This window comes from Gastrolobium bilobum, unplaced genomic scaffold (assembly GCF_033153095.1).
Source record: "Gastrolobium bilobum isolate Gb01-03AN ecotype WA unplaced genomic scaffold, APGP_CSIRO_Gbil_v1 utg14995, whole genome shotgun sequence".
Classification (NCBI taxonomy): Eukaryota; Viridiplantae; Streptophyta; class Magnoliopsida; order Fabales; family Fabaceae; genus Gastrolobium; species Gastrolobium bilobum.
In genome coordinates this window covers 18,648-162,826 of record NW_026897755.1, presented here as the reverse complement: position 1 = coordinate 162,826, position 144,179 = coordinate 18,648, and the positions used below count along the sequence as shown (strand labels likewise).

The window sequence follows — 144,179 nt, the reverse complement described above, 5'->3', positions numbered from 1 at the left end:
TGTTTAGACCACACCATATAAGATATGGAACGGTAAGAGACCCAACCTGAGTTACCTCAGGGTATGGGAATTGCTGGCTTATGTCAGAGCGTTGGCATCAAACAAGCTTAGTGCTGAGAGTACTAAATGTCTATTTGTGGGGTATCCCACGGTTCTAAGGGATACTTCTTTTACTCCAAGAATGAACACAAGGTGTTTGTGTCCAGGAATGCTGAGTTCCTTGAGAAGGATTTGATCTCTCAAGGAGCCAGTGGGAGTAAGATTGATCTTGAAGAAGTACAAGAACCACAAGAACAGATTGAGGATCCCGAGTTTGCTCCGCATGTGACGTTCTCCAATGGAGAAGTAAACACACAACTCCGTAGATGTACGAGGGTCATCCATCCACCTGAGAGGTATGGGTTTGTGATTGAGAATCAGCAAACCATCGAGGATGATGAACCAAGTAACTACGAAGAGGCAGTCAATGATGTTGACTTTTCTAGATGGCTCGAAGCCATGGAATCTGAAATGGATTCGATGTATCAAAACAACGTATGGACCATCATGTATTTGAATTTTGAATTTTGAATTTAGAGTTAAAATTTAGATTTTGAATTTTGAATTTAAATGTTTGAACGTTTGAATTTAAATAATTAAATTCGAATTTAAATTGGCTATGAAAAATTGTTTCATAACAAAAGGTAAGATAAGATCTTGATTGGAACAAATCCTTAGTATGAAGAGGAGATATTCGATCTCATTCAAGGATGATTTGGGCGCTCATTATGGGTTGTGATGAGTGTCATCTTGTCAACCAGATAAGCTCAAATCTGATTTGATTTGATGAGAGAATAATTGAGTGAGTTGATTCAAATATGAATACAACTACTCAACGTATCTGGACAGTTTCTTGGGCTGAATGGGGCGCATATGGCTGGCCATATGATGGCCATTAAGTCAAAATATTTGATTATGTTAAGACATAATCTCATGAGGATGAAAAAGGAAGGTTGTTTAGAATTTTGAATTAAAACAACTCCACCTTTTTCTTCCTTGATTGTGCGCCACTTTAAGGAAGATTTTTTGAGAAAAATCTGAATTTATAAAAGCTCTTTCTCTCATCCTCTTGAGTGCTAACTTTGGTGGAGTTCTTCCTTAGGTTTTTTCAGAAAATACCTAGCCAATTCTACTATATTCCATGCGCCACTTTTGTGATATTTTACGCTAAAAATATCACTCTTCTAAACACATTCACCTAGCCTCCTTCTTCACCTATTGAGCGCATAGCAAGCCTCTTCGTGGTGGTCAATTGGTGGCTTTCAAGAAAGTGTTCTTGCATCTTGACGTGGGTGGTGTGCATCAACGTTAGAGGGTTTGAACCCTTCAAACCTGACACTGACCTCCTTGGTGGTTTAGAATCTCAAACAAAGGTAACATCATGCTGTCTTAAAGTAAGAGCCTTTATTGCATGTGTGTTTCCGCAAGAAATTTTTTTGTTTTTCCTTCTCACATGCTTCGGCCTTCAAGGCCAGTTACTTTCAAAAACATGTTGGTATGCTGATTAAATGACTAAACAAATTTGGGAGATCATTGGAGGTCGATTATGCCTTAAAAACTCAGTTTTCTACATTTTGTCGAAGAAGTATTCGAATACTTTTCGAGTAGTATTCAAATACTTTCTGAAAAAATGCAGTAATTGATTACTCCTTCAGATAGTAGTGACCTAATTTAGTAAAATCGCGATATCTCAAGCTACAAAGCTCAAAATTAAGTGAAGTTTGGACCTATGTGAAGATAACACACAGGGATATAACCCTGTAAAAGTTTGTATCCAATGGATAAGTTGATTAATCACAATTTAAGTCTGAAGTTTCGACTTGGTTGCTGAAAATTTAGTTTGCAGCAGTCACTTTGTGAAAGACATAACCAGAGTTTATATAACTCCAATAGAGATATCTAATATGTTGTTAGAAAGCTTGAGATGTCTAGTTTAACATAGTAAAATCTTAGAATTTTTGGTAAAGAGATGAAACACCAATTTTAAAAAGATAAAGAGGGGTTAGTGCTAAATCTGACAATAGAGTCCATTTCGTTGAATAGTTCTCCAATGGAAGGACTCATGAACCCTTGTTAATGATTTAGGACCCTAAGGAGATCAGTTTGGACCTTTGTAAAATATGTTTAAGTTATAACTTAAGTAACCAATACTTATGGCTTTGGAAAAATCCTTATTAGTAATGAAAGAGAGATAATGTCTCATTATATGTGATAAACTAGAAAATGTTTAATAATTGTTTTCATACCCTGAAATATGTTATGATTTTGTGAGGGCCTATGATTATGGTCCTTTGGATGATGAGAGTTCATTGGAGTATGTTGCAGATAAAGGTAACCTTTCGGTTCTCAGGGTTAATCCATGTTTGTTCCACCAAACTCCATGGGATGTTGGTTTATGTGCATGGTATGTTTTGAAAAATATTTTATGCACTGATGTATATATCTGTTGTTTTGGGAATTTAGTCGAGATATTGTTCAATGTCATCATATGTATGTGTGCGGGGTAGTGTGCTAAACACCTGTGTGGGGTTCCTGAGCATGGTGGACTCCATGCAAGGGGTAAAACTCCAGCAGTGTGGGTATAAGGTGGATTCCTTATACTTTGATATGTAGCAGGACAATGTGTAAATCATATATTGTTCTCTGGCTAATAGGATTGTTATAGCACTCCTGCATGATATACGAATGTTGATGCATTATGTTGTTTTATATTGTTCATACTTATATTATACATGTAAGTGAGCTTAGGGCGAAGTGTTCCTTTGAGAATCCCAGTATACTGCGATTTGTCAAAATCTCACCCGTTTGGGGAATATTTTTCAGGTACTGAGATTGTTGTTGTTGATGCATCTAGTGGCAAGGAATTGGCATTGAGATTGTAGCATGACATGAGACTTGCATTGTTATCATTTGAGATATATATATATATATATATATATATATATATATATATATATATATATCTGTGTGTGTGTGGGGGGGGGGATATGACTGCCGTTTGGATATACTATGTGATGTTTATATTTGACATGGGCATAGAGTTTGTTTATGCCACTATATACCTATTGAGTTTGTTTACTCTTGTTGGAAGATATGTATATGTTTATGTCTTGGGAATAATTGTATTACTTTAGCCATTTATGTTGTGCGGTATGAACTATGTTTTATGGAATTAATACTTAAAGTCTTGAAATGGTTTAGGTTATGTATGATGTATAAATGAAGGTCCATTAAGATTACATGGAATCTATGTAGAATATGGATATGTATAGATAGGTTATTTAGTAAGAACATTAAAATTTATAAGGAGTTAACCATGAAAAGAATTGGTACAAATGTATGAAATTGAAGGACTTAGTTAAAGAATTTTTAAGTATTACAAGCTAAGTTAAGTATGAACGTAACTTTGGTAATTGGAAATCAAGAAAAATATAGACTAAGATGTGACGCCTAGAATCATACTAGGTGGACGACTTAAAATGATTAGTGGTTAAATGACATGTCACTGAATGATTATTATATTTAATTATATAAATGACAATGTATAAGTAAAAGAAAAAAGTTTATTCATCTTTTCGTGATATTAACTAAATTAATATGATTAGGTTTATTTGACTAATTAGCTGCGCTTAATACCATTCTGATGTCAACAAATCGGATGCATACGAGGTGTTACAAATCCACTATTAACTTTTCATTGGTATAGTTCAAAATTTTCAACAGTAAATAAATCCAAGAAAGGGAAACAATAATAAAAATTGGATATAAAAAGTAAATAAAGGAGCAAGTGAAAAGAAATTTCCATGAAAAGATTTGCAACTCTACACACAATGGAAATCTGACTGCTACTATATTTGGCGATGCTCCTCATTCCCATCTTAAAAATTTTGTTGTCCTCAGTAATCGCAACACACCAGAAACAAGGAGCACGTAATAACAATAATACTAGGTAGCATCAGAAAAATATCAGATACATCACCATGAAGATATGAAATTAAAACTAAAATAAAACAAAAGGAACGAAAACAAAAACTAGCAGCAAAACAAAATAAAAGCATAAATTTGTTGGGTTGCCTTCCAACAAGCGCTTGTTTAACGTCATTAGCTTGACATTGCAGCTCCATTAATCATGGTGACTTGTAGTTGGAGCTCAGTGATGACAACATCCCTTTGCTTAGGAATTTTTCCTTACCATAGTAATTCTCTCGTGCATATGGGGGAGAAGGAATAGCCTCAAGAACTCCGAATTTAGTTTTTACATGCTTCCCTTTGCTCCTGGGTTCTTCCATCTTCACTTTTGGCTTGCAGTTTTCAACTGGTTCATGATCTTTCTTCTTGTCATTTCCCTTAGCCTTCTTCTCATCAATAAAGAAATTTTTTTCTAGCTTAGCTGCAGGTGGTGGAGTTTCTTTTTCAAATACTTTCAAAACAACCATATCTCCTTCCACCTTTAGGATTAATTTGCCGTTAGGCACATCAATTATCGCTCTGGAAGTTGCTAAGAAGGGTCTCCCATAAATCATGGGGACAATATCGTCCTCCTCTATGTTTAAGATAACAAAGTCCATTGAAATAATGAACTTATCCACCTTAACTAGTATGTCCTCTATGACTCCATAAGCTTGCTTGGTGGAGCGGTCAGCTAGTTACAGGATCATCCTGATCGGCTTCACATTTGTGATTCCCAACTTTTTCATTAAGATAATGGCATGACATTGATGTTGGCGCTGAGATCACATAAGACCCTCTCTATTGTCATCGAGCCAATCGAGCAAGGATACTGAAACTCCCCAGATCTTTTAATTTTGGAGGTAAATTTTACTACATGATTGCACTACACTCCTCTGTCAAGATAATGGATCCTTTTGTTGTAAGCTTCCTCTTTTTGTTTAGATCTCCTTCAGAAACTTAGCATAGATCGGCATATTTTCTAAAGTCTCAACAAATGGGATGTTTATCTGCAGCTTCTTAAACATTTCTAATAATTTAGAATATTGCTGCTTTTGCGACGACTACTTTAACCTCTGAGGATAAGGAGCTTTAACATAAGGATTGTCCCCAAGCAATTTCATCCTTTTGTTTAAAGAAGGTTTCTTCATTCTCTTTCGTTAGTTTTCAACTTTCTCATTAAGTTCTCCACCAATAATGATGACATCCTCATCAACAAGATCTTCTTCTTTTTCTTCAACAGACTTCTCCTCGGCTTTATTGTTATTACTTCATGCAACTACATGCTTTTCTATAGGCTGGATTAATATCCCACTTCTTGTAGTGGTGGCGTTGTAATGCTCTCTAGGATTAATAACTGTATCACTGGGAAAGGTACCTGGAGGCCTCTCAGCCATCTGTCTGGCAAGCTGACCAATTTTACTTTCCAATTTCTTTATTGAAGCCTTTTGATTCTTGAGAGATGCTCTAGTCACGTCCATGAAACTTGCTTGAGATTGAGTCATCTTTTCAAATGCAACTTCCCAAGCTGCTAGCTGATTGGGCTGCGCTTGTTGAATTCCCAGATTTTTCTAGTTGTGCCCGTTGCTTGTATGAAAAGCTAAGGTGATCCTTCCAACCAGGATTGTAAGTGTGACCATAGGGATTATTCTCCCTTCTATGGTTGTTCCAAATTCCATTGACTTGGGCAGGATCCACTGTAGTCGTAGTGTAACACCCAGTATATATCCGGTAATGTTATCATAATATCGTATTAAGCTGCGCTTAATTAAAAATTGCGGAATATCTTTTTCTTTTCAATTATGATGACATTATTCATTACCAGCTTGATTACTTAACCATTTTCAAAATATCGCCTCTATGTAATTGCAATAAAACAACTAATTGAAATACCTCATAACATAGATAATAAAAGTGTGGCTCTAGTCACGGAACTACAACAACGTAGACCGGACCATCTAACAGTTTATACAACTCCAATATAAAGTACTAACATAAAGTGTCATGGACAATCCCCATGCTCACTCAAATAAGGCAACACGCCCAACATCAGTCTCAACAACAGCATAATCATAAATAGCGAAAAACATAAACAACATCCAAATCCAGTCATGGCAGCAATACAACATAATATCATCAACTAAGCTCTGGCCTCCTGCCGCCAGAGGCATCAATCACCAAACTATCGGAACCTGAAATAAGCATTCCCCAAACGTTGGGTGAGATCTCTAAACAAGAAATCTCAGTAAGGCAAGGGGTCCTCAAGGATCTTCCACCCCAAGCTCACTTACATGTGCAATATAAGTTTAAAAGCAGTTCATCAATATCATTTCTAAAACAGTGCAATGCAGCAGATAATCATGTCATGTGTTTCAATACTATTCTACTGGCCAGAGAAATGCAGGATTTACATACGCCAAATTCCCACACTAGTGCAAGGCGCTACTTGCATCCACCCCGGATCACCGTCTTGTATGACGCTACATACTCAGGCTTACCGTCAAGATGAAACAACACATGCATATTAAAAGCCATTACACATAAAGCTCAACAACATTTCAAATATCCAAAGCATGTAACACAACATGCATATAACCATACCCCCATGGGACATGGTGGAACCACAACATGGCTAAACCGAGGACACGAAAGCTTACCTTGCAAGCTAACACCCAAAGCCAAGAGTCCACAGCTCAAAGTCCAAACACAGCAGATTCACAATCTGTTATGGAGCAATACTATATCAATAATAATGCACCACAAGCATATAACTTAAAGACAACGCCTTTCCTTTACGTTTTACGTCTTAAGGCTCCATACCAAGCCATAAGCCTTTAATCACATGATTCTGACTTAGTTCATTAGTTACAGAAGTTCAACTTCATCAATCTAGGGTCCACAAACCCCCAATAGCCTACTGTACACTCAGCACAGCTACTGTTCTACGAAATCCCAGAATATCTTGATATTCCTCGAGACCATATCCGCATATGATATATCCGGATATTTCACTGTACATATCCGGATATACAATATCCGGATATCCCGATTCCCATATCCGGATATCCAATATCCGGATGTCCAAATCCCATATCCAAATATTTCTCGGGCAGATATCCGGATATTTCACGACAGAATGCAGAAACTGCATTTCGTGAAGATATCCTTCCAAGGTTGGGTTTTTATCGATTTTAAACACCTAAACATGCATTTCTAGGTGTGTTTGACCAACCCCAACATTAAGTTATCATCTTTTAACCTTTACATGCATCAAGGTTCCATTTTTAAGCTCAAAGACTCATGAACAAAGGTGATGAACATACCACAAGCCAAAACAGAGGATGGAGATGCTCTATGGAGTTCACACAACAACTCCCAAGTCTGCCTCAACACTGTGCACGAAAATGCACACCAAGAAGGGTCATTTCTTCACAAAGGTTGATACTTTGGAGCCCCAAAATGGTAGAACAAAGCTCCTACCACTCAACTCTCAAAGGTCAGCTCCCCCACACCAACACACAGAGGCTGGACACACAGAAAAGACACCCCTTTGCCTCTCACAATGATGATCACAAGTGTTTACAAGGAAGAGGAAGGAGGAACCAAGCAAAAGATGAAAACTTGGCTCACTAGAGATGGAGGAAGACAATGGAACAGTAGCAACTGACCAGCCACTCCAACCATTCACGTAGCAACAGAAAATACCTAGGGTTTTGGGCCAACAAGCCTATTTATAGTGGTTTAACATTAAACACACAGTATTAACTTTAATTTCTATGCTTAAAATTTTAGTCCCAAACTTTGGAATCTGAAATTACATATTTTTCCAAGAATTATCATATTTTTCTTATAATTTTCTGATCACCTTTTCGGTACGCGCTTTTCAAAGCCAGTACCGGTTTCTAGCACCAGTTCTCATTATTTGGACTTGAAACTCGTTTTACTAGTCCTAGATATTATTCTAGTAATTACCATGCACTTATTATAATTTTCTGGGATACTTTTTCGGTACGCATTTATACTGACTAACAGAACCGGTATCTGCACTTTTCTCCGAAAAGTGACTTTCAGCATTCTTACTCACTTACTATAATTATTAAAGCCTCATAATAATTATTAGGGTCAATTATGGAATCATTTCCTATTTTCTCATAATTTATTAATTAAATTCCTTAATTAACGGTGCGGGTTCTTACATTCACCCTACCTTTTTAGGATTTTGACCTCAAAATCAGAAACATACCTGGTCGAAACTCGGGGTACTGCCGGAGAAGCTCGTCCTCACGCTCCCAAGTACACTCCTCAGGAGTTCTTCCGGTCCACTGCACTTTGACCATCAGAATGATCTTGCTCCTCAGCTGCTTCTCACCATGATCGAGAATCTTTAGTGGTCCGACGGGAGTCTTTAGGTTCTCCCGAACCTCCACATCATCCGGTAGCACTACGTGCGACGGATCTGCTATGTACCTCCGAAGCTGAGACACGTGAAATACGTCGTGGATGTTAGCCAGGTTCGGAGGCAAGGCAAGCCGGTAGGCAACAGGTCCTACTCTACCATGAATCTGGTATGGCCCAATAAATCGCGGGCTCAGCTTCCTCACTCCGAGTGCCCGTCCAACACCGGTGACAGGTGAAAGTCTCACAAACACGTGCTCACCCTCACTGAACTCCAGTGGACGATGCTTGACATCGTAGTAGCTCTTCTGACGATTCTGCGCCTGCTTCAGCTTTTCCCTGATCATCTGGATCTGCAGGGTGGTATCTTGGACAAAGTCCAAACCAAACAACTCACGATCCCCAACCTCAGACTAGCAGGTAGGTGTACGACACCTCCTACCGTAGAGCGCCTCGTAGGGTGCCATGCCCAGGCTAGCATGAAAGCTGTTGTTATACGAAAACTCCACCAATGGAAGGTACCTATCCCATGCCGAGCCCTGCTCCAACGTGCAAGCCCGCAACATGTCCTCCAAGGTCTGGATAGTCCGCTCAGTCTGTCCATCAGTCTGAGGGTGATAGGCTGTACTCAGTCTCAACTGCGTACCAAAAGCTCCCTGCAGCGCCTCCCAGAACCGAGATGTGAACTTCGGGTCCCTATCACTAATGATACTCTGGGGCACCCCGTGAAGCCTCACGATCTCGCGAACATAAAGCTTGGCCAACTGCTCTGTAGTGAAGCTCACCTTCACTGGAAGAAAATGGGCAGACTTTGTCAATCTGTCCACAATGACCCTTATCGAGTCACAGCCAACCTGAGTCTTCGGTAAACCCACAACGAAGTCCATGGAAATGCTCTCCCATTTCCACTCTGGAATCTCAAGAGGTTGAAGTTTTCCAGACGGCTTCTGGTGTTCAATCTTCACCTTCTGGCAGATCAAACACTTGGACACATACACAGCTATGTCTTTCTTCATTCCTTGCCACCAGAAATTTCTCTTCAGGTCTTGATACATCTTCGTAGCACCAGGATGAACAGTAAACTGCCCCTTATGGGCCTCCGCCATAACCTCTTCGGTCAAGGGACCTCGAAGAATCACAATATGCTTCTGAAACAACAGAAGTCCATCCTTATTCCAAGACACACCATCTTGGTTCTTCACGTAGTCGAGACACTCTCTCTGCACTTGCGCCTCTTGGATCTTCTCCATAAGCTCATTCTTGACTCTCACAGTCTCCATCTCAAGAAGTGAACCCCCAAACATGGTGGTCACCTTCAGATCTCGAAACTTCTCTATGAGGTCGAAGTCACCCATCGTCAAACTGGATAGACTCACGGATTTCCGACTCAAAGCATCAGCTACCACATTGGCCTTGCAAGGATGGTACTTCAACTCAAAGTCGTAGTCCTTCAGAAACTCCATCCATCTTCTCTGCCTCATGTTCAGCTCTTTCTGATCAAACAGATACTTCAAGCTCTTGTGATCACTGAACACCGCAAACTGCATGCCAAACAGGTAATGCTTCCAAATCTTGAAAGCAAACACAATCGCAGCCAAATTCAAATCATGAGTCGGGTAGTTCTCCTCATGAGGCTTCAACTGCCTCGAAGCAAAAGCAACAACTCTACCAGACTGCATCAACACATAGCCCAGCCCCTTTCCAGAAGCATCACAGTAAAGCTCAAATTGCTCCTCAGGATCAGGAAGGATCAACACAGGTTAAGAAGTCAATCTCTCCTTCAACTCCTGAAAGCACGCCTCACACTCGTGAGTCCATACAAATGGAGTCTCCTTTCGGGTAAGGTGAGTCAAAAGGAGAACCATCGTGGAGAAACCCTTGATGAACCTCCGATAGTAACCTGCCAAACCTAAGAAGCTCCTCACCTCCGTAACTGTCTTGGGCCTCTCCCAATTCAGTACGACCTCAATCTTGTTGGGATCCACTGCAACTCCATCTGCTGAAATCACATGCCCCAGAAACTTGACTGATTTGAGCCGAAACTCACACTTTGAAGGCTTAACATAAAGCTTTTTCTCCTTCAGCACTTGCAGAACAATCCTCAGATGCTCCGCATGCTCCTCCTCAGTCTTGGAGTAAATCAGAATGTCATCAATGAAGACGATTACAAACTGATCCAGATACGGCTGGAAAATCCTGTTCATGTAATCCATGAACACTGCCGGCGCATTGGTGAGTCCGAACGGGATCACCAAATACTCAAAGTGACCGTATCTCGAACGAAACGCGATCTTAGGGACATCCTCCGGCTTCACCCGAATCTGATGGTATCCGGACCGGAGATCAATCTTGGAATACACACAAGCATCCCTGAGCTGATCCAACAGATCATCAATCCGAGGAAGGGGATACTTGTTCTTGATTATCACCTTGTTCAACTTCCTGTAGTCGGTGCACAATCGCATTGTCCCGTCCTTCTTCTTCACAAAGATGACCGGTGCTCCCCAAGGAGACACACTTGGTCAGATGAAATCTTTCGCTGAAAGATCCTCAATATGCTTCTTAAGCTCGGCCAACTCTGGTGGCGACATCCGATATGGAGCTAAAGAAATCGGCCCCACACCAGGCAACAAGTCAATGGAGAACTCTATCTCCCGCTGTGGCAGAAACTCAGGAATCTCCTCAGGAAACACCTGGAGGAACTCCCCCACCACAGGAATGCCAGTGATATCCTCCTGTGTCCCACTCACCAAACCTCCCAACATGACATAACCAAATGCCCCTGCTCTCAAGGCCTTCCTAGCCTGCAGCAATGAAATATATGGCAAGGAACTAGCTGTGGAATCACACGGAGACATCACCACGCGCTTTGCACAGCAATCAATCAGTGCACAGTTTCTAGACAACCAATCCATACCCAGAATAATCTCAAGGTTGGCCATCAGCAATCCTATCAGATCTACCAAGAACTCACGGCCATCCCATTGAAACGCTACATCGCGATGAACAGTGGTAGAAACACATATATCTCCGGTGGCGGTAGTCACCCGCAACGGTGGAGAAAGCACAGACATGGGCAACCCAAGCCCCAAAGCAATTGGGGTAGCAACAAACGAATGCGTAGCCCCGGAGTCAAACAATGCATCAACAGCAATACCACCAATAGACACAGTACCTCTAACAAGGTTCGAACGCGGTCCGACTGCTGCCTATCCAAGGTGTACACACGCCCAACTGAAGGTGGCACTGCAGGTGCCGAATTAGAAGCCATCGGAACCATCTGCAAAGGAACTGCCTGAACAACTGCAGCTCTCGCCGTCGACGACGGATAATCTCTAGAGAAGTGGCCTGTAAGAACCCGCACCGTTAATTAAGGTATTTAATTAATTAATTATGTAAAATTAGGAAATGATTCCATAATTGACCCAAATAATTAATAAGAGGCTTTAATAATTATGGTAAGTGATTAAGAATGCTGAAAGTTGCTTTTCGGAAGAAAAGTGCAGATACCGGTTCTGCTAGTCTGTATAAACGCGCACCGAAAAAGTATCCCGAAAAATTAAAGTAAGTGCATGATAATTACTAGAATAATATGTAGGACTTGTAAAACGAGTTTCAAGTCCAAATAATGAGAACTGGTGCTAGAAACCGGTACTGGCTTTGAAAAGCGCGTACCGGAAAGGTGCTCAGAAAAATATAATAAAAATATGTTAATTCTTGGAAAATTATGTAGTTTCATAATCCAAAGTTTGGGATTAAAATGCTAAGCGTAGCAATTAAAGTTAATACTGTGTGTTTATGTGTTAAATCACTATAAATAGGCACACTTGGCCCTAAACCCTAGGCACTCAAATTTGTCTACGTGACTTGGTGGCGGACTTGCACCTTATACACTGTTCCATTGCTTTCCCTTCCATTTCTTGAGCAAGTATTCACCTTTGATGCTTGTTCTTCCATTTAAACACTTGGTGAGGCTGAGGGTTGGCCTTGGGACTGCATTGTGGTGTTGTTTCTGAGTTAGAGAACCTGTGTGAGGGAGTTTGAAGGGATGTGTTTGCTGTTCTTGAGGGGTGTGACCTTTTGTTGGCATTTTGATGCTCCAAGATGCCTTCTTGTTGAGTGAAAGACCTACCTTCTTGTTCATTTTCGTGCATCTTCCTTGAGTCAGACTTGAGGGGCTGTGTTGAGCTCCAAGAGCATCTTCATCCTCTGTTTTTGAGCTGTGGTATGATCACCAACCTTTAACTTGAGTCTTAAGGCTTAAAAATGGAAGCTTGATGCATGTTAAGGTTAAAAGATGATAACTTGTTGTTGGGTAAGGCTTAACACACCTAGAAATGCATGATTAGGTGTTTAAAATCGGTAAAAAGGGAACCTTTAAGGGATATCGTCACGAAAATGCAGAAACTGCATTCTGTCGTGAAATATCCGGATATCTGCCCGTGGAATATCCGGATATTGGATATCCGGATATCATATCCGGATATGTGATATCCGGATATGGAGTTTTGGGATATCTAGATATTGGATATCCGGATATGTGAATCTGTATATCAGGATATTGCATATCCGGATATGGACAGTGAGATATCCGGATATTGCATATCCGGATATGGTCCCGAGGAATATCCGGATATTCTGGGATTTCGCAGAACAGTAGCTGTGCTGTGCGTACAGTAGGCTATTCGGGGTTTGTAGACCCTAGATTGATGAAGTTGAACTTCTGTATTTAATAGACTAAGCCAGAATCATGGGATTAAGGGCTTGTGGCTTTGTTAGAAGCTTTAAGACATAAAACGTAATGAAAAAACGTTGTCTTTAATTTGTATGCATGTGGTACATGTTTATTGATTTATATTTGGTCCATATCAAATTGTGATCTGTTGTGATTGGACTTTGAGCTTGTGGCATTGGATAGCTAGCTTAGAGGTAAGCTTTCGTGTCCTCGGTTTAGCCATGTTGTGGTTCCACCATGTCCCATGGGGGTATGGTTATATGCATGCTGTGTTACATGCTTTTGATGTTTTGGAAATGCTGTTGAGCTATTGTATGTTAGTGCCTTGTTGATATGCATGGAGGTGTTCCACCTATACGGTAAGCCTGAGTATGTAGAACATACAAGAGGGTGAGGTTGTGGGTGAGGTGCAAGCGGTGTTCCTTGTACTACATGTAGGGAATAGACGTATTCCTACATTTCTCTGGCCAGTAGATAGTGATTACACACATGCCATAGATATCTGTTGCACTACATAATTTTGGAACTGATAATGATATAAATGCTTTTTGAACTTATATTGCACATGTAAGTGAGCTTGGGGTGGAAGATCCTTGAGGACCCCTTGTCTTACTGAGATTTCTTGTTTAGAGATCTCACCCCATGTTTGGGGAATGCTTATTTCAGGGTCAGGTAATGTTGAGACCTCAGGCGGCAGGAGACCGGAGTTGAGTTAGATTGCTGTTATATTATGCTGCCATGATTGGATGCTGGATTTGCTTGCTGTTTATATGCTTATAGCTTCAGTTATGTTTATGGAGTTTTATGTTGAGACTGGTTGTTTACTATGTTTATTTGGTGAGCATGGGGATTGTCCATGACACTAGTGTTGTTATGTCTCGTTTATGTCTTGAGTCTTTTGGAGTTGTAATAATGTATCAGGACATTGTCCGGATTACGAGATGTAATGCCGTGATTTAGATACACACTTTATTTATATATTGAGGTATTTCAGTAGATGTATTATTGCAATTTACATACAGGCGATATTTTATGAAATTGATTAAGTAATCAAGTTGGTAATTGATAATGACGTCATAATTGAAAAGAAAAAGAATATTCCGCATTTTTAATTAAGCACCGCTTAATACGATGTAATGTTAATATTCCGGGTATACACGGGGTGTTACATGGCCCTCCTTGCCACACTGGAAACAAACCAACTGCCCCGAAGCACAACGTCCCACATGCTCCTTTCCGCACCCCGCACATCTCGGAGTGGAAGGAGGCCTAGCAAAACTCCCCTGCTGTGAAGCAGACCTCTTGAACTGACCAGGTGCCTGCCTAGTCGCCAACTGTTTACCCTTTCCCTTCCCAGCAAACCTCTTGTCCTTCCAGGACGTAGAAACAGTAGTGGAACCAACAGTCCCCTTGGTCTCTTCGACCTTGGCCCTCTTGGTGGCCTTACTCGCTATGCAGACATCCTCAATGTCCTTACACTGCTGAACCAGTGTACCAAAGTCTCTCGAAGCAGCTCCAGCAATATGCTCAGCAATCACCTCACTAAGTCCTCTACGGAACTTAGCAGCCAAAAACATCGGAGTAGGAGGAACCATCCTGAAGTGTGCAAACTTCACTAGCTCATTAAACTTGGCCAAGTACTCGTCAACAGACATCGAGCCCTGAACCAATCTATCAAACTCCCACTGTTTCCTCTCCTGCGCATCATAGGGAAAGTATCTGCCCAAGAAACACTCCTAGAAGAATGGCCATGTCAAAACACGACCCTGCATCTCATAAGCACGAGAGGTGTTCGTCCACCACTCATGGGCATCGCCCTCCAGCATGTAAGTCGAGAACATCAGCTTCTGTGGATCTGTACACTGCATGACCTGAAATATCTTGTCTAGCGACTCCAGCCATCTAGCAGCAGCAATAGGATCCAAAGACCCCTCAAACACAGGTGGCTTATGCTTCCTGAAAGCATTCAGCCGGCGGTCTATCACATCACGATCCTCAGCAGGCTCTACAAGAGTCTCCCTCGTCTCAGCGACATGAGTAGCACTGCCAATGTGACTCAGGCTCTCATCCTGAACACTAGGTGGAGGCGGCGGCGGTGGCGGTGGTGCATGGCCTACAGCAGGGCCAGCCCTCATCTCCTCCAACATGACTCTCATCATCGTCATGTTCGCCATCCTGTTCGCCTCGAGGACATCCTCAGTAGTCCTCCGATTCGCTTCACGAACCTCTTGTGCGGCTATCCGATTCGCCTCGCGAACAGCATCCATCATTGCCGCGTTGGCCAATCTAGTGGCCTCCTGATCGGCTAACCTAGCCGCCTGCATCTCAGCCAATGCAGTCAGGATAGGATCGGTTTGATCCTCAGAAGTCTCTTGTGTTCTCCCGGACCTTACCATGACTCTGCACAAGTTACACAAATTATCAGTTGATCAGGCCCACGCAGTGTGATTATATATGCATTATCATAATAAAATTCGACGGAGTAAACACACAAGACAGACACAACCAAACATCCTAGCTATTGCAATACATACAAGCTTTTCCCTCGAACCATTGCTCTGATACCATAAATGTAACACCCCGTATATATCCGGTAATGTTATCATAATATCGTATTAAGCTGCGCTTAATTAAAAATTGCGAAATATCTTTTTCTTTTCAATTATGATGACATTATTCATTACCAACTTGATTACTTAACCATTTTCAAAATATCGCCTGTATGTAATTGCAATAAAACAGCTAACTGAAATACCTCATAACATAGATAATAAAAGTGTGGCTCTAGTCACGGAACTACAACAACGTAGACCGGACCATCTAACAGTTTATACAACTCTAATCTAAAGTACTAACATAAAGTGTCATGGACAATCCCCATGCTCACTCAAATAAGGAAACACGCCCAACATCAGTCTCAACAACAACATAATCATAAATAGCGGAAAACATAAACAGCATCCAAATCCAGTCATGGCAGCAATACAACATAATATCATCAACTAAGCTCTGGCCTCCTGCCGCCAGAGGCATCAGTCACCAAACTACCTGAACCTGAAATAAGTCTTCCCCAAACGTGGGGTGAGATCTCTAAACAAGAAATCTCAGTAAGGCAAGGGGTCCTCAAGGATCTTCCACCCCAAGCTCACTTACATGTGCAATATAAGTTTAAAAGCAGTTCATCAATATCATTTCTAAAACAGTGCAATGCAGCAGATAATCATGTCATGTGTGTTAATACTATTCTACTGGCCAGAGAAATGCAGGATTTACATACGCCAAATACCCACACTAGTGCAAGGCTCTACTTGCATCCACCCCGGATCATCGTCTTGTATGACGCTACATACTCAGGCTTACCTTCAAGATAAAACAACACATGCAAATTAATAGCCATTACACATAAAGCTCAACAGCATTTCAAATATCCAAAGCATGTAACACAACATGCATATAACCATACCCCCATGAGACATGGTGGAACCACAACATGGCTAAACCGAGGACATGAAAGCTTACCTTGCAAGCTAACACCCAAAGCCAAGAGTCCACAGCTCAAAGTTCAAACACAGCAGATTCACAATCTGTTATGGACCAATACTATATCAATAATAATGCACCACAAGCATATAACTTAAAGACAACGCCTTTCCTTTACGTTTTACGTCTTAATGCTCCATACCAAGCCATAAGCCCTTAATCACTCGATTCTGACTTAGTTCATTAGTTACAGAAGTTCAACTTCATCAATCTAGGGTCCACAAACCCCCAATAGCCTACTGTACACTCAACACAACTACTGTTCTACGAAATCCCAGAATATTTGGATATTCCTCGGGACCATATCCGGATATGATATATCCGGATATTTCACTATACATATCCGGATATACAATATCCGGATATCCAGATTCCCATATCCGGATATCCAATATCCGGATGTCCAAATCCCATATCCGGATATTTCTCGGGCAGATATCCGGATATTTCACGACAGAATGTAGAAACTGCATTTCGTGAAGATATCCTTCAAAGGTTGGGTTTTTACCGATTTTAAACACCTAAACATGCATTTCTAGGTGTGTTTGACCAACCCCAACATTAAGTTATCATCTTTTAACCTTTACATGCATCAAGGTTCTATTTTTAAGCTCAAAGACTCATGATCAAAGGTGATGAACATACCACAAGCCAAAACAGAGGATGAAGATGCTCTATGGAGTTCACACAACTCCCAAGTCTGCCTCAACACTGTGCACGAAAATGCACACCAAGAAGGGTCATTTCTTCACAAAGGTTGACACTTTGGAGCCCAAAATGTTAGAACAAAGCTCCTACCACTGAACTCTCAAAGGTCAGCTCCCCCACACCAACACACAGAGGCTGGACACACAGAAAAGACACCATTTTCCCTCTCACAATGATGATCACAAGTGTTTACAGGAAGAGGAAGGAGGTTCCAAGCAAAAGATGAAAACTTGGCTCACTAGAGATGGAGGAAGACAATGGAACAGTAGCAACTGACCAGCCACTCCAACCATTCACGTAGCATTAGAAAATACCTAGGGTTTTGGGCCAACAAGCCTATTTATAGCGGTTTAACATTAAACACACACTATTAACTTTAATTGCTATGCTTAGCATTTTAATCCCAAACTTTGGAATCTGAAACTACACATTTTTCCAAGAATTATCATATTTTTCTTATAATTTTCTGAGCACCTTTCCGGTACGCGCTTTTCAAAGCCACTACCGATTTCTAGCACCAGTTCTCATTATTTGGACTTGAAACTCGTTTTACTAGTCCTACATATTATTCTAGTAATTATCATGCACTTATTATAATTTTCCGGGATACTTTTTCGGTACGCATTTATACCGACTAGCAGAACCGGTATCTGCACTTTTCTTCCGAAAAACGACTTTCAGCATTCTTACTCACTTACTATAATTATTAAAGCCTCATAATAATTATTAGGGTCAATTATGGAATCATTTCCTATTTTCTCATAATTTATTAATTAAATTCCTTAATTAACGGTGCAGGTTCTTACACGTAGCATCACAATCATCAGCACTATGTGGTTCACCACAAGTGTCACAAACTACAGGGAACTGGGTATTAACAGCAGAAATCTGAGTATGAGTAAAGAGCTTCACAAGCGACTCTAGCCTTTGAGGCACCTTGTCTTTATTGGCTAACATGGCGTCATATCCTTCCAACTGCACGATTCTTCTATTAGGTTGTGCTGATATGACTTCAGTGTCCTCAGCTGCCATCTTCTCAATTAATTCCAAAGCTCTGGTGGTTGTGATTTCTGACAGACTTCCTCTAACTGCATCACTTAGTAATATCCTATAGTTCGCTGAAATTCCTTTGTAAAAAATGGGAACTTTTTCACCGTTTGAAAGCACTTACTGTGGGCATCTCCTCATGAGCTCCTTGAGTATTCCCCAAGCAATGCTCAAAGATTATCCTTCGAGCTGTTTGAAGTTGTCAATCGGTTCTTTAAGCTCGGAGAATCTAGATAGTGGGAAGAATTTCTTCTGAAATTTGACTACAAAGTCTTCCTAAGTAGCGATACTGTCTGGAGGTTGCAGCTCTAACCAGCTTTTGCTCATCCTTTCAGAGAAAAAGGAGATAATGTCAGGCGAATTGCCTTTGGAGGTACTCCATTTTCCTTTATCAAATTACACATCTGCAAGAATAAGTGATGTGCTGATTTGGATCTTCAGTTGAGCTTCCTTCAAATTGGTTATGCTGGATCAAGTTCAAGAAAGAAACATTGATTTCAAAATTGTTGGCCTGAACCTGTAAGTTCACAATACGCGCAACAGGATGCGAGAAATTGAGATTCAAGTATTGCCCCATCAGCTCATCCGGAGGATTTGGTTGATTAACATTATTCTCGGCCATGACTGGCTTTCCAGCAGGATTAGAACTCAATGCGTCTTGTACCTTCTTTGCGGAAGTATGCTTCCTATTAGTCCTTTCTAGTTTTCCTAACTCCGATTCGTACTATATATCACTGGGGTCAACAGTACCTCGCAGATGCATAAACCAGAGAAGCTAAGGTTAAGTGAGTCCAACTACTGAAACCACTAAACTAACATAAAATAATAATAAAATTAAAAATAAAATAAACAAGAAAAATTAAAACAAGAGAAATAAAACATAAGTGAAAATAAACACAAAAACAAACAAAAATAAAATAAAATAAAAAGATACTAAACTAATAAAAATAAAAACAAAAACAAAAACAAAACAAGACAAAACAAAATAAACAATTTAATAAATAAAAATGATCCAATCTATGATTTAATAAATATGGTTAATGTTGCTAAAAATTAATCTCCTGTAATGGTGCCAAAAACTTGTTGCGACTTCAGCAAGTGCACCGGTCGTACAAGTAATATAATAAAAAGAGTGGGGTTGTCATTCCCACAAAGATTGATTTATCAAGCAATAACTTATTTATATAACCAAAGTTGGACCGATCTTGGAAGATTTTGAGAATATGATGTTGGTTAAATAAAAACAGAAATTTAAAAACAATATTTTTGATTTTCAAGAATGCAAGAACACAAAAACGCAACACAACCAGTTTAAATTCAATATGCAAAAGCGTAGCTAGGGATTCAATTTACCCAATATTTTCTTAACAAGTTTAGCCTTTCATGCAATCAATATTCAAGATTGGATTATCAATGATTCTTTTTGTAATGATTAAATCCCCCAATCCCTTGGTGATTTAATCCTTTATTTTATCCAAAATCCTAATCCCTTAGCGCCTTTTTCTGGAGCCAGCGTTAAGATCAAGAATATCTCACGCTGTAGAATTTATAAGTCTATGTATAGATCATACAAATCCTAACAATTAATCAATCAGAATCAAGACACCAATTTTCCTATTGACATACAAGACTCTAGTGTTTATCTATGAGTGCACAAGTCATAAACAAAACTAATTATTAGTGAATAGATTAATTTCATAACTTAAAGGGAAAAATGTGTATAATTTTGAAGGATGTAAAGTTGTGTCATTTTAAGAGAGAGAAAGAGATAGATAAAGGAGGAGAGAGAGTTGACAAAAAAAATAAAGTTGTGGGTCCCACCTCTTTGTGAGAGTGAAAGGATGTAAGTTGTGTAATTTAAAAGTATAGACACTTTTCCCTAACTTAAATCATAAATATCAATTATAAGAAAGCATAAACAATGTTCAAGAACCCATTGATTCCATCTCACCCTAACAACATAAGAGAAATTAGCCTAGCATATTCATGGAAACAAAAATAATATATGAAAGACAAGAAGAGTTCATGATAAAACTTGGTAAATATTGATCAATGTGAAGCCTTGATGTTTTCCTTATTCTTCTTCTCCAGAACAATGCTCTCTTATCTCTCCCAGATGTCTCTGCCGCATGAAGAATGATTGGAAAATCCCTAGGTCATCCTTTTTTAATGAAAATATCAATGGGCCTCAATTTACGAAGCTGCTTGCTTATTTTGCTCGCTCATTTTTCTTGCTTATTTACGATGAAAATGGCGAAGTAAATTGACTATCTCGCTCATTTTCTCGCTCGTTCAAGAAAACTGGTGTAAGAACCAGCACCGTTAATTAAAGAATTTAATTAATAAATTATGAGAAAATAGGAAATGATTCCATAATTGACCCTAATAATTATTATGAGGCTTTAATAATTATAGTAAGTGAATAAGAATGCTGAAAGTCGCTTTTCGGAAGAAAAGTGCATATACCGGTTCTGCTAGTCGGTATAAATGTGTACCAAAAAAGTATCCCAGAAAATTATAATAAATTCCTGATAATTACTAGAATAATATGTAGGACTTGTAAAACGAGTTTCAAGTCCAAATAATGAGAACTGGTACTAGAAACCGGTACTGGCTTTGAAAAGCGTGTACCGGAAAGGTGCTCGGAAAAATATAAGAAAAATATGTTAATTCTTGTAAAATTGAGTAGGTTAAGAATCCTGAGTTTGGGATTAAGATGATAAGCGTAGCTATTTCTTCTTATACTGTGTGTTAAGTGGGTATGTGGCTATATATACCCTTATTATTTTGTGCTCCATTTGGTGAACTTTGAAGCTTCCTCTTCCATTCCTCTTCTTCCAAACACTTGGGTGTGTGTGAGAGTCACCTTTGGGGTTGAGTGAGGGGCTATTGTTCTGAGTTTGGCCACTGTTTTGGCTGTGTTGAGGGCTGTTTTCTGAGTTTGAGGGGTTAGTCACTTGGTAGTGGCATTCTTGTGCTCCAAGTTGTATGCTTTGTGGAGAAAGACACTAGCTTGAGGTGTCAATTCATATACCTTTGTGTGCAGTGTTGTGGGGCTGTGTTGGGAACTCCAAGGAGGAGTCTTTTCTGAGTTTATACTTCTTGGAGGTATTCATGATCATCCTTTGTTCTTTTTGAGGGTTTAAGCTTGTTTAATCAATTAAAAAGGGAAACTTTAACCATTTGAATAATGGAAGGTATTTTTGGGTTCATAACATGTTGTGTTATATCTGTTTAGGGAGTCATTGGACTCCCAATCACGTTTGGACCCTTCAATTTGGGATTATGCAGAAGTTGGCTCGAATTTCTGCATTCTGTTGAAGAAGTATTCAAATACTTTTCGTGTAGTATTCGAATACTTGTTCATCAGGTAGTCGAATACTCTTGCTGGAGTATTGGAATACTTTTCTGGGAAGAAAAGTATTCGGTTACCTTTGAAGAAGTATTTGAATACTAGAAAGTATTCGAATACAATAAAGTTTAGTATTCGGATACTGAGGTATTCGGATACTGGGGGCTTAAGTATTCAGATACTGTCGAGTATTCGAATACTTAAGTGAAAGTAATCGAATACTTTCTGGAGAGCTGGAGTATTCGAATACTACTCGTGGAGTATTCGAATACTTCCTGCAGAAACAACATGTAATGAGTTAAAATGAGTAAGAAAGACTTAATCACTTAATGTAATATGAGCTATGATTATTGATGAGTAATTATGGTATTGGCAGATTGTGATTGTGCTGTTTGTGGGCCTTGAGCTGTGTGGACTCTTGGTTTGGATAGTAGCTTACAAGGTAAGCTTTCGTGTCATCGGTTTAGCCATGTTGTGGTTCCACCATGTCCCATGGGGGGTATGGTTATATGCATGCTATGTTACATGCTTTGGATATTTGAAATGCTGATGAGCTTTGTGTGTTATGGCTTTTAATATGCATGCGTTATTCCATCTTGACGGTAAGCCTGAGTATGTAGCGTCATACAAGACGGTGATCCAGGGTGGATGCAAGTAGCGTCTTGCACTATTTGTGGGTATTAGACGTATATAAATCCTGCATTTCTCTGGCCAGTAGAATAGAATTGACACACATGGCATGATTATCTGATGTATTGCACTGTATTAGAAATGATATTGATGAACATCTTTTAAACTTATATTGCACATGTAAGTGAGCTTGGGGTGGAAGATCCTTGAGGACCCCTTGTCTTACTGAGATTTCTTATTTAGAGATCTCACCGCACATTTGGGGAATGCTTATTTCAGGTTCCGGTAGTTTGGTGACTGATGCCTCTAGCGGCAGGAGGCCAGAGCTTAGTTGATGATATTATGCTGTATTGCTGCCATGACTGGATATGGATGCTGTTTATGTTTTCCGCTATTTATGATTATGTGGTGGTTGAGACTGATGTTAGGCATGTTGCCTTATTTGAGTGAGCATTGGGATTGTCCATGACACTTTATGTTAGTACTTTTAGATTGGAGTTGTATAAACTGTTAGATGGTCTGGTCTACGTTGTTGTAGTTCCGTGACTAGAGCCACACTTATATTATCTATGTTATGAGGTATTTTCAGTTAGCTATTTTATTGCAATTGCATACAGACGATGTTTTATTAATTGATTAATAAGCAAGTTGGTAATGATAATGACATCATAATTGAAAAGAAAAAGATATTCCGCATTTTTAATTAAGCGCTGCTTAATACGATAGTATGATAACATTCCCGGATATATACGGGGTGTTACATTTACGGTATCAGAGCAATGGTTCGAGGGAAAAGCCTGTATGTATTGCAATAGTTAGGATGTTTGGTTATGTCTGTCTTGTGTGTTTACTCCGTCGAATTTTATTATGATAATGCATATGTAATCACACTGCGTGGGCCTGATGAACTCATAATTTGTGTAACTTGTGCAGAGTCATGGCAAGGTCTGGGAGAACACGAGAGACTTCTGAGGATCAACCCGATCCTATCCTGACTGCATTGGCTGAGATGCAGGCGGCTAGGTTAGCCGATCAAGAGGCCACTAGATTGGCCAACGCGGCAATGATGGATGCTGTTTGCGAGGCGAACCGGATAGCCGCACAAGAGGTTCGTGAAGCGAACCGGAGGACCACTGAGGATGTCCTCGAGGCGAACAGGATGGCGAACATGACGATGATGAGAGTCATGTTGGAGGAGATGAGGGCTGGTCCTGCTGTAGGCCAGGCACCACCGCCACTACCGCCACCACCGCCTCCACCTAGTGTTCAGGATGAGAGCCTGAGTCACATTGTCAGTGCTACTCATGTCGTTGAGACGAGGGAGACTCTTGTAGAGCCTGCTGAGGATGGTGATGTGATAGACCGCCGGCTGAATGCTTTCAGGAAGCATAAGCCACCTGTGTTTGAGGGGTTTTTGGATCCTATTGCTGCTGCTAGATGGCTGGAGTCGCTGGACAAGATATTTCGGGTCATGCAGTGTACAGATCCGCAGAAGCTGATGTTCTCGACTTACACGCTGGAGGGCGATGCCCATGAGTGGTGGACGAACACCTCTCGTGCTTATGAGATGCAGGGTCGTGTTTTGACATGGCCATTCTTCGAGGAGTGTTTCTTGGGCAGATACTTTCCCTATGATGCGCAGGAGAGGAAGCAGAGGGAGTTTGATAGATTGGTTCAGGGCTCGATGACTGTTGACGAGTACCTGGCCAAGTGTAATGAGCTGGTGAAGTTTGCACACTTCAGGATGGTTCCTCCTACTCCGATGTTTCTGGTTGCTAAGTTCCGTAGAGGACTTAGTGAGGTGATTGCTGAGCATATTGCTGGAGCTGCTTCGAGGGATTTTGGTACACTGGTTCAGCAGTGTAAGGACATTGAGGATGTCTGCATATCGGGTAAGGCCAAGAGGGCCAAGGTCGACGAGACCAAGGGAACTGTTGGTTCCACTCCTGTTTCTACGTCCTGGAAGGACAAGAGTTTTGATGGGAAGGGCAAGGGTAAACAGTTGGCGACTAGGCAGGCGCCTGGTCAGTTCAAGAGGACTGCTTCACAGCAGGGGAGTTTTGCTAGGCCTCCGTCCACTCCGAGATTTGCGGGGTGCGGGAAGGAGCATGTGGGACGTTGTGCTTCGGGGTAGTTGGTTTGTTTCCTGTGTGGCAAGGAGGGCCACTTCTCTAGAGACAGTCCGTCATCGACGGCGAGAGTTGCAGCTGTTCAGGCAGTTCCTTTGCAGATGGTTCCGATGGCTTCTACTTCGGCATCTGCAGTGCCACCTTCTGTTGGGCGTGTGTACACCTTGGATAGACAGCAGTCGGACCGCGCTCCGAACCTTGTTAGAGGTACTGTGTCTATTGGTGGTTTTGCTGTTAATACATTGTTTGACTCCGGGGCTACGCATTCGTTTGTTGCTACCCCGATTGCTTTGGGGCTTGAGTTGCCCATGTCTGTGCTTTCTCCACCGTTGCGGGTGACTACCGCCACCAGAGAAGTTTGTGATTCTACCACTGTTCATCGCGATGTAGCGTTTCAGTGGGATGGCCGTGAGTTCTCGGTAGATCTGATAGGATTGCCGATGGCCAACTTGGAGATTATTCTGGGCATGGATTGGTTGTCTAGAAACTGTGCACTGATTGATTGCTGTGCAAAGCGCGTGGTGATGTCTCCGTGTGATTCCACCGCTAGTTCCTCGCCATTTATTTCATTGCTGCAGGCTAAGAAGGCCTTGAGAGCAGGGGCATTTGGTTATGTCTTGTTGGGAGGTTTGGTGAGTGGGACACAGGAGGATATCACTAGCATTCCTGTGGTGGGGGAGTTCCTGGAGGTGTTTCCTGAGGAGATTCCTGAGTTTTCGCCACAGCGAGAGATAGAGTTCTCCATTGACTTGTTGCATGGTGTGGGGCCGATTTCTTTAGCTCCATATCTGATGTCGCCACCGGAGTTGGCTGAGTTTAAGAAACATATTAAGGATCTTTCGGTGAAAGATTTCATCCGGCTGAGTGTGTCTCCTTGGGGAGCACCGGTCATCTTTGTGAAGAAGAAGTATGGGACAATGCGATTGTGCACCGACTATAGGCAGTTGAACAAGGTGACAATCAAGAACAAGTATCCCCTTCCTCGAATTGATGATCTGTTGGATCAGCTCAGGGGTACTTGTGTGTATTCCAAGATTGATCTCCGGTCCGGATACCATCAGATTCGGGTGAAGCCGGAGGATGTCCCTAAGACCGCGTTTCGTTCGAGATACGGTCACTTTGAGTATTTGGTGATCCCGTTCGGACTCACCAATGCGCCGGCAGTGTTCATGGATTACATGAACAGGATTTTCCAGCCGTATCTGGATAAGTTTGTGATTGTCTTCATTGATGATATTCTGATTTACTCCAAGACTGAGGAGGAGCATGCGGAGCATCTGAGGATAGTTCTGCAACTGCTGAAGGAGAAAAAGCTTTATGCTAAGCCTTCTAAGCGTGAGTTTTGGCTCAAATCAGTCAAGTTTCTGGGGCATGTGATTTCAGCAGATGGAGTTGCAGTGGATCCCAACAAGATTGAGGCCGTACTGGATTGGGAGAGGCCCAAGACAGTTACAGAGGTGAGGAGCTTCTCAGGTTTGGCAGGTTACTATCGGAGGTTTATCAAGGGTTTCTCCATGATGGTTCTCCCTTTGACTCGCCTTACCCGAAAGGAGACTCCATTTGTGTGGACTCACGAGTGTGAGGCGTTCTTTCAGGAGTTGAAGGAGAGATTGACTTCTTTACCTGTGTTGATCCTTCCTGATCCTGAGGAGTAGTTTGAGCTTTATTGTGACGCTTCTGGAAAAGGGGCTGGGCTGTGTGTTGATGCAGTCTTGTAGAGCTGTTGCTTTTGCTTCGAGGCAGTTGAAGCCTCATGAGGAGAACTACCCGACTTATGATTTGGAGTTGGCCGCGATTGTGTTTGCTTTCAAGATTTGGAGGCACTACCTGTTTGGCATGCAGTTTGCAGTGTTCAGTGATCACAAGAGCTTGAAGTATCTGTTTGATCAGAAAGAGCTGAACATGAGGCAGAGGAGATGGATGGAGTTTCTGAAGGACTACGACTTTGATTTGAAGTACCATCCTGGCAAGGCCGATGTGGTAGCTAATGCTTTGAGTCGGAAATCCGTGAGTCTATCCAGTTTGACGATGGGTGACTTCGATCGCATAGAGAAGTTTCGAGATCTGAAGGTGACAACCTTGTTTGGGGGTGCACTTCTCGAGATGGAGACTGTGAGAGTCAGGAATGAGCTTATGGAGAAGATCCAAGAGGCGCAAGTGCAGAGAGAGTGTCTCGACTACGTGAAGAACCAAGACGGTGTGTCTTGGAATGAGGATGGACTTCTGTTGTTTCAGAAGCGTATTGTGATTCCTCGAGGTCCCTTGACCGAAGAGGTTATGGCGGAGGCCCATAAGGGGCAGTTTACTGTTCATCCTGGTGCTATGAAGATGTACCAAGACCTGAAGAGAAATTTCTGGTGGCCAGGAATGAAGAAGGACATAGCTGTGTATGTGTCCAAGTGTTTGATCTGCCAGAAGGTGAAGATTGAACACCAGAAGCCGTCTGGAAAACTTCAACCTCTTGAGATTCCAGAGTGGAAATGGGAGAGCATTTCCATGGACTTCGTTGTGGGTTTACCGAAGACTCAGGTTGGCTGTGACTCGATATGGGTCATTGTGGACAGATTGACGAAGTCTGCCCATTTTCTTCCAGTGAAGGTGAGCTTCACTACATAGCAGTTGGCCAAGCTTTATGTTCGCGAGATCGTGAGGCTTCACGGGGTGCCCGAGAGTATCATTAGTGATAGGGACGCGAAGTTCACATCTCGGTTTTGGGAGGCACTGCAGGGAGCTTTTGGTATGCAGTTGAGACTGAGTACAACCTATCACCCTCAGACTGATGGACAGACTGAGCGGACTATCCAGACCTTGGAGGACATGTTGTGGGCTTGCACGTTGGAGCAGGGCTCGACATGGGATAGGTACCTTCCATTGGTGGAGTTTTCGTATAACAACAGTTTTCATGCTAGCCTAGGCATGGCACCCTACGAGGCGCTCTACGGTAGGAGGTGTCATACACCTACCTGCTGGTCTGAGGTTGGGGATCGTGAGTTGTTTGACTTGGACTTTGTCCAAGATACCACCCTGCAGATCCAGATGATCAGGGAAAAGCTGAAGCAGGCGCAGAATCGTCAGAAGAGCTACTACGATGTCAAGCATCGTCCACTGGAGTTCAATGAGGGTGAGCATGTGTTTGTGAGACTTTCACCTGTCACCGGTGTTGGACGGGCACTCGGAGTGAGGAAGCTGAGCCTGCGATTTATTGGGCCATACCAGATTCTTGGTAGAGTAGGACCTGTTGCCTACCGGCTTGCCTTGCCTCCGAACCTGGCTAACATCCACGACGTGTTTCACGTGTCTCAACTTCGGAAGTACATAGCAGATCCGTCGCACGTGGTGCAACCGGATGATGTGGAGGTTCGGGAGAACCTAAAGACTCCCGTCGGACCACTAAAGATTCTCGATCGTGGCGAAAAGCAGCTGAGGAGCAAAATCATTCCGATGGTCAAAGTGCAGTGGACCGGAAGAACTCCTGAGGAGTGTACTTGGGAGTGTGAGGACGAGCTTCTCCGGCAGTACCCCGAGTTTCGACCAGGTATGTTTATGATTTTGAGGTCAAAATCCTAAAAAGGTGGGGTGAATGTAAGAACCCACACTGTTAATTAAGGAATTTAATTAATAAATTATGAGAAAATAGAAAATGATTCCCTAATTGACCCTAATAATTATTATGAGGCTTTAATAATTATAGTAAGTGATTAAAAATGCTGAAAATCGCTTTTCGGAAGAAAAGTGCAGATACCGGTTCTGCTAGTCGGTATAAATGTGTACCGAAAAAGTATCACGGAAAATTATCATAAGTTCCTGATAATTACTAGAATAATATGTAGGACTTGTAAAACGAGTTTCAAGTCCAAATAATGAGAACTGGTGCTAGAAACCGGTACTGGCTTTGAAAAGCGCGTACCTGAAAAGTGCTCGGAAAAATATAAGAAAAATATGTTAATTCTTGTAAAATCGAGTAGGTTAAGAATCCTGAGTTTGGGATTAAAATGATAAGCGTAGCTATTTCTGCTTAAACTGTGTGTTAAGTGGGTATGTGGGTATATATACCCTTATTATTGGGCACAAAGCCCTAGACCCTTATTTTCCTACGTGACTTAGGCGGATGGTGAGTCCCTTGCTACTGTTCCATTGCCTTGTCCTCCATTTGGTGAACTTTGAAGCTTCCTTTTCCATTTCTCTTCTTCCAAACACTTGGGTGTGTGTGAGAGTCACCTTTGGGGTTGAGTGGGGGCTATTGTTCTGAGTTTGGCCACTGTTTTGGCTGTGTTGAGGGATGTTTTCTGAGTTTGAGGGGTTAGTCACTTGGTAGTGGCATTCTTGTGCTCCAAGTTGTATGCTTTGTGGAGAAAGACACTAGCTTGAGGTGTCAATTCGTGTACCCTTGTGTGCAGTGCTGTGGGGTTGTGTTGGGAACTCCAAGGAGGAGTCTTTTCTGAGTTTAAACCTCTTGGAGGTATTCATGATCATCCTTTGTTCTTTTTTAGGGTTTAAGCTTGTTTAATCAATTTAAAAGGGAAATTTTAACCATTTGAATAAAGGAAGGTGTTTCTGGGTTCATAATATATTGGGTTATATCTGTTTAGGGAGTCATTGGACTCCCAATCGCGTTTGGACCCTTAAATTTGGGATTATGCAGAAGTTGGCTCGAATTTCTGCATTCTGTTGAAGAAGTATTCGAATACCTTTCGTGTAGTATTCAAATACTTGTTCATCAGGTAGTCGAATACTCTTGCTGGAGTATTGGGATACTTTTCTGGGAAGAAAAGTATTCGGTTACCTTTGAAGAAGTATTCGAATACTGGAAAGTATTCGAATACAGTAAAGTTTAGTATTCGGATACTGAGGTATTCGGATACTGGGGGGTTAAGTATTCGGATACTGGTGAGTATTCGAATACTTAAGTGAAAGTAATCGAATACTTTCTGGAGAGCTGGAGTATTCGAATACTACTCGTGGAGTATTCGAATACTTCCTGCAGAAACATCATGTAATGAGTTAAAATGAGTAAGAAAGACTTAATCACTTAATGTAATCTGAGCTATTATTATTGATGAGTAATTATGGTATAGGAAGATTGTGATTGTGCTGTTTGTGGGCCTTGAGCTGTGTGGACTCTTGGTTTGGATAGTAGCTTACAAGGTAAGCTTTCGTGTTCTCGGTTTAGCCATGTTGTGGTTCCACCATGTCCCATGGGGGTATGGTTATATACATGCTGTGTTACATGCTTTGGATATTTGTAATGCTGTTGAGCTTTATGTGTAATGGTTTTAATATGCATGTGTTGTTCCATCTTGACAGTAAGCCTGAGTATGTAGAGTCATACAAGACGGTGATCCGGAGTGGATGCAAGTAGCGTCTTGCACTATTTGTGGGTATTAGACGTATATAAATCCTGCATTTCCCTGACCAGTAGAATAGAATTGACACACATGGCATGATTATCTGCTGCATTGCACTGTTTTAGAAATGATATTGATGAACTGCTTTTAAACTTATATTGCACATGTAAGTGAGCTTGGGGTGGAAGATCCTTGAGGACCCCTTGTCTTACTGAGATTTCTTGTTTAGAGATCTCACCCCACGTTTGGGGAATGCTTATTTAAGGTTCCGGTAGTTTGGTGACTGATGCCTCTGGCGGCAAGAGGCCAGAGCTTAGTTGATGATATTATGCTGTATTGCTGCCATGACTGGATATGGATGTTGTTTATGTTTTCCGCTATTTATGATTATGTGGTTGTTGAGACTGATGTTGGGCGTGTTGCCTTATTTGAGTGAGCATGGGGATTGTCCATGACACTTTATGTTAGTACTTTTAGATTGGAGTCGTATAAACTGTTAGATGGTCCGGTCTACGTTGTTGTAGTTCCGTGACTAGAGCCACACTTATATTATCTATGTTATGAGGTATTTTCAGTTAGCTGTTTTATTGCAATTGCATACAGGCGATGTTTTATTAATTGATTAATAAGCAAGTTGGTAATGATAATGACATCATAATTGAAAAGAAAAAGATATTCCGCATTTTTAATTAAGCGCTGCTTAATACGATAGTATGATAACATTACCGGATATATACGGGGTGTTACATATCTCACTTTTTAATTATTTCTCCGTCAATTACATTTCCCTAGTATTCAAAAAATTTCTCCTGAACCAAACGTCTCTGGAGGCGTTTGGTTGAGGGAAATTTTTTATGAATAATAGGGAAATAAGAATAGTGGGGAAATAGTTGAAAAGTGAGTTTGGTAGGAAAATGTAAACAAAGTTGTTTGGTTACAAAAAATATTACCGGGGAAATTAGGTAACATTTATGAAGTCTATGTTTTGCTGTAGGTAAAATATAGATGGAAAAAACGATGCTATTACGAAAATACCCCTGTTTTAATTTTTTTTTGAAACAAACATCCTATCCTTTACCTTCAAAACAAGAAAAAAATTGTGTCTTTGGAGGGTATAATGGTCGTTTGAGATATTGCCTACACAGTGCCTTTGCCGGTTTTCACAAAAAACCACCTCCAAGAAATCTTTCTGAACAGTGCCAAACATCATCATTCCACTTACATATTCAAAATGCAATGCAATTAGGATTGGTGGGGATTTAGACTAAATCTATGGAACCAAACGAGTGCTTTCCGAAATGCTTCCTTCGGATGCATAAGAAAGTTTGAAAAAGAACGCAACCAAACACCACTTAGGAAAGGCAATGGCCAAGGAAGAGGACAAGGGAAGTTGTCTTTTACTTCGTTAACAAACTTTTTATTAGTAAAAATATGAACACATATTTAAGAGGCAAACAAGTGTTTTACTTGATTTCAATTGAATGAAAAATTCAGTAAAAGTATAAATGAGTTAGGCTGGTTTAAGGGAGCCTATGACTTAGTCTATATTAAGTCAGATTTGACCTATTACAAAAAGTAAAATAGACTAGTTTTAGTATTTTAAAAAAATCTATTTAGAAAAAAGTCAAAAGCTTTTTTGTACATGTTAGCCTTATAAACCTACAAGTCAGCCTATATCGTATTATTTATTTTAAATAAAATAATGATTTTATTAATTTTAAATAATAAAATAATATTATTTTAATTATTTTTTTAAATATTTAATAAATTTAAACAGACTATCAAAATTTTTATTTTTTAAATATAAGTTCCTCGATAGTTATAATTTAGAATGTATGCAAGGCTATCATATCAGTCTAGAACCAATATTTGAGACATAACTTATTTAAAATAAGGGTTTTATGAGTATAATGTTGTAGGATATAAGAAAAGTTTCCTACTCTCGCAATAAAAAAGGGAGAGAAAGTGAAATGATGAAAGAGAAAAAAAAAAACATGTGAACCCCACCTCTTAATTGTGTGTGCAGGAAAGTTTCATTAGGTTATGTAACATAATACTAATAAAACCCTTAAAATAAAGCCTACCTAGTCTATTTACGCTCTATGTCCATTTCCATTTCCATTTCCATTTCCATGAGAGTTTAAGAGTGCAGCGCCATTTCCATTTCCATAATTCATTTCCCCTTCTCTGCTTTTACCATGTGGGCTCTTCGCAGAGCTTCGCTTCGTCTCAGGTAACTAACTCTCTTTCGTTAATATATATAGGTTTTGAAGAAAACTTGTGGTTGAGATTAATACTCTCCTTAAAGAAAAATAATTCCTCTTTCTTAACCTTTAACACTCCTACTGCTTCTTCCATTCTATATTCCTTTCTTCTTCTATCAGTTCGCCATTTTATTATGGTTACTTTTATGATTTCACATCATCTTCAGAACCTTCTGGAGTAATTTTTTTTTTTTTTTGAGCATTTATATGTGTGTGCAGTATAAATTACTTGCATTGTATCTTTTTATCTTGGGTATGACATCCCGCTGCAGCGTTTTTAGGAATTGGGATCAATGGTTAATGTTAAATCAGGGTACAATGTGCCCAATTTTATGAATTAGTGCAGTATGTGCAATGAGGCTAATAATCTATGGTAAAAGATTCAGAGAGGTAAATTGAAAAGAGAGAGAGAGAATGGAGTCAGAGTTTTTGTGATTCTATTGATCATAAGTTCTCTGTATATGAGAGGCTGTATTTGTAGAGATACAAGTCAACCTACAAAGCAAGCCTAACTGTTCTGAAGCTGTTACAACTGTTTACAACAGTGCTTGAACTGACATGACAGCTTAGCAAACAGAATCTCACCAAACTAACTAATTCTCAACGGAATAGGAGTGACATCTATTACTCTGAGAGCTGCAGCACTCTATTGCTGCACTATCCTACTGTTATATACGCAGTAACTGTTGAGTTACTCTATTATATAGAGAATGTTGGTTTTGTTCTTGTTTCAGACTTTTTATTTGTTCAGTGTTTAGGATCTGTAAAGAGTTTTTGAAGACTGTTTATTTTGCTTTGTTTGTAGGAGCCAAGGATTTATTGTAGGAGCTTCCCGTGTATCTTGTGTCAAATTAAAGCCAACCGCTTGTGTGGAAGGTGAGGCTGGTATCTATGAGTTGAGTCATATATCACATAGTAGGTTATCGATGAGCGCATTTTACGGTACAGTTCATGCTTCCCTGAAATTTAGTTCGAGCAGGCGTGAACTATCGTCACAAGCTGATGCAAGTAGCATGAAAGAGGATGATGATTTGGAAGATGGATTGTCTGAACTGGACACACGGGGAAATAACGATGAGATTGTAACAGACCTGTCTGATGACAATGAGGATGGTGAGAAACCGCATGGTGAGCTGGAGTTATCAGATGCTGAGATTGATTCAACCGAGAAAAAATTGCAGGGTAGAAAGATTCAATCAGAACTATTCAAGGCAATTACGGACCCAGGTTTGTTGGTTCATTCTGCACTGGATAAGTGGGCTAAATAAGGGAAAGAACTAAGCGAGCAAGATATCTCACTGACATTGCTTAATCTTCGGAAGTGTAGAATGTATGCAAGGGCTTTGCAGGTAAATGAATCAAACTTATATTTGATTCCAGTTTATATAATTTAACTGTTAAAGTATTATGCTAATGAACTTTAGGTTGTCATTGCTTCATATTTCTGGATATTGATGTTTGTTTGTTTGTTTGTTATTATACTTGGTAATATTGTTTATCTGAAACTCACAGTCGGTGAAAGTTAATGCTGATGTTCGCTGTCATGCTATGCTTGGTTAACCTTCCACTTCCTCCTGTAGAGAATATAGATAAATTGTAATGATTTTCTTGTATGTTGGTGTAGAAAATCAGAATTCAAATTCAAATATTTTTTCGTTTTTATTTCTTATTAATTAGGATTAATTGTAATTAATTAGAATTAATTGTGATTAGGTTTAGTGGTCATAGCTGAGTCATTCTTATGATTGTGATTAGGTTTGGTGAGTCATAGCTGAGTCATGCTTAGCTATTTTTTCTTGTATAAATACTCCTCATTCCTCATGTAATTATTCAATATATATCGATATACTGAAAACCTTTTTCAATATGGTATCAGAGCAGGTTGGTTCTGAGAAAACTCAGCCACCACAACCACCGTCAAACCGGCGGCACAACGTCGGAAAACTCAACCTCCAACCATTATTAAGGTTATTTTCCCTTCCTACAAAGTCCCAAGGGCAAAGTAAGGCTACCAATCACTGCAGAAGGCAAAATCCCAGCTTTCCACCGCCGTCAGCCACCGTCAGTAGCCGTCGGAAAATTTTTCCGGCGACATTTCCGGCCAAGATCCGCACCATTTGAAACAGAAGGAGCCGATCTACAAGTTTCAAGAAGGACCATCAGATTCTGTTGAGCCACGCGCCCCAACGCGCTAGAGAAAGGACGGAGCGTCCGCCCTACGCGTTACCACACGCAGCCATGTCGATTGAAAGTAAATTTCCATCCAGCAATGTTGCTCAACAAGGTATAGCGTTCCATGTTGATAATAGTAGTCGATGGATTCTTGATTCAGGGGCTTCAGATCATATGACAGGTAATGCAACCTTATTTTGTTCTTATACCCCTTACTATCAACAATCACGAATAAGAACAGCAGATGGCAGCTTCTCTACTATTGCTGGAAAATGATCCATTAAACTTTCTGAACACATTACTTTGAACTCAGTCCTTCATGTTCCCTCTCTTACTTGTAACCTTATCTCTATCAGCAAACTTACTTCTGAGTTACATTGTGTTGCCAAGTTTTCTGTCAATGCTTGTGTTTTCTAGGAACAGGACTCGGGGCTGATGATTGGCAGTGCTAGAGAGGAAGAAGGACTTTATTATTTAGAAAAAGATTATTGTGAAGAAAAAAAATTTGTGAACCACTCGGTATGTTTGTCTGATGATTGTAATGATGTTTTGTTGTGGCATCGTCGATTAGGACACCCAAATTTCATTTATCTTCAGAAGTTGTTCCCAAGCTTATTTATCAATAAAAATCTCAGTTCTTTTTCTTGTGATATTTGTCAGCTTGCAAAACATTCTCGTGTTTCTTATCCTCCTAGAGTCCATCATGATTCTTCTCCATTTACCTTGATTCATAGTGATATATGGGGTCCAGCCCGTGAAAAAAATATCTCTGGTGCTCGTTTGTTTATAACTTTCATAGATGATCACTCTAGGGTATGTTGGGTATACCTTCTAAAGGATAAGTCTGACGCTGCATCCATTTTAAAAACTTTCATGCTATGGTTCAAACTCAGTTCCAGACCTCTATCCAAATTCTTCGAACTGACAATGGTACTGAATATTTTAATTCTGTTCTTGGAAACTATCTCAGCCAGCATGGTATTCTTCATCAAAGTTCATGTCCTAACACCCCTCAACAAAATGGGGTGGCTGAAAGAAAAAATAGACATCTCCTTGAAGTTGCTCGAGCTCTTATGTTTACCATGCATGTCCCTAAATATTTGTGGGGGGAAGTTGTCTTGACTGCAGCATACCTCATCAATCGGATGCCTTCTCGTGTCCTAAATTTTCAATCTCCTTTATCTTGTTTTACCCACACCTTTCCTTCTTTCCGGGCTCATTCTTGGTCCAAGCTCGATCCTAAGTCCATTAAATGTGTCTTCATAGGATATCCTCCTAACCGGAAGGGCTACAAGTGTTACTCATCTTCACTTCGTAAGGTCTTTGTTTCTATGGATGTCACATTTGATGAGAGACAATCTTTTTTTCCTTCGACTTCTCTTCAGGGGGAGTCTATTGGGGTTGATGAAGATAAGTCTTGGAAACCAAATGATTCTGTTGTTTTGCCTTTGCCGTTGGAGACAGGGGGAGTCATTATGCAAAAGACAGGGGGAGTTAATGTGTCAGATAATGGAGATCCTCCCGGGAAATGGGGAAAGTTTTACAGCAGGCGAGAATCACCTCAGGAGCCTCTAGACTGCCAGGATTCTGACTCGAGTCTTAGTTCCAGCAACACTGATACAGCCAACTTAGATGTGCCTATTGCTCTCCGAATAGGTACTAGATCTTGTACTGCTCATCCTATTTCTCATCATATCACATATGAAAAGTTGTCCCCAGGTTTTCGTGCTTTCAACACTATGTTAGACAGTACAAAAATACCAAAAAATATCCAAGAAGCACTTGATGATCCAAAATGGAGGAATGCGGTCTTTGAAGAAATGGATGCACTCAACAAAAATGGAACTTGGGAGTCTGTAGCATTACCCAGAGGAAAGAAAACAGTAGGTTGCAAGTGGGTGTTCACAATAAAGTTTAATGCAGATAACAACATCAACAAGTATAAAGCCAGACTGGTTGCTAAGGGATTCACTCAAACTCATGGGATAGACTATCAAGAGACATTTGCCCCTGTTGCCAAGCTTAACACTATCCGAGTTCTTTTATCACTTGCTGCAAATCTTGGTTGGCCCTTGCAACAATTAGATGTAAAGAATGCTTTCTTGAATGGTGATCTACATGAAGAAGTTTATATGGATCCACCACCTGGTTTTGAAAAAGGAGACGATTCAGTATGCAAGTTGAAAAAGTCTCTCTATGGTCTTAAACAATCTCCTAGAGAGTGGTTTGAGAAGTTTACTCAAGCTGTTAAGGGAAGAAGATTCCTCCAAGCTCAGACTGATCACACTTTATTTTTAAAACACTCTAATGGTGGTAAAATTGCTATTCTCATTGTTTATGTTGATGACATAATTGTCACAGGTAATGATTGTGAGGAGATAAGCTCTTTGAAGAAATGTTTAGCTAATCAGTTTGAACTGAAGGATCTTGGATCTCTCAAATATTTCCTAGGCATGGAAGTTGCTCGAAGTAAGGCAGGAATTTCTTTAACTCAGAAGAAATACATTCCAGACCTGTTACAAGAAACAAGAATGCTTGGGTGCAAGCCAGCAGAGACTCCAGTTGAACCCAATATTAAATTGGGAATCGAAGATGGGAAAGAAGTTGACAAAGAGCAGTATCAGAGATTGGTGGGAAAGTTGATCTACTTATCTCACACTCGGCCTGATATTGCATTTGCAGTTAGCATGGTTAGTCAATTCATGCATTCTCCTAAGGAAAAACACCTGAGTGCAGTTTATAGAATTCTGAAGTACCTCAAAAACACCCCTGGTCGAGGATTGTTCTTTAAAAGGGGACACAAGAGGATGATTGAAATATATACAGATGCAGATTGGGCTGGCTCTGCATTGGACCGAAGATCCACTTCAGGATATTGCACCTATATTTGGGGAAATCTTGTGACCTGGAGAAGTAAGAAACAAACAGTTGTTGCCCGGAGCAGTGCTGAAGCAGAATTTCGGGCTCTAGCCCATGGTATTTGTGAAGGAATTTGGTTAAGAAGACTCCTTGAGGAATTGAAGATCTCTTTTTCCCTACCTGTCAGAGTGCATTGTGATAATAAGGCTGCTGTCAGTATTGCTCAAAATCCAGTTCACCATGACAGAACAAAACATGTGGAGGTTGATCGCCACTTTATCAAAGAAAAAATAGATGATGGAAGTGTATGTATGGTGTATATTCCTACCAAAGAGCAGATTGCAGATATTCTCACTAAGGGCCTACACCGCCCAGCCTTTGAAGACTTGATTGGCAAGTTGGGAATGATCAACATTTACCTCCCAACTTGAGGGGGAGTGTAGAAAATCAGAATTCGAATTCAAATATTTTTTCGTTTTTATTTCCTATTAATTAGGATTAATTGTAATTAATTAGATTTAATTGTGATTAGGTTTAATGAGTCATAGCTGAGTCATTCTTATGATTGTGATTAGGTTTGGTGAGTCATAGCTGAGTCATGTTTCGCTATTTTTTCTTGTATAAATACTCCTCATTCCTCGTGTAATTATTCAATATATATCGATATACTGAAAATCTTTTTCAATAGTTGGTTATAGCCTTTGGAAACTGGTTGCTGCTGCTTCTTATTTGTCTTGTATAATTTTACTAGATGGGCAAAGTTCTTTGAGGTTAATGATGAAAATACCCCATGACGCTGACTAGGTATTCATTCAAACAAGGATATTGTTACATTGTGATAGACCTTTGAAGGATTATTATAGAAAGTGCCACAGGAAAACTTTTCCCTCTGCTGAGTCAGCAATTCTGTTAGGAGAGAATATTCTAGCAATAAATTAACCGTGCCAGTTAAATTCTCCATACCAATTATAGATGAGCTATTGGATGAATTAGGTGGCTCTAGCATTTTTTCAAAATCAGACTTGAAATATGGATTTAATCAGATTTGAATGAAGGAAGGGGATGTAGATAAAACAGCGTTTAAAACACATGAAAGTCACTACAAAAATGTGGCTATGCCTTTTGGGGGTAATGAATGCCCCATCCACTTTTCAAGCTTTAATGGATGAAGTTTTACCCTAGTATTTTTTGATGATATCCTTGTCTTTGGCAAGGATCATTGTTCCCATATTGAATATCTGCGCAAAGTATTTGAAGCTGAGGCGCCATCACTTAAACGCAAACAAGAAGTGCTGTTTTGGAAGAAACCAAGTTGAATTCTTAGGACATATAATTTTTGAAAAGGGGGTTGAGACAGACCCTAAGAAGATCCAAGCTATGACAGATTGGCCCATACCTAAGGATGTTAAATGGTTCCGTGGGTTTTTGGGGCTCGCCGGCTACTATAGAAAATTTGTTAAAAGGTATGGTAAACTTGCTCAACCACTCACTGAATTACTGAAAAACAACAGATTTATTTGGACTCCAGAAAACAAGCTGCCTTTCTAATCTTGAAAGAAGCAATTTGTTCTATACCAGTATTAACACTTCCTGACTTTTCTAAGGTTTTTACTGTTGTCACTGATGCTTCTGGAAAGGGAGTGGGTGTTATCTTAATGCAGGGGAATAGACCTATTGCATATATAAGTCAAGAATTTTCTTCAAAGGCCCAAAGCAAGTCAGTATATGAGAAAGAATTAATGGCAATAGTATTTGCTGTCCAAAAATGGTATCATTACTTGATGGGGAGGCATTTCATAGTCAAGACAGACCAAAAGAGCCTTGGATACTTACCGGAGCAGTAGATATTGGGAGAGGAGCAACAAAAATGGACCTCAAAATTATTGGGGTTTGATTTTGAAGTGCATTATCATCCTGGAAAAGAAAATATAGTAGCGGATGCACTATCTAGGAGAATACAATTCTCAGCTTTGACATAGCTGGAGCTGCCCCAATTATCTGAACTTGAAGCTGAGGTAAAATCTAATGTGCAGCTCAGGGGTATTATCCAAGACCTTTTGGTGGATTCCACTTTGCATAAGGGATTTTCTTTACACGGAGGCAGGCTGCTCTATAATGAGCTGATTGGTTCTCCAAAGTCTTCAAAATTTATCCCTATACTGCTGAAGGAATTTTGTTAGAGAAATATAAAATCATTAATGTAGCCTCATCCAACAACTTAAGTTTTTGGATTGAATTGGCGCTTTACAAATTCCATAACACACATTTTGATGGGCGTTCTGGTTACCTTCGGACATTCAAAAGAATTGCCGGATTATTCTATTGGGAGGGTATGAAAAAACATATACAAGGGCATGTGGCAGCATGTGCCTTATGTCAGCAACATAAGGTCCAAAATCTATCTCCAGCAGACCTCTTGCAACCTTTGCCAATCCCAACTCCAATTTGGGCTGAATTTTCTATGGATTTTATTGGGGGGTCAACAAAGGCTCATGGTTTTGATGTCATATTCATAGTTGTGGATAGACTGACCAAATATGCTCATTTCTTCCTCTTTGTCACCCCTTTGATGCAAAACAAGTTGCTGAGTTGTTTGTTAAAGAGGTGGTACATTTATTGAATTTCCCAAGTCTATTGTTTCTGACCGTGACAGAATTTTTATGAGTATGTTCTGGTCTATTTTTTTCAAGAGTTCAGGCACCCAATTGAAGTATAGGATTATGAAAGAGGGGAAGATCTGGAGTGGTTTAGGCTTTGGAATGAGTTGATTTGGACACCAAATGAGAAAGCTAGGTTTTTGGCTCACCTATGTCTTCCTCACTCTCTCTGTCGCTGAACCACGGGAAGAAGAAGGAAAATGAAATGTTTTTTTTGTGTTTTGGTCACTTAACTCAACTTAAGTGGTCTTAAGCGAGTATTGGTTCGTCTATCTATTCAACTCCAATAATTACCAAACTTTACCCAAAAGTCTGGAATATTATTCTAGGAATATTACTATTTTTATTTTTATATTTTGGGCACTTTCACCAGTACCCATTTATACCCCTTAATTTTCACTGAGTACACTTTTTAACTTCAAAGTGACTCAGATTCATTTAATTAAGCCTTATACTTAATTTCACTCAGTAAAACATGCTTAATTAATTAATTACACTTGATTTACTAATTAGTTAAGATGGGCTATTATAATCAACATATAGGATCCTCATGCATATGCTAATCCAAATATGGCCACCTGCCACCAGAGGCTCCTGCAGCATCCTTACCTGAAAGGGGGTCCCCACAACACGGGGTGAGATATACGAATATATCCAGTAAACCAGGGGTCCTTGGAGCATCTCTCCACCCCACAGTTCCATATCAGTGTAATAGCAATAACAATAATAATGCAGTAAATACATATCTATGCAAAGTGCAATACATCTCCAGGAGAAATCCCTCGAGCTCTCAAGCTGTCCTAAGGAAACTCAGATGCAAATAGTCCTACTGGCCAGCTAACTACCAAGTATGATTTACGCATCGTCATGCAACATACCAACATAGGGAAACACCATCCTATGCCACACCAAATGCATACACATACGTATAACAAAGCATTACACTATTTTATTGCATTTATATACACTATAACTACCACTACCCTTTCAGGGCTTGGTGGAACAATCAAGGGAATTACACCCAAGGTCCGAAGGCTTACCTCAATGCTTCAGTCGACCTTTGTTCTTCACCAACAGTTTCAACAATCAACTTTTACAAACATACACCTATACAAGGGTAATGCAATTAACATATTGCATTCAAGGATAACTCATCATCATCAATCCAAGCTATCCTATTCATACCACAACACAAGGATGAACTTACCTATTTCAAGGACTAATCCATCTCCATTGCTTGCTCCAAAGGTTGGTCAATTAAGGTTGATCCAATTGCCTCAATCCTAGACAACACAAGGATACAATCAATGACCAACCAAACAATGGTTCAACAATGCAAGAAAACTCATAACCAAGTGTCATATTCTTGCAATTTTCCAAACCTACTCATTTGACTACTAAGCTCATTTCTAGCATTTTTCATAACATCTACTAAGTCTCAAACTTCCTAGAGCATAGCCAATTTAATCACATTTTTATGAAAACCCTAATACACTATTCACAAACCCTAATTCATGCAAAATCTAGGGATTTAGTGTGCAAAGTAGTGGAAACTTACCACCAATGACTACACAACGATGCAATGAGCGCTCCCCAAGCTTCAATGGAGAGAATCACCCCAAAACCCCAACTCTCACCAAAAGGGGCGAATTTTGGAGGGTTGATATCTCTCTCCCCAATAACTCTCACTCAAAACAAAGCTAGGATTATGAAAGAGGGGAAGAATCTAAGTGGTTTAGGCTTTTGAACGGATGAATTTGGTTGAGATTTGCTCTCTCTTTCTCTCTCTCCCTTTTCTCTTCCTTCTTTCTCCTTCTCCTTCTTCTTCTTTCTCCTTCTTTCTCCTTCTCTGGTTGCTCGACGAAATGGGGTGGGAAATGGGGCTCTTTTGGCTTTTAGTCACTTAACATTGGTTAAGTGGCTTTAAGCGGGTATTGGTTCGTCTATCTGTTCAACTCCAATAATTACCAAACTTTACCCAAAAGTCCGGAATATTATTCTAGGAATATTTACAATTTTATTTTTATATTTTGGGCACTTTCGCCAGTACCCATTTATACCCCTTAATTTTCACTGAGTATACTTTTTAACTCCAAAGTGACTCAGATTCATTTCATTAAGCCTTATACTTAACTTTACTCACTAAAACATGTTTAATTAATTAATTACACTTGATTTACTAATTAATTAAGATGGGCTATTATAGGCTACACCGCGCCAAGTTCTGGTATAATACAACACTGAAGAGTTCTACAGGAATGACTCCCTTCAAGGCTCTTTATGGGAGTGACCCACCATCTTTGATCAAAGAACAGTGCAATTCTCCTGCTGTTGATGAAGTATCAGTTTGGCTTCAAGAGCATGATAATGCCTTAATGACCTGCACCAGAATCTGATTACAGCCCAGAACCGCATGAAAATTCAAGCTGATCACCATAGGAGGGATGTTACTTTTGCTGTCAATGATATGGTATATCTGAAGTTGCAAACTTATCATTTGCAGTCTTTGGCTAAGCGACTTAATGAGAAGTTGAGTCCTAGGTTCTATGGTCCATTCAAGGTGTTGGAAAGAATTGTTGAAGCTGCTTACTGATTGGATCTACCCCTTACAAGTAAAGTTCATCCCATATTCCATTTTTCACTTCTAAAAAGAGCTGTTTCTCCTTCAATTTCAGCTAATATCTAGCCCCTGCCTCCAATGTTAAATGAGGACTGGGAATTAATGGTGGAATTGGAGGAGTTGGTGGATTGGAGCCATTATCAATCAGTTTCCAAACTTCACCTTGAGGAGAAGGTGAAACTTTTAGGGGCGAGTATTGATAGACCTTTGAAGGTTTATTATAGAAAGCGCCATAAGAAAACTTTTCCCTCTGCTGAGTCAGCAATTCTGTTAGGAGAGAATATTCTAGCAGGTGGAGCAAATTAGGATGCTGGCATGCTGCCAACATGGCTAACAGAAATGGTGAAGAAAAACATGGGGTCCTGGTAGTTAAATAGGAGAGTTTTGTAAGGAAAAAAGTTATCTAGTGTATTGGGATAATTTTGGGAGGGTCCTCAGGGCTCCTCGAACTGCTCTGTTGTTTCTCTTATTTTCTGGCATTGGTGTTTGTAAATTCAAAATTTAAGATCAATATCTGTCATACTGTTTCATTTCTTTCAAATTATTTTCTCTGATATTAGTAAATTTTATCACATTGCCCACTTGAGATTTTTTTGCTATTCCCGCCAGTGGTTTGATTTTGAGGGCGACGATAAACATTTATTTACTTATATTTTGATATTAGTTTCCAGGATTAATTCTGAACCAGCTTATGATTGGATTTTGGGTTTGTTTGTCCCGTCATCTACTTGATTCTGTGCCTTTCTACCATTACTAAACATTATTCCTTCTCTTTAAGAAGAATCATGCTGTTGGTCTTCTTTATCCACCTAGTGCTCCTTTTTTTCTTTTTTAATTCTTATAATTTCTTGGGTAATGACTACTTGATTTCTCATGATAATGAGATTTCGGTACATTTTCATGGATTACGTCCTAATAATGCGATACTCACTGGTACCCATTTGTTGAATTTCATCATTTCGATGGTATTTAAGGTAATGCTAGTCAATCACGGCACTATCATACTTCCAGCATCCCACTTGTTTTCTGGTGATTTTCCAGCAACCCAGTGATTTTTTGGCCAAGTCCAGTTCTTCGACCATCTTCTCGCTGGCTTTTTTTTGGGGCATTTTCTGGCAGCCCACTGATCACCATTCGGCCTCTACTTATTCACACAATCCTCTGTTCGTTCAGTTCCAATAAAACACATTCTATGCTTCCTCCTCTGTCGCAGGTCTGATTCACGCATGTCTTTGTTTCTATTCTTTTCTTTGTTTCTTTTTTGCCGTGTTGTGTGCTTCACTGCCCACTAATTTTGATCTCATGAGTCCATTCTCATTATGATATTTTAGGTTAATTCCATCATCTTCCTTTTTTTTAACTTCATTCCTATTTGTTTATTTGTGATTGAAAGGTCATGGATTTGAATCCGACAAATAGCCTATTTCAAATTGTGCAAAGGTAAGGCTACTTACAAGAATTGCTCTCACTCCTACCCTTACTAGTTGGGGTTTATGTATATAGTATAAATTATTTTGTGTTGTATCCATAATCTTTGGATAGCAACCATGTCGCTATTTGCTTTCCCTGGATAGTATTTTTTGGGTTTGTCACTCCACACCATAATTCAGAAAAGACAACTATGGTTAGGGTTGCAGGGAATGGGGGATGGTTATTTTTTTGGCATATTGATATGTTGCAAATGCTTTCAATAGCATGTAATTTTTGTTCAGTTGATAATGCAATGCAGGCATATTGTCTTTTATGGATGTTATTGTTCTATAAATGTATTCTATGTATATGTAACAACTATATATTTGTTTAACTGATTGGCATTGTTAATGTATATTTTCGGTGTTTGAGTTTCTAGTTTTCCAATATGTTTGTTAGTGTAATTTATTCGTATTATTTTTCGTTGGTACCGTAGCTCTTACACTGGCTAGACTCAAACAAGAAGCTTGAATTTATTGAGAAAGATTACGCTACCCAACTTGATTTGATTGCCAAATTGCATGGCCTTCCGAAGGCAGAGAAATACATGGAGAGTGTTCCAGAATCTTTTAGAGGGGTTTTTGTATACCAAACTTTACTGGCTAACTGTGTTAGTCAGAAAAATTTGAAGAAAACAGAGGAAACATTCAATAAAATGAAGGACTTAGATCTTCCTGTTACGGCATTTGCTTGTAACCAGTTGCTTCTTATTTATAAGAGGTTTGACAAGAAGAAAATTGCTGATGTGTTACTGTTGATGAAAAAGGAGAATGTCAAACCTTCTCTTTTTACTTATCGAATCTTAATTAACGTGAAGGGCCACTCCAAGGATATTACTGGAATGGAACAAATTGTTGAGACAATGAAGGCTGAAGGCATTGAACCATACTTGGCAACACAGGCATCCTTGGCTAAGCATTACTCCTCAGCCGAGTTTAAAGAAAAAGCTGAAGCTATATTGAAGGAGATAGAAGGTGAAAATTTGAAAGTGAATCGAAGGGCATGCTTTAGATTGCTCCGCCTTTATGCAGACCTAGGTAAGGCTGACAAAGTGGAGCGAATTTGGAAGGTCTGTGAGTCAAAGCCTCAGATTGAGGAAAGCCTGGCTGCAATTGAAGCTTGGGGAAAATTAAAGAAAATTGAAGAAGCAGAAACAGTTTTTGAGATGATGTTAAAGAAATGGAAACTTACTTCCAGCAACTACTCGGTACTCCTGAAAGTTTATGCAAATCATAATATGCTAGCGAAGGGTAAGGATTTTATTAAGCAAATGGAAGACAGTGGGTGCAAAATAAGCCCATTTGCCTGGGATTCACTTGTGAAACTTTATGTCCAAGCAGGGGAAGTGGAGAAGGCAGACTCTATTTTGCATAAGGCAATCCAGAAGAATCCGATGAAGCCAATGTTTACTACTTTTATGGCTATTTTGGAGAAATATGCAAAGAGGGGTGACATCCATAATTCTGAAAAGATTTTCCAAAAAATGAGAGAAGCTGGTTTTGTTTCTGGAATTAGTCTGTTCCAAGTTCTGATTCAAGCCTATATAAATGCCAAGCTTCCTGCATATGGGATGAGGGAGAGGATGAAAGCTGATAACATATTTCCCAACAAAACTGTGGCCATCCAGTTGGTTCAAGTTGATGCATTTAGGAAGAAAGCTGTTTCAGATTTGCTTGATTGATGAAAATTAGCATGTTATGGTTCCCAACACCTTTTTTTCCTATTTATAATTTTGAGTGTAATGAAATTAACGCTTTGTATGTATAATATCTTTAAACTTCATAATTTTTCAAATGTTTTAGCAGGGGAAAGAGAATTAAGGAAAAAAGAAAAACTTGAGCTGTGTTTGCATTTCATTCCTTATTAATGTTTTTTTTTTTTTTTGGGTGTGGTCAAGGGTGAAACATCCCAACCAAAGAAAAGAAAACCAAACAAATAATCAAGAAACAAAACTACGTAAATGTCCCACACAGGCCATATCAACCAACACTAAATTAAAAAGATCAGGGGGAGGGAATTGAAGAAGACTCATAAAATCCTCCAAGATGGTCCCATGGAAAATTAGCCAATTAGTCAACACATTGATTTCCTTCTCTATAGACATGTTGAAATCGAACTGACCAGTTCCTTGTTAACCAAGCTCGTATCCGAGTCACTAAATATGACTCATGAGCAGCATCACCAGACTTGGTGAGCACCGCAATTGCATTACTATAATCACTTTCCTCCGGCCACTAGCCCAGGCCTTCTCTAATCCTTTTAAAATTCCTCAAAATTCTGCAATCAAAGCTGAGCAACAACCTATATTATATGTGAAATCCCCTAACCAGTGGCGTGCATGATCACGAAGAATACCACCGCATGTAGCTAGACCAGGGTTGCCTGCAGACGCACCATTAGTGTTAACTTTGATCCAATCTACCTCAAGGGGGACCCAAGTAATCACTGCATTAGTTCTTCCTCTGTTGATGAAATTCTTCATCCCGCGATTATAGGCCTTATTAACTTGGGATGCAAGGTGCAAAACAGTCCGCCCCTTATAAGAATCAGTATTAGTATTTTGTCCATGCACATATTCATCCCTCAATTGCCATATATATGAGCAGGCTAACATAAATATCGATGTCCATGAAAACTTTCGAAACACTTTATCTATTGTCATCAAATTTTTATGGAGCCAAGAGCTTAATTCATCTTGGAAAAATTCCATTGCCTTATTAGGAGAAACTAGATCAGACCATAAACCTCTTATCTGTTTGCAATCCCTGGGTGCATGAAGAATAGACTCATTTGCTTGTTGACAAATCGGACAAGAAGGACTAGATGAACCCCATCTAGCCGTCAACATTCTTGTTGGCAACCGCTGGTATAATACTTTCCATATGAACACCTTGACCCGTTGTGGGCCTTTCCAGCTCCATAATCTGGACCATATTTTTGACATCTGCAAATCGTTGATATTCGAACTAGACAAATGATCATAAATGACTTTGGTTGTGATCTTGTGTGCTGACTTTGGTTGTGATCCTGTGTGCACCTTGAAGACACCATCTCATCTTATCTTTTCCATCTAAAGGATGGGGAGGTAACATGTTACAAATTTGTTGCCATCAGGGGTGGAAGCCAAGAGCCCAAGGCCTGCACATCCCATAGATCATCGTCTCTAACATAATCAATGACCTTCTTACTCAACTCTTCAACAGGAACTGGAGTGGTAGTTTTGTAAATTAACTTGCAATTCCCATTCAACCAATTATCATGCCAAAAATGGATTAGCTCACCATTTCCAATTTCCCATATTTTGTTGTCTTCTAGAGAATTCCACAATCTACATAGATTGGACCACAAATGAGAATCACTTCCTTTAGCAGTGAACAACATATTACCTCTCCACAATACTTACCCCTTATGACTTGAACCCAAAGTTTATCCTCTTCAGCGAATACTTTCCAAGCCAGCTTTGCAAGAAAAACATCATTCATCAAAGACAATTTCTTAATTCCCAGCCCCCCACAATTCTTTGGTTGAGTAATAGCATCTCAACCAATTACATGTAGCCAACGATGGCCTGGTCTATCCCTCATTCCTTTGTAATTTTTCAATTTGCTCACATATAGCTAAAGTGATTTTATTATTTTGCATATGGAGATAGGAATCGAAGAGATTACCGATTAGGAGAGGGTAATTCGACCAGCTTGGAAGAGGCATTGGCCATATCAATTTTTTAGCCGATCCCTAACCCTCTCCACCACCCTGAAGTAATTCTGCTATGTGACTCTTCCGTGACGCATCCATGATCCCAAATATCGCCCCACACTATTTAAAATAAGGGAAAAGAATTTTTTATTTTTTCCATTTCGCTTTTGGGTCACTCGTGCTCATTTGTTTAATTAATTAATGAAAAATAATCTAAACATAGAAGTAAAATGTTGTATGGGTTAATATTATGTGTGTAATCGGACTGAATAGAGAAGGCAATGGCCAAGGAAGAGGATTGGGGTAGTTGTCTTTTGATTCATTAAGAAACTTTTTGTAAATAATATATGGACACAGCATGACGAGGATGATTCACTAGGACCTTCCACTCTTTGTTAACTAAGCCAACCCCTTAGATTTCAGCACAGGCCTTACAAGTTTACCTGGATTCACCCCAATTATAGTAGTTGTGGATCGTCTTATCAAATTTATCCATTTTGAACCCTTGCCTTCATATACGGCTGCACTGTTGCCAAGCTTTTCTGTGAAATGGTTGTGAAGCTACACTGATTTCCTATATCCTTAGTATCTGATATGGACGATTTCTTTCTCAGCAAATTTTGGAAAGAACTATTTTTATTTAGTGAAACCAAATTATGGACGAGTGCCTCCTACCAGATGGGGAAAGGAGAATGATTGTGAGCCTTCTGCCATGATCAGAATAATAAGTGGTGGTTTCTTTTCTCAGTTGAGCTGAATTGCATTACAACACATGGGTCCATTCTTGAATGGGGAAGGAAACCATTTGAAACTTTGTCTGGCCAGGCTACTCTCATGATTCTTCATTATCCTCGTTGATTGATCCGGGTAGAAGAAGCATTGGACACCTTGCTGTGTCATCGAAATGAAGTCTTATTGCAGCTCAAATGCAACTTGGAACGCGCAAAAAACTACATGAAACTCAAAGCAGACAAGCATTGACAGGAACACAACTTTGTCCTTGGAGATATTATGCTGGTTAAGCTCAAGCATATAGACAAGTTTAGGTGGCAAAGCGTTCAAAACCAAAAATTAGCAAAGCGCTTTTATGGTCCCTTCCTTGTGGTAGAAGTGTAGCTTTTAAGTTGGAACTACCAAACAGATGTCATATACATCCTCCCTTTCATGTCTCGGTCCTTAAAAACCCTTCCATGGATCTGCTACTGACACCATGACACCACTACCAGCTACAAGCAACGATAACCGATCAATACAGAACCCACTAGCCATTCTGAATATAGAGTGATTTATGTAATTTACCCACATTTTTTTTTTACCCAGGCGACGGTCTAACCTTGGATTAATTGCATTTAAAAAAATTACGACTGACATTTGATGCATTGGAATTATAATTTTTTTTTATTCTCATGGAATCATGTATGAAAAATCATTAAAGAAGTTTGATTGTCACTTCCATTAGTTAGAAAATTTAACTCTAAATAATGTGCCACCACACCAATCATGGAATGGTAGTGTTAAAAATTTTATACTAGAATTACATCAAATTTAAGCTCGTTTTATATTAAAAATATACCTTTGTCAATGTAACACAATAAAATAACTATACCTTTGTCAAATTTAATAAAGAATTATCCAACTAGAGAAATAGGTAAACCATGGAATTGATTTTCGCATTTCAAATTCCCTAAACTGAAATTTGATGTACTCCCATCCAAGAATGCTCAAAAAGTTCACCTAGAACCCGGGTGGTCCAAGGGAAGCATGATGATGTTATATTTCATCTCATGGCGTCAGCTGTATATTGTTTTTAAATTTTTGTAAAAATATGCAAAACTCCACCCCATTTTAACCTGTATCAATCCACACAAGGTGCAGCACGAAGGTTGACACTTAAAGCACATTGTTTGAACTTTGAAGGAAGCTTATTAAAAAGCAAAAAAACAACCAAACAAACAACATCGATAGCTTTGAAGGAAGCTATATTCAGATGCTTCTTCTATCTTCTGTAAATCTCATCGAATCATTAATTCTAAATTTTCTTTCTGAAGATAGTAATACAGTATAACAAAGAATTATACACGACATGGTTTCCGGGAAAACCAAGGTCCCTTCTTTACACACTACCCCTGGCCGAGACAGCTAAACAGCTTAAAATACAGGAGAAAGGAGAACATAGAATAAAAAATTATAAATCATCAATCCTATTCAGCACAGGAGAAGAATTAAAAGAGATACCTTTTTTCAGCTCACGCTCACAACGAAATGAATTTGTTTAAAAGTTACGTGCACTCCTGAAACATGCAATGGAAAGAATTTTCCGTGAGATTACTCCAAAAAATGAGGAAACATTGGCAAAATGGTGATGTCCAAACACCAAAACATAAAAGGGCACGTTTTGATAAAGGCAACACCCTAATTCCTGTACTTCACAAACAAAATGAATATTTGGAAACTATATATTTTTGGTACCAGCTTCTTTTTCATCGTTGTCAAATAATAGGGACTATAAACAGAGTTTCATATATCCTAATGTTTTGTAGTAGCTCCAACGTCATATATTGCCAACACAAAGCTAAAATAACATGGGCACCAGCTTCAAAGATGACAAAACCGAATGTCAGATGCTCATTGTAAGATTTGAAATCCATATTGGCATCATAGATTTTGGGATTATGATACTCTAAAGTGAATCGCGCACTTTACTCTAGGTAACAATTGATGAGAAATTCAAGGAACCTGGTTTTCACAAATCCATTGATTCCTATCAAGTTCCTTGTACTTTATAAGAAGTCTAAACCTTTGACTTTTACCATTAGCAATGAATGGTAATCCACTTTGCATTTTGTAGGAAGCAAATCCTAGACTTCAACAATTACAACTTACAAACAATATTCATAAAAATAGATTCTGTTGTAACCTTCAAATTAAAAAATCAAGTCACCATAGGTTCTGGATTAATCATGAAGAATAAAAAATATTATAATAATAAATATTAAAAGAAAGAAAGAAAATTGACCTGGCAGAAACTGACTGAGAACTATGCACAGCCCCCCGAGGAGCACTAGCTCGTCGTGCCCTATGATCATGCTCCTTGCTAACCCGCATAGCAGAAACCTCTTTTTCCATGGCTGCTACTTCCCTACGCATTTTTTTGCCTTCAACTTCCATAGCTTTATTCAAAGTATCAACCTTCTTTGCCAACATCTGCACATTCCAAACGCAACAAATTAAATTAGGGGGAAGGGAGAGAGAGAGAGAGAAAGTTAAATCTGCAATACTAATTAAGAAATCAGATATCAGACCTCTATTGCATCGTCCTTGTCATTAAGGGTCCGATCCTTTTCATGACAAGCTTTCCTCAGAGATATAACCTCTTTTTGCAACATGTCATACAGCATTCCTGAAACATTGTCTTCATTTTCTGCTCTGAATTTTTCAATTGGAATACCATTTGCACTCTTAGCGTGTGTAGTAATTGCCTCAGTGGTCTTATCATTAGTGTTGATTGGCATTTTATCTTGCCCATTTGCAACTGAAGATGGCCTCCCTCTCTCCAGGGATCTACTACCACCATCAAATGATCTAGATGAATGTTTAGCATGCTTTACTAACATACTAGCACTATTTGATCGTAGAGACCCAGATTTTGAACTTGAACTTTTCTTTGATAGATATCCATTGGAGTAAGATCCAGAGAGACTCTCAGCTCCACCAAAAGACTGACGCCGTGAAGGCCCACTAGCCATGTTTCTTCCATCTGAAGTAGTGATTTTGGAACTACCATTAGACGTTTTAATCCTTTCTTCCAAAACTTTGAAGCGCAATTGATATTTTTCCTGTGTGAACAATTACATAATTGAGAAGGGACTTTTGAAGAAGTATCAGGATTATGGAATAACATGAAACATATTAGATACCTTCATTTGTGCTTCCGCTTTTGCAGTACGCTCAGCTACAGCCAGTTTATCTCGTAGTTGTTGCATTTCACCCTACAAAACAATGCAACAAAATATCAAGTTTAGGATAGAACCTCAACAATTCCATTTAATTTCAATGTCATTAAATAACTTTACTGCTTAACTTTTATCGCATTCTTTCCCCTATTTCACCGACATTTTAATAAAAAAAAGTAATTTTATATAAAAGCAGGAATGCACTTTACAATGTTAATGGATATTTGTTCACAATTCAAACTCTAATATTGAGCTGTATCAAAGACATCTATTGTTAGTACATAGGTGTCCTAGAGACAATCTGAGAGTAAGATGGACCCATGTACTTCTTTATTGTTATGAATAAAAGCATTTTTTATCTTGTTTCATATTGCATGTTTCAAATATTGAATATGAGTAACTGGATAAAGCCTTTGGAAAGGAACGGGTGTCACATTGAGGATGTGATAGGGATCACGATCATGAGGGCTCAATAATACCACACGTCCATTGTCAGAAATATGTTCCTAGTCTAGAGATACCGAGAATGGGCATTGGTGATCTCGGGTAAGACTAGCACGACTCAACTACTTTCATGAACATGCAAAGTAGAGTGAGTGTGAAACCGTGAGCTACAGATATGGAGATGTCTTAGCTGACTCGTGGGTGTCCCTATTGGATAATAGCTCGCACTGAATTGACCCACAAAGAGACACTACAAGGAAATCTCACAAATAGTATCAGTAGGTAATGTCTCTGGAAGGCTTGCTTTGATTGTATACCTTGTTTGCTTGAAACATGAAGACTCGTAGGTATACTCTTAGACATGCCCTAAGGACTCAGGGCTAGTGTGATAAGCTTTCGTCAATCACTGTTAGAGATTAGGTTATCCGTAGACCGGTGAAACCGTGATGACATTTACGGGACTCGGGAATCTATGCATAGTAAAAGAGTCATGAGATGACCCGCTCTTTAGAGTCCGTAAATGAAGATTCCCTATTTCGGCAAAAGCTAATCCTAGACTGCAGGGTTTGATACATTTTCCTTGACCTAGGTCAATGGGACGGATAACCGAGACGAAAGAACAATTCACACGGTAACCAAATAGGTATACCAGGTTGATCATTCGATGAACTCAACTAGCTTTGGGACAACAAAGCATTGCTAGTGCTCTGTGTTGTCATTAGATGGATTGGGCCTAATGGGCCCAAGCCCATTTATGTTAGTGGCTATGTTGGGTCTGATGGGTCGCACACAAACACCTTAAGTTGCCTTGAATTCTAGCATATGTGGTTTGGGCCCAATAAGGGATAATGAGCCTAAGTTGGTAAAGCCCACATATTGGGCCAAGAGAGGGTAGGTGGTATCATGAGCTAAGTTGGACTTGATCCATGATGTAACCTAATTAATTTAAATGTTAAATTAATAAAATTAATTTGAATTCTAATTTTGAATTTTGAATTTGAAATTTGAATTTAAATATAGTCATTAAATTAGATTTAATGAAGATAGAGAAAATAAAGGAAGCCAATCAATTAGATTGATTGGAAACCAATCAATTAAATTGATTGACCAAAATTAAGGAAACCAATTAATTAAATTAATTGGCTGAAATTGGGGAAACCAATCAATTGGATTGATTGGATAAAGTTAAAGAAATCAATTAATTAAATTAATTGGCTGAAATTGAGGAAACCAATCAATTGGATTGATTGGATAAAATTAAAAAAATTACCCAATAAGATTGAGATTTGATGAGGGCGCTGATTTGACCTAGTCTTAGTTTAATGAGGCGCCACATATATAGTCCCTTTTCTTCCTTAGTTTTGTAACTCTTCTCTAATTTTCTACACTGAAACTCTAGCCAACACACATCAATGCGGCGGCTATCTCTCCCTCTCTTGGAATAACCAAAGGCACCACCCACTCTCTGTTCTTCTCTTGAGTCTAGCAACCTCCATTGAAGGACATTGGGCATTCGAAGAAGCGTTCTACTCTAACAAGACAACAAGGTGGTGCGGATTTCCATCGGAGGACTTGTGTTCTTCAAGTCTGAAGAATTGATCAAGAATGCATCTGATCAGGAATAGTTAATACGAATAAAGGTATCAACTTTAAACCCCTAACATGTCTATTGCATGATTCATGGGTTGAACATGATTGAGGGTGGGCAAAGGTTGCTTCTTCAGCACAAAATTTTAATTTTTCTCTCCTTTATGTTCATGGCCTACAAAAGGCTACTTTGATCTACATCATAATCACTTATTCTTAAGCTAGCAGGCTTTTAGTACTCCGAATAATAAATGATCAAGAGATTATGGATTGTGGAATCAAGTTCATCACCAGTTATACAAGCGAGGAAAACAATAGAGACAAAGTATACAAGTTTTCATACTCTCTTTCTGCCAAGAATATGTCAATTAGAACCCTGATAAACTAATAAGGAGTAGGGGGGTTGTTCCCATCCCATAAGTCGGTAATTTTTTATCCTGTCCCTCCCTGCCCAAATTTAATGAATACGTTCAGACACACAGATAGATAAAACCAACAAATTGGTAAACAATGAGGATGACTTTGGATCTTTTTCCAGGGGAAATATATGGTACAAGTGAGAAATAATAGAAACAAAATAGAAAAAAGGAAATAATCTATATGAATATTGATGGCGAGTTAAAGACAGGTCACAGAGTAGGGAGTTATCTACAGTCTATATGGTCACCGACACCCATGTTGTATGCAATCTATATTGTTGTTACCCACACCTACATCGGGGTGAGGCAGGGCAAGGAAATGGGAGATGTCCAAATTGTCATAGCTATAAACCAAATCAATTTCCTCAGTGATTCTCAGACCTTGGCATCACATATACATCTAACCACAAGGACAGCCAAGAAGGCTAGTTTCATCCATTATAATAATCATAGTTAAACTGAGATTTATTTTTTAATTTGTACATGACACTTTTTGGCTAGCATCAGAAGATTGGAATATTTTTAGACATCAGCTATCAGAAACATGCAGATAACTTTTGATAGACAAAGCGAAAGCAATTTCTAAGCTGGTTACATGCCTGAAAAAGCTTTCTTTCTTCTAGCCACTGTTTTACAGGCATCACTTTGTCATTAGCATCTTTCCAGTCATTTGCAACTACGGTGGCAACCCTGTTTGCAGAAACTTTAGCACGAGCTACTTCCCGCGCCAAAATTTTCCTCTCTTCCTATGAACACATAGGTTACAACTCAGAAGAAGCTTAAAGCATCTACAACAGATTCAGAATAGCAAAACAGTTAAGAGTATCACAATAATGGCAATTATTACATTCATCTCTTGCACTTTCCGCTGGTAATCACGGACAGCATTAGCAGCAGCACCACCAGCCAAGACAGCCTCTTCAAGCTCACGAACAGTTTGGGTTAGCTTTTCAACTTCAGCAACCTTTTGTCTATGCATTTTGTCCAGAATTTTGTTCTCCTCCTGACATGAGAGCACAAAATATAATACTAGTCCAAACTTTGCATTCCACTCATTGATTGTAGAAAGTATATGTTCCTTCCAGACATGGATAAGAACAATTAAAGAAGGGCAACGAACCTGGCATATATCAATCTGTTTCATTAGCTCTTGGTTTTTGTTTTGCAGATTATCAACCAAGGATGCTTTGGCCAAAGCAATCTGAACAGTTCTCTCAGCCTCTAGAAGTGCAGCCTCCTTTGATTTAGTCAGCCGATCTAGTGCTCTATTGTCATCCTGCAACTTTGCCACCTAGAAAATAAAAGCAACAAGGTCAAGTAAAAAGGTTACCCCTTTGCCCTTGATTCTCATCAAGGAACAATACATCCATAAGATAGGGAATGATTAATAAACTTGCATCTATTCCCTGCCAAAAGCCAATTCCAAGCATGTTAATAATTTTCATTGGCAAGAATGTCACCGTCCAGGATGCAGAAGTGAGAAAGAATGACAATGTAAGCATAACAGTTGGACTACATCTCATGGCTTATGTAACCAGCATAATATACCTCCATTCTAGCCAGCTTGAGCTCTGCCTCCAATGGAGTGATAATGGCTTCAATTGGAGGCATTTCATCATCTTTCTGAGCAGCATGGACCCTTCTAAGTGTTGCTTCAGCTGCAAATTGCGCAGCCAGAGCTGCCTTTTTCTCATCACTGATTTTTTTTATTTCAAGGTTCTGTGAAACATAATGCAGCACTAAGTGACCCAGAAATAATCGTTATTGAGAAGTGAAATAACTCGAACAAGTCAGATATAATGCTGCCACTACAAATACTACCTTACTTTCCAGAAGAGCTTCAGTTGCTTTTAGCTTTTCATCCACCTTGTTCAGCTCATCTGCTAGCTGAAATGATTAAACACACGAAAACACCAAGGGTCATCACATTGGATTTTGAATTTTTTAAATATACTGATAACTTCATTATGCATAGAACTTTAGATAGCAAAAAGTTTGCAACATGATACTACAAGTCAAAGAACTACCAGGTGCATAGAATTATAGACAGATGAGAACATTGTCAAGCTATTGTTGACAGCAGAGCAATTTTTTTGCTTTGTCAAATAAAATCAGAAAAGCTGAATGCAGTAGTAGTTTACTGCCTCAATGGAATACTGAATCATACCACATGATATCTAGGTTCTTTATAATGAAAATGCAACAAATATAGAAGAATTAAAAACATCAAAATATTGTTTGTTGCAACTAAACAGTTCAGTACATAAGCATCAGGCCATTAACCAACCATAAGCTTTCCACAAAACAAACTTTTCATACAACTAATCATACTGATGATCACCCACTTGGTAATAAGTGGATGTCCCCCCCTCCCTTTTTTGAGTTCAAACCCCAAGTACACAAGATAATCATACAGTTTCATCATGTATTATCTCAGCCTTCGAATATTATTATACGTTTTTCCCATTATAAATGATTAACCAAACTCGAGATTTAAATTTCATTGCCACAATAGCAGCTGCGTACTGCAATTCAAAACCCTAGCTGCGACTATAAAATAAAAGCTTCCAGCATATTTACTAGACAAAAATAGAAATCAAATTCAATGGATGAGACTATGAGAACAAACAAATCACCCGAAAAGCCTATTTTTCTCTGATGACTACTCAATTCTGGCAGTCAGTCCATAATAAAGAAAAAGCCAACTGCCTATTTTGATGTTTCATGAAATTTATTTTAGAAAAACTTAAATTTCAGTATCAATTTAAAAGGAAAAACTATACAAATATGGAGATACTGATTAAATCAGTAACTCAAACAAAATGACATTATCAATTGGAGGCAAGGCTGAATTCTTTTAAAAAAAGACAACTCATTTTGTTTTATTTTAATGAAACTAACAGTTTTTTTTTTTTCTTGCTTTTTCCCATATGAACAAGCACATATGAGTCAGGCATAAGGAAACACAACCTAAATTCAAGACAGCAAATACAAAACCCTAAACTATTTTATGACAACATTTCCCTCAAAAACATTTTTTTTTTTTTTTAAAAAAAAAACAATACATTTGATTGCTCTTTGTGACGGAAAGATCAACATCAGGGTCTGAAAAAACAGTCTCACGGCCTTTTATTTCTCTCAAAAAATTACAGCAGGAAAAAAATATAAAATATAAAAAAAATTAAATTAAACAAGTTCACCTCTTCAACTCCCCTTTCTTTAAGACGCTCTGAGTTCCTCAATGACTTAATTTCCGCAAGAGCCTCCCCTAACTCTCTATCTTTCTCTGCAAGTGAGACACACATTAACCGAATTCACCATAAAAACATTCAAACAAACAAACACATTACCATTTCCGTCACACATTTCAAGAGTTCAAAATGCCAAAACCAATAAAAAGAAAGAAAAAAAAAAGTTACTAAAATTTCGAAGTCGAAAATTGAGAATGGAACCTCGTAGCTGATTATCGAGACGAGCGAGCTCAACACGAACTGGATCGGAACCGTGCAAGAGCGTGATGAGGTCATCAGAGAGCTTCTTGTTTCGACCTTTGAAGGAGACATTATTGTCAATCTCAATGTGCGCGTCCATCATAGATCTGCTGCTCTTAGCCTCATACAATCAATCACACTCCAACGCAATGAATCAGATTAACAATAAATAAATTCAAATTCAGAAACATACACACATACAGGGCTTGGCTCTGTTCTCTGTGTCTCTGTGGTGGTTCTATTCTATTTATGTTAATGTTGAGCAGTGAGCACTTAGGCCAACACGGAGAAGAGTGAATGAGTTTATGATTGATTATATTATTTTATATAATAATGTTAAAATAATATTAAGGAGAAGGTTTGGGCGGGGATTTTGATTAGACACTGATGATTCTTTTTAAGTTAAAACCCTGTGGCTTTGAATTGAGTTTGAGGTGTGATTTGTTTTATTTTTTTTGGCTTTGAACTCAGCGTGACAGAGACCAGAACCAGACCACTAATACCATATTAATGACTCATTACACTGTCCGTTGGCTACATATTTGGGGCAAGCCGGCAATCATCTATTTATTTATTTAAGATGTGCATGATAATTATTATATGAGAAAAAACAATTTCAAAACGACGTAAAACAAAAAGTTGGTTATATTTAGGTTTATCATTCTTATTATCTGTTTGATCGTTGAATTAATTTAAAATTAACAGTTGAAAAAAAAATTTAATTGTTGTTGATTTTAAATTAATCAAACGGTAACCAACCAAGTAATAAAAATAATAAATTTAAAATGATGGTAAGTATAATCTTTTAAAAAAAATATAGTATATTTTGAAAATTTTATTTTCCTTTTGTATTATAATTTTTATTAAAATATCTTGAATTTTTTTAAATCCCAAAATAATATCATTTAGGCTTACAGGATATAACTTTATTTTATTTTATATGGCAAGAAAAATGTTAATCACTTATTATATACTCCGTTGTAGTGTTTTGTAAAGAAATAGTTTTATCTTTATATGATTTTGAAGAATTTTTGAGGAAAAATAATATCTGATAACATAATTTATTCTATTTAAAAAACACATCTGTTGCTTCTAATGCTGTATATTTGGTTTCTAAATTACCGGTTCATTTTCTGAAATCAAAAAGATAAATTGATTTTACCACATATTATATCTAACCATTTATATTTTCCAGATTAAAAAAAAACGTTGGTGGGAACATTATCATCCATATTCTTATTAAGTAGTGTGCAATATTTTTCACTGAATTTATATAGTTATATTTAAAAATATTCAACACATCTATGTGTAATATTATTTACTTTATTTCTAAAATAATATCTTAAAAGAATCACGAGCAAATTTTTTTTTTAAGTTAAGAAAATGGAGGTTATTTTATTTCAATGCGACAAGGTGAGAATATGCGTATGACCTGTCCAAAAAGTTAAATATATTACTGAAAACAAGAATCGGGTTTTAAACATTTCAAGCCAGATAATTCAAATTCTTGCAATAAATATATGTTGCCTATCTACTACCCATTCAACTTAAAACTATCAAGAGCAAAGATTAAATCCTACCTAATCTAATTAATTTATTAAATGATTGCTAGTGGTCCACCTTTTGGAATTACCAACTACTATTTTTGACTTATCTCTACTTTCTTGCTTTGTTCGAGTTCCCGAAAAATAAAATTAGAAATTTACTTAAGAATAACTTCGGACATTAATACAATAAAGAAAAAATATAGCATGGGCCATCTGATAACCTAAGTAATAAAAGCGAGACAATTTTTTAGTAATGAAATGGGACCCTGTTTTTATTAGGACGCTTTTATGTTTCGAGTAAAACTTAATAAAACATTTTGTTGAATTCAAGCGGTTTGTGATTAATGTTGGATATGTAACCTAAAGTTTATGGTATTTGGATCCTCTAATATGAAAAAATGGTCATGTTATTTGATCATAGCCATTCATTTTCACTCATTGATAATGAAATAAGAAAGAGAAAAATGTATAATTTTTAAATGAATAACTATGATTAAATAACGTGACCACATGACCATTTTTTCACATGAAAGGGTTCAAATCCAAGTTTATGGAAGAGATAACTGTGAAGGATAAGATATTACTATGCACAAGAAAAGAGGTTAGAAGTCAATGCAGGTGGTGTATATACATAATGACAATAAAATAGACTAGGGTTCATAAGATGTATACCTTTGGGGTTTAACTCTATTTAGAAAATGGATTTATCCCGAGACGTGAGAGTTTGGACAGAATTCAAACTCTTCAAAAGATAATGTCCATGCGTATTCAATTAGGATTAATTTAAGTTCTTACTTCTAGAAGTTGTGGGGCCAATTATGTGGGTTCAGAACAATTACCCCTCAATCCAGTAGCTTAAGAGTTCGGACAATCGAACTATAGAGTATGATACTCTTCTAAACTCAAGGCATGGAGGGTCGAGTCGCTCTTATCCTAGGCTTGGGTTGATAATCTCTGTGGCTAGTCGTATTGTGCATTTTATAGTTAGGCAATCTCATTATCAATGGACTTGCTCATCCTCTCGAGGGAATTCTTGATGAATTATCTGTTGTCGTTCTTTTCTTAAGTTAGTCCACGTTGTTTTTCTTTGGTAGGTTGGCTTACAAGCAAGATAATGTGAACATCTCATATGAGATCGTTTTTCATGAGCGAACTTGAGAGGAGTTGCTCGTTTGGCATGCTCGTATATGAGGTCGTCTAAGGAAACTTGAACTTGCTTTTTGAAGGTTAGCTGAAGAGTCGATTAAATGTGAGCATCGTATGTATCTTGATGCCTCAATTGACTCTTGGTTTCCTCTAGGTTCATCCCGACAATTACGCCTTTACACATGACATGTTCTCGTTCCAGACGTTCATTAGAGATTGTGATGAAATTTTTGCATTGTGAGCCTCATGATGATAGGCAATAGTGACACCCTAGTTTCCTATTTATCCCTCTTGAGATTACAAATTTGCCCTCAATATTTTTTGAGGATGTTTTCAATTTTGTGCCATTATATGTTCATTTTTCTGCCTTATTTGCTTCATTTCGCGCATTTCATCCTTCAATATCTTCAAATGTTTTCTTGCTTCTTCGAAAAGCCTCATATTTCTAAGGCCATGCATGTGTCCTAGGACAGAGCAAGAGAAGGATCGCATAAATGAGACACCATATGTTTTAGCTGTTGGATCCATCATGTATGTTATGCTATGTATAAGACCAGACCTTTCATATGCTTTAAGCATCATGCCTCGATACCAGTCAGACCTTTGGCAAAGTGGGTTGAACTTGATAGATCAACCTACCAAATCGCCATAACGAGGAGAGTTAGGTTGCATATTTCAACCCTTCAACCCTATACAACCTGCCCTGCATATAGGCGGATTACAAAGTGACAAGGATAATTGAAATTACAGTCGGGTTCTGTATTCATATTAAATGGTAGAGCTATAAATTGGAAGAGTTCCAAGCAGGAGACGACAACAGATTCAATCACAAAAGATGAATACATAGTGGCTTTTAAAGCATCTAAGGAGGCAATTTGGGTCAAGAAGTTCATCACTGAACTAAGGGTGGTTCTGATCATTGTTGATCCAATAGAATTGTATTGTGACAACACTAGTGTTATCGCCTAAGGCAAGGAACCCAAGTCTTATCAATGATCCAAGCATATGCTCCGCAAATATCACTTTATCGTTGAAAGGCTAGATACAAACCTTGATTATGTACCCATTGATGATAATTTGGTTGATTCTCTAATTAAGGGAGTTTCTTGGAGGATGCATGATAGTCATTATGAGTCATTAGGATTGACGCATTAGCCCTATTGACTCTAGACCAAGTGGGAGATTGTTAGTATATGTAGGCGTCTTAGAGACAATTTGAAAGTCATTGACATTGTATTTGTACTATAAAACATTATATGATACTTTATGTCTATTCATACAAAGCGCACTTTATCTATCTCATATTATTTGTCTCATAATGTATGCATATATAAATAAAGGTCCTTGGGACAGTACAGATGTGTCTTGAAGATCTATGATGAGATCATGATAATGAGAACTGAAGCTCACTACATGATTATTCGCTAAACTTGTTCATAGTCTTAAGTCACCAAGAAAGGGCATTGGTCATCTCGATTACACTAGCACGATACTAGGTTACTTACATGGAGATATAAGGTACAAACCTCATGACTGCAGGCATGAAATGCCTTAACCTATTACGTGGGTGGATTTATAGTAGATTAAGTTGCACTGACCCACCAAGAGACCCTATAGAGAAATTTATAGAAGTATCATTAGATATGTAATATCTCTCATTGTTTAGTAGTGCGGGTCATCCTTAGACATGAGATTGTTATCATACATTGCGTTTGAAGGGCCATACTTTGGGATACAACTTTATCCGCTTGAAAAGTGGGAAGAATTGATTTGAAAGGCACGAGTGTAGATGAAAAAGTTAGATACTCATGGAAGATACCATCGCTGAATTGAGAGAGTGTCATCCATGGGATACATAGGATGTCCTTTCCTATATAATTCTAAGATCAGTCCGCAGGAGATAGTTGCCCTCCCGATTGGTAACACCACATCATTGATCTTTCTTTTCCATCCTCTTCGGAACGTGATTGCTTGGGTCGGTACAAGGATGAGCTTCATTTCTTCTACATTTATGAAGCCATTTTCTTGGACTTGGGGCTTCAATTTCCTCTTCCCCCTTTCAAATTTCCATGTTGTATTTCCTCTTCCCCCTTTCAAATTTCCAATTTCACTCGAACTCTTGGAGGTTCATTCGTGTGTTTGGATTGATATGCAAGTATCTTAATCTTCCTCACTTGCTTAATCTTTCTTCTAACTTATTTTATTGATTGTAGTTAGAGGATTGCACCCAACACTTTACCCGCTAGAAGGATGGATTACAACAAATTTCTTCTCACTTAATTTTGGTGGATCATTCTCACCTTTGTGGTTGAACTCACTCTAATTTGAGGATGATGATCTCTCAAACTCCTAACTCAATAGTGTATCTCTCGCTTGAAGAATATCTCACATGATTATGAATTGCATCAATTGTTTCATGCTTCTCTTCTCCCCCAATTTATAGATGAATAAAAGATCTTTCTTCCATGCTTAAGAATATTTCTCAATAAATTAGAGGAATTTTCAATACATAGAAACATGCAAAATTATTTTCCCTTGCATGGAGATTTGTACCATAATTTCACTATAATTTCACTATAATTTCATAATTTATAATAACTCCGAATAAAGCAATTATAGAATTTCACTATAATTCCATAATTTTAATGTTGGACCTATTGAATATATTTTAGAGGTTTATTGTCCAAGATTCTTTTAATAAAACTGCTTGATTTTGAAATAAAATTTCAGCGATCTGCTTTCTTGTCCTTTTTTTTTGTGAGCTTTCTTGTACTTTAACTTATTACTTTTCTATTTACACCACCTTTTTGATAAAAAAAGAAAAGAAAAGAAATGCTCCTAATATATTATATACACTTAAAAATTTAAAAGTATGGTGCAGCATTAATGTTTTCCAATCGATCTTTGGTCTTAACTCTTGGCTACACTACTAATTTATCATTCATAGATTACTTATATTCATAATGACAGAGCTACTCGTATTTATTGGTCCAAACATGAGAGGGAAAGTAATATAAGGTTTATTTTTTTTTTGGAGATATTATATAAGGTTAATTATTGAAGGGACAAAAAGAAATAACTTGTATAGGAATATAAAATATCGATCCGATAAAAGAGTTGTTGAAGAAAATATTCTAATCACGTGATAAGTATAATCATTTTTCGTTCCAAAGTGTAATATTCACGGGGATTACGTTGAATTTACAGATGGCAGTTAATTAATGATGGTTGACAATGATATTAGAATATTCTTATTCTTAAGATGAGGGATGTTGTCAGAAAATTTCTAGTAGATTAGGGAAAGTAAATAGGACACATGTCGTTGAAGGGGACGAAACTTACACGTGTTTACTTTGAAAGCAACCAAAAAAAAAAATCTTGCACATGTAATGTAATGTAATGGCATAGTTGAAAGTCCATATGGAATATATGTGAGATATTGTCCCACTTTTTAATCTGGAAACCAGACTTATATACCCCTAAATCATAGTTTAGAGAAGCCTCCGACCACATGCCAACAAATTTAGCTAAAAATTAGTACAAAAAAAAATCACAAATTTTAATTAAATTTTATCAATTATTCTCTCAATTATGTTTTTTTTTGTTGTTTAAGCTATTAGTAAGGTTTGAAATATTTTCTCTTTATTTTTTTTTATTTTTACCCATTTATAATTTAGTGCATGTTTGGATTTGATTATTTTTAAATTTTTTAATGAAATCTTATTTAATAAAATTGTGATTATATTTCATTTTAAACTAAAATAAATTAATTCAAACTTCAACTTAACTTTTTAAGTTATGTTTCTTGCTTTAAACTACATAGGTTTAAATTTTAAGTTAAATTAAAAAAAAAGTTATTTCTTGTAAATATATTAATTTAAGATGAAAAATGTATCCTTGATTCCTTAGAATCGTAAGAAAATTAAGGACTTAGTCTCTATTGAAAAAAAAAATCTAAAATATTCTTATGATAAAATTTAGTTGAAAACTGAAAGGTATAAAGCTACAATTACAAATTCAACTGCATAACGTGCAGTTCATATTCGAAAATTTCAAATTTTTAAATGGATTTTATAATTTCCTTTTATAAAATAAAGTGCTTTATGGGTGGAGATAGTTTGAACTTGCTTTGGAGATTCACGTCACATAAAGGGTGGCGAAGCAGCCAAGCAAGGGAAGGATGGCGAGATAGAAAGCAATGCCAAAGGGAAAAGGAACAAACGCACATGCGAGTGGGGAAGACGTGATACACACATCCAAGAAGGAAAATTTTAAGTATTAGAGTTTTATTAATCTCATGCAATAGGAGAGAACTCTCTCGTGCAATAGAGATAATTACGTATGAGACTCACCTATTATAGAAAAAGAAAAAAAAAGAATACAGAAATTGATGTATGTGTAGGAGAGAAAAATTCTCTCATACAACATAAGAGTATATTTTTCCTAATTATTATTTATTATACAATAAAATAAAATAAAAAAGCCATTGAGTGTTGTCACATTTGATCGAACCTTCCCTTCAAGCCAGTCGTGTCTTCAGTTCAATTTCAGATCTCCCTATCTCATCGTAGGGAATTTCTTGTATATAACAGGAGTACGGAGTTTGGTATTACTTTTTTTTGGGAGGTTATAGTTACTACCTCTCTTTTTTACTATCAAATCTTAACCATTGATTTCTGTCAATCTAATGGTTATAATTTATTGCATCATATTTATAATTAATTATTAATTTCCAATAAATTATAACCATTAGATTGACAGAAATCAACAGTTAAAATTTAGTAGTAAAATGTAGTAAGAAAAAAGAGATAGTATCCACTAGGGCTAGCCTAGTGGTGTGGGTGTGTGTAATAGGGTATGTGTGAGTGTGTGGTTGTATGTTCTATTCCCTGTAACCTACCAAAAAAAAAAAAAAGTAGTAACTATAACCCTTCCTTTCCTTTTTACTTAAAAAGTAAAAAAAAAATCTACTTCAAGACATAGCTTTTTTATATAATTTTCTTCATATCCCAAAACTTTCCCCTTCTGGTAAAGATGCACTCATGGTAGAAGTACTGTAGGTTTTTTCATCACCGTAAATTCGTTAATGTTGATAGTTTTCTTTGGCTTTATAAAGGGAAGTGTCTGATATAGACCATTAGGGGTGAAATTGGGTCGGGCCGGTCTACAGGGGCTTATGGTTCAGCCTACGTTAGGCCGGACCTGACCTAATATGTTTCGTAAAATAGGCTGAACTTAGGCCTTGAAAAAACTTGTTTAATAAAAAGGTTGTAGGCCCACTTTCATAAGGTCTGGCCTATAAGCCTACAGGCTGGCCTATATTGTACTATTTATTTTAAATAAAATAAAATAGAATAAATATGCCTTGAAGAAAAACAAAAGATATAAATTTAATCAATTGCAATTATTTATAACTTAATTATATTCGATTATATTTTAATAGAAATCTAACTTTATTTCTTATGTAGGAGGAACCTACATCTCTGTATGTTAGATTATGTTTATGAATATATTAAAAGATTTTTGGAAGAGGTTATACTTACTACAAGCATCATGATGTGTTTTTTGGATTCATTTAGTTATTTTAGTTTACATAGTATGAATTTATTTATTGGATCTGATGAAATATATGTTATTTAGTTTGAGCATTTTACTTTTGAAAGTGACTTAAATGTAGATTGTAGGAGTTTTGTTGTGATTCATGATTCTGTTTGGACGTTGAAATTGTGATTTTTGGTTTAGCAACAGAATTTGAGTATTTTGTAAAGTTGATTCATGATTTTGCTTGGAAGTTAAAAATTAGCAGGCTAACAGGCTAGGCTAGACCATTTATATTTTTATAAACGGATCAAGTCAGGCTAACAGTTAGACTCATACTAGGCTTGAATCAAGCCAAATTGAAATTTTTTTATGTAGGCTTGGGCTTTTCGGGTTAAAGCTTGACCCAGCCCAGCCCAGCCCACTTTCACCCCTATAGACCGCCCTTCACAGCCCAATATATATGAGTTGATCTACAAAGACTAATTAAGGGGTCATTCTTCTGCCTTCGTACACTGAGCACATGGACTTTACCATGAATAATCTCTCGTTCCTTGCATAGCTCACCCATCGTGTACTCCTAGGGGGGCGTTTGGTACAGGAGAAATTTTTATTTGTCCGGGAATCTCAATTTTCAAAAATATGATTTTTACATTCAGTTTACCATAATATCCGGAAATTTAAAATTTAGAAAAATTCAGTTTCCCGGGAATCCGGCCAAATGCCGTGTACCAAACGCCCCCTAGGATTATCGTGCAATTCCTCAGTGAGGTAATTGACAAAAACGATTAGGTTCATTCTCTCTCCTATTACGAGAGAATATTTTTCCCACCTATATATACTCCTCTTCTCCACTTGAAGAGGCATATGACATTTATTACATTCATTAATTGTTACTATGCAAAAATATAGAGCTACTATACTCTTATACCTCCCCCCCTCTCTCAACCATACATGAGATAACATTTACGATGACTCTTCTGGAGCTTTGATTTATACCATTGCTTTTTTGAGTATCTACACGAGATAAGACATCCCTTGAAGAATAGAGACCTAACTCTAACTCCGCAACATCTCAATACCACCCCCTAATCTAAACTTTATTATTTACAATAAAAAAGTTAAAAAAAATAAATTCAATTGAGTGTGCAATTAGGTTAAAAATTTGAAACGAAAAGCTTTGTTATTCTCGTAATATTACCTACCGTAAATCTGAATTAGTCTCCGTTGGTGAAATGATATTCAATAATTTATAAATTAATAAAAATACATATCAAATTATATTAAAGCTACATTAATGGTTTTATATATCTCTAACATATATTTATTTATTTGTTTGTTTTATGATTAATGACATATAAATTTCATTTATTTTTATTTATTAATAAATAAATAAACATGTACTACAAGGATATTAAATATTTAGTTGCTAGTAGAGCAAGGCATTGTGGACTGCGGAGAATCCCATTATGCAATTAACCCACCACAACCAGCCTCCTTTGATAGCTTAACCCAAGGCTTAGCCAGGGGACCACCTCACCTCAACCAAAATGCTCATGAGTTCAATTGAGATGTCCATTATGACTTCACCCATTATTCACCCCTTTGATAACTTACCAAGGTTCTGAAGGGCTATAAACTGATCATAAGTACTTGCTTATTTCTCTAATGCCAAACCATGTGGCATATGCTAGCCCAAGTAGTAGTCCATCCCAAATCTTGATCATATCCAAAGTCCTCCTTCATGTTCAAGTAGAACAAATCTATGTAACATCCGTACCGACACGGAACACGGAATATGATATGATACGACACTCTGACATATTAATTATAAAAAATGTTAGATTTTGACACGTTAGGACACGTTTTGATATTGAATAATATTTTTAATTTATGTTGCATATATTATATTTAATATTCAATAATTTAACAAAAAAATAAAGCTAAACTTATAATACTCATTAATTTTGCAAAGAAACATAAGATATCGTAGATATTTATATTAAATTCAATAAAATAATAATAGTAGTAATCCAACAAATCTACTAGTTAGAACTAAAAATGCAATACAACGTAACCTTTGAACATTTTTTTGAGTTTCTACAGCGCGCGTTGAAGTGTCAGGGAGTGTCGGACACGACACGTCAGAATTTTTGAAGTATCGATACTCCGTAGGAACAAATCCTCCAAATTCCTAGAGAAAAACCTTCTCTCCTTCCACGGGATAAGTACGCGGCTAGTAGCAAAGGGACAGTCATAAAGAATATGGATAGTGTTCTATCCAAGTTACCTTGACAGGTTTATATATTACTGTGGAGTCTCTTATGATAGTGTGGCAGTTGAGAGTTGTTGACGATGGCTCTTACATTTACAAGTTACTTTAAAGCGGGAAATATATTATTCCCAGTTACACGTAGAAAGGCCATGTAATGAAAGTACACACTATTTTTCCTTTTTAAGAATGACATTTTCACTCTCTTCTTTTGGTATGTTGGCTTTTAGAAATCAAGCTTAAGGCAACCAACTAATCTGATAAAATTGAATGAAGGTATGCAAGTGATTAAAGTTATTATAATTTCTATGTTAGGTAGTGTTTGTTTCGAGAGAAGTAAAAATTTGTCCGTCAAAGTGCATGTGGGATTGCTGAAACCCACGTTTGGTAGAAGCAATTCTGTATATTTATCCGTCAATTGGCTTTGCATAGCAATCTACGAAAACAAGTAAAAAACTTGCTAAAACACTGTTTACAAAGCCGTCTGATATGGTGGTATTTGTGTGAAAAGCGGATAACTGAAAAAGTAGGATAAAAACCATGACAACTTTACACCTCATTGTTAACCACACGTGACCAAATGATACTCGTGGACTACCCCTCATTGTTTTTACAAGGATAGTTTTCTAATTTCATTAAGTTTTCCCATCAATATTTTATCTTCAACCAAATATTTTCCTGATAAAATTTTGCTCAAACAAACAACTTTTTTAAAACTTTCCTATCTAACTCACTTTTCCTGTAGATCCCTAGTATTTACATTTTTCTAGTATTAAAAAATTTCTCCCCGACCAAACACTACCTTAGATTACTTGTTAGTAAATCATAATTCTTAGTGCGACTCATTTTTCTCCTCACACAAGACAACAGATCAAGAGCCAGTCACCTGCCTTGCGACAACTGCCCCTATATATAAAACATAAATTGAAATAGCTTTGATAATCAAAACCATTGCTTCATAGTTGCAAGGAGCTTATTTAGCCATGTGAAAGAAGAAAATGATATTGAAAGAGTCACTCTTTATACGGTCTAGTCCTCGAACCCGACTAGTTGGATTTTCCATGTATCGGTCTGGAAAATGAGAAAAGAAGGGAGGCCTCTACTAACTGAGTTTACCCACATGAATTTTCCATCAAAAGACAGCTCAGTATTTTTCTAAATCAACGGCCAAACAAGCAAAAAATTAAAGATAAATCTATCAAAATCTAATACGATTGATTATTTGGTTTATACCCAAATAAAGCTATGATAAAGGTACCTTTCAGCTAAGGTGGCCAAGTAGGTCCAAGATTTCAGACTTTTATTCCAAGATATTCCACATTGCAAGATCCCAAGAGAAAAATTTTACATCATGAAAGGAAAAGAAGGCATGAAAATCCTAGTCCAAAAAGTTTCTCCACGTAGATCTTGTTATGGTTAGTTCGAACTGTTAGCTTCCCGTTCCTGACGATGCCTTTCCCTCTGTAACATTAGATTGGGTTAAGAATCAGCCAAATAGCATAGTTAACAAATCAATTGCAGATAAACCTCCCACTAATATAAAACTACTCTACACCAAGCAAAATCTATATGAAATTTCAGATAAAGAATTGCTTGAGGTTTTGCCCATTTCCAAAAATCCAATACAAGAATACTTATCATACATAGGATATATTGGACAAAGTACATTACAGCTATAAATTTAACAAACTTTCAATTTGTGGTGGAAAATATTTTCAAAAAGCAACTTTTGTCTTGCAAAAATTGCAACGACAGCTAGGTTAAGGAAACTATTACCACCATACACATAAATTATTACAGTTACCAACTTATTTTCATTGAATTTTGCATATACTGGTAACAGCCATAGCTATCACTATAAAGTTTAGATGGCATTGGTTCACGCTTACTATGACCTATGATACGATTTCGAAAAAGGTAAGTTTGATGATCCTAATAAATATTTTCAAAACAGAGGACAATGAAAGGAGAAATCTGAGTTGATCTACCTTTGTTCAGCCAGTACTTAAACAAGCCACGAAACTACATCCAATATATTATTAAGGTCAATTCAGGATCAATAGCCATTAACAAGGACATAATAATTCACTAGTACCATAAGTGGGTTAAGTGATGGTTGGTATTCTTCTGTTTTATTTTAATTTAAGATTTTAAAAAAATTGAGTTGTCATAGTAGATAACCAAGTTCAACAACTAATGAATTGGGGCAATAACAACAGTGCTCTAACAGAACTAGCAAAATCTCACATAACTTTCATTGGATATATAAGGAACAGAATATGTGTGCATCATAGATAACCCCAAATAGTTTTTTTTTTCTTGTCTAAACAAAACAAATGAGAAAAAGTCTCACCCTTCTTTCCCAGTACGGAAGAAAGCAAACAAAATCATAGACTGGAGTAATGGTCGCACACAAAACTGCATTTACTGCAGTAAACAACAATATTGCTGTCATGGGTCGGGTTCTATGAGGCATACTTCTTTCTTATAGAGACCGAGTCCTACAATCACATGCAGTAAAGAGCATTAACAGAATGGTAAGCATGAGCTGAAAAAATAAATAAAAATGAACCATGTAATATTGTACTTGAGATCTGATTCAAGTGCGAGCAGACATATTCAGTAAGGATGATTGTTGTCACAACTCACAAGGAAACAAAATTTTGGTCCTCATGTATTATGTAGAATTGAGGACTCAATGCTACACCCCACTTAAATTTATGCATTACATAATAAACTGCATTTTCTTGAAAGCTGTTAACTATCTTCTTTGGTTTGCAATTTTAAGTGAGTGTAGCACTGACTCCTCAATATTACGATTAAAAATTTTCTCACCCGAGCGAGGCAATTGAAAAATATATATGTATAAAAAAAATCTGAAGAGTCCACAAACTTTATTTGGTCTTAAAAAACATGGAGATCCCTTTTTAAAAATTCTTGAGAGGCAATGAACAAAAACAATATACGTGATAACACATTTTCCCATACCACACTAGGAATAGGGAGAAGATGTTGTTGGATATCAGATATTGAGTCAGACATTTCATCAAACATGTTATGTTCAATTATCGAGATACACATGAGTATGTCCGTTAAATTGAACAGAAAAGGATAGGAAAGTGGAAAATGAACAAGGGAGGCTCACTTCACTTGCAGTTCTACCTAGTGATCCTCGAAGACCCTTTTCCCTCCTCTCGAGTTCGGTTCGCACAACGTTCCCTTCCTCTCTTGATACTTTCGGACTCTCACCCACGTTAACGTGGAAACCAGGGAGCCAAGACCAAAAAAATAAAACAACTAGACCAATGGGATTTTCCTTTTTCATTTTTGGGCTTCAAAACGTTATGATAGGGTGGGCCATTGATTAGGTTTCGAAAATTGGGTCAATGGAATTCCAACTATGGGCCAATATGATTTAGGTTCTTATGAATTCTGAATGTATTTATGCTAGGTCATCCTTTCATTACAATTTTAACTATTGTAGTGCACCTTTTTTTTTTAATATGTAATTTTACCTATTTTTTTCTTACTTATCTTACCTACTCATCTTTAATATCATTGGACCGAAAGCTTACCTGTCGCAAGTATATCCTCCAATATGTCCTTGGTACTCAAGAGATCACAATCACAGCCTCTAACGGTGTCACAACCTATTTCAAAGATGTGAAGGCAATTAGCACATACACTAGTCTACCACATTCATTTCAACCTTTTCTTTAGCCATTTATAACACCTGAGGCTTTTTCCAAAGCCACAAGCATAAGTTACTTAATTTATAACTTAGACTCATGTTACAAAGGTCTATACTAATCTCTTAAGGCTTTGTTTGGGAGTTGGTTTTAGGAAGAGAAGGAAAGGAAAGAGAGAGTTTTAGTAAGTCCTTCTTTTGTTTGAGAGTTAAAAAAATGAGGGGAAGAAATTAGAAAGTTTTACTAAACCCTTCAAAATCCTCCTTCTTCTCAAAATTTAAGTTCCCCTGTTTTAAGGGATTTACTTTAAGGGATTTACGAGGTAAAATATTCAAAATTACTTTTTTACCCTTTCTATTAAAATTAAAACATCTTCTCTCTCTTACTCATTCTCTCTCTCTCTCTCTCTCTCTCTCTCCTTTCGTCGCTTGGCTAGGGTTTTACTTTCCATCTTTCTCGATATGTCTCTCCCTTTCTTCTCTTCATTTTTCGATTTCGATCTTAATCGCCGATTTGGTTGCGTGTTGCTCGATTTGTACTTACTTCACTTACCCCCTTTGTTGTTCTTTACAATCTCAATTCTGCTCTCTCTATTTTAGGATTATGAAATTTGATTGTTTTGTCCCTCTAAATCACACACACACACACATAACAATCAATGTTGTGTCTAGAGATCGTGATTATGTTTCTGGTCGATTACATTGATTTGACATAATGTATTTTACTATACGAGACTTTTTAAATTGGAGAATCATATACTAATAATGTTAAGAGTGTTTGATAGGAGCTAAGCACTTATTAAAAAATTAAAAAGCAGTGAAAAATGATAATGTTCAAGTGTACGTGCTTGCCTATATTGTTTTAATGCCTTACTACAGTGCAATTGAATTTGGTTCATAATTTTTTTTTCTGATAAGAATTGCTGCTAGACTTATAAATATGCTTTGCCATGCTTGCTAACTTGGAACAAATTGTGTAATTGCATATATTTTATTAGGAGGGATACTGCATAAAGTTAGTACAACTTAGCTTGCATGGTGTAAAATTTCTAGGAAGCTTCATTTGGACACAATCTTCATTGGGGAAAAATTGATAGCAAACTACTTCTCTACTCTTATCTGTTAATATCGCCCTCTTCTCTTACACTCTTTTCAGTTTCGGATTCATCTCAATTCAAGGTTTGCCGAATACCCTTTTGCTTTTTCAATCCAAATTTCTACTTTTTTGTTTGTACTAGTGTTATTGCTTGATCAGTTTTGACTTTAATTCATATTTTTTTTTTGGGTGTTTTATCTTTATTATTGGGTTTCTGTTTGGATTGTCAGAACATGTAGTAAATTATTGCTAACATACACCCTTTCGAAAAATTACATTTTTTTATATAGAACAAGAAAGTTAATTAGAGAGAAGAGAATCACAATATAAAATAAAAAATGGATACTTCCAGTTTCTCATTTCTATGAAAGAATGTTTATTTTTACTTTCGCAGTTCACACATGGAAATCTTTCAAACGAAAAAAAATAAAATTAATTAAAATGACAATGTGAAAATTGTTTTCAAGACATTACAACAGAAAGCCATATCATCTCACTTTGGGCCTTAATTCTAATGGATATGGAAAAATGTTTTCAATTTAACCAACAATGTGTTCCATACTCCCATATGCTTTCTTTTAAAATTGAGTATAGAAGTATAGGTTTATATATGAAGGTTTACACTTCCTTTGGTGTTTTGCAAATGTTGCCATTTCTCTCTCCATTTTAATGAACAAAAACCACATATCAGTTGTAATTACCTGTTACATCGTTCAAAGACATGAACAATTAATGGGCTGGGATGAAAGGCAAAGGAAACCCTTTCGGTGATTGGGCATTGTAGTTGACCAAAAGTGTAAGAACCCGCACCGTTAATTAAGGAATTAATTAATTAATTATGAGAAATTAGGATATAATTCTATAATTGACCCTAATAATTGTGAGAAGGCTTAAATAAATATGGTAAGTGAATAATAATGCTGAAAGTCTCTTTTCTGACGAAAAGTGCAGATACCGGTTCTGCTACCCAGTATAAATGCGTACCGATGAAGTATCCCGAATTATTATAATAAGTGCATGAATATTCCTAGAATAATATGTATGGCTTGTAAAACAAGTTTCAAGTTAAAATAATGAGAGCTGGTGCCAGAATTGATACTGGCTATGGAAAAGCGCGTACCGGATAGGTGCTACGAAAAATAAAATCAAGAGTAAAGACCCAAATTGGTCCCTGACAAAAAACTCGGTGCCCAAATTAGTCCCTCACAAAAATAAACTCGTTAGATAGTCCCCAACAAAGTGAAACAGGACCCCCGTTAGTCCTTCTGTCAATCCAAAGCTGACGGTGTCAATGACGGTGATGATGTGTCACGTTAAGTGACATGCTGGAGGCCACGTGGGTTGAGGAACGACTTCGTTTTGAGAGACTCATCCACGTTGGTCAGTATGGTCCCTAACAGTTTTAACAAAGGGGACCAGTATGGTCCCTAACATTTTCATCGGTGTCTTTTTTAGTCCATGCTAAAGTTTTGTTAACACCAGTGCCACCATTTGCTATTAACACATCAGCAATGTCATTTTCCCTTTTACATGCTGATATTAGTCATGCATAACACAATCAACTTCTGCATAATTCACACAATGACATTCTTAGTTTAGTCTTTATACATTGTTCCCATTCCTTTTTTTATCTCCATCGAGTTTATACAACATTTTGTGCCAATAAACATAACTTCAAATACATAAGTCATGCTACATACATTGCATGAACAACAATTCATTACACCAGCAAATCTCAACAGAACCATGGAGATAAAAAAGAACAATAAGTTATGGTCTATATAATGTTAATTATCGTTGAGAAATGAATGACTACTTTCTAGGGAAGGGAAGGGAACTCTCTGGAATTCCAAATTTAGTGTTTTGGCGCTCTATATAATGTTTTCTTGCAATTCATCATTCATCATTAATCATTAATCATTAATCACTAGTACGTCTTGTTAGTTATTTGTTTTGTCTCCACATTTGTATGTTGTGAGTGTGTTGGGGCAGTTAAGAAGCCAGCGACAATGGTGGCCGACATGGGAATGTCAATGATGTCGGGAAGCTCTGGTTACTTGGAGATGCATCCCGAAAGGAAAATCTCCTTTTTCTAGAACTCTTACATCGTCGGTATCACTTTTGCTGCCGACATTGGTGGTCTTCTCTTCGGCTATTATACTGGTACATACCTAACCATCATTTCAATTTCTCTAATTTGAAATGCCATTAATTTGTGGTTGGTACATTGTAAAATTCTCAGCTCATGTATATATATACGGTTCCATAAATGCAGGTGTGGTGTGTAAGAACCCGCACCGTTAATTAAGGGATTTAATTAATAAATTACGAGAAAATAGGAAATGATTTCATAATTGACCCTAATAATTATTTATGAGGCTTAATAATCGTAATAAGTGATTAAGAATGCTGAAAGTCGCTTTTCAGAAGAAAAGTGCAGATACTGGTTCTGCTAGTCGGTATAAATGCGTGCCGAAAAAGTATCCCGGAAAATTAATGTAAGAGCATGATAATTACTAGAATAATATGTAGGACTTGTAAAACGAGTTTCAAGTCCAAATAATGAGAACTGGAGCTAGAAACCGGTACTGGCTTGGAAAAGCGCGTACCGGAAAAGTGCTCAGAAAGTTATAAGAAAAATATGATAAATCTTAGAAAATTATGTAGTTTCATAATCCAAAGTTTGGGATTAAAATGCTAAGCGTAGCAATTAAAGTTAACATTGTGTGTTTAAGTGGCTTGGGCTATAAATACCCTTTGTAAGGGCACAAAACCCTAGAAAACAGTGTCTCTACGTGAGTGTGTGAGGGTGGCTGATCAGCTTGGCTGACTTGTGGGGTTTCTCCTCCATTTTGGGTCCAAGACACTTCCTTTCTTGATTTTCTTCACACTTTCACTTGGGATACACTTGGTGAGGGTGAGAGCTAGCCTTGGGACTCTATTGCTGGTCTTTTCTGAGTTGAGAGAGCTGTTGTGTGTGAGGTTTTGAGGCTGACATGGGTTGGTTGTGTGTGGAAGCCTTTGTTTTGGCATTGTGAGGTCCAAGAAGCTTCCTTTGTGTTGAAAGGTCCAAGCTTGTTGATCCATTTTCGTGCACCTTGTTGAGTCAGTCTTGAGGGGCTGATTGTGAGCTCCAAAGAGCAGCCTCTTCTTCTGTTTTGGCCTTTGGTATGTATACCAATCTTTAATCATGTGTTTAATGCTTAAAAATGAAAGCTTGATGCATGTTAAGGTTAAAAGATGATAACTTGTTGTTGGGTGAGGCTTAACACATCTAGAAATGCATGATTAGGTGTTTAAAATCGGTAAAAAGGGAACCTTTGAAGGATATCTTCACGAAAATACAGAAACTGCATTCTGTCGTGAGATATCCGGATATCTGTCGAACTGATATCCGGATATTGGATATCCGGATACGTGGTTTTGGGATATCCGGATATTGGATATCCGGATATGTGAATCTGTATATGCGGATATGCATATCCGGATATGGACAGTGAGATATCCGGATATTCTGGGATTTCGCAGAACGGCAGCTGTGCTGTGTGTACAGTAGGCTATTGGGGGTTTTTGGACCCTAGTTTGATGAAGTTGAACTTCTGTATTTAATGGATTAAGCCAGAATCATGGGATTAAGGGCTTGTGGCTTTGTTAGAAGCTTTAAGACTTGAAAACGTAATGAAAAAGCGTTGTCTTAATATTGTATGCTTGTGGTGCATGTTGTTGATGTATTGTTGGTCCATAACAGATTGTGAATCTGCTGTGTTTGGACTTTGAGTTGTGGACTCTTGGCTTTTGGAGTTAGCTTGCAAGGTAAGCTTTCGCGTCCTCGGTTTAGCCATGTTGTGGTTCCACCATGTCCCATGGGGGTATGGTTTATGCATGCTGTGTACATGCTTTTGGATATTTGATATGTTGAATGAACTTTACATGTAATGGCTTTTAATATGCATGTGTTGTTTCATCTTGACGGGAAGCCTGAGTATGTAGTGCCATACAAGACGGTGTACCGGGGTGAATGCTAGTTGTACTTGCACGGTGTGTAGGTGATAGACGTATACCTGCACTGTCTCTGGCCAGTAGATTAGTATTGACACACATGGCATGATTATCTGCTGCATTGCATTGTTTTAGAAATGATAAATGATAAACTGCTTTTGAACTTATATTGCACATGTAAGTGAGCGTGGGGTGGAAGATCCTTGATGACTCACTGACTTACTGAGATTTCTAGATTAGAGATCTTACCCCACGTTTGGGGAATGCTTATTTCAGGATCAGGTAGTATGAGTACTGATGCCTCAGGCGGCAGGAGGCCGGAGCTTAGCTGATTATGTTGTTTCTGCTTATATGTTAGCATGACTGGATTTGGATGCTGTTTATGTTTTCCGCTATTTATGATATGTTGTTGTTGAGACTGATGTTGGGCATATTGTCTTATTTGAGTGAGCATGGGGATTGTCCATGACACTTTCTGTTAGTACTTGTAGTTTGGAGTTGTATAAATTGTTAGATGGTCCGGTCTACATTGTTGTAGTTCCGTGACTAGAGCCACAATTATATTATCTATGTTATGAGGTATTTCAGTTAGCTGTTTTATTGCAATTACATACATGCGATGTTTTATTAATTGATTATTAAGTAAGTTGGTAATGTTAATGGCATCATAATTGAAAAGAAAAAGTAATTCCGCATTTTTAATTAAGCGCAACTTAATACGTTATTATGATAACATTACCGGATATATACAGGGTGTTACATGGTGTCAGGGGACCTTCTATATATTAAAGAGGATTTTGAAATCGTCAAGAATAGTAGCTTCCTTCAGGTAACTATAGATCAGTTGCATGTTTTGGTTTGGCTAATACTTGTTTAACAGTTGCTGATATATATATATGCATGAATGGGAGCTAGCAGCATTCTAATGTTAATACCCTTACTTACGTTTGCATTGCAGGAATTAATTGTTGGCAAGGCCTTGATTGGTGCAATTTTCGATGTAGCCATTGGTGGTTGGATTAATGATTCTCTGGGACGCAAGACTGCCGTGGTGTATAACGACTAAACTCGATGGAGATAAAAAAAGGAATGCGAACAATGTATAAAGACTAAACTAAGAATGTCATGGTGTGAATTATGCAGAAGTTGATTGTGTTATGCATGACTAATATCAGCATGTACAAGGGAAAATGACATTGCTGGTGTGTTAATAGCAAATGGTGGCACTGGTGTTAACAAAACTTTAGCAGGGACTAAAAAGGACCCCGATAAAAATGTTAGGGACCATACTGGTCCCCTTTGTTAAAACTGTTAGGGACCATACTGACCAACGTGGATGAGTCTCTTAAAACGACGTCTTTCCTCAACCCACGTGGCCTCCAGCATGTCACTTAACGTGACACATCATCACCGTCATTGATACCGTCAGTTTTGGATTGACAGAAGGACTAACGTGGGTCCTGTTTCACTTTGTTGGGGACTATCTAACGAGTTTATTTTTGTGAGGGACTAATTTGGGCACTGAGTCTTTTGTCAGGGACCAATTTGGGTCTTTACTCTAAAATAAAAATAATATGATAAATCTTGAAAAAATGGCTAGGTTCAGAATCCCAAGTTTGGGATTAAAATGCTAAGCGTAGCTATTTTTGTTAATACTGTGAGATTAAACTTAATGTGCCTATAAATAGGTTTGTCACAAAAACCTAGGCTGATTTGGTTGCTTTTCTACGTGAGTTTTTGGTGTGCTTCAGCAACCTTGAGCCTCCTCCATCTTCACCCTCATTTTCTTCACTTAAAACCTTCAAGTAATCACCTTTGTTCATTGTTCCTTCACCTAAACGGTGTAGATGAGTGAGAGCAAGCTTGTGAGTGGGTGTGGTCTCACTTTCTGAGTATGTGTGGTTGCTGTTTGGGTGATTAAGGGGCTGTGTTTCTGAGTTGTGAGGGTGAGGCTTTTGTCTTGGCTTTTTGAGCTCCAAGTTGTGAGCTTTGTGGAGAAAGGCACCATCTTGAGGTGTCAAATTCGTGGACCTTAGAGTGCAGTGTTGTGGGACTGTGTTGGAAGCTCTAAGGAGGAGTCTTTTCTGCGTTTGTGAGGCCTAAGGTATACCATGATCATAGCCTTTGTGTTTTGATGAGTTTAGCTTGTTTAATAGGTTAAAAAGAGAAACTTTAATAATTTAATTAAAGGAATGTGTTTCTGAGTTCATAATATGCTTATGAATATCTGTTTATGGAGTCATTGGACTTCAAATCACGTTTGGACCCTTAAAAGTGGGTTTATGCAGAAGTCTGTTCGAATTTCTGCATTCTGGTGGAGAAGTATTCGAATACTTTTCGGGTAATATTCGAATACTTGTCCTCTGGTAGTCGAATACTCCTTGCTGGAGTATTGAGATACTTTTCTGGGTAGAAAAGTATTCGGATACCTTGAAGAAGTATTCGAATACTGAGTAGTATTCGAATACTTGGGTGTTGGTATTCAAATACCAAGTGGTATTCGAATACTTAAGTGAAAGTAGTCGAATACTTTATGGAGAGCTGGAGTATTCGAATACTACTCGTGAAGTATTCGAATACCTCCTGCAGAAACAACATGAAATGAGTTAAAATGAGCTAGGAAGCCTTAATCACTTAATGTAATCTTGAGCAATGATTATTGATGATTAATTATTGCATAAACAGATTGTGATTGTGCTGTTTGTGGGCCTTGAGCTTGTGTGGACTCTTGGCTTGGATTGTTAGCGTGCAAGGTAAGCTTTCGTGTCCTCGACTTAGCCATTGTTTGTTCCACCATGTCCCATGGGGGGATGGTTATATGCATGATGTGTTTTCATGTACTGTTTTATTGAAATGCTATGGAGCTGTTAAGTGCAAAATGCTTATGATATGTATGTGGTGTTTCGCTAGCCAGGAAGCCATAGGGTGGTCCTGGGGGCGGGTACAGCATGGGCTGGTACTGTGTGGGTAACAGACGTATTCCTGCACTTATCTGATCAGTAGAATTGTTATAACACACATGACATGATTATCTGTTGCATTGCACTATTTTGGAACTTATACCGTGTAACTGTTTTTGGAACTTATATTTCACATGTAAGTGAGCTTGGGGTGGAAGATCCTTGAGGACCCCTTGTCTTACTGAGATTTCTTGTTTAGAGATCTCACCCCACGTTTGGGGACTCTTATTTCAGATTCAGGTAACTTGGGGGCGGATGCCTCTAGCGGCAGGAGGCCGGAGCTTAGTTGACTATTTTATGTTGTATGCTGACATGACTAGATATTGGATGCTGTTTATGTTTTCTGTCATGCTTATGTTATTTGATTTGAGACTCTTGTTGGGCATGTTGCCTTATTTGGTGAGCATGGGATTTGTCCATGTCGCTTTGATGTTAGTACCTTTTAGCTTGAGTTGCATAAACTATCAGGGTTGTCCGGTTTACGTGTTGTAGTTCCGTGACTAGAGACACATTTATGCTATTTATATATTGAGGTATTTCAGTTAGCTGTCTTTTGCAATTTACATATAGGCGATGTTTTATGAAATGAATTAAGTAATTCAACTTGGCTAATGATAATGACGTCATAATTGAAAAGAAAAAGATATTCTGAATTTTTAAATTAAGCGTGGCTTAATACGATGATATGATAACAAACCAGATATATACAGGGTGTTACATTTTATGGTATCAGAGCACTTTCTAGGGAAATGCATGTATGTATTGCAATAACTTATGATGTTCTGTTGTGAGTCGTGTATGTGTGTTCTCTCTATTGGGTTTTGCTATGTTGATGCACATGTGACCACAATGCGTGGGCCTGATCAACTCATTCTTTATGTAACTTGTGTAGAGTCATGGTACTACCTCGGAGGAACCGAGACACTAGCGGGGATCAACCTGATCCTGTCATGGCTGCATTGGCTGATATGCAGGCGGCTTGACTAGCCGACCAGGAGGCCATGACAATGGCAAACCAGGCTATGCTGGACGCCGTTAGAGAGGCGAACAGGAAAGCCACTGAGGATGTTTTGGAGGAAAACTGCCTGGCGAACATGACTATGATGAGGGTCATGTTGGAGAAGATTAGGGCTGGTCTTGCTGTTGGTCAGTTCCCTCCGCCTCCACCGCCACCACCACCTCCACCTAGCCTTCAGGACGAGAGCTTGAGTCACGTTGAGGGTGCCACTCCTCTTACTGGGGTGATGGAACCCTACTTTGAGCCTGCTGAGGATCGCGATGTGATCGACCGTCGGCTTAATGCTTTCCGCAAGCATAAGCCACCTTCATTCGTTGGGGCACTTGATCCCATTGCTGCTGCGAGATGGCTGCAGGCATTGGAGAAGATCTTTCGGGTTATGTAGTGTACGGACCCGCATAAGCTGATATTCGCCACATACATGCTGGAGGGCGACACACTCGAGTGGTGGATGAACACCTCTCAGGCATATGAGATGCAGGGTCATGTTATGACGTGGCCGTTCTCTGATGATTGCTTTTTGGGCAGATACTTTCCCTATGATGTGCATGAGAGGAAGCAGGGGGAGTTTGATAGATTAGTGCAGGGCTCGATGTTTGTTGACGAGTACCTGGCCAAGTTTAACGAACTTGTGAAGTTCGCCCACTTTCGGATGGTTGTGCCCACTCCGACCTTTTTGGCTGCTAAGTTCCGCAGGGGACTTAGTGTGGTGATTGCAGAGCATATTGCTGGAGCTGCATCGAGAGATTTTGGTGCTCTGGTACAACAGTGTAAGGACATTGAGGATGTATGCATTACGAGTAAGGGAACTGGTAGTTTCACTTCCTGAAAAGACAGGAAGTTTGCTGGAAAGGGAAACAGGAAGCAATTGGCGGCTAGGCAAACGCCAAATCAGTTCAAGAGGACTACGACTCAGGGGAGTACAGTGAGACCTCATACTCCCAGATGCACGGGATGTGGGAAGGTTCATCTGGGGCCGTGTGCTACCGGCCATACTATATGTTTCCAGTGTGGCAAGGAGGGCCACTATGCTAGAGAGTGTCCGTCGTCGACGGCGAGAGCTGCAGCAATTCAGGCAGTTCCATTACAGATGGTTCCTTTGACTGCTACAGCGGCACCCGTTGTGTCACCAGCCACTGGGCGTGTGTACACTTTGGATCGCCAGTTGTCGAACCGAGCTCTGAACCTTGTCAGAGGTACTGTTTCCTTTGGTGGATTACTGTTGATACTTTGTTTGATTCCGGGGCTACGCACTCTTTTGTTGCAACCCCGATTGCTGTGGGGCGTGAGTTGCCCATGTCTGTGTTTTCTCCACCGTTGCGGGTGACTACCGCCACTATAGAAAAATGTGATACTTCCACTGTTCATCGAGATGTCGTGTTTCAGTGGGATGACTGTGATTTACTCGGTAGATCTGATTGGATTGCCGATGGTTAATTTAAATATTATTATGGGCATGTATTGGTTGTCCAGAAAGTGTGTGATGATTGACTGTTGTGCCTAGCGAGCGGTGGTGTCTCCGTGTGTTTCCAAAGCCAGTTCCTCGCCTTATATATCATTACTGCAGGCTAGGAGAGCCTTGAGTGCAGGGGCACTTGGATATGTCATATTGGGAGGTTTGGTGAGTGGGACACAGGAGGCTATCATTGGCATTCCTGTGGTGGGAAAATTTCTCGAGGTATTTCTTGAGGAGATTCCAAGTTTTTGCCACAGCGGTAGATAGGGTTCTCAATTGATTGTTGCCTGGTGTGAGGTCTATTTCATTAGCTCCATATCGGATGTCGCCACCATAGTTAGCGAAGCTGAAGAAGCTCATTGAAAATCTTTCGGAGAAAGACTTCTTTCGACCGAGCATGTCTTCATGGGGAGCACCAGTCGCTTTTGTTAAGGTAAGATGCCTTACGCCATTACTTTATCGTGATGGTGCCTTGTTGAGAATGCGAGTTTCTCTTCAGGGAATTTAAGTGGGTAACACTTGAACTTTGTGGCAAGGCCACGTACGATCTTGTATATGCGAGTTTTGTACATGTACAAGTAGTTTGTGGGTTGAGTGGTCTCCATGACTCTAGGTTCGTATGTTGATTATTAATATGCTTCATAAGTAGTTGGCATGTTAACACCTGGAGTAGTGTAAAGCATGAAATAAGTACGATAAATTATGGTAATGTATCAATGTTATTTCACCTTTAGTTGACTCTCGATTTTGCAGATACCAGGGAGATTGAGGTATACCGTTGCATTGAGTTTTGATTTATTATGTTATTGAAATTGAAAATTTTGCAGGTGTACGTGAACAAAGGTACGTTATTATGTGAATGAATATGTTAAATAACATGTATTGGTTGAAATGAACATGATTATGATTTCGTACTGTGAAATCAATATGAATTTATGTTGAGGATGTTGATTATAAACTGTAAGTCTTGCTGAGGCTAGAGTCATGGAATAGGACCAAACTCACTCAAGTTTTGTGTGGATTTGAGTATGAGGGGTCTGGTCACCTCTACTGATAGGGTTACTGGTGATCCAGAGAATCAAATGACGTTTTGTTGTCATTGTGAAGTTTCGAGTTTTGACGGTGACTCCTTGTTTGGGGGGGGGGGGTGCACTTCTCGAAATGAAAAATGTGCAAGTCGAAAATGAACTCTTGGAAAAGATTAAAGAGGCGCAACGGCAGATAGACTGCCTTGATTACGTGAAGAACCAGGACGGTGTGTCTTGGAATGAGGATGGATCGTTGACCAGAAGAGGATTGTGACTCCTCGAGGTCCTTTGACTGTAAATGTGATGACAAAGGTTCATAAGGGCCCGTTTACCGTCCACCCCGGTGCTACAAAGATGTACCAAGACTTGAAAAGAAGTTGTTGGTGGCCGGGCATGAAGAAGGACATAGCTGTGTATGTGTCCAAGTGTTTGATTTGCCAGAAGGTGAAGATTGAACACCAGAAACCGTCTGGTAAGCTTCAACCTCTAGAGATTCTGGAATGAAAATGGGAGAGCATTTCCATGGACTTCGTGGTGGGTTTGCCAAAGACTCAGGTTGGCTGTGACTCTATATGGGTCATTGTGGACAGACTGACGAAGTCTGCCCATTTTCTTCTAGTGAAGGTGAGCTTCACTACTGAGCAGTTGGCCAAACTGTATGTTCGCGAGATTGTGAGGCTTCACGGGGTGCCCGAGGGTATCATCATTGATAGGGATCTGAAGTTCACATCTCGGTTTTGGGAGGCGCTGCAGGGAGCTTTTGGTACTCAGTTGAGATTGAGTACAGCCTATCACCCTCAGACTGACGGACAGACTGAGCGGACCATCCAGACCTTGGAGGACATGTTGAGGGCTTGCGCTTTGGAGCAGGGTTCAGCATGGGATAGGTACCTACCATTGGTGGAGTTTTCGTACAACAACAGTTTTCATGCTAGCCTGGGCATGGCACCCTACGAGGCATTGTATGGTAGGAGGTGTCAGACTCCTACCTGTTGGTCTGAGGTTGGAGACAAGGAGCTTGTTGGCTTGGACTTTGTCCAAGATATACCCAGCAGATCCAGTTGATCAGAGAGAAGCTGAAGCAGGCGCAGAATCGCTAGAAGAGTTACGATGATGCGAGGCATCGTCCACTGGAGTTCAGTGTGGGTGAGCACGTGTTTGTGAGACTTTCACTCGTCACTGGTGTTGGTCGGGCCCTCAGAGTGAGGAAACTGAGCCCGCGATGCATTGGGCCATACCAGATCCTTGGTAGAGTAGGACCTTTTGCCTACCGGCTTGCCTTGCCTCCAAACTTGGCCAACATCCACGACGTGTTTCACGTGTCTCAACTTCGGAAGTACGTAGCGGACCCTTCGCACGTTGTGCAACCTGATGATGTGGAGGTTCGGGAGAACTTGAAAACTCTCGTCGGACCACTCAAGATTCTCGATCGCGGCGAGAAGCAGCTGAGGAGTAAGCAATCCCTGTGTGAAGAATAATACTGATATTAGTGCAAGGACTGTTGGGTTTAGAAAACCCCTGTGTGATGAGAATTATATGTGAAAATATGATACATTATACTAAGAGTTGTGAGAAGTGTACAGAACCTTGAGAAAAGTTTCGAATTCATGGAATAGAGATTATGATATGAACCATGTCAGGTGACTAGCCGAAATAAAAGAGTAAGCAATGTGAGAAGAATAATCAAGAAAGAAATAATGGACTATGGATTGGAACAGTAACATGACAGAAGAAACTATTAAGAGTAAGGAAATGTGTACGAAATTACGAAGAGAATATGAATTATTAATCTTGAACCTGAAACCCTCTCGATCCCGCTCCGACCTTCGAGCTTCCTCATCTAACCCATCGTTGCAGATTATGCAGTCGACGAAATGGCAACTCCCGTTCTCGTCCATGAAACCGCCTTTCATAGCTGTGACGTTCAGAAAGGTGTGAACAGATACATACAGAGATTATCATCATTTCGCCATCGACCACCGATGAGGCTGAAGCAATCGTCGTGAAGTCTCCCGTCAGTATATCCTTATTTTATTTTATTTTTAAATTTTTTTGGATATTTTTATATATTTTTTTTGTGGCTGCTGAGTTTTTAGAATGATATTATTATATTTTTTTGAAGTAGAACAAAAGGCTTACCGCTGTATCTCATTTGATGATGCATAATAGTCAAACAAGAAACATATTGAGGTTCGTCCTTTTCTCTTGGAAGTGAGTCGAGAAAATTGAATATATGACTTTTTTCTTCATAAAAAAAAGAGATGCACATTGTAGAGGACAACACAATCGCACAATAAAAAGAAGATATGGGTTACCCTCTTTTGATTTTTCAATTTTGCAGCTTCCCTTTTTTTCTTTTATTTGAATATGCATCATACAATTGTGGCTTCATAATAGCGTAAAGGATATATTATTATATATTCTTTCCTTTTCTTATTTATTTTTTTGTTTTATTTTTTTCTACACCGAACATAATTACTAATATCCTTTGTATATACAAAAAAATATTGAATTTTCTTTATTTTATGTGTGACTTTTATTATGTATCCTTTGTATATCCTTTTTATTTTCTTTTTATTTCTCCAGCGAAATTAAATGTGAATAAATTATTGAAATTCCAAAAATTAAGGAAAATAGCAGTAATTAATATACCTATTAGGAATACGTCATTTATTGTCTAATTGCTGATGTTAATAATGAGTTGCCAATTCGACGTGAATGAGATATGAATGGAATCCTCATAAAAATAGGAGTTGCCAATGCTCATAATGATAAGATGAAAAATTAAAAATAATTATACGAGATATAGAATTTAAAAACACAGATGAATGAAAAACTTTTTATTTTAATTTGAAATTTAAAATATTTAAACCAAATAGTTAGTGCGAAAAGAGTTCAACATTAATTAGTGGCAGACAGATGCATTAATATCTCACTTCTTTTTTAAAATTCAAAATCTGAAATTGATATGGGTGGGAAAAGAGTTTAACATCTTTTAGTGAGAGACAACTATATTAAATTCCCATCTATATATATATATATATATATATATATATATATATATATATATATATATAAAGGAGAGTTCACTGCTGGAAAGTTTTGCCACGTGTCACTCCCTGGTTAATTCTACAATTTGGTTATATACAAACTTTCTTTATTGGGTAAATTGAAAAAAAAAACTCTTTTAAAAAATGAATTTTAATTTTTAAATCGAATAATAGTTGCAGACAAGGCATTGAATGTCTCACTGCCCATCACATTGGCATCCAAAAAAAATCAGCTGTTTTAATTGCTTTTTATGTTGGAATTGGTCATCTCATCTGAAATTCGAAATTTTAAATGGTTTATCAATTAAATTTCGAAATTAAGTATTTATTTTGCACAATCTGAAATTCAAAATTTTAAATTCAATAAAAAGAAAACTCTTTTCACGTACATGCATTCACGATCTCTATTCATGGAGATCAATAGAAACAAAAACAAATTTAACAATTGTTGAAGACCTGATCGTCATTCAATTCACAATTTCGTTATGGTTATTTAAAAAAATATATATATACAATAATGATATAACAAAGACATTATCTTTGTTATATAGACATTATCTTTGTTATATATTTGATTCAAATATCATAACAATCAAAAATCAAGAGAGCTGACAGACAAAATAAATTAAATCCCAAAACCAAAACTATCATATCAGATAAACTATCATACCAATATTCTTTTAAAAATTGAATTTTTGAAATTTTAAATGGTTTATCAATTAAATTCGAAATTATGTATTTATTTTGCAAAATCTGAAATTCGAAATTTTAAATTCAATAAAAAGAAAACTCTATCAGATAAACTATCATACCAATATTCTTTTAAAAATTGAATTTTTGAAATTTTTAAATGGTTTATCAATTAAATTTTGAAATTATGTATTTATTTTGCACAATCTGAAATTCGAAATTTTAAATTCAATAAAAAGAAAACTCTTTTCACGGACATGCATTCATGATCTCTATTCGTGGAGATCAATAGAAACAAAAACAAATTTCACAATTGTTGAAGACCTGATCGTCATTCAATTCACAATTTCGTTATGGTTATTTAAAAAAAAAAATATACACAATAATGATATAACAAAGACATTATCTTTGTTATATAATTGATTCAAATATCATAACAATCAAGAATCAAGAGAGCTGACAGACAAAATAAATTAGATAATCAGGTGTTTTAATTGCTTTTTATGTTGGAATTGGTCGTCTGATCTGAAATTCGAAATTTGAAATGGTTTAAAATTTTGAATTTAAATATGGATGGTGGGAAAAGAATTTATTTTAAAAATCGAATTTTAATTTTGTAATTGAATAATTAAATGACCGTTTGTGGTGGCAGACATAAAAGAATAATTAATTAATAAATATGGTTTTGAAATTCGAAATTTTAATTGGATAATCAAGTGTTTTAATTGCTTTTTATGTTGGAATTGGTCGTCTGATCTGAAATTCGAAATTTGAAATGGTTTAAAATTTTGAATTTAAATATGGATGGTGGGAAAAGAAATTCTTTTAAAAATTGAATTTTAATCTTTAAATCGAATAATTAAATGACCATTTGTGGTGGCAGACAAGACATTGAATGTCCCACTGCCCATCACATTGGTATCCAAAAAGAAATCAGCTGATTTAATTGCTTTTTATGTTGGAATGCGTCATCTGATCTAAAATTCGAAATTTGAAATGGTTTAAAATTTTGAATTTAAATATAGATGGTGGGAAAAAAATTTCTTTTAAAAATCTAATTTTAATTTTTTAAATCGAATAATTAAATGACCATTTTTAAATCGAATAGTGCATATTCGTGTATAAATAGGTATTTGGAAGCGTCTCTATTTCGTTCTTTTCTTTGTCCTCAAAGGCTTTGAGCCAATATTACCTGATATACGTTTGGTTATGTATTCCAAGTATGATTTTATTAAGGATCTTAATCCTTCTAAGGAGGAGTGGAGGATTAAGGCTAGAGTTGTTAGAACATGGAAGGTTCTTAATTTTCAGCAAAAATTTTTTGGCTACAACGTAGAGATGATTCTGTTAGATGAAAAGGTATTTGTTTTTGTTATGTTTTTGATATTACTGTTGGTTTGCGGTCCATGTTTTTAAAATGTACTAATCTATGCATGTGTTTTTGTTATGTTTCCTTTCGTTACTTGGAATAACCTTTTTCTAACTTAATTTGAATTTATTGCTTATATATGATAGGTATGTGTCCGCATGTGAAGCTGCTTGGAGAATATTCGCATTTGAGATTCATTACAGATTCCCCCCTGTTCAGCGATTGCCATTTCACCTACCCAATGAAAAAAGCGTTTATTTTAGTGATCATGCTTCAATAACCGATGTCAAGACTAGGGCGGAGTCTAGACAATCAATGTTCGAGTCTTGGATGGATGCAAATAAAAAATATCCAGAAGGTAGGAATCTTACTTATGCAGAGTATCCAACTCAGTGTGTATATAAAGAAAGTACGCATGAATGGCATCCCAGAAAACAAGGATTTTCAATTGGAAGAATAAATCGTTTTTCTGCCAATAATGGAGAAGATTCCTATCTCCGAACTTTACTTAATTTTCAAAAGGGTTGTACAAGTTATGAAGATTTGAGAACGGTCAATGGGGTGCTTTTTCCTACATATAAGGATGCCTGCTATTCTTTGGGGCTTTTGGATGATGACAATGAGTACATTGATGCAATTAAGGAGGCAAGTTCTTGGGGGTCAGCAACTTATCTGAGAAATCTGTTTGCCTTATTGTTATTTGGTAACTCAATGAACAGGCCTGAAAATGTTTTCCAAAAATGCTAGGAATTACTATCAGACGATGTTCTTTATCGGCATAGGCAAAGAATTGGACGTGAAGGTAATTGTCCGGAACAAATTTTGTGCATTCGTTTATGTGTATTATGCACTATAATTAATATTCTTGTCGTTCTGTATCATGCATTCATTTATGCAAACAGTTTGCTTATGTTTAATTCACTTGACCTTCGAAAAAATGTGAGCATTTTTTGTTCATTCGTAATAAAATTACATCTATACATTATACACCGTCCTATTCTTAATATTTGGTTAAAAAATTTCTTTATGTTTCACACCCTCTGCTTTGTTCATAATTTCACTTTATTTTTCTTTCCTCACCAACTTTGTCTTTGTTAGTCCTTTTTTTTTGTATTTTTAAATTTTTTTCAGATGCTTTGCATACAGAGGATTCTATAAAAAACATAACCCTGGCATGAATCGATAAGGTGTTGCAAAGCAACGGTAAGTGCCTCTCTGATTACCCATCCATGCCGAGCATCATGGGTGAATCTTTATTGGATATGCAGAATAGATTGGTGATGGATGAATTGTTGTATGACAGTTTCTCTTTGAAAGAAGAGCATGACAGACTACTGAATTCACTCACTGATGAGCAGAGGGTTGTTTATGACAAAATAATTTCAGCTGTTTCGGCAGGTAAAGGAGGATTTTTTTTCCTGTACGGCTTTGGTGGGACTGGAAAAACATTTGTTTGGAACACCCTGACAGCATTTGTTCGATCTCGAGCTGAAATAGTGCTTAATGTTGCTTCTAGCGGAATTGCTTCACTTCTTCTTCCTGGAGGACGTACGGCACATTCTAGATTTCGTATTCCTATACAGATCACCGAAGATTCAACATGTAATATAAAACAAAATTCTACTTTGGCAAAGTTGTTGTCAAAAACAAAGTTAATCATTTGGGATGAAGCACCGATGGTACACAAATTTTGCTTTGAGGCTCTTGATAGAACACTTAGAGATGTTCTTAGCTGTGTTGATATGCCCTTTGGTGGAAAAGTTGTCGTTCTAGGAGGTGACTTTCGACAAATATTACCTGTCATTCCAAATGGCAGTAGACAAGATATAGTTCATGCAACCATCAATTCTTCCTATCTATGGTCCCATTGTCATCTGTTATCTTTGACCAAGAACATGCGTCTCAATTATGGAAGTAGCACTAATAATTTGTTGGAAACAAAAGAATTTTCTGAGTGGCTGCTTAAAATAGGAGATGGTGATCTTGGGGATGATGTTGATGGAGAATCTATTATAACAATTCCAGATGAATTGTTGATCAAAGGTTCAGAAGACCCACTTTCAGATATTGTTGATTTTGTTTACCCGAATCTGATGGATAATATATTAGATCCTACTTTCTTTAAAGAACGTGCTCTTCTGACTCCTAAATTGTCCGATGTTGCCATGTTAAACGAGCACCTAATGGCTGTGATTCCGGGTGAAGAAAGGACATTATTGAGTTCAGATAAGGTTTTGAAGCAAGACGGTAATTCATCTCTTGAGGATAACGAAATCTCCCCTGATATCTTAAATACATTCTCATGTTCGGGGATTCCTGATCATAAATTAACTTTGAAGGTTAAAGTATCGGTGATGCTATTGAGAAATATTGATCAATCAAGAGGTTTATGCAACGGTACGAGATTACTTATTACAAAGTTGGGGAATCATGTTGTTGAGGCAATTGTTCTTACAGGAAACAATATAGGAGATACTGTGTTAATCCCTAGAATGACGATCAGCCCATCGGGTCATACATTTCCAGTAAACTTCCAAAGAAGACAATTCCCCTTGGTAGTTTCGTTTGCGATGACTATCAACAAAAGTCAAGGACAGTCGCTGTCTCATGTTGGCATTTATCTTCCTAGGTCTGTCTTCACTCATGGGCAATTATATGTGGCACTATCTAGAGTAAAGAGCATACATGGATTGAAGATGCTGATACTTGATGAAAATGGTTGCGTTACAAATACTACCTTTAACATCGTCTACAAGGAAGTATTTCAAAGATTAGTGTAGTATACTTGGTTATTTCTACAAAGAGATAACATTGTTGTTTGGTATTAGGTAAGATCTCAATTTTTTATCAGAAGATATTTTTTAATCTTCTTTGTTGATTTTCTTTAGTTGTTATGCCTATTTCCCTGCTAATTTTTTATTGTTATGCAGATTCAGTATTCGAGGCACAATCAGTATATTATTCCCTTGTCATTTTTCAGAGTCAAAGGTTTTTCATTGTAATTCTGAATTATTCATCTGCCTAAACTATATAATTCCCTTCAATAATTTTTTCTTTTCCAAATATTGTTTATGATTCATTTCGAACAGCAGCAAATACCAATAGTGCATGGCAGACGATATTTTACAACTGTTGTGAGTATCGGTTGGGCATATTTCTTATTATATTGCTGTCAACATGACATTTATATTTTTTTAATAGAGATTTGCTGTCAACCATGGAATTTACTGTGTTTAAATTATTATATTCTTTTTTTGTTCCTACCTTAAAAGTTACACGTTTATGTCATACGAACAAACCGATTTCCTTATTAATTCGTTTACGGGACAAACAAACCGATTTTTTTTTCTCCGTGCATCGTACAGGTAATCAACTAGTTATTTTCTACGTGAGAATTGTTAACCCTCATTTTAAAAAATATTGAATGATTTTTCCCATAATTATCGAAAAACCAAAAGACCCAAAGAAATTGATGAAGCTTTTCATCTTCTAATTAAATTTATCATAATTAGCCTTGAAATCAACATCCTTTAAGAAAAAATGAATATTCTGGAAAGTTTTTTTTTTTAATAAAAAAAACAATTCGAAAAAATAACACAAAAGAGAAAAGAATTTCATACAAGTAATTTCTTAAAAAGTATTTAACATAAATATTTTTAAAAATATTTTTTTTATGATTAATATCAGTTTTTATGTTTAAAATCTCACTATTTTTTTAAATTTCGAAATTCAAACTTGATATATGTGAAAAAAGAGTTCAACATTAATTGGTGGCAAATATTTTTATTTATATCCCACTACATTTTTGAAATTCGAATTTTAAATTGATATAGGTGGAAAAATTGTTCACATAATTTTCCATTTAATTTATTTTAAAATATAAATAATTTTGTTATTTTACAATATTTTTTTAATGTTTTTTTATGCAGCATTAATAGTGCTAATAATTACCCATGCAAAAAATAGTGGAATATACAACAAAAGAAAAGTAGAGGTCTTTTTTACTCATAATATACAACAAAAGAAAAGTAATGGGACATTATGAGCTGTCTGCCACCAAAAGTTTTCCACCATTACAAAGTTAAAAATTCAAATTCAAAATTTAAATTTAAACATAAATTATAATTTAAAAGAGTTGAGTTATTATTAATTTGGAAATTCCAATATAGAAAGAAGTGTGATATTAAATGAGTTGTCTGCCACAAAAAATTATTCACATAATTTTCCATTTAATTAATTTCCATATTTTGAATTTATTTTACAATATAATAATGTGAGATGTTATACTTACTACTTATTTTTCTTACTACTTGTTACTATTAAATCTTAACCGTTGATTTCCGTCAATCTAGCGGTTATAATTTATTGCAAATTAATAATTAATTAATAAGTATGATTCCATAAATTACAACCGTTAGATTGACAGAAATCAACGATTAAGATTTGGTAGTAACAAGTAGTTAGAAAAATAGGTAGTAAGTATAACATTTTCCTATAATAATTTTGTTATTTTACAACATATTTCTAATCATGCATAATAGTCATCAAAAAATGGTTCGTAAAGCGTATTATGGTTGATTATTATTATTACAATTATGGAATACCAAGAGTTGCTTTGTTTCATTTTACAACTAACAGTATTTGAGAAGGCAAACTCAAGCAATCTATCCATTCATTTTTATCATAATATCCCCTTAAACTTTTCAGATACTGCATTGGAAAAGTATTTAGATGACTTAGTTAAAAATATTACCTAATTAAAATGAAACATTATTTAGTAGAACTATTTTTTTTAATAAAGAAATATAGGAATGCAATAATATATAAAATCTTCATCCAAACTTTGGCAACTTTGATGACGTGTCCCTCTCTCCTTCATTTTTAGGTTTGTGTTCACACTTGAAAGAATTTCAAATGTTTCTTCTTTTGAAATTTTTTAAAATTCGCAATTTCAAATTGGTGGGTGGAAAGAATAGTTCAAAATATATAGTGGAAGACACATGTATTAATGATCCACTACTTTATGCATGGGTAGGTGAAAAAGTATTAATATCCCATTACTTTTTGCATTGACAGGTGGAAAAGTATTCAAATTCAAAATTTAAACTTAAAGGTGGAAAAAGATGTCATCATTAATATATCACTACTTTCTGCATAGGTAATTGTTAACCCTATTAATATCTCACTATTAATTAACACAATTTCTTATATCGTGAATGATTACCCAGAAGCTATTATTTGGAGAATGTGCACAGACTTCTATGCATGTTTCCCTTTATTTTTTTCATAGAAAATCGTTAAGCCTATTACTTTATTATTATGTCTACTAGGAGGGAAAATATTTAACACTTAAAATTTAAACTTTCTAAATTTGAATTTTGAACTTGAAAAGTGGAAAAAGATTCAGCATTTAATATTGCCCACTACTTTCTGCATGAGAAATTATTAAGCATATTAATGATAGTTATGATTATGTCTATTGGGCTTAATTATTATACCTATTAGAATTAATTATAAAACTAGAAAAAATATATGTATAAATAAATTTAAATTTAATAAAAATTTATTAATTAAACGAAAAAATATTTAATATTATAAAAATATACTTTAAAATAAAATAAATTAAAATCTTAACTTAAAATAATGATACAAATATTAAAAAAAATTCGTACAAGAAAATTTTTAAAAAATACTTAAGATAATTATTTTAAATGTATATATATATATATATATATATATATATATATATATATATATATATATATATATATATATATGTCCGTATATAATCTAAATTAAAAGAGAAAAAAATTATTTTTTAAAAGTATGTATAATTAATTCTATTATCATGTTGAATTTTAAATTTTAAAATTAAATATATTAGAAAAAAATCAAACTTTCATTCTTTTGATGTAAGAGTGTAATTAACACAATTTTCTATGCCGTGAATAATTACCTAGGTCCTAGAAGCTATTATTTGGATAATGTGCATAGACTTCTATGCATGTTTCCCTTTATTTTTTGCGTAGAAAATTGTTAAGCCTATTAATTTATTATTATGTCTATTAGGAAGGAAAATATTTAATACTTAAAATTTAAACTTTCTAAATTTAAATTTTGAACTTGAGAGGTGTGAAAAGATTCAGCATTTAATATTGCCTACTACATTCTGCATCGGAAATTATTAAGCATATTAATGGTAGTTATTATTATGTCTATTGGGCTTAATTATTATACCTATTAGAATTAATTATAAAACTGGAAAAAAGATATGTATAAAATAAATTTAATTTTAATAAAAAATTATTAATTAAACCAAAAAATATTTAAAATTATAAAAATATACTTTAAAATAAAATAAATAAAATCTTAACTTAAAATAATGATACAAAAAGAAAAAAAATTCGTACAAGAAACTTTTTAAAAAATACGTAAGATAATTATTTTAAATGTATGTATATATATATATATGTATGTATATAAATTAAAAGAGAAAAAAATTATTTTTTAAAAGTATATATAATTAATTCTATTATCATGTTGAATTTTAAAATTTTAAAATAAATATATTAAAAAGAAATTAAACTTTCATTCTTTTGATGTAAGAGAGTAATTAACACAATTTCCTATGTCGTGAATGATTACCTAGAAGCTATTACTTGAAAAATGTGCACAGACTTCTACGCATGTTTCTCACTACTTTATACTTTCTACATAGTAAATTATTAAGCCTATTAATAATATTTATTACTATGTCTATTGGGTGAGAAAATAATTTAAATTTAAATTTTTTAAATTTGAATTTTGAACTTTATAGGTAGGAAAAGATTCAGCATTTAATATTGCCCAGTACTTTCTGCATGGGAAATTGTTAAGCATGTTAATAATTATTATTTTTATGTCTATTGGGCTTAATTATTATACCTATTTTTATATCTATTATTATCTTTATTGTCTAACTATAGAAAACATAGATAAATAGTAATCTTGACGAATCTATAAGAACCTTTTTTGTGGATAAACATAAAAATATATTACAAGCTGATATAAAATGCTGACAGTTAGAGATGGCAAAATGGGCTCGGTCGGAGGCTGGCCCACCCAGCGCACCAACAGTTTTTTTTTTATTCTTAAGTTTATTGTCTAATTATATAAAACATAGATAGAAAGAAATCTAGAGGCAACTATAAGAAATTTTTTCTTGTGGATAAATATAAAAACCAATTACATGCTGGTATAAAATGCTGACAGATATATGTGGCAAAATGGGCTCGGCCCGATGGGCTGGCCCTCCCCGCCCGCCAAACAGGCGAGTTAGCCCGGTCAACATATTTTTTCCTTATGTATACTGCCTAACTATAGAAAACATATATAGATAGTATTCTAGACGCAACTCTAAGAATTTTTTTTGTGGAGATATAAAAATCTATTACATGCTTATATGAAATGCTGACAGTTAAGGTGGTAAAATGGGTTCGGCCTGGAGGGCCGACCCACCCCGCCCACCAACACTTTTTTTTCTTATGATTACTGTCTAAATATAGGAAATATAGATAGATAGTAATCTAGATGCAACTATAAGATTTTTTTTTGTTAATATATTTAAAAACTTATTACATGCTTATATAAAATGCTGACAGTTAGAGGTGGCAAAATGAGCTCGGCCCGCCCATTGTCACCAACACTTTTTTATATCTATTATTATGTTTATTTTCTAACTACAGAAAACATAGATAGATAATAATCCAGACGCAACTATAAGAATCATTTTTGTGGATAAATATAAAAATATATTACATGCTGATATAAAATGCTGACAGTTAGAGATGACAAAATGGGCTCGGCCCGGAGGGCCAGCCCACCCAGCGCACCAACATTTTTTTTTATTCTTATGTTTATTGTCTAATTATATAAAACATAGATAGATAGTAATCTAGAGGCAACTATAAGAAACTTTTTCTTGTGGATAAATATAAAAACCTATTACATGCCGGTACAAAAATGCTGACAGATATATGTGGCAAAATGTGCTCGGCACGACGGGCCGACCCTCCCTCCCCGCCAAACAGGCAAGTTAGTCTGGCCAACATATTTTTTCCTTATGTATACTGTCTAACTATAGAAAACATATATAGATAGTAATCTAGACGCAACTATAAGAATCATTTTTGTGGAGATATAAAAATCTATTACATGCTTATATGAAATGCTGACAGTTAAGGTGGTAAAATGGGGTCGGCCCGAAGGGCCGGCCCACCCCGCCCGCCAACACTTTTTTTCCTTTTGTTTACTGTCTAAATATAGAAAATATAGAAAGATAGTAATCTAGATGCAACTATAAGAATTTTTTTGTTGTTGATAGATATAAAAACCTATTACATGCTTATATAAAATGCTGACAGTTAGAGGTGCGCCCATGCTCCCCAACACTTTTTTATATCTATTATTATTTTTATTGTCTAACTACAGAAAACATAGATAGAAAATAATCTAGACGCAACTATAAGAATCATTTTTGTGGATAAATATAAATATATATTACATGCTGATATAAAATGCTAATATTTCTCAAGTAATCGGTTTGCTTTTGTTCCTTCATGTTTATAGCTCCACCTTTGTACTATTCAGAGCTTGATAGCAAGATAAATGTGTTGATTTATCAGTGCGATGATTAACCAACGACAGCGACAACAATTTCATTCTTTTTCCTCCGGGCATCGCACGGGTAATTCACTATTACATGCTGGTAGTTAGAGGTGACAAAATGGGCTCGGCCCGAAGGGCCGGCCAACCAACACTTTTTTATAATTAAATTAAAGTTTTATCCTTCTTCTTTTATAATTAAATTCCTTAATCTGATTTTAATTTTTGTAAATACAAATTTGTAAAATTCAAAATATTAATGACACAAATCCTTGCAAAAAAAATAATTATTTATATAAAACGGTGATAGTTAAAGGTTGCAAACTGGGCTTGGCCCAGAGGGCCTGCACGCCCCGCCTGCCAACACGTTTTAATAATTAAATTAAAATTCTATTGTTCTTCTTTTATAATTAAATTCCTAATTCAGATTTCAATTTTTGTAAATTCAAATTTATAAAATTTCAAATACTAACTACACAAATCCTTGCAAAAAATAATTATTTACTATTATTTTGTAAATCTAATTGTAATAAATGAAAGTTCATCTATGAGATAAAATATAAAATCCTAGACGCTATTATAAGAGCCTTTTTTGTGAATAAATATAAAAATCTATTACATGCTAATAGTTATAAGTGGCAAACTGGTTAAATTAAATTAAAATTAAATTAAATTTTTCTAATTAAATTAAAATTTCATCCTTCTTCTTTTATAATTAAATTCCTAAATTTGATTTTAATTTTTGTAAATTCAAATTTGTAAAATTTCAAATACAAACGACGCAAATCTTTGCAAAAAATAATTATTTATTATTATTTTTTAAATCTGATTGTAATAAATGAAAGTCCATCTCTGAGATAAAATATAAAAATTTAGATGCAAATATAAGAACTTTTTCGTGTGGATAAATATAAAAATTGATTACGTGCTGGTATATAATGCTGACAATTAGAGGTTGCAAAGTGGAGTCGGTCCGGAGGACTGGCCCGCCTATATTTTTTTGTAATTAAATTAAAATTTTGCTCTTCTTCTTTTATATTAAACATAATAACTCAAAAATTTGCCAACTCTATATGTACAAAAAGTTGGAGTTAGGTAGCTAACAATATTGATTTAAATAAAATGCAGAGATATATTTTTATGATTTGCATTAACTTTTACGAGACAGACAAACAGATTTCTTTTTTTCCCGTGCAATGCACGAGTTATACTTAATTTTGAAGGAGTTTTTTTATGTAGGGTGCTGATTTGTAACATTATCCAAGAAAACTTAACGTTCTTAATGAAAAATCCATGTTATTTAAGGTAAACGTAAAAAAAATAATTTGGAGTCATATAATGAGCCAAGATATCAAGTTTCAAGTGTTTGAAGCAGCGAAACTATTGTCACCTCATTCTTTAAGTCTTTGGTGGACCCAAATGTATGTTGTTGCTTTTTAAAAATTTATCATTGTGGGTTCTTTATAATGTTACAAGTTTTTAGCATGTGTATTGATTTGATGCTGTTTAGACACATTTGTTCCAATGTAAGCAAAAATTATGACTCACACATGACCATTTGGTTAATTTGCTTTCAAATCCCTTTCAGACAATGTTTTTTGGGTTCTAAAAAAAAATAACCCATTTTTTGCTGAGATTATTACTTCTGGGTGTTAACATATTAGCATAATTTATTTAATGAGCATTTGCATTTTGTATCGTAGGCATAAATATTATGGTAGAAGAGGATGTCCCTGGTAATGCATAAACATATAAAATCACATGTTTGGTATGTGTTGAATCCATCCCTCCAATAATTGCTACAGAATGACGCTGAATTAATAACGTTTTCTTATTATAGGTACAAGCTGATCTTTTAATTCTATATTTGCTTGGTCTGTTTGTTACCTTGATTTTATTAGTGGTTGTTATAGTTAGCAATAAGTTGTATGCATTATTCTTTTTTTAGCCATCCTCATTTTAACAGTCTACTATGGCGTATTTATTTTTTACATAACTCATCGAGTAGATAACTATATTTGATTTGCATAATATTGATCACTCTGGATAACATATTTTTGTTTATGGTTGACATTTGTAAAGTTCTGTGTCAATGTTGTAGTTTCTTCCACCTGAAATATAGAACAAGATAACAACACATGTTTTTGTAAGTATAAGGTTTGCAGTGCGATTAACCAACCACGGCGGACGACAAATATTTTGTTCTTTTTCTAGCGGGCATCGCAGAGGTAATTTACTAGTTATTTGAAATTTTTCAGTTACAACGACCACCTACACCAAGTTCCAACTTGGTTTGGTTTCCTAAACCAATTTCAATTTTATTAATTGGAAGTTTTTTATACAAATGTATATGCAAAAATATCAATACTAAATTTCAGAGGACAACGACAACACTAATTGAAATATGCAAGCTGATAAGCAAATATTGGACAAATCAAAACTAACCAAATACAAATTCTATGAACAACTATATTGGGTAGCAACAGCTGATATCAATTAATACCGGAATAGAATTATAAGAGTAACACTCTTTTTGGTCTCTGGCAATATCTACAAAATTCTTTTTAGTCCCTGGCAATAAAAAAGGACCAAATTGGTCCCTAAAATTATGAAAAAGGGCAACGTTAGTCCTTATGTCAACTCCTCTGTCACTAACGTGGCCCTTTTTACATACTGTTAGAGATCAATTTAGTCCTTTTTTATTGCCATGAACTAAAAAGGATTTCGTAGACATTGCCAGAGACCAAAAATTGTGTTTACTCTAATTATAAAATCATCGTGCCCTACTTTCTTCTCTTAATTCTCAATCTTCGTAAAAAACCCACTCATGATAACTTTTCTATTAAGCTTTGGTTCATATATTTGCCTCATTAGATCATTTCTATATTGACGTACTATATGAAGAAAATAAACCTAAATATGCCACACAAATAGTTTAAGAAAGTTTCCTAGACTTTATGTATGTAAAGAATTTTTTAAAAAAACTAACGCCATGTGAAGGATGAAGCTGGAAATGACAAATGGAAATAAACTTTTCTATTTTACTTGATGAATTTGAGGGTAATAAAAATACCTAGAAAGAAATAATAAAATTTCCCCTTAATTAGAATTTTAAAACACAATATGAAATATTTAATTTTAGAATTTTCTTTTTACATAGACTAAAGTATTTATTTTCATTTTAATGCTATATTTTAAATATTTTTATTTTTATGATGTAAATTTATTATTGAACCAAATAATGGTAGTTGCGTTAGCGTTAGGGAACAGAGCAAGTAGGAGTGAGATCATATGTTCGATTCTTTTCAATATCATCTTTGGGAATGGTCTAAAGTCTTAATTCTGATACCTACCCCCGAATCAGACTAATCACGAAGCAATGAACCGATTAAAATATCTCAAAAAAAATTATTATTGAAAAAAATATATTTTTCGACATCTAATGGAATGAAAAAAAAAAATAACAATATCAAGTTATATAAAATTTATTATTTATTTAAAATATCTGAAAACTATTATCTTTTTATTATTATAAAATATAATAACTCTATATATCATCCCACAGAGTATTAAAATCAAGCGACAAATTGATACCACAATTCAAGTATCTTAACATTGAGGCGAGAGGCGGTGGATCCTTTTCCTCAAAGCCGAGAGACCTAAAAAGTTAAACCTCAACTGCCACTTGAGCATGCCGATGCCGTCACCGTATATCGAAGCCATGACGTCACCATACCAACGAGCCCTTCTTCTCTCGCCACGTGGCGCAATAATTGATACACTCAATCTGGCTTTACTCACGATCCTTCACACCCATCCGCACACAGAAAGCGTGCATAATACAACACACATGATTCATTCAATTTTCCCTTTTTTTTTATGTAAATTCCCACCCTCTGGCATTCAATGCTCACCCATATTAGATTCAAACTAGCCAATAAAATCGCTCAGCTACAAAAGCATTGTCCTCACGCGCCTAAGTCGGCTGAGAATCAAACTAGCCTACCCCTACCCTTTCTCTTCCTATTAATTTTCCATTTTCCCATAGTACTTTTTCCATCTTTAATTTCTTTCACTTTCTCTCCCTAACTTTCTTGCTCCAGTCTCCATAACCCTATATCTATGTTCATGTGAAGTTATATTTTTTAGGAGCACCCAATTGAAGCATAAATGGATATCATTACCAACTCAATGAGTAGCGTGCAACAAAGGACTCCAACCAAAAGAAGCAAGCCCAAGAATAACAAGAACAAGAACAAGCCCATCAAGGTGGTGTACATATCCAACCCTATGAAGGTAAAGACCAGTGCCTCAGAATTCAGGGCCTTGGTGCAAAAGCTCACCGGCCGGGATGCCGAATCGCCGCCGGATCCTTCAAGATACGGCGGAGGAAACGGTGGCGGTGATAGTGGCTACATGGTTGACTCTGATGAGGGTTGTGTCAAGAAGACTGTTCATGGTGAAAATGATCATACACTCGTGATGCCTCCACAAGTGGAACCTAGTAATGTTCAAGGACAAAAACGTAATGGAGTTTCAACAATGGAGAATTTTGAGCCATTCGATGATGTTTTCACGGCTCAGATGATAGAGAACGTTTCAGCTTTCCTGCCAGATAGTGTGTTCTATGAATGTGCCCAAGTTGATCATCAGATGTTGATGCAGTGCTGAAGCAGTGACAAAGTTGAACATTTCTTTTGTAGTTGAAAGGAAATATGTAAGGATAAAAGTCTATGCACAAGAATTGCTCTTATCCTGCAGAGTGTGTTAAGAAGTGCAAGCTTGGGGAGTAATTTTTTATTGTTTTTTAATTTAATGGGAAGTGATTTTTAAGAAGTGCAAGCTTGTTGTTCTCTTTAGTCAATATGAGGCGAGATATCTATATTGCTTGTCCTTAAATATCAAATTACTTTATGTGACTAAACCTGAGTGTGTTAGTTAATTGTATCTTAATTGCTAACTTCATTCAATTTGAATGTGTTCTTAATTGGTCATATTGTTTTTCATAAAAAATAAAATAAAATAAGACGATGGATGGGATGGAATTTTGGGTTCGATAGGAATAATACATAGCTAGCAGCTAGTTAAGAATGTGCTAGCTTTTAGTTGCAGCTATTGCGGTTTTGTTCTTTAGAGATAAACAAGAAAAACAGCTCGTTGCAAGTGCTTATATGATATATGTTTAAAGAGCATAGGGACCGATTTCTTATAAAATTTCATTTCGCTGTCCATTTAGTCATATAATAAATAACAGAAGGTGTTTCTAATTAAATTGATTTGATCGAAATGCATTGAGTCCATTGGATTAAGTTTCTCTGCAGTTGCTTTTACAGTTGCAGAGATCTTGGATATAGTACATAGAGTAAAATATTATTCCGAAGATAGTTTCTCGTATAAATATAAAATTATTAAGGAAGTCTCACTCAAAAGTTTAATTTTTTTGATTGAATTGATGTTTTACATTGTATTAAAATTGACATGAGTAAATGGTTATATATGATAATATCATCCACTCTTTAAGTCTAATACAATCTCGTGTGAAGGGATGGTGTTAAAAAAATATAAAACTATTAATATAATTTTATTCAATAATTTAAATTTTTGGATTGAATTAAGATATAACATAGTTGAATGGATGCCAGCAGCTCCTGCTGTTTGTTTCAAACTGCAGAATACATTGATGCAGTCGTAATCTTGTTGATAGTGGGCAAAACAAAACGAATGGTTTAAATTGAAACGTATGTAGGTTTTTTTTTTTTTAGAAACTGATCATAATTATCTTTTTTGAGACGAATCAGAATCTCCTGGTATCTTCATGAGTTCGACTCTTTGAGCCGCCTATGAGACTAATCCAGAGTTCAGGTGCGAGTCCAAGGATTACGGTACTTATGCCCTTCCCCAAATGGTGTTGGTGAGATTCGAACTGAGATTTTCTCCTACCACTCCGTCCCCATAGCGATATGTAGGTTGTATATGGTATATATACAACATAAATTGCCTAGCTATATATTGGTATTATTCTTTTTTTTTTTTTTTGAAAGATATATTGGTATTATTCTTGGATATATATATATATATATATAGCTAGATACAGGAGAATGCAATGCTGCCACTTCTTTAGCATTTTGTGAACCTGTGAAAATTATATTTTGAAAACTAATTTAAAAAGTAGCTTAGACGATTAAAAATATTAATTGAAAGTATAGCATAAACTTTTTTTATTCAACTATAGTTTGTTCTCTGATAATTAGATTAAATTTAAAGCTATCTTTATATAATCTCATAGCTGGATAGAAACACTTCATTAGTTAATTTTCACTCATAATTAAGGGGCGGTTTTAGTTGATGGCGATTAGCAATATTTTGAATTAAATGCAAGTCCAAAAAGTAATAATAAGAAGTGTCCCGAGGGAGAATTTTTCTAACGTTCAAAAGATGTAAGAAAACAATCAATAAGTGTAGTACAGATGCTGCAACACAGGTAGAGTATAATGAGAAAAGAATATGGGTATGATTTTCAATAAATATATTTTTAGAGAGTGGTGAGAAGATGTAACTATGACGATATATCAAAGAGTTAAAATTTGTAGAATTATTAAGGGATCGACTCGTCTCAAAAAGATAATTAAGGTCGATATACAAAAAAAAATTTGTAAGAAACATCACAAAGAGACAAATATATATATAGGGTTAGGATATTTTGATACTGGTATCAAATTTTGAAATTTAATACCAAATTTAACCGTTGATTTCCGCCAATCAATGGTTATCATTTTCACCAATCAAACTCATTAATTAATTATTAATTCCCAATAAATAATAATCGTTGATTGGCGAAAATTAACAGTTATGATTTTATGTCAAAATTAAGAGTTTGACACTGATATCAAAGAATCCTACCATATATATATATATATATATATATATATATATATATATATATATATATATATATATATAGGTAGGATCCTTTGACACCGGTGTCAAATTTCAATTTTGACACTTCATCTGAGAGCCGTTAGATAAAAAAAAATCAACGACTCTGATTTGCGAGCATGTGACACAATTGATTTTTTTTTTATCTAACGGCTCTAAGATGAGGTGTCAAAATTGAAATTTGACACCGGTGTCAAATGATCCTACCTCTATATATATAAATATATATATTCTGCAGCCGCTTTACGTACAACAACGACAGGTGTATGGTTATGATTTCCTCCATTTAATGATTTTATCCTTTGTATAGTTATGATTCCCTGCATTTAATGTTTTCAAGTATATATATGACAAGTATTTGATTACTGCACGTACAACAGCTGCAGAAATGTAAACCCTATATATATATATATATATATATATATATATATATATATATATATATATATATATTAGGGTCTCTAACTTCTCATGTTGTAGGAGAAGAAACTTCTCAAGCAACCAATTTACACTATGTACTATTGGTAGTACATAGTTGTAATATTAAAATTGATTTTTCTCTTTCTGTTATGTCAGCCCACAACTTCTGAGGAAAAAAAATAATTTTTAAATTATAACTATTTATTACCTATAGTACATAATATATTTTTTTTTTGAAATTCTATAGTACATAATGTTAATTCATTGTAATAAAAGAAATTTTTTTCCTATAACACAATAACTACATTTCCCATATATTATATTCATTTTATACAAATGAATAAAAACTATAGTGGTTTCCGCATTTAGTTATCTTAAGTAGTAGAGATTATATTTTCTTATGTAATAGAAAATAAGATATCTTATATTACATTCATAAATTTATATGGGTCTCACTATATAAAAAAAGAGAAATTTTTTAAAATAGACCCTATATCTTTTTGAGTATATAGAAGAGATTTATTATCTCTTATCATATCAGATTAATATTTTTGAAAGTAGTATATATTGAATAGTGAATATAAATTCCTAACCAGGGTGTAACTTTGAAAACTGAAGGTATGACTTTCAGGTTGTATGAATAGTTGCGCTGGATATATAGCAGGTTCACTTTCTGCTTGTTTGGCGTGTAATTATCTGAAGCCACCGTCTCGTCCTATCATTGCAAAAATACAAAGGCCTACTTGGTACTACAACTGTTTTTTTTAATAAGTATACTTTTATAAACTATTTTTCGATTGGTCTAAGAGCAATGATGATAATTGATTTGAATAATCCAAATAAATGAAGCAATCACAAGGATCATGAGATAGAAGAAACTGAAATCACAGTACATTTGAATATAGGAATCTAAAGAACTGTACCATACTTAGAATATGCGTTTTTTTACCATTGTGCGCTTGAATACATAAAAATCATCATTTTGCTTCCATATCAAAATATTTTACCTATTTTTCTTGTTTGACAGTTGACTTGACTGTGCAATATATTCGAGTATAGACTTATATACTCGAGTATAATAACAAATATTTGAGTATATGAGTATGTATTCGAGTATATTATTTTGTACTTGAGTATATTGCGACCAAATTTTCTATGAGAATTTTCCAACACTTAGTTATTGAAAAGATATGTAGAATAAAAAAAATATGATTCGAACACCCGAGTTAAAAGTTATGTGGCCTTACGAAATTTTACTCTAAATTTTTTAAAATTTTGTAATGCCAATAGGTTTTATGATACCCACAAAACTCTTTCTCAGGTTATTCGAGTGAAGTCCAATATTATGAGTATATGATTATAAAAACTTATTTTATCAACCCCCAAGGGTAGCTCAGTTGGCAGCTGAGCTCCTAAGGGATTGCTTGGTGCAGGGATCAAACCCTGCCTCAAGCAGTTTCTTGGAAAATCTTTGGGGGCCAGAGGATAAGTCAGAAATCTTCGGTTGGGGGATTAGTCTCGTCCTTTCTCCGGTTGCGAAGCTTAGTGCACCCACTGTTACAATGAGGGGCTAGCCCAAACGGGCCGTACCCCGAGTGCATGGTTCCCGGAGAAGGTTGAATGAGGATACCTCCTGGCAATGTACCAAAAAAAAAAAACTTATTTTATCCAAAAAATATCGTTGAAAAATAATTAGCCATAAAACTTAAAAAGACCATTTTTTTTTAATCAAACAAGTTTTATGAATATCACAAAACCTATTGGCATTACAAAATTTTGAAAATTTTAGAGTAAAACTTCGGAAGGAAATAACTTTGACTCGAGAATTTTCCAACTTGTAGCTCTCAAAAAGTTACGTGTACTATACAAAAAGCACCTGATTCGGACACCCGAGTCAAAAAATATGGTCTTTAGAAGTTTTATGGTTCAATTTTTTTCACGAGATTTTTTGATCAAACAAGTATCTATAGTCATATACTCATAATATTGGACTTGACTCGAGTAACCTGAAGAGGAGTTTTGTGGGGATCACCGCCCCTCATTTTATTAATAAATAATTAGTATTGTGAAATTTGTTAGCATATGTAAAAGTGGTGTGTGCATTATCGACCATTCAAACCTAATATGCTCTTGTGTAATAGGACATGTTAGAGATATACACTATAAAACAATGATTTTTCGTGGCCAAGTGGTTACGAATTCAATCCTCACCGCCCTCTATTATATTAAAAATATAATTAAATATTATGAAATTGTTAAGCATAGGCAGGCGGCCCTGATGCGTTATCAACACTTCAAGCACAATTGACTCTTGTGAGAGGGGGTGTTAGAAAAATGTAATATAAAATTATTAATTGACTTTCACCTAATGGCTTAATTGTTTTATATTATATTTATCTAATACGCTCCTCACACAAGTTCTTATTAGGCTTAAAGGAAAGACAATGTACAAACTCATTAACCTTTGTTAATAAATTTCATAATATTTAATTATTGGAAAAAATATTTGTCCTTTTAAAGTATGGTCATTTTAGTTAAAAGTAGTTTTTTATTTAAAATTTAAATTAAAAAAATCTCCCACTTCCCTCATGATTTTCATTGTGTATCTGTTTCTTTCACTTAAAACAACATAATTTTATGTATTTTAAAAGGAGAAACACCAACCCCTTAATTATTTATTATTAAAATAGGAGGCCATTGTTGGTATTTGTAAAAGTATAGAATCCAAAAAGAATTCAAGTAATCGTTCACAAGGAACGAGAAATTCAATCACTTCTATTTATTCTTTTTCAGTTTTCTTGAAGGTGAATGTGATTGCTTTTTCAATGAAAATTGTAATTTCTAAAATGTAAACAAAATAAGAATAGTAAGAACATGTTCAAATGAGTTTAGAATCAAGATTAAAACTCTAGGATTCTGATTTCAATGACTTTTCCTTAAAAGTTGCATGTATGCATTTTAACTGTTGTAGCAACTATATTGATGTAATCTGATTTTGGTATAACCTAACTAAACAATGCATGTTGATTCAAAATATGTCTTTTTTTTTTACATGCACAACAGTTTGAATCAAATAATGGGTACTTGTCATCTTCATCAAAATTCTAGAAAGAAAATTAGTAATGCATGTTGAAGATTAAAGCAAAAATGAATTCTGACATTAAAGTAAACATGTTCCTCATTCACAAAGACCAGAATTAGTAAAAGTTGAAGATACAGACCAATTTGTTCTTCAAATTCAAATTGCTACAACTAAGAAAAACCTAACCACGATGCTATAGATCCAAGAATATGCATGTGAAAATCCGTCCTCTTGAATTCCTTCAAGAATGAAGTCCTTCCTTGTGCATGTATCTCCAAGAAACTTTCAACGCTCAAACTCAGAATTGCAAAGAAAACTAAAAGCGCTCAAAAAATGAAAAAGTGAATTCAACGAAAATTTTCTCTATGAGTTTTTTTACAAAAGGAGAGTTTTACTTAAACTAAAGCTTCAAGTATTTGTTGTCCATTAGATCAAATGAACATCCAATAGTTCTCACATTGCCATCTGAGCTTCTATTTTTCTTTTAATCTTCCATGTGTCCTTTTCTGCGGGTAAAATATGAAAATAATAAGTGAAAAGTTAAATTGCCTTTTTCTACCCCTTTTTACCAACTTGGGCTTACTTCTTTAGGTTTGAACTAATTTTACGTGCTCTTTAACAAATATCAGCCCAAAAACTATAAGAGAATTATCACTAATTTAAGTAGAATTTAAGACTAACAAAATACCTCAAACTTAAGCTATTGCTTGTCCCCAAGAAAATAAGGAGATGTTGAGCATATTGTCAGTTTAATTCCTTTGTTATCAAGTCAATTAACCAGTCAATCAACCAATTAAGTCTTTGTGCTTACAATACCATATTCTCCTCCTTCATCACACATCACAATTACTAGTCTTATTCAGAAATATTGTCATTAATTCTATAACACTTCGCATTTCTAAATCATATATTAATATATTAAATGAGGATTAAAGGGAAGAATTAGTGAAAATCCTGAAAATCAGGTCAAAATACAAAGGAAGGGTAAAACGGTAATTAGCCAAACACACAACCCTAGGAAGGTAAAATTGAGTAGAAGGTCTCAAATGATGAAAATAAACTTGGAAATGGATTCAGAACAAAAAATTGAGTGGTTAGGCAAGTTTTAGAAAATTTAGTGAATAGTATTTTTACCGGGTAAAAATATCGCGTTACGATTGCACCGTAAAACGTGCTGATTGAGTTTTGAGCTCTAGGTCTTGAATACAAGTTATACATGGTGTATAGGACTAGGAAATAAGATTTCTAATGAAAATTGATGAAAATTAGTAAGTTTGGGGAAGCGTGCCTACGGCGCGCGTAACAGCTTAAAACAACATTTTCTTCGAATGACCGGAAAACTCAGGATTCATCTGTTCAAGAGTAATTAAAGGGCAATGGTTAATGTTAAAAATTAGAGTTTCTAAATAGGTTATGAATTTATGGACGTTTAGTGAAATCGGAGAGAAATTCAAGTTAGTTTGAAATCGCGTTAGGTGGCGGTGGGGCCCACCTCACTTAAAATCACTTAAGACACATAAGCCTACCTACTATTCATCATCTCTTCCCCTCCTCTCTCTCCACAACCTCGCGGCTCCCCCCTCCCCCACACCCATTTTCATTTGATTTTCTTCCTCTCCTAACTTAGTCATCCAAGCACCAATCAAGTAAACTTTGACTTGAAATTTGTTGGAAACAACCTTCCAAACCCATTGGTAGTAGTATTAAGCCATGAAACCCACTATATTTTGAGAACCCCCCCAAATCTGCGGCCCTTTGGTTTAGATTTGTGTTCATGGAGTTGTTTGGAGCTCCAATGGTTTAGTATGATGTGGAGGAGCCCTATACCCACCTTTTGAGTAAGTTTCATCACATTTGAATGGTTGGATTGTTGATTTTAATTTATGAACCCTATGCTCATTTTGTATGATTTGTGTAGTTAGAGAGCTCAAATGGAAATTGTGTATTAGATGATTATGTCTTAGAATGATGTGTTGGAGTTATAAATGCAATAAAAATTATTGGTGAAAATGTGATCATAACTTAGTGGAAGTTGGATGATGCCATGAACTTTGTGATTTTGAATTGTGTTAGGATTGTGAAATTGGATTGTTGGATGTTTATATGATTTAATAATAGGATTGTATGAGGTGTGGAATAGTTAAATTGGATTGAAAAACCCTTGAGGTGTGGCATGATGCATTTCGACCTTGTGAAGGAAATGAGGATGTGATGTTGTTAAAATTAATTGGTTGATGGGTGGTGTTGTCAAATGGAAATTAGAAGGGTTGTGTGATGTTTGGATGTCTTAAAAATCAATGGAAAAATATTGGGTTGTATTGGATTGTGTATTGTCCCAGGAGGGAAATAATTAGGCAAAATGATGTGAGGATGGTGTAAAATGAAAAGTGACACCTAAAATGGCATTTTGGTAACCTTGGGGTGCCTAAGAAAAATGAAAAGAAAATTTAGAAAATAAAGTGTATTTTAACACTCATTTGGCCGAACCTCACTAGGTGGGGGAGAAGAATTTTTCGTTTTGGATTTTGATAGATTTACCGTGTGTTGATGATCTATACATGGTCATTGTAGGTTGCCGTACGTGGATGTGAACCCCGAACCGTGAGCTCGGTGGGTTGCCCTTGGTCCCTGACCAAGTGGGATTGTGGCATTTTTGTGGTGTAACTAGCTCAGAAAATATATTGCATGGGAGCTACGTGGAGAGGATTATACAGGTAACCTCTTGGTACTGGGGTTTGATCCCCTTGTGTGTTCCACCATGCCCGTTGAGGGTGATGGTAGGAAATGTATGTAAATAATATAGGATAACATGTTCATGCATATTGTATGTGTGTTGGTACATAGGATGTACCGTGTCTCTGGCTAGTAGACGGTTTGCCTTCGAGCGTTACGGACTTCCACTGGATAGGTCTCCGAGAGGGAGTTCCATTTGACCTGGGGTCGTGGTGTGTGATCCGGATAAGAGCACACTAGGAAGTCTCGGGTGGATATGGATGCAGGGTGCCTTGGTTTGATGGTCTGGGAACACGCCTTGGTTTGAAACTCGTAGGCTTATATGCCGAGCCAATAGGCTGGACATTGCGTGGTTTTGGCATTGACCATTCCAGCTTCGTCGTATTTTGTATCCATATGCTTCCCTATTTCACTAAATCCCTTGCTTTATCCCATTTTCAGATGTTATGTTATGTTATTTATATACATCGAAGTGAGCCATTGGGCGGAGTATTCTCCAGAACCTCTGGATTACTGAGATATATTTGTATATCTCACCCCGCTTTGGGGGCTTTATTTCAGGAGGTAGCAGTGGTGCTGGAGCGGTGGGCAAGAAGGCCGTAGGGTGATTGGACGTAGGATTTGCTATTTTGCATTTTGTTGGCCATTGGGCCTAGGCTAGACTTAGGTCATGAACAATGCATATGATTAAGAGTATTATTTTCATTTTTTTCATGGTGTCTATTTTGTCTAAGTTTAGTCTTGAGTACCATGTTTATTTTGGAGTATTTACTTTATGTATATTTGAAGGAAGATTGTAATTGTAATATGTCATTTGGAAGAATTGTAATTGTATATGAAGACTTGATGTAATATGGAAGTATGTAATATGATGAAAGGGCAATAGGCCTATTCTATATGATGTAAAGAATGCATGCAAATGGATTATGGTGATTGAAATATGTTACGTTTGAAAATATAAGTAAAGTGATGGAAATTGAGTAATTTGATATAAGCTGTGGTGGGTTGTAAGAGCCCCAAGGCATTGCTGGTCCTTGTGTGTGCCACCCAATGATTATCAGGTACAAATTGAGGTTAGAGATCACTTTTGCAAACTTGGGGATTATTGAAGAAACAAAGAAAATTCTGGCGAATTGTCTAGAAATTGGCAGAATTTAGGCAAACTTTGGGAGAGTTTATCTCCCTCCACAGAGGTCCGATAGGGATGTGCCATACGCCGTTTTTAATTTTGGGATGTCCTCTACTTTGTGGTAAAATTTTGGATTTTTCTGGGTTGGGCGTCGGCCTGTAGAAGGCCGTGAACACAAATTGCCCTGTTGGTCCCTGCACATGGGGCTGTTCTGGACCAAGTTTGGGAAATTTATTCTCGCTTCGTTTCTTGGTAAAATTAGGTGTATGATATATCAAATTGAATCTTGAGGTGTCTAGTTTTGTGTATAAAAATTTGAGAGCAATTGGTTGAGTGAAGTTTACAAAATAATTGATAGAGTGAAGGATGTTTGGAGCTATTTTGGGGTTGGCTGGCAGATTTGCTTGTCCAACTTCAAATGGCGATATCCGGAGCAAACGAGAACTTTATGACTCGTATGATAGCTTCCTAGAAATTTAATTGAGTCTAGAATAACATAATAAAAGACGGGAGACTTTTCGTATGTGGTTTGTCTGTAGAAAATTAAATACCGAGCCATGTTCGGATAGGTAGAAACCGTAAAAGTGAAATTTTAGCTTAGTGGGTTTATGAGAACCCCTTAGTGACTTGAGAGGTGTAATATATGTTATAAAAGGAGTTTAAATAATTATTCCGCAAAGAGTTTACATTATGGTCACAACTTTTATTTATTACGCTTTTTATTGTTTTAAATGCTCGCGTAATAAACGAAAAAAGTTCACTCGCATTTTTATTTAAATGAATTGCTGTGATTGTAACTGCGCTTAATATCATAATTAATGTTAACAATACCGGTGTACAACAGGCTGTTAAAAATTCTCTGTCAAATTAGTCATTTAATTCAATCTAAACCAGCAGTTAAAGAAACAGTATACCAAGTTCAATGCACACTCAATAATTACAATTTACAACATAGACTAATTCAATTAATTTTCTATTGAAATCCTTTTCGGTCAAGTTCACTCATCACTCTTTCATTTTAATATGGTGAATCACTCATATCATTGATGTATTAATGCCTCCAACTCACATTGTTGCCTAGACAGTTGATGACTAGTATGCCACTTATATCAAAGGGTCTTTTAAGCTTGTAATGGGGCTGGGCTAGGTTCATTGTTTTTCGGGTCACTTGGTTTTCTATGGATTACCCATAGTGTCTGAATAGTCTTCCATTAGGATGATTAAACCAAAAACATTCATCACTTGTTTTACTAATGATAGGAGGAAGTTTGCTTCTCTTTTTTTTTTTACTCTCCTTACCTATTTCATCCAGCCATCTTTTCTTATATTCATCTTCTTCTTTGCTGCCTTTCCATTCTTCTTTTTTTATACAAATTTCTTTTCCAATTCATCCCATCTCAACCTTTTCTTTCTATTTTTTTAAGTACAACTTCCACACGTTCATCTTTTCCTTCCTTTCCTTTTACTTCACTATTTTCAGCAAGCAAGCCTTCCCCTGCCATACTCTTTTGTTTAATCAGCCTAAGGAAAATTAATCAAAGACTAAGGCTTTCCGATATAGGGTTGATTGGGGATATAGGCTGTAAAATTCATAGGTCACATAAATAGAAAAGAATAGGCCAAGGCTCAAAATAGGGTGCAATGGATCAATATAAGGGTGGTTTTTTTGGCTCAATGGTTTACAAATCGAACAATGCCCTTATCACACAAAAGTTGGCATACTAGTCGTCTAGGTGTAATGCAAAATTCAAGACATCACTGCACAATGATCACTCAACAAGAAAGTATAAGTGTGTAAGCTCTAATGCTCATCGGAATTTTTATTCAGTGGTTCAACAATATGAACTAGCCTAAACTGAAATTGTAATATCTCTCATGGCATATCAGGTGGGTTTTTGCTTGTCTAAATGCTATCTAGAATGAACCAAATTCACAAATGACAAAGGATTCAAGACAATCATGATTAACTGTATAGTAGTAGTTATCCTGTTAAATTATAGCAGGTAAATTGTATCTTCATCTACCAATATCTTGGAAGCATGCAAAATTTTAAATTTTTACCAAATTTCAGCATAATAGCATGCACAATTGACGACTTACTCAAAATACAGCATATAAACTAGCATTTAAATCACCCCAAACTTAAAATAAAGTTGTTTCCTCACAGCAACTAAAAAAACTATGGTAAAGGGAAGAGATTAAATGATTGGAAAAACATGCCATTGAACGAAAAAATCACAACATGACATTACAATATATCAGGTACTCAAATGGTATATTAGTGTATAAAGAAGAGTGATCATGAAACTTGTGAGACCATGAATATAGTATGCTTAAGATTGTGAAGCTGAGGAGTATGTTGCTTCTGAGATTGAATCCTCCACTTCAAAAATGTTGCATATAGAAGCTGAGATGAAAAGCAGTATAATTGATCCAAATAGTAGCAAACATGTCATGGCTATTTTGATAAAAAGTATAGAATCTAAGGAAGAATTCAAGTATCGTTCACAGGGAACAGGAAATTCAATCTCTTTTATTTATTCTTTTTCAGTTTTCTTGAAGGTGAATGTAATGACTATTTTAATAAAAAAATGTAATTTCAAAAGTGTAAGCTAAAACAAGAATAGTAAGAACACATTCAAATGAGTAAGAATGAAGATTACAAATTTTCAAATGAGTAAGAATGAAGATTACAAATTTTCAAATGAGTAAGAATGAAGATTAAAATTCTAGAATTCAAATGTTAACCACAACTAACATATTCAAATGTTAATCACTTTTATTTATTCTTTTTGAAATTGTTAAGCATAGGCATGCGGCCCTTATGCGTTATCCACACTTCAAGCACAATTGACTCTTGTGTGAGGGGGTATTAGAAAAATGTAATATAAAATTATTAATTGACTTTCACCTAATGGCTTAATTGTTTTATATTATATTTATCTAATATGCCCCTCACACAAGATCTTATTAGGCTTAATTAAATGAAGGACAATGTACAAACTCATTAACCTTTGTTAAGAAATTTCATAATATTTAATTATTGAAAAAAATGTTTGTCCTTTTAAAGTATGGTCATTTTAGTTAAAAGTAGTTTTTTATTTAAAAATTAAATTAAAAAAATCTCTCACTCCCCTCATGATTTTCATTGTGTATTTATTTCTTTCACTTAAAATAACATAATTTTATGTATTTTAAAAGGTGAAACACCAATACCTTAATTATTTACTATTAAAATAGGAGGCCGTAAGAATCAAACTCATGATCATTTCATTATAGAAGCTCTGATGCTATATAAAACAATTATTTTTTTCCAAATGGATACACTTCTTTTATATTAGAAAAGTCAAAGAAAAGAGATTGAATATATCATCTAGTACTCTTTTTTGGGTATTGATCGAAGTGGTGCTGAGATCGAATTTCGTAGATCTAATTCTTTTTCTTTTACTTTTGTGCAGCGCGCATTTGCGAGAGTACACATGAGAAGGACATGATTTTATCTCATACATAATGCTTGTAGCTAACCATCTTAATTCATAGCTATGTGCATGAAAAACAAGCAATACAACTTGCCAAGAAAGACAAATGTAAATAAGCACAAAACAATGAAAGAAAATTCTATCAATAAGGGAAAATTCCATATTTGAGTATGTCATTAAATAAAAAAAAAGAAAACGAATTATACATGATACAGCAGAATTTTCAGAATTATATTTTTTTTGCGTCTCTGTTTTTCTTTTTCCTTTTTTCTTTTTTCTGAATCCCATATCATAATTTCAAGATTTTGGAATTTGTTTTCATTTTTAGTTGAATAATAAAAATTGGAGGACACAAAAATTCTGTTTATTTCTTTTTATGTATAGACATATATAATTTATAAAGCTTGCAACTTGCATCTATTCATATATTCTCTTAATGGTTGAAGAGAACTTTTTCTTCTTTCTCTCAACTTGCTTCGTGGGCTATGATAAATTCCCCATTTAGTAGATGTCTTGGTCAAGTTCAAGGACTCTGTGTTGTCAGTTTCCTTTGGAGCTTCTTTCACCTTTTTGCCCCCATTAAGATTTAAGTTTGCAAAGACATTTAATAGCTTTACACCACAAATTGAACAAAAAATACACTGCAGAAATTGTGTCAGTAAAACAACATCTGTTGTCTAATGGGTTTAATTATTTGTGAGAAGGTAATAACATCACATGAACAGCTTCAGTTGAAACTAGAAATTCTTAGGTAGTGAACATGTTTATTTTAACTAGGTCACTTATCATGATCCCTTGTTTAATATTTATTGTTCGATCTTGGCGAATTGAGATTGTTATACGATCTATGAGCTAACAATGTCTATGGAGGAGACACCCGTGTATGGTGGCAGATCACTATGCACAAAAAATAAGTAGAGAGCCAAAGGGTGTGTGTATGTGTGCACAGTGATCGCTAGAAGGATAAAATTTTCAAGAGAGGATATCTGTGAGGTTTAATCCTTTAGTTTTACCTGAATGTGGATAAGGTCCATTCTCCAAAGACTACTTCTCTATCACTTGCTATATCCCGTTTTGGTTGTTATGATTCATTATTGCACATTTACATCTGAGTGAGCCATTGAACGGAGTGATCTCTAGAACCTCTGGTTTACTGAGATATATTCGTATATCTCATCCTGCGTTTGGGGCATTATTTCAGGTGATTGTAGCGGGACCGAAGCTGTGGGCAAGAGGCCCATAGGATGAGCATATGGAGTAAGAGAGCATTTTGCGTTTTGAGGCCACACTTGGCATAGGCTAAGACTTATAGCATGAAAATTGTATATTGCATTATGGTTATGTATCATGTCATCCTTGTTCATGTTTCATTTTGGTTAAGTCTAGATTGGTTATGCTCTTGTTGTCATTTGAGGATTTCATTGTATTAAAGTTTATCAATTGGAGAATTGTAATTTGATAATTATAGACCTTGTGTAATATTTTAAAACATGTATGTGATGAAAGGGTAATAGGCCTATTCTAGGTTATGATTTATGTGCGAATTGTTAAGAATGCATGCAATTGGATAATGTGATTGTAATGAGTTTAAGTTTTGATAAAGTTAAGTATTGAATTGTAAATTGAGGAAAATGATGTAAATTGTTATGGGTTGTAAGAGCCCCAAGGTATTGTTGGTCCTTGTGTACCAACCTTGTCTATTAGGTACCCTTGAGGCATAAAAACACACTTTTGATAGTGGGATATGTTGAATAAACAAAAGAGTTGCCGCCAAAATTTATACTAAAATGGAAATTTTTAGGCTGACTTTTGGAGAGCATAACTCCCTCCAAAGAGGTCTAATAGGGACGTGCCATACATCATTTTGAAGCTTGAGATGTAAACTATGCTGTGTCAAAATTTGGTAGTATTTGAGGCTGTGTAACGACCTGTAGACGTGTTTGAGTGGAGACTACCCAAATGGCCCTACACATGGGGGCTGTCGGGTTCCAGTTTTGAGAAAACAATTATCCCTCAATTCTTACTCAAATTAGGCTCATGATATATCAAATTAAAGCTTAACGTGTCTAGTTTTCTGTATAAAAATGGTAGAGCATTTGGTTGAGTATTTTGTCCATAATCACAGAAATGGTGAGGTATGTTTGGTGTCCTGTTTGGGGTTGGCTGACAGCTTTGCTTGTTCAACTTCAAACGTTGATAACCAGTGCAAATGAGAACTTTATGAGGTGGATGAGAATCAAGTGTAACAAATTGAGTATGTATGAAAGTTGAGAACTAGCTATAACACCTCTTAGTTTTAAAATACTTAATTACAGATAAAATATAGATTAAAGGGTAGGATTAGTGGAAATCATGAATTCTGAGTCAAATCACGTAAAAAGGGTAAAACGATAAATTGTCAAACACATAACCCTAGGAAATGAAATGTGAGTAGAAAGTCTCAAATGAGAAAACTAACCCTGGAAATGGATTCAGAACAAAAAATTGAGTGGTTAGACAAGTTTCTCGAAATTGGATGAATAGTATTTTTACCGGGTAAAAATACAGCTGTACAGTTGCATCGAAAAGTGTGCCGAATGAATTTTGCGTTCTAGGTTTGGAAATAAGTTATAAATGGTACATAGGAATACGAAGTTTGATTTATGATGAAATTTGATTGAAATTAGAGTTTTGGGGAAGCGTGCCCATAATGCACATAACAGCTTAAAACTGTGATTTCACCGAATGACCGTAAAACTCCGGATTCATCTACTCAAGGGAAATTAAAGAAATTTGGTAAATGTTAAAAATTAAAGTTTCTAAATGGCCTAGGAATTGATTGTAGTTTAATGATTTAAGCGGGAGATTCGAAATAATTTGAATTGCACGAGGTGGCAGTGGGACTCACCCTACTTAAGTGGACTTAAGCCACATGTGCCCAAGGCACTATTCACTCTCTTCTCTCTCCCCACACACCTTCAAACCCGCGGCCATGGACAAAGGAAGGGAGGAAAATTGCAAGCTTTGGTTCTTGATGATTTAGCCACCAAAATCCAACTTCCACCACATGAAACTTCAAGTAAACATCCATCCAAACCCAACCATACCATCCACAACCTTTGAAACTCCCTATTTTGAGAGGAAAGTGAGACCCATTCCATAGATTTTTTGTGACAAAGTGGTGTTCTTAGTGTTGGTTGCTCAAGCCATTGCTTGGGTATTATGTGGAGGATTCTTAGACCTTGATCCTTGGTAAGTTTCAACATTTTTCATTGGATATTTTGGTTGATTGATCTCATGAACCCTAGGGCATGTGCCTGTGAATTGAGGTGATTGGGGACCTCAAATTGAATTTGTATATTAGATGAAAATGTCTTAGAATGATGTTTTATGATGATTGAGCTCATAAGAATTATTGGAGAAAAATGATTTAACTTGGGCAAATTTTGTGTTCTTGAGCAAGACTTTGTGAATATAGATTGTTGTGTGATTGGAGAATTGAGTTGTGGAGTGGTTGTATTGATTAATTATAGGATTGTATGATGTGTTGAAGTGTAGGATTGAATTAAAAACCCTTTGGTATACACCTAGGTACATTTCGGCCAAATTGAGTATAACGAGAAAAGAGGATGAAAAATTGATGTAATTGGTGTTGTGATGATGTGAGCTAAGTTTAAATAGGTTGTGTGATGGTGTGATGCATGTGAATTGGAAGCAAAATTATTGGATGTGTGTGGGTTGTGATTTCGGACTAGAAGGGGAAGTTTAGGGAAAATGGTGTTAGTTGTGATTGAATGATGTTGGGAACTTGAATTGGTGTTGTCATGGATTTAGGAAGCCATAGGAGCATTGGAATAAAATTAACAACATGAATTGGTAATCTAGGCCTAATGGTCGAAATGAGGTTATTGGGTTATGGGAGTTCATTGTGTTGCATTACAATTTGATGCACAATTGAATTGATGATCCTTTGTGTGATCGTTGTAGATCGCCTCCCACGGACGTGATCCTTGAGGATTGACTTGGTGGATTGCCTTTGGTCCTTGACCAAAAGGATTGTGGTAAGTACTTATGTCAAATTGCATGAATGCTTGAATGACCAAGTGAGTGGTCTTGATGTGATGCTAATGATTGTGAGAATGACCTTGTGTAGGCATTTCTGGGTGGACTGAGTTATTGTGTAACTTGCATTGGAGCTACCTAGCTTGGGAGCTTCAATAAGGTAATCTCTTGGTACTGGGGTTAATCCCCGTGTGTGCTCCACCATGCCCATTGGGGTAGTGGTTTGAGGTTGTATGTCAATGATGTGATTATAACATCCTCATGCATAAGTATATATATATGGTACATAGGATGTACCGTATCTCTGGCCAGTTGATAGATTGCCTTATGGCGTTACAGACTTCCACTGGATAGGTCTTCGTGAGGGAGTTCCAGTTAGCCTGGGTCCATAGAGTTGTTATCCGTTGAGGAGCACTATAACACTTCATAATCCTATATCACGTAATTACAGTTAAAATAGGGATATAAGGGTAGAATTAGTGAAAATTCTGAATTCTGAGTCAAAACACGTAAAAAGGGTAAAACAGTAAATGTCCAAACATGTAACCCTAGGAAATAAAATATGAGTAGAAGGTTTCAAATGGGAAAAATAACCCCAGAAATGGATTCAGAACACAAAATTTAGTGGTTAGGTAAGTTTCTGAAAAATTCATGAATAATATGTTTATCAGGTAAAAATATAGCAGTACAGTTGCACCGAAAAACGTGCCGAATAAATTTTGAGCTCTAGGCTTGGAAATAAGTAATAAATGGTACATAGGATTAGGAATTATGATTTCCGATGAAAATTGATTGAAATTAGGGTTTTTGGGGAAGTGTGCCCATAGTGCACATAAAAGCTTAAAACTGTGATTTCATGGAAAACTTCAGATTCATCTGACAAGGAAAATTAAAGGACATTAGTGAATGTTAAAAATTGAAATTTCTAAATAGTCTGGAAATTAATTGGAGTTTAGTGGATTAAGCGGGAGATTTGAATTAATTTGAATCGGACGAGGTGGAAGTGAAACCCACCCCACTTCAGTATAACATGACACATGTGCACAAGGCACTATTCACCATCTCCTTCCTCTCCTTCTCTCCATAAACCCGTGGCCTCTCCCCCATTCATTATGCAAATTTTTCTTTGAATTTTACTACATCAAATCTCCACCAAAAACCATAAAATCCTACATTAAACTTCAAGTAAATAATCATCCAAACCCAACTATTGTACTCTCAAGCCTTAAAACCCTCTTGTTTGAGAGAAAATTGACACCCATTGTCATGAATTTGGTGAGAAAACATGGTGTTCTTGGAGTTGTTTGATCAACCATTGCTTGGGTATTGTGTGCCGGAGTCTTAGGCCTTAATCTTTGGTAAGTTTCAACACATTTCATTGGATAAATTGTTGGATTGGTTTTATGAACCCTAAAGTATGTGTTGTGTGATTGATGTGGTTGGGGACTTCAAATTGAAAATGTGTATTAGATAAAAGTGTCTTAGAATGATGTTTTATGGTGATTGAGCTCATAAAAATTATTGATGAAAAATATGATAACTTCGACAAATTTTATGATGAAAATGCAAGACTTTGTGAATTGGAATTGTGTTGGGATTGTATAATTGAGTTGTGGAGTAGTTGTATGAGTTAATTATAGGATTGTAAGATGTGTGGAAGTGTGAAATTGAATTGAAAACCCTTGGGTATACATGCATGAAGAATTCGGCCAAGTGAGGGGAAATAAGGAAGGATGATGTAAAATCCATGTAATTGGTGTTATGAGGATTGGAGCTAAGTTTAAATAGGTTGTGTGTTGGTGTGATGCATTTGAATTGGAAGTGAAACCATTGGATGTGCCTAAGTGCTGAACTTGGCGTAAAAGATAAAAATTAGGAAAGTTGAGGTTATGTGGTAATTTAATGAAGTTGAGGACTTGAATTGGTGTTGTGGTGAGCTTAGGAAGCTATTGGAACATTGTAATGAAATTAATAACATGGATCGGTGTCTTTCGCCAAATGGACGAACCTATGTGTGGGTGTGGGGGGGTGCTTGTTTTGTAATTCAATTTGATTTACAATTGGATTGATGATCCATGTGTGATCATTGTAGGTTGCCTCCCACGAACGTGAGCTTTGAACAGTGAGCTTGGTGGATTGCATTTGGTCCTTGACCAAAAGGATTGTGGTAAGTATTTTTGCCAAATTGTATGAATGCTTGAATAACCAAGTGTATGGTTTTATGTGTTGCTAATGGAATGAGAATGACCTTGTGTAGGCATTTCCGGTTGGACTAAGTTCAGGTCTAACTTGCATTGGAGCTACCAAGTTGGGAGCTTCAATAAGGTATCCCTTGGTACTGGGGTTAATCCCATGTGTGCTCCACCATGCTCATTGGGGTAGTGGTTGGAGGTTGAATGTTAATGATGTAGTTATAACATGCTCATGCATAAGTATATATATTGGGTACATAGGATGTACCGTATCTCTGGCCAGTAGTTAGTTTGCCTTATGACGTTATGGACTCCCACTGGATAGGTCTCTATGAGGGAGTTCGAGTTGACCCGGGGTCATAGAACTGTTATCCGTTGAGGAGCACTCTAGGAATGTCTCGGGTGTATGGGTGGTGGGTGCCTTGGTTGATGTTCTGGGAACACATCCTTGGATGAGAGCCCGTAGGCCATATGCCGAGGCCAATAGGCCGGATGAGCTTGACCATTCTAGCTTCAACATATGTTTACTCTCTATGCATCCCTACTTTACTAAATCCTTTGCTTTATCTCTCTTTGGTTGTTATGATTCGTTGTTGATTTTATATCTGAGTGAGCCATTGGGCGGAGTGATCTTCAGAACCTCTGGATTATTGAGATGTATTCGTATATCGCATCCCCTATTTTGGGCATTATTTCAGGTAGTTGTGGTGGGGCTGGAGCCATGGGAAAGAGACCCACATGATGAGCACTTGGAGTTAGAGGACTTTTGGCATTTTAAGGCCAGTTTTGACATAGGCTAGACTTAAGGCATGAATATTGTATATTGCTTTAGGATTATGCATCTTGTCATATTTGTTCATGCCATATTTTGCTCAAGTCTAGTTGATGATTATGATGTTGTATTTTGAGGATTTATTTGTATTTATGTTTACCATTTGGAGAATTATAAATTATAAATTATGGACCTTGCGTAATATTTAAAGCATGTATGTGATGAAAGAAAAATAGACCTATTCTAGGTTATGATTCATATGTTGATTATTGAGAATGCATGCAATTGGAAAAATGTGATTGTAATGATTTAAGTTTTGAATAAGTTAGGTATTGAACTGTAAATTGAGAACAATAATATAAATTGTAATGGATTGTAAGAGCACCAAGGCATTGTTGGTCCTTGAGTGCCACCCTTGTCTATTAGATATCCTTGGGCCATAATAACACACTTTAGATAAAGTGGGATAGGTTGAATAAACAAAGGAGATGTCATCGAAATTTATATTAAAATGGCAGTTTTTAGGCTAACTTTGGGAGAGCATACCTCCCTCAAAAAAGATCCAATAGGGACGTGTCATACATTATTTTGAAGCTTGAGATATCAACTATGTTGTGTTAAAATTTGGTAGCACTTAAAGCTTAAGGTGTCTAGTTTACTGTGTAAAATTTTGAGAGTAATTGGTTGAGTGGTTTGTCCAGAATCGCAGAAATGGTGAGGTATGTTTGGTGTCATGTTTGGGGTTAGTTGACATCTTTGCTTGTCCAACTTCAAACGGTGATAACCAGAGCAAATGAGAACTTTATGAGGCGTGTGATACCTTGTTGGAAAGACAATTGAGTCTAGAACAACATACTAAAAGATGAGAGATTCGTAGAATGCGAATTTCTCACAGTGTCTAAAAGACTGAATCATGTTCAGTTATGTAAAAACTATAAAAGTGAGAATTATGCTAAGTGGTTATGGGAACCCATTAGTGTCTTAAGATAAGCATTGTATGATAGTTAGGAAATTATTTTAATTATTCCACGTTTAGATTTCAGTTATGATACAGCTTTTATCATTACGTTTTATTATTGTTTTTAAATGCTTACGTAATTAAAAGAAAAAAATTTACTCACATTTTTAAATGAACTCCTGTGATTGTAACTGCGCTTAATATCATAATCAATGTTAACAGCACCGGTACGTAACGGGCTGTTACAAGCACTCTAGGAATGTCTCGGGTGTATTTGGATGGAGGATGCCTTGAATGATGTTCCGAGAACACATTCTTGGATGAGAGTCCGTAGGCTATATGCCGAGGCCAATAGGTCGAATGTTGCGTGGTTTTGGCTATGACCATTCCAGCTTCATCGTATGTTTTCTCCCTATGCATCCCTACTTGTCTAAATCCCTTGCTATATCCCTTTTTGGTTGTTATGATTCATTATTGCACATTTACATCTGAGTGAGCCATTGGGTGAAGTGATCTTCAGAATCTCTAAGTTACTGAGATATATTTGTATATCTTACCCCGCGTTTGGGGCATTATTTCATGTGGTTGTAGCAGGACAGGAGCCATGGGCAAGAGGCCCACAGGATGAGCTTTTGGAGTTAGAGTGCATTTTTCATTTTGAGGCCACATTGGGCATATACTAAACTTAGAGCATGAACATTGTATAGTGCAATATGATTATTTATCATGCATATTTGTTCATGCTACATTTTGGCTAAGTTTAGTTGATGATATGTCTTGTTGTATTTGGAGGATTTCTTTGTATTTATATTTACCATTGGAGAATTGTAATTTGTTAATTATGGACCTTGTGTAATATTGTAAAGCATGTATATAATGAAAGGACAATAGGACTATTGTAGGCTATGATTTATATGCAAATTGTTAAGAATGCATTCAATTGGATAATGTGATTGAAATGATTCTAAGTTTTGACAAAGTTAGGAATGAATTGTAAATGGATGAAAATAATGCAAATTGTTATGGATTGTAAGAGCACCAAGGCATTGTTAGTCCTTGAGTCCCACCCTTGTCTATTAGGTACCCTTGAGGTATAAAACACACTTTTGATAAAGTGGAATAGGTTGAATAAACAAAGGAGGTGCCACCAAAATTTATACTAAAATGACAATTTTTAGGCTGACTTTGGGAGAGCATATCTCCTTCCACAAAGGTCCAATAGGGACGTACCATACATAATTTTGTAGCTTGACAAGTAAAATATGATGTGTCAATATTTGGTAGCAATTGGAGCTATGTACAAAGCTGTAGACACGTTTGAGTGAAGATTGCCCAACTGGCCCTGCACATGGGGGCTGTCGGGTCCCTGTTTTGCAAAAAATTGTTTTTCCCTCAATTCTTACTCAAATTAGGCTCATGATATGTCAAATTAAAGCTTAAGGTGTCTAGTGTACTTTATAAAAATTTTAGAGCAATTGGTTGAGTGGTTTGTCCAGAATCGCAGAAATGGTGAGGTATGTTTGGTGTCCTGTTTGGGGTTGGCTGGCAGTTTTGCTTATCCAACTTCAAACAGTGATAACAGGAGCAAATGAGAACTTTATGAGGCCTGTGATACCTCTTTGGAAAGATAACTGGGTCTAGAATAACATACTAAAAGATGAGAGGTTTTTAGCATGCTGATTTCGTACAGTGTCCAAAAGACTAAAGCATGATCGGTTATGGAAAAATCGTAAAAGTGAGATTTATGCTAAGTGGTTTTAGAGGAACCCCTAAATGACTTAAAATAAGCAATGTATGATAGTTAGGCTTTTATTTTATTTATTCCGCGTTTAGATTCAGTTATGATCACAGTTCATGTCATTATGTTTTATTATTATTTTCAAAACGCTTGCGTAATGAAAAGGAAAAAGTTTACTCACATTTCTAAATGAACATCTATTATTATAACTGCGCTTAATTTCATAACCAATGTTAACAATACCGGTGTACAACGGGTTGTTACACTAACCATTTTTGGTACCCATCTAATGTATAAGTCATGGAGTTAAAATTATGAAAAAGAATAAATGTCATAGTATGAAAAAATGCATGAATATGAGAAGAAATGTACATGAGGAACACCTGTGAATGTATAGAAACGCTAAATCAGGTGTCATATGAGTCTAGGAAGGTTTCCCTACACTTTAAGTGCAGCTAAGTGCTGTCAAATTTTTATCTTGTCAAGTATGGTCATCTTAAAATGTTCAAAACTTGCCCAATTCTTAACCAAATGGGGCATATCATATATGAGTGAAACAGATGTCTAATGTTTTGTCTACAAATTTGAGTATTTTTTGGGCAGCATAGCATTCCCAATTTAGAGTGAAACAGATGCAGCCAGAAAATCTTGTTTCGCTTGCTATCAAGATTGTTCCGCACCCCAAAGTGGGAATAACCCCAGAGTTAGAACGCCACCAGTCATGGGAACGTACCATGTATTGGGAATGCCACACTTTCCCATATAAAAACAAAAAAGCAAGTTTCTCACCATGTTAGCTTATGGGGGTTGCAATGTTAATGTTGTTAAGCAAAGATAAGATGTTTCTGCATTATATATAAGTTGCAATTAAATATTTGAATTATTTGAGTACAAAACCAATATTTGTGCAAGAAAGTAAAAAGAAAGAAAAATATGTAATTTTAATTCAATTGTTGTGATTGTAATTGCACTTAATATTATATGCAATGTTAACAAATCGATTCTAGAATGGGGTGTTTCAATTATCATCATTGATGGTTGTTGGCTCACGAATGACCTAGGAGAAATCTTTAGATGATTTCACTTGCACAAGCGCACATGTCCAAGTAATAAAGGGAAGTATAGAGTCCCAAGTTATCATCCCACGGAGAAAGTATCACTATATTAAATCACTAAACTATGTAAAGTCTAAACAAATTGCAAGTATAAAAGAATGGTTAAGAAAAGAATATGGACTATCGAAAGTTACTCGTTCCTTGCTCTCACAATGGTGTTCTCACTATGACAAAAAGTTCAAAATAATTAGTTCCTCGCGTCATTATATATTTATGTCCTTCCTTTGGCAGGAAGAACAACAAATAATAGGAATCAAATATCACATGGAAATTGTATTGTGCAATAAACTAAATATTTTAGAAATGAAAATATTTTTTTTAAGTTTTCTTCTTTTCAAAATGTCAATAGAATAATAACAGATAGAATGTAAAAGTAAGGAGCATCATAAACTAAAACAGGAATGGATTTACTAGTTCATTATTGATCGGCTGTAACCTTGAACAACAAATAATAGAAATCAAATATCATTGGAAATTGTATTGTGCAATAAACTAAATATTTTAGAAATGAAAATATTTTTTTTAAGTTTTCTTCTTTTCAAAAAGGAATGGATTTACTAGTTCATTACTGATCGGCTGTAACCTTGGCTCAACACCTTATTCAACAAAATTGTTCTGGTTACTTTTCATTGCCATACATTCCTCAAGCACTTGGGCTAAATGGTATTTGAAATCACGTGTTCCCTTGCAATTTCGTTCCCAAATTGGTTTGTATCGAAGCTATGTAGGAACTTGGGATGTTCCTTATTCCTAAGGCAACCAATGAAAGTTCTTCTGCACTTTCACCTCCCAACTGATGTTCCGCAGTTCAAAATCATTCGCTTCTGAAAATTAATTTCTCAAACAATCTTAATTTCCATTAAAATGTAACAAAAGATGAACAAAACATCTGAATTCCATTGAAATCAATAATAGAGTTGCAATTACAGTCATCTTTAACTGCTACTACTTATCTATTCCTAAAAGAAAATTAGCTTATGTCAACAGAAATGGCTAAAAAGAAAGAAAATGTTCCAGCCACCAGAATTTCCATTACAGATTGTTGGAAATCAAGATGAGGAAGATTTACATAAAATAATGAAAAGACGTTGAAAACACAAGAACACTGAAATCCTATACTACTGCTGCAGAAGTTGATTGAAAGTGAAAAAAATGAAGCAGGGAAAGTTGGAGAAGACAATGGTGCACGAGGAAGGAGAGGGCGTGAAAAGACTCTGTTCTGGACTCTTCCTCATTTCCTTTTATAGTGAAGGAAAAATGAATGGGTCTTCAGCAATTGGATCCATTGGTTTTTCACCGTTCGATCAAGATTTTTCTTTTTCTTCTTTGATGATGCATCTGAGCTTCCTTCGGTTGTTATTGTCTCTGTCTCTCTCTCACTTTGCAACAGTTTTCTCCTCTTTTATGTGATTCTCCACTTTTTCTACTTTGACATCATGATTGCCATAGTAGGCACCTTTTTGGAGAATCTTTTTGTCCACATTGAAAAAGAAAAAAACAAAAGTTAGCAAATTTGAAAAATGGTGAAGTATAACTCATTCTTTCTAATTTTTTATATCATTATCTAACTTTTGTCATTTTGTCTCTATCTATCCCATGAACAATATAATTTACTACGTTTTCATGACTTTCTTTAAAAATCGCAAACAAGGAACACCAACAAGGAACGTTTCCCTGTAAAGGAATGCCAGTGATAGGGCTAGAATAGAGGCCCATCAATGGTAGTAATCTTGTTCCTTCTTCATTTGGCAACAATTGTTGAGTGAAAGTATATGGTGTTCTTATCTCCATACTCACATCGAGCTCTTTGGAACCAAGCTAATTCTTCTCTAATTAGAATGGTTTTAAGATCCCTCTATTGAGCCTTTTGGAAGGACTCTTAAGTTAACATTCGAATGAAGGCTAAGTTATGAGTCAATGTCTCTCAGCCTTCCTACAAACGATTCTTCTGTCTCTGGATGGCTTTGAAAGAGTTATCATGCCAATTCAATACATTTTCTTGAAACTTAAGAGAGACTTGACAATCAATGGGAGTCATGATCCCAACAGTGTTTGACAATGCCCTCAAAGTCCTCGGCTATAATTATCATGGAGGTCAAAACACATTAACTTATATTTTATAGTTGAGATCAAAGAGGATGAGCAAATACAATACATTAAGGGTAATACAATTGTCATGTTACAAGAAATAAAATCACTTTCTTGCAGAGAGAAAAATTTAGGAGAGAGAAGAGAAAATGAGGTGAGAGAAAAAATTTCCCTAAAATCCATCTATCCAATGTCTCTATAGGAAAGTCATTTTGTTTTTTTTGGAAATATTTCATCGGTTCATCGCTTCGCGATTAGTCCGATTCGGGGCAGGTCCAGGATTAAAGCTTTAAACCCCTCCCAAAGGTGGTACTGGGGAGATTCAAACACATGCCCTCACCCCCACCTGCTCAGCTCTCATGCGCCAACTGAGCTACCACCATTTGGTATAGGAAAGTCATTTTGTTGTCGTGTAACATGACAATAGCATTACCCATACATTAAATCATTTTAAAATTAAGGAGACTGCCTATGCTTCATTCCTTGATTACCTTAGTTCAAATCTTGAGCTAGTAATTGAGGAATTTTATTATCCAAAATGCACGAAATTGGTGTGCCAGATGTACTTTGAAATAGAATAGAGAGAGAGACTTCACGATTTTTAGAAGTGAATTCAGTTAAAATTAATATAACAAAAAATTATATTAAGGCTTTTATTTGATTTATTTATTTATTTTAAAAAAAAAACATTTGTAAGGTTGTACATTAGGCACTCGTACATAATTGATATTAGGGGTTGGTTCAGTTAGGAATGATCGAAGAACTTCACTTGAAAAGTCTATGACTGTTTTATACAGTTACAATTGTGTTTGAAATCATTTAAAAATTATATTAATGAAGGGAAAAGTGTTTGTAATTTTAAACGACAAAAAGTTATGTCATTTTAAGAGAGATACAGACACAGAAAATTTGAATTTTAAATTAAAAAAACTACCCACTTTCTCTCTCCCATGATTTCCGTTTTTCTGTATCTATCTCTCTTAAACTGACATAACTTATGTCATTTAAAATGACAAACATCAAATCCATTAATCAAACGTAACAAATAAAGACTAAACGTCTTTTCAAATCCTAACATATTTGAATTACATACGAACAACTAACATGAAATGGATTTCATAAACAAAATATTTCATAAACAAATCAATTCAATTCCTATTTTATAGCTTTCCATATATAAAAGAATACATCTTGAATTAATTCGCAATCTTGTAGGTCAAAAAAAAAAAAAAATCGTTAAGTGATTCTTCTTAAAGCACTTCTTATAAACAACCAGTTGTTTTGAATGCTACCATATTCTTTCCTTTTCATACATAAAAAAACGGAAGCTTTTGTAAATAATCACGACTAAATGTGATTTGTTTTATGTCATTATTTTTTAAAACCAAATTATGACAACATCTAGCACACAGATCAATTGGCACACTATTGTTCCAATTTAATTAGTGATATTGAATTTAAATATTTCATATGTGAAAGAAAAAAAAAACACTACTATACCTACAAACAACTGGTCCTTTTGAATGCTACCATATTCTTTCTTTTCCATACATTAAAAAAAGGAAATATGAGTATATTGTTGTAAAATGCAACACAGGTCATGTTGTAGATTCAAAAAAACATGGGATCCATTTTGTTCACAAGAGAAATTTTTTTGAAGTGAGCCCCATGTTTTTTTGAGTCTACAACATGACCTATGTTGCATCTTACAATATTATATTCATATTATCCTTAAAAAGAAGGGGGAAACCAAATAAAGATAACCATCTACTTACCCCACAGATCAATTAGCACGAAATTGTTTCAACCAAGTCAATGATTTCGAGTTTAAATCTTTAGTATATAATTGTGTTAAAACTTGATACTCGATTGGATTATAGTATATCAATTGATTAACTAATAGAGAAATCTCTTAGAAAAATAAAAATAAATAACAAAACAAAGAATGGTAATTTTTCGAAAGTTCATGCTCATTTTTAGCTTTAACTCAGCCAATGTCATTGTTATGCTTAATGTCATAATATCAATGTCCATAAGTCTATTCCCTCCCCGTTTTGGGCTTAAAAAGCCTCGTTAATTAAACCAAATCCCAAGCAACAAATCACGGACTACAAGGGTGAGAGAGCATATGTTGATTATTTTAGGACACAATGCCAACAAGACATGCATATTTCGGTGGAAATTTTGAACCTTTTTTTCGCACGAAAGAAAGGTCATATCACCACAATAATTCAAATGGCTTTAGTCTTTGTAACTATCCGCAATATTCAACAGAGAGGAATATGATCCAAGGAGCCCACAAATGATTCCCAGTGCAGTAATTGTGACGCTCAGTGCAACCTAAAAATGTGAGGAAAGAAAAAACTTGAGCAAAATAGAAGGAATAGGAAAGCTAGTTAGGGGATAATATTGATAAGAATGGTACGGGGGAGCCCAAAAGGAATCTCCATCAATTGGCCAACAAGCGACAACCTACAATAAGTGAGTCAACACATGTTTAACTGTCATGCAGGTCCAGAAGAAGCCTGTGGCGGAGGACACCACCAATGGACTAAGCTACACCAACCGTAGCAATCGGCTCCGACACTACATCTCAACCCAAAATCTTAAGGCATTGAGTTTATGTGTCCTTCCACTTATATACTCTTAACTCATTACCAACCAATGTGAGACTCATCACACTTGAATATCTCAACAATCTCTCCCTCAACTCAAGTGTGAATCCCAACATTGATATGCTCCCCCTCAATCGAGTACCCCAGGGCCCAAGTACTCAATCCGCCTCTTGGCCATTCACCAGGCTAGCTCGAGCACAACCCGACTCTGATACCACTGTCAGGCGGGTCTAGGGAGAACCCCGTGGCAGGAGACTACCATCAATGGGCTAAGTGGATCAAATACACCAAGTAGGGTTTGACACCATATCTCAACCCAAAGCCTTAAGATTTTGGGTTGAGATATAGTGTCCGATCCGCTTGCTACGGTTGGTGTAACTTAGCCCACTAGTGATGTCCCATGCCACGGACTTCCCCCTAGACCCGCCTGACATTAACTGATGTTGGACTTTACTACTATTCACACTTGAATAATTCTAACAAGCATTATTATTCTATACTACAAGTTCACTTATATTTGGCATTTGGTACAGCATATGCAGTTAGCAGTTTAAGATTGTGCGAGAAAGAGAAAACAAGGCTTTGATGTTAAAAACACAAAAAGCCAAACCCCAGTCCACAAGCTCCCCTACTTGCGAGGGTTGGGAGAGGATCTATTGTACACAAGTACACAATCTTCTCCTTACATTTTTGCAAAGAGATTGATTCTCTAACACGCACCCGTCACCGGAAGGTCACAAGGAACCTTAGTGCTGCCGGAAGGCTCGCCCTCATGGCTTTGAAATTCAATTACAAAAAATAAATACAGATGTTTTAGGTTTGTTTCCTCTTGCAATAGATGTGAAGAATCTGACATGAAAACATTAAAAACATGCATGCATTTGTCTTTGGCTATGTAGAAGTTACAAGTTACAACAAACATGAAACATTGATTATTCATTTTTTGTAGTATGTAATTCAGTAGTAGAATATATTAAAACTCAGTAGCAACATCTAGTCTGAAATTATGCTCTGGTTAGTGTAAAAAATTACCAGAAAATTTTCATTACATCTACGGTACTATGAAAGAAAAAATAAAAAATTAAATGCAAGATCAGTAGCACCGTTACCTGGGTATTTGTAGCCTTTTTCCCCACAATTTTCAGAAAACATAAACTTGGCATTATCACTGACTGAAAAATTTTGCACACCCCAAATTAGATAGCAGTTTCATTGGAATTCCTCACAAAAAATTGAAACAATAACAATAAAGCACAAAGGACTGTAGTTGAATCTACATCATGTCAAGTTAATGCTAACAAACATTATAAACATAGATGCAAGTTATATACTGCAAAAGAATCAAAAGACAACTATGCATAAGTATATTTCTCCAAACAACTATGCTCAATTAGTCCTCCTCAAAGTTTTGAGAAACCCTGCCCATTTGCCAGCCGTAATTGAATAAACAGATAAATTTGGACAAGAAATAAACATGTGCAGCAGAGCATGCTCCGTCACAATGTTAGGATCAGTTGAATACAAGGCAAGGAACTCTATTTGTGATGTGACACTGTTTCATGCATAAATGCTAAGACGAAAAATGTAAACTCAAAAAAAGCACAATACTAGAAGACAAAGTAATCTTTTATCTCCCTTTTCCATTTTTTGTCTACAATTATGTTCTGGACCTACGTTTTTGAGCCCCACAAGCTTTTTGAGGTTAAGGATTTTATCCATTATAAGGTAAATCCCTTTATAAATAAAGGGTTAAACCTTATATATGCACTTCTTCTCGAACCCTAATATCTTGCTATCATTGTGCACACACACCACCCCTTTTTCCTCCTACCTATTGAATGTGCACAGAGATATGCCACCACCTAGACTATCTTCTTCATAGACACCGCTAGTCCACATATCTCACATTAATCACAATCCTCTTGGATCAAAAAGTAGTATTACAAAGTTGATATTCACAAACAAAGATTGACAAAGCATCAAATAATATTAAATTGAATATCATAAACTACAATCACAATATGTCATAAAAAACAAAGCTTTTCCCTTCACTAACCAGTGAAACTCCATATCATGTAAAACAAAAAAGGTATTTAATATTTTGGCTTTTGGTGTGAGGCACGTGCATGGTCCGCAGTTACAATCGAGAATTAGACACACACAAGAAGTATTTGCTTACCACAAGTATACTGAAGAGAGAACCAATCAAAGCCATCACAAGCCCTGAAATTACATCACAAGAATATTAGTGTCATTTAGTGCATATGACACATTACCAGTTTTCATATTTAACGAAGAATTCTGTCCAAAAAAAAATATTTTGATGTATTTTATTTGTTTCAGGCCAAGCTAACAAGTTTGAGGCCAGTTTGACAAAGCTCACGATTTTGGTTTCAAAAATGCTAAAAACAAACTTCATCAGTTTGGTTTTGATTGAAAAAAATAAAATAAGATAAAAGCAGAAAGGGCAACTGAAGAATACAATACATATCAATATGAACATATACTATCATAATATCCCCACTTTAACTTGTACAAAAGGAAAAAGAAAATATGAATATAAGTCTATGGACAGAAAGCTATATCATTTTCTTAAAGTGTCCTTGAGTAATTGAGAGGTCATATTAAAATTAATGTATTATAGAGACAAAGGCTATAAGACTTACCAAAAAAGGGGATAAGAAAAGCAACACAAACTGTAGATGCAACAAGTACTGTTCTAAGAAGAAGGAAGCACCAATAAGTACTCGAAATTCTTTCTGGTAGCAACTCCTCTAGACTTCTTGCTAGTGGGTTCATCAACAAAGCATATTTGTTTACTATTAAGGAAAAGTCAAACTAAAATAATTTGATCAAGCAATCTCAATATTTTTTGAGTTTCATAAACTACTATTTGTGACAAAAAGGATATTTAGTCAAAGGGTTAATTACCTGAAAGAAGAGAAAGAAACACAAAATTAGTAAAAATATTGTTCACGAGAATGAAACTATTAAAATAGCACTAAGATACTCAAAAATTCTCAAACTCACTGTTGTCCACAATGCAACTTTGGAAGCAAATGCACCAGGTGGCATATTCAATGTTATCTGAGACAAAGTGCCATCGCCAAACATGAGAAATCCCATGATTGCAACGCCTCCATATATCAAAATACACAAAACAAAACTGTATGCAAAGAAATGAGTTGAGGAATCAGAAAGAAGAAATCAGATATGTTTTGCCAGTGACAGAGAAGTTAGGTACCATACCATGTTATTAGTGCTTTGGTGAATTGTTTTTTGTCAGCCATAGACTGATATATATTTGGAAAAACTGAATGTCCTGCATAGCAAAACCCATAGATACCAATAGCAAATGGAATGCCACTCCAATTTACCAATGGACCAGTGTGATGGAATCCAACACTGTCTGTTGCACCAACACTAAACAAACAAATAATAATCAAAAGGGTTGCAACAACCCCTCCAGCTGCAAATCACAATAAAAGTTCCAATAAGGACATGTTAGGTTGTAAAAACTGAAAACAGAAAGAATCTTTTCTAGACTTTGGAGAACCTGATAGAAAAGATATTATACGAAGATCCTTCAACCAAACAGTAGGGAGAATAATAAGTGCAGTCAAAACTCCAAACAAGTGCATGGAGTCTAACTGTAAACCACCCAAATCTAAAGATGTTCCAGGAAACAAACTAGTGAGGTTATCGCCTTCCAAGGTGATGAATTCCACACAATATGACTGCATTCATGAAAAGATATCATGTACATATAGTGCAGAGCAATAGAACATAGCCATTTTCAAAGGAAACAAAAGAAATGGTTGCAGCACTTACATATAATTCAGTGTACAAAATGATCTGCAACAAATATCATAAGTAAACACCGATAAGTAAAAGCACTAATTTCAGCATCAGTAAATATATATTAGATCTCAATATTCTTTCTCACTACTGTATGATATGAATTTAGATTATACAACAAATAGAGATAAATCATCTTATTGTACATTCTGTTAGAGCCTTAAGACATAACTTATAAAGATCAAAGATAAAAATGAACCAAAACCAGCTAAGACCATAGTAAATGTTGGGAAGTTTATGACTATTGTAAATAGTCTAATAAGTAATAATATCTTGAATTACGATATTTGAGATTCTTGTAATTGTTACATTCAGTTTATATAATAGAGAGCCTTCGTTGTATAAATTAGACACACGGATTTCAACATATGTCTCTCATTTTCTCTTAATCTTAACATGGTCTTAAGTGTCTCACGAGAGACAACCCCAAGTAACAAGCTTTGATCAACAATTTTCACTTGATTTAAATATAAATAAATAAACTCACTGATACTACTATACGGCCATATTTTCCAAATGCAGCTTCTCCTATATCTGGGTAGCTTGTGATTCCTTCTCTAGTTTCAAAGCAGAGTCTCATAAGGTTGGCTGTATAACAACAAATAACTGCAAAAAGAAGCAACACCGCCATGCTCATCCACCCAGCTTCTTTCACTGTATAAGGTGTAGACAAAAGGCCAACTCCAGCCATCACATTAATCCCTGCCACGGTAGAACATCACCTCATAAAATGGCCACATTAAAATAAAAAATAAGCAAGTAGGGTAAGATATTTGTAGACAGAATAATACTTTCATAAGGGAACAAGGTGAATCAGATAGAATAAAACTCCATAAATCGGTCAACAAATTTTCCAAACAAAAATATCAACCTTCCATGGCATGTTTGGTTTTGATTATTTTGTTAAGAATAGTCTCTTTTTCATTCAAAAGCTCTCTCAATAAGCTTTAGACTATAAAATATTTAGAGCACAAAATAAGCTAATCCAAAGACACACTCAATCCCTTGTAGTATTCTGCAATAAGAATACATAGAGAATTACAAATTATAGTAATCCTGATCTTTAAATCCGTCATCCCGAAGTTATATATATAGACACACACACACACATATTCATGTCTAACAGGAGAATGCTTTAGCTAGGAACTGAATTTGCAATATTTATAGAGCACATGCACATATCAAATATAGTGTTCAAGGATAAGGAAACATATTGCAATGAAATAGCATACCGTTGAAAACTGTTTGAGTGAAGCTGCATCCATAACCAATGGGCAATTCTCCAGTATAATGCCTTTGCACTGAGGCTTTCTCCCACCATGTTGATTGATTAATAATGCCTTCCTGACCAGATAGAAAAGGAGTCTTTCCATCTATGTCTAAGCTACTCTTTGAAAGATTGCCAACACTGGAATAAAGAAAACTTGGTCCTCGAAGAATTGATTCAAAATTTGGAGCTGCAGCAATTGTATAAGAATCTGTAGTCTCTCTGTTACAATAAAGGGAGGAAAAACAATAAGAAAAGAATAGTGAATATCTGAGTTCATTCAAGTTACTGAAAAAAGGGAAGCACCCCAAAAACCAGATAACACAATTCTAGCAAAGCTTATTATGCAATCCAAGACAATCTCAGTCACCTTCTCACAAAACAGTTCACCTGCACAGGACATCAGATATGGCATCTTCATTCAAACATATTTAGTCAATCAGGGGAAAATGTAATAGAAAAACACTAATTAAAAAATTGATCTAAGAATTTGGCATACAGATACAATCAAGCAAAACAAATTTTATGTAAAAGTTGAATCTAGAAAAGGACAACATTTCAATATTAAAATCATGACAAAGGATTATGCTGTGAATTTGCTTTAAAATGGGTGGGGCCATTTAAAATTAAAAGGAACAACAAAAGAATAAAGAAAAAAAATTGCCAAACACAAAAGGGTATGAGGAAACACAAGTAACAGAGAAAGTGTTAAAGTTTTCAAATTTAAAAAAGCAAAAAGATAAACAAATGGTGAAGAAGATTGTACTTGTAACTTTGAGGCCATTGCTGAGAAGTGAAAGACTGAAGCTGTGTTCTATCATTTCCGTCATCATCACTGCCACCTTCACTGCTACTCTCACTCTCAAACTTCACAGCTTCAATATCCTGTTGTTCATCATCATTGACATCTTCATCGTTCTCCTCAAACAAAAGCTCAAGGTCTTTCTCCTTCTCCTTGTTGCTGTTGTTATTGTCGTTACCAACCATTTTTGCAACTATAACAATCTGAAACCAAAGATTCAAGACCCCTTTTCACAGTAGCAGATGCACTGCAGATTATATATATAATGTGTTGTGTTAAAATCTGTGTTATTTAATTGTTTATGATGTTTTCACCAAAAAAAAAAAAAAAAATTGTTTATGATGTATGTGAATATGTGAGTGAAGAAAACTGTAGAAGGTAAAAGAGAAGAAAAGGAAATGGTATTGAGTGGCTATAAATGTAAGGAAAATGTTTTTCTTAACTTGTAGGAGATGAGTTTTTTTTAGGCTTTTTTTACTAATTTATCCATCATTAATTAATTAATTAATAATTATTTTGTCCCTTGATCAAAATTATCTATCAATTTGTCCATTTTTAATCGATTAATTTGAAGATTTAATCGATTAAATAATCAAAACTGGCAAAATTAGATGACTTGAAGATTTAATCGATTAAATCTTCAAGTTAATCGATTAAATCTTCCAACAGCCAATAAAGGTCAAATCTCCTCCATAAACAAAAGCAGACTGCATACGAAGCAAATCAGCAAGTTAGTAAGAGTTGATTACGATTTGTATTTAATAGGAGCTGATTGCGTTTGTATTTAATAGGAGCTGATTGTGTTTTGTATTTAATAGGAGCTGATTGCATTTTATTAGGAGTTGCCATTTTACAAGTTGGTACTTATTTCATTGAAATGTTGCCCATAAATAGGCTCAGAATTACAAATTACAAATAAATTTGAATTGGTGACAATCTGTAACCAACTTGTAAAATGACAACTCTTAATAAAACGCAATCAGCTCTTATTAAATACAAAAACATTCAACTCCTATTAAATACAAAGTGCAATCAATCAATGCTTTCATGCTCATTTGGTATATTTAATCGATTAAATATAAGTTTTAATCGATTAAATCAATTAAGAGGGAGATTTAATCGATTAAGAGTGATATTTAATTGATTAAATCTTCAAGTCAATCATTTTTGTCAGTTTTAACCATTTAATCGATTAAATCTTCAAGTTAATCGATTAAAGAGGGGCAGATTGGTAGATAGTTTCAGATAAGGGACAAAATAATTATTAATTAATTAATGAAGGACAAAAGAATCAAAAAACTATTTTTTTATGTCTGATAAATAAATTTATAAGATCCACTCACAAATAATTGTAAAGAAAAAGAATAGAGGTGGGACTCATGTATATGACCGGGGGGGGGGGGGGGGGGTTGTGTGTGTGTGTGTGAGAATTTAATTTATTTTATGTTGCAAAACATAATTATAATCCTAAATATATTTGAAATATGCCAAAGAAAGATTAAGAAGGTGAATGAAGGTGTCCAAAGAGTTAAAAGATATGTAGTATCTATAAAACATAAAATATATAGGTATTTGTCAGAAAGTGTCTCGGCATTGGGAAGAGTTGTCAACTGTTCAAATTTGTTTGGATGGTAGAGTTTCTATATTAAAAAAAGTTTACATTTATTATTTAACATGACACAATAAAATTTTCTACACACATAATATTTTGTGAGACTCACATTTTTTGAAATAAAAAAAAATTACAGCACGCAAAACGAATCTCTATAATATTATTACACAATCACTTTTTCTACAACATAACTCTTATAAAACTCTTAAAAAAAAACTGTTGTATTTAATTAAATTAGTATATTAGGAGATAAGATTAAATTAGAAAAGTAATTAATAATTTATTATGCTGTGATTTTTCTTTGTAAGGGAACACTTAATGCTGTGCTGGAGATCCAAATCTAGGATAATCCTTTTTTTTTCTAGGATAATCCTTTATTCTTTTCAAAGATGCTAACACTTCAAATTTTATACAATTTTTTTTCTATATCTTTTATTATTTTTTGTTAGAGAGATATGATATAAAATTATTGAACTTCTATTACTTACCAGCTTAAAATTTTAGATAAAATAATTGTTTTATATGATATATGCCTATTTAGCATGTCTTATTTTTAACTTTTTTTTTCCTTAAAAGCATAATTAAAGATTCCTTAAACATAATTTTATAAAAGCTCTTTTTATAAAAAGAGATTTTTTATAATAAAGAAAAATGGATATATTTTTCTTATGTTGTAAGAAAAAATCACCTTATTTTGTAAAAATAAAAGTACAAGTGGGATCTATAGGTAAGAGAAGAGAGAAAAAAGTGGTGGGACCCAACCCCTTTTTGTATGTGTAGGAGAGTTGTTTATCTAATGTAAACTGAGATAAACATAACCCAGAGAAAAAACTAAAAGCTAAAGCCTTATGGAAGGCATTTTTTAAAAAATGTATGAGAGTTTTTTTGAGTTTTTATACTTGTTTTATATTTTTATCCTTATTTTTTTTTTTTTGATAACATCCTTATTTTAAATTATATTTATAATTTTTATCCTTTATCCTAATAATTTATCTTTATAACAAATTATTTCATCTTCACTCCTTTGGAATTATCCGAACAACTTTATACAATCATCAAATATCTTTTAGCTGTATTTTTTAAGTTTTTTTTTTTAATTTTAGTTTAAAAGTAACTTTTAGTTTTTTTAAAAAAAAAGAAGTATCAATCAGGCTCGGAAGAGCTAAGGTGATCATAGGTTCTGGGTTCGATCATCATTGTCATCTACTCTTTAATGGAATTAAGTTAGTAAAAGGTAAAATAAAAAAAAATAAGTCTTTCCAATATCTACATTTCAAGCTCAAAATACTCTTGGGTCCCAACGATTCTAGCTTGATAAGATATATTAAAACCAACGATTCTAGCTTGATAAGATATATTAAAAAGATATAATATAAAATTATTAAAGATATATAATGTATCAGCTTAACTTTTTAGTAAAATGATTACTTTATAATTTTGATGGAATTTTTTATTTATAAATTACAGGTATTCTTTACAAGAGACAATCTTATTTAGGATGAATCCAAAATTAAACTTTTAAATTTCTCTCGAACATAATATTGAAGATGATCGTATATATATTCTCAGGCACATGCTTTCATACATCAATTAAGTTATTATCTTTTGATTTTTGATTGACTTTTTAGCAAATAATAACAATGTAGTATTGCTAGCAAACCCAATGATTTGATTTTGATGCACTATTGATGGATTTGATGCACTGTCTAGATTTGATGCACCTATACATCCCTCATTAAAAGGCGTAACGTGAACGTCACTTGAATTTTAAGCATAGCTGGGTATCTTATTTCTCTTCCAGTTTTCATTATTCATTTATTATTCGGTTTAAGTCAGGTACAGTTATAAAAAATAATAAAAAAAAAAAACTAATATTACGTTACATATAATAAATTTCTCTCGAACACATCTTTTAAAAACTGTGTCACTTTTTTCTTTTTCTTTTTCAAGTAGTGGAGCCCACAAATTTATCTCTATGATATGAGGTAATTTATCTCTTTTAACATGAGATTAATAAAACTCATTATAAAAACCGCAAAAAACATTTTATCAAATTTTGAACATAATTATGTACTTATAACTCAAAATTAAAATAATTGATTTTAAATAATTCACTATCAATTGATGTACGTGTTTGGAAATGTTTTGATGTATTATTTGAATAGATGATATAATGTAGTTACGTTTCTTACCAGCTTTCCTTGCCTATAGGCTCCAAATAACACATCATAATGGGGCACGGATTACTCGTCATGTGCTGTGTGGTATTTTGCTGAGCTGTGTCTCTTTCCTTATGAATCATGCGTTGCGACAAAACCTAGAAAACTCTAAAATAACGCCCTAACTTCCAGCACCTGCCACTACGCTGTTACTTTACATCATTTTACGCAAAACAATAGCTTCGCAAAAGTTCCGTTCAGTATGTAATTTAATGGTTTCAGTATTTCCGATAAATGTTTTAAGGTTTATATAATGGATATAGATAAATTATTTATATTCATTTTTAAAATGATTTCATTTTAAGTTAAAAAATTAATAAATTATAATAAGAAATATTAATCTTAAAATAAATTATAATTATAAAAATATTTTAATTTATGTCTCAAAACAATATTGTTTTAAGTTTAATGTAGATAACTTATCTATGCAGAAAAAATAAACATATATTTTAATATAGGAAAATTATTTTTTCATGCTAAATAAGAAGAATCATGTCATGTAGCAGAAACAATATTACAATGATATACAAAAAAAGAAACAATATTACAATCAGGACTCACAAGTAAGAGAAAAGAGAAAAAAAATAGAGATAGGACTACCTCTATTTTATGTGTGTAAGAACTTAACTTCTTTGTGAAACGAGAGAAATTTAACCTTTAATTTAAGGGCAAATTCCCATCCGAAAGGTTTCTTGATTTTTGAAGATATTTGTAAGTGTAGCCTAAAAAATTTTGGGTCGAAACTGAATAATTATTATATTGATTAATTCCGAATTAGTCTTATATATACTTGGGCACACGCATTATTTTTTTCTGTCTGGATCGTGAGAATATCAAGAGACCTAACTCATTACAAAGGCTAATTAAGATCATAAATTCCAAAAGAAAAATATATATAATATTTTTACGTTTTAATATATTATAAGAATAGTCAGTAATATAATTTATAATTTAAATATTTTAAGCTAAAAATACCCTAATATGAGAACAAAAGTCATTTCTACATATATTATAAATTTAGGGTTTTAATTTTAATTTTTTAAATGAGGAATATAAGGATATGTTTGAATATGATTTTATTGTATACTTTTAAAATTCGTCTTCAATAGAGATTTTGAAAATTACTTTTAAAAGCAGAAGAACAATAAAATTTGTTTGAAAAGAATAAAACCAAAAAAATAATTTTTGAGAACATTCCAAGGTTATTCTCCACTTTTAGTTTTAAAAATAAAAAAAAATATTGTTTTAAGAGTTATTTTACAAAACAATTATTTTGAAGCAAGGCTTTTTTTTTTGTTCTAAATTTTTTTTATAAAAATACTTTTAAAATAAAAATCAAACAGGCCCTAGCGAAGATTAATTGATCGTGTGCAAAAATATTTTTGAAATGAAGTTTGAAAGAAAACTAAATATATTTTTCACAAGATTAGTGATAGCATAATTATAAATTCCTGTATGCGACTTGAAGATTATTGTCTTGATTTAAGAAAACATTAATAACAAAAAGATATTTTTAATCATTTGAAAAAGAATTTATTAATTTAATCATTATTTGACCGAAGAGGAATCACGTTCAATATAGAATACGGCGACTAGGGATCTCTATGAGGGAGATGACCGCTACAGTGCAAATCGAGGATGCAATATGCAAAAGGCTAGAAGCCGATGTATGCTAAAGCACCCATATCTAAAAAATCTGATGTATCGTATTCGATATTTTTTGATGTTCTCAGACATTCTGACACTTCAACACGTATTATAGAAATTTAAAAAAAATTCAAAAGTTGCGTTGTGTTGAGTTTTTAATTTCAACTATTATATTCGTTGGATTACGATTACCATTTTATTGACCTTAATATAAATATTTGGAATATCTTATGTTTCTTTGCAAAATTTATGAATATTATAAGTTTGAGTAAATATCATTTTCGGTCCTTAGCAAATTTCACGATACCCGCTTTAGTCCCTAGCAAATAAAAAGGCTATTCGTGGTCCCTAAGAAATTCAAAATGGACCCATTTAGTCCTTTTGAGGGACTGATGTGGGTCTTTTTTGAATTTGTGAGGGACCATAATTTTAACTAAATGGATCCATTTTGAATTTCTTAAGGACCACGAATAGCTTTTTTATTTGCTAGGGACTAAAGCGGGCATCGTGAAATTTACTGAGGACCAAAAAGGATATTTACTCTATAAGTTTAGATTATATTTTTGTTAAATTATTGAATATTAAATGTAATATACACTAAATTAAAAATATTATTTAATATCAAAACGTGTCCTGACGTGTCGAAATCTAATATTTTTTAAAATTAACGTATCGGAGTGTCGTGTCGTATCGTATCACGTGTCCCGTGTCAGTATCGGTGCTATATGGCGTGCAGATCCTTATTTGTATCTTTTAGAGCCTATGAAACTGCTAAGTGGGTCCCAAACAATCATAAATAATAATAAAATATTAAGCTAAGCAAGAGTGAAATAAAATAAGACAAAAACTACCAACTTTCTGTTGGGACGGGGCCCCTCAATTAGATCACACGAAAACGTTATCGATCGACAATTTGAACTTACTGCTCGGCACAACTAACTTATCGGTTGACACTACAAGCTTACTGACCAGTCTCATCGATTGGTTATAAATGAGGTAGAAGGCATAAAAATGTTAAAGATAAGATATCAAGAGAAAGACACAGAAAATTTTGACATGGAAAACCTTTTGTAATGCAAATAAGTAAAAATCACGAAACACTAGTCTAGAAAATCTTATGTGGAACTAATGCACTCAAAATGAAGATTGGACCATTGGAATCCATTGCAACCTCGGATTATGCAGAAAAATTCTGCAGATTTCTGTTCTGTCCGAGTGGTAATCGATTACCTTTCACTTGGTAATCGATTACCATGCGCAGTAATCGATTACCAATGTTTGGTAATCGATTACCACCTGTCAGAATGACCAGAAACCAGTTTTAATGCGTGAGAAAGTCCCCGTTTGGGCATGATGCCCTAGGAAGTCAGTATTACTGATGGGGGACGTTAATACCTTTAATAGCGGGACTTGATACTTAATAATTATGAATTAGGCAGGATGAAAACAAAAGAGAAGACGTTGTTTAATGGTTATGAAATAAAGATTCCTGAAAATTAAATTGTGTATTCATAACGAACAAATTGCAATTGACTTGTGGTGAGACTATTGGGTTGTCTGTTTTTACCGAGCCTTTCGATAGAGATTCTGGCACTACAGGTAAGCTTTCGTGTCCTCGATTTTGCCCATTATTGGTTCCACCATACCTCATGGAGGGATAGTTTATATGCATGATGTGTTTTCATGAAATGATGATTATTGAAATGCTATTGAGCTGCTAAGTGCAAGCGCCTTATGACATGTATGTGGTGTTCCACCTAGACGGTAAGCCTGAGTATGTGGAGACATACAAGATAGTGATTCTGTGGGTGAGGTACAAGCGGTGTTCCTTGTACTGTAGGTTGTAGACGTATGTAATTCCTGCATGTTTATTCTCAGGCCAATATGACTCTTACACACATGACATGGATATATGCTGCATTGCACAGATTTTGAAAATGATATTATTATACTGTTTTGGAACTTATATTGCACATGTAAGTGAGCTTGGGGTGGAGAGATCCTTGAGGACCCTTTGTCTTACTGAGATTTTTTTTAGAGATCTCACCCCATGTTGGGGCACATTTTCATGTTCAGGTACCTCGGGGGTTGATACCTGATGCTACCCGGCAAGTATACCGATCGCACAAGTAATATAATGATAAGAAAGTATCATCTCCACAGGGATTATGATCAAATATCAAATAATCGTCCTTTTAAGATGGAAGGAATTCAAATAGGTATGAGAAATATTGTTGAATTGAGTAAAGATAAGAACTAAAATAAAAGCGTATTTTTGGAATTTTTGTTGTGAAAAATAGAACAGAGATTAATTTTATAAAATATGAGTGCATTCACCATATGATCCCACCTTTTACTTTGGATTGATTTAAAATACTCATTTAAATAAATACTCAAATAATTTATCATCTAAAAATTATTAAATAGTTAACCTTCAATTCCTTGCAAGATTAACCCTTTAACCCCAATTGGAGCC

General features: G+C 35.8%; 5 protein-coding genes and 1 pseudogene across 8 annotated transcripts; 3 read left to right on the top strand and 3 right to left on the bottom strand.

Moving 5' to 3' along the window:
• The first annotated feature begins 32,023 nt into the window (after positions 1-32,023).
• On the top strand, positions 32,024-45,650 carry LOC133309944 (pentatricopeptide repeat-containing protein At1g80270, mitochondrial-like; annotated as a pseudogene).
• Positions 45,651-49,695: 4,045 nt separating this feature from the next.
• On the bottom strand, positions 49,696-57,688 carry LOC133309943 (microtubule-associated protein 70-2-like). The gene is made up of 11 exons (XM_061510806.1): positions 57,462-57,688; positions 57,210-57,295; positions 55,831-55,896; positions 55,558-55,728; positions 55,130-55,300; positions 54,857-55,012; positions 54,609-54,755; positions 51,524-51,595; positions 50,909-51,442; positions 50,623-50,810; positions 49,696-49,897 (listed from the first exon to the last, which is right to left on the bottom strand). Exons 1-11 carry the CDS (start codon positions 57,601-57,603, stop codon positions 49,879-49,881), a joined length of 1,752 nt encoding a protein of 583 aa, XP_061366790.1. The 5' UTR covers positions 57,604-57,688; the 3' UTR covers positions 49,696-49,878.
• Positions 57,689-69,196: 11,508 nt separating this feature from the next.
• On the bottom strand, positions 69,197-71,305 carry LOC133309949 (uncharacterized). Of its 2 annotated transcripts, none has more exons than XM_061510813.1 (3): positions 71,166-71,305; positions 70,357-70,504; positions 69,197-69,464 (listed from the first exon to the last, which is right to left on the bottom strand). In XM_061510813.1, exons 2-3 carry the CDS (start codon positions 70,477-70,479, stop codon positions 69,420-69,422), a joined length of 168 nt encoding a protein of 55 aa, XP_061366797.1. In that variant the 5' UTR covers positions 70,480-70,504; positions 71,166-71,305; the 3' UTR covers positions 69,197-69,419. The 2 variants fall into 2 exon arrangements, with proteins under 2 accessions (XP_061366797.1, XP_061366796.1); XM_061510812.1 differs by having other exon boundaries at positions 69,199-69,464; positions 71,149-71,291.
• An 18,281-nt stretch (positions 71,306-89,586) lies between these two features.
• Positions 89,587-91,137, top strand: LOC133309932 (uncharacterized). The gene has a single exon (XM_061510792.1). The coding sequence runs from the start codon at positions 89,587-89,589 to the stop codon at positions 91,135-91,137; it is 1,551 nt and encodes a 516-aa protein (XP_061366776.1).
• A 9,927-nt stretch (positions 91,138-101,064) lies between these two features.
• Positions 101,065-101,914, top strand: LOC133309947 (sigma factor binding protein 1, chloroplastic-like). Its single transcript, XM_061510811.1, has one exon. It carries the CDS (start codon positions 101,171-101,173, stop codon positions 101,669-101,671), a length of 501 nt encoding a protein of 166 aa, XP_061366795.1. The 5' UTR covers positions 101,065-101,170; the 3' UTR covers positions 101,672-101,914.
• A 24,581-nt stretch (positions 101,915-126,495) lies between these two features.
• LOC133309946 (amino acid transporter AVT1A-like) lies at positions 126,496-136,583 on the bottom strand. Of its 3 annotated transcripts, none has more exons than XM_061510809.1 (12): positions 136,190-136,583; positions 135,389-135,645; positions 134,644-134,858; positions 134,130-134,153; positions 133,855-134,035; positions 133,548-133,767; positions 133,329-133,464; positions 133,212-133,229; positions 132,965-133,112; positions 132,478-132,521; positions 131,408-131,470; positions 126,496-127,064 (listed from the first exon to the last, which is right to left on the bottom strand). In XM_061510809.1, the coding sequence occupies exons 1-12, from the start codon at positions 136,408-136,410 to the stop codon at positions 126,972-126,974; spliced, it is 1,620 nt and encodes a 539-aa protein (XP_061366793.1). In that variant the 5' UTR covers positions 136,411-136,583; the 3' UTR covers positions 126,496-126,971. The 3 variants fall into 3 exon arrangements, with proteins under 3 accessions (XP_061366793.1, XP_061366794.1, XP_061366792.1); XM_061510808.1 differs by lacking the exon at positions 126,496-127,064 and adding an exon at positions 128,882-130,023 and having other exon boundaries at positions 136,190-136,579; XM_061510810.1 differs by lacking the exons at positions 126,496-127,064; positions 133,212-133,229 and adding an exon at positions 128,879-130,023 and having other exon boundaries at positions 132,965-133,117; positions 133,325-133,464; positions 136,190-136,581.
• Positions 136,584-144,179: the final 7,596 nt, after the last annotated feature.

What these genes read in the sequence shown, in the direction of transcription:
- LOC133309943 (XM_061510806.1), bottom strand. Translation starts at nt 57,603, where the DNA reads ATGATGGACGCGCACATTGAGATTGACAATAATGTCTCCTTCAAAGGT. An exon ending in TCTCGATAATCAGCTACGAG is followed by an intron (nt 57,296 to 57,461) that starts GTTCCATTCTCA and finishes TCTCACTTGCAG; the next exon opens with AGAAAGATAGAGAGTTAGGG. An exon ending in AACAGATTGATATATGCCAG is followed by an intron (nt 55,013 to 55,129) that starts GTTCGTTGCCCT and finishes CTCTCATGTCAG; the next exon opens with GAGGAGAACAAAATTCTGGA.
- LOC133309949 (XM_061510813.1), bottom strand. Translation starts at nt 70,479, where the DNA reads ATGCCTCATAGAACCCGACCCATGACAGCAATATTGTTGTTTACTGCA. An exon ending in TTCCGTACTGGGAAAGAAGG is followed by an intron (nt 69,465 to 70,356) that starts GTGAGACTTTTT and finishes CTAATGTTACAG; the next exon opens with AGGGAAAGGCATCGTCAGGA.
- LOC133309932 (XM_061510792.1), top strand. Translation starts at nt 89,587, where the DNA reads ATGCCGAGCATCATGGGTGAATCTTTATTGGATATGCAGAATAGATTG.
- LOC133309947 (XM_061510811.1), top strand. Translation starts at nt 101,171, where the DNA reads ATGGATATCATTACCAACTCAATGAGTAGCGTGCAACAAAGGACTCCA.
- LOC133309946 (XM_061510808.1), bottom strand. Translation starts at nt 136,410, where the DNA reads ATGGTTGGTAACGACAATAACAACAGCAACAAGGAGAAGGAGAAAGAC. An exon ending in TTTTGTACACTGAATTATAT is followed by an intron (nt 134,036 to 134,129) that starts GTAAGTGCTGCA and finishes TCATGAATGCAG; the next exon opens with TCATATTGTGTGGAATTCAT. An exon ending in ACCAAAGCACTAATAACATG is followed by an intron (nt 133,465 to 133,547) that starts GTATGGTACCTA and finishes CTTTGCATACAG; the next exon opens with TTTTGTTTTGTGTATTTTGA.